The sequence below is a fragment of the Ahaetulla prasina genome, chromosome 1 (assembly GCF_028640845.1).
Source record: "Ahaetulla prasina isolate Xishuangbanna chromosome 1, ASM2864084v1, whole genome shotgun sequence".
Classification (NCBI taxonomy): domain Eukaryota; kingdom Metazoa; phylum Chordata; class Lepidosauria; order Squamata; family Colubridae; genus Ahaetulla; species Ahaetulla prasina.
In genome coordinates this window covers 102,398,374-102,536,810 of record NC_080539.1, presented here as the reverse complement: position 1 = coordinate 102,536,810, position 138,437 = coordinate 102,398,374, and the positions used below count along the sequence as shown (strand labels likewise).

The following is a 138,437-nucleotide window of genomic DNA, read 5'->3' as shown; positions in this document are numbered from 1 at the left end:
CCAGGATCCATATTGTAGGAAGAAGATAGAGAAAGCCTGATGAAAAATGCTGCTTTTGGGGAATCCACTAAATACAGCTAAATTCAAGGAAGCAGTTTTAAAATGTTTCACCAGATAATATACCCCAGCTTGATACAAATCCTAGTGCACACATAATTCAGTGAAATAATATAGCAATTGATATACTGCCAGGCTGTGCCTTATATTCTAGTTAGGAATATTAGAGAATGATAACTGACACTTGCTCTTTGAAGTTGTTTCAGTGTAAGAGGGAGATCTGTAAATGCCTGCCCAACACCTAAAAAATAATTTTGAAAGTGAGATATCAGGTCAGTGTTTAACTGCTGCAGCCTCGTTAAACATAATGTTAAATACCTGATCTTGTACTGATCACAGAAAGCAGGGAACACCTTTCTTTTCCCACCCAGAGAAAGTGAAATAAAATATATTATTGATTTAAATATTTTACGGATCTCCATGAGAAAATACATAAATTATTCTTTTAGTATCTGCGTCTATAGACATGTAATACAATTAGTTCATTTTCGTCTAACAAAACATTTTCCACCAATATGTGTTCTGCTTTTCATCCCTCTGTAATGAAAACTTAATGATTTTAGTGCAATGTAGGTTTTTCAAACAAAAAATGGCTAAGAGCACTTTTATCTTGATGCAAGAAAGATGGAACAAAAGCTACAACATGCTTATTGTATGAAGCCCTTTCACAAAGTAAGAAATACATGTGCATGAAGAACAAAGTCTTATTGAGAGTACTTGTGAGAGTATTTATAAAATTAAAGTTTAATAGATAAATAGAATAAATACTTTATGCATCATAATTCTGGACAACTACATTTATAGCAAGTAAGTTGGCAAAATCACAAGTTGTTGCCTCTTGGCAAATTCCACTTTTGATAAAATCACACAGGCATGTTACAATGTTACTTATGAGATTGTGATGTCATAATTAGATTTAAATCCTTTTACCTTCTGCACTGATCATGACATATAGCACACAATGGTGTCAAGTAAATACTCTTTCAGAATGTTCACACATTCAGAATGTTCACACAACCCAACAGCTCAACAAGTTAAAAAGGGTCATATGTACTAAATATTTGGAGGGGGCAATTGAAGGGGAAGGCAAGAAAAATAAGTTTAGGAAAAAGAAGTGGGAACTATACCTAGGAAAAAGTTAAAGCCTTTAACTTTTTTATGGACACTGGCAACTTAAAATAAATTAACAAGTCTGTTCTCAGAAAAAAAATGTACAAAAATACTGTCAAATTTCCCCAAAAGCTTTCAACATAGTAGTTCTTTCCCCCTACTATTGAATAAACCATGTAAGCACATTACTAAAATAAAAAGTTGAAAATAAAAGCCAGCAAAATCCCCTCCCACTGCCATTCCATTCACACTATCTTTTTGTCTGTACAAATGGGGGAGAAGAACAGTCAGCAGAGTTTAAGTAACAGTATTATTTTTCCTGAAGGGGGAAGGTTTGGCCCACATTTGCTAAGCTTCCAGTTTAGCAGACTAAAAATTAGCATCACTCCAATGCATAGTTCAAAACAAAGGAAGAGGGCAGTATTTGCGCAGGAATCTATCCTGAAGTTCGTGCAATCAACTAACACATTTTTTAAAATCTTTTTTTTTAACTCAGAATCTGAATGCAGTTCTAGTCATTTGAAACCGTAACTTGCAGAATATCCACAAGATTATTTTGCCAATGTTTGCATGTAGTCACTGAAAGAACTGCCAGGGAAGAAATTAAGCAGAGAGAATAGAGAGACAGACACTGAGGGATATGAAAGATGTGTACAGTTAAAAATTATTATAGGTTAAGGGAAACAAAAATGGGCGGCCAAGCTTAAAAATAAAGAAGTGGTGGTAGCAAACAGAAAATAAGAAAAATTATACAAGCTTATATTTTACTCTGCTTCCCAGGTTCCTACAAGCCTTTGAAATAATGTCTCTAGAGGGAATGTTTTCATTCATACATATGGAAAAAAAAGGTCCTTTGTTTTGCACGAAAGTCAGCAGCTCACTCTGCTAGACTGCTGTTTGCAAACGAAGTCTGTCATGAAATCAAACTCATTCTGTCCCAGCCAAAGCTCGGGAAGCTCCTTGATGCGATCCAAGCCCATTTCTACGACTAAGGACATCAGGACCTCCTCATCGATGAAGTCCGTGTCAATGACATTGGGAGGCAACATGGCTGCGGGGACGTGGGGCACGGAAGCAGGCACACTGCCGTTTCCCCCGCCAGCCCCACTGCTGCTGTGCTTGGGGTTGCAGTCCCGAAAATGCTGGGTTGCTCCGTTGAGCTGATGGTTGGCAGGAAGTAAATCCGGCATGTAGTGGTTGTGAGGGTAAGGATGGTGACTGAAGTACTGGTTGTTCAGCTTCTGCAACTGCATGCTGGCTGTTAAGGGCCCGCCTTGAGGGGCCACCGTCGGTGCCATGAACTGGGAATTATTAAACCTCGCTGTCGGCGGCATGCTGCCAGCAGGGTGTCCCCCGTTCACATTCCCTGGCCCCATGGCATGCCTGATCCCACTGTTTGTGTTCATATTTCCTCCTCCGTAATGGAGATGGTCGCTCATCAAGGCACTGAAGGCGTGAGGCTGCTGCTGCTGGTGGTGATGGGTTGGAAAGGGCCCCATTCCCATGCGATGCGCCGGGTGGTGGTGAAGCCCAGTGGTTCCATCCGGGAAGCGCCCGTGGTTCATGGCCATCATGTGCTCTGCCATTTCCAGCCTTCAGAAAGTTAATATTTACAGAGAAAGGGATCAACATTTATACTGCTTGCCTGCGCGCCCTCCCGCCCCTGAAGCTCTCTCCCCCACAATCTCTCTGCCTAGGAAGTCGCCCCTCCGGATCTCCACCCTTCCCGCCCCCCTCGGTCCTTTTCTCCTTCCAGAGAGAATCTTGCCAATTTCGCCGGCAACCGGCAAGCGGTGGAAAGCGCTTTGGGCACCATCGCCGGCTGGCAGCCGCCCTCCTCTCCGCCACAACTCGCGCACACCTAGGCGCTCCCCGGCTCCGTTTATCATTCGTCCCCTTTTAATCGGCAAACGCCGGTCCCTGGTCGTAACGCTAACGCAAACAAATCCACGCGTGTCGTGCGGAAAAGCCTTACATAAGAACCACAGAGGGGAGAGAGCGAGCGCTGTCCGACCTTCCCGCTCTCCTTGTCAGCAACTTTGGGAATTAAAGTCCGCCAGGAGCGCTTGTGATATAAGAACAAGTGGATTACCGCGGAAGCCTCTTCCCTCCCCCGCCTCGGGCATGCCTTCCCGCGCCTCCAGTCTTCAGTCCGGAGCTTCGTGCAGGGAGCGCGAGAAAAGCCCTTCGCTCACCTCAAGCTATCCCTCGCTTTCTTCCTTCGCTCCCAACGCGCTGCTGGACCCAGTCAGCAGAAATCGGCCAGCATAGAGCAGGCGACGGTCCGGTTCCTCCTCTGTGCTTGACCGGGTGGCGATTAATTCAATTCTTCTGGCTGCTGGGCATACAGACTCGAAGCCGCGGCTTCCCTCGCTCGGCAAGTCTCTCATCAGCCCTTGCCAACAATGAGCTGTGTTCCTTACCCTGCTTTGGCCACAGCTAATATAGGATTTCAAAAGGGAGGAGCGAAAAGCCTTCGCAGGCAACCAGAAGTAAAACCTGGAGCAAAGCAAAGAAAACAAGCCAGGCGGAACTGGAAGGAATCCAAAGCACCCCGTTGTTCTCGCGGGCTCCGGGCCACGTGTGCCAGCGGCGAGGCCCTCAGATCAGCACGGACGCGAAGGGATTTCGAGCGCTTAGACGGGGGACCGGGACTGGATCGGGCGCCGAGCGAGAAATGCAGGGGCCGTCACCCGGCAAGCGGCCCTTTTGCCTCTAATTGAGCCATCAGTCCCGATCACTTGTTTTTCTCTCACCATTAGGCAATCTTGCTGCTTCCCTGCCCCGCCCTCCCCGGGATACTCAACACGGGCGTTTATTCCTTTTCCCCTCTTGCCGCGCCCCCTTCCTTCTCCAGACTTGGCGAGGCTCTTTGGAAGTTCCAGGTTGCCATGAGAGGAGTCCAGTGGGCGGCTCCCCGGTCCCCCTGCGCGAAGACCCCCAACTTCGCTCCAGACTTTTCGGCAAGGCGCGGGAGCGCACCCCGCCACTTCCACTTGGTGGAGCAGGCGCGTGTCCCGGCGGGACACGCAGGATCCGATCCGCGCTTTCGAAGTGACACGGGGCTTTGCCGTGGACGTTTTGCAGTTTACCTTCTCCTGGCGGCTTTGGCGTTCACACGAACTGGGGTCCTTGCTGCCCTGCCTGCCTGCCGCTCCCCCGCCATTCCCTGCCATTCCTTTTCATAAACCGTCTGCACGAGCCGTTTACGTCGGCTTGGGGTGGGGGTGTAGGTGGGGATACAGAGTGGGGTAGGAAAGGCGGGTCTGGCCTCGTGTTTAAACCAGCTTCTTGCTACTACAGTCAGCGAGCAAGTTGATATTGCTGGGAAAGCAGGGAAGGCAATGATCGCTCTGTAAATAAAGTGCGTCCCCTCCTACGGGTTTCCTTCATTTGCGCGCCCTCTTGGAAGCTTGCTAAAGGAGTCTATAAATAGCCGGTAGCACCGGAATAACAACTGCCTGTCCCTGGTGTAGCCTCGCAAATGCGGGGAAGGGAAGGCAGGGTGGTGTAAGGAAACCCCCTAAGACCATCCATACGGAACTTTTCCTAGGGACCCCGACCACAGTTGGTGCGTATATACCCGGTTATCCTGCTTGGGTATCAACTCCCAACATCCTAAACAGCAGAGTTGAGGATTATGGAATTTGGAATTCATGGCGTCTTAGAAAACCGGGATTAGATAGCATTGCTATAGTTTCCAGATGGACCGGGGTAGCTACAGCATGGTTCTCTCATCATTAGTAGTTAGGGAAAGCAACAGTGGGAACTAGGATCAGACAGTCGCAGAACTGAGCAGTGGAAGGGTATGGTAGAGGTCATCTAGTGCAGAATCTATAAGGTCCTGGATCATCGAGTGCAGGATCTATAAGGTATAAGAGGTAGCTGCTGCTGTCTTCTCCGATCTGGTAGTTGTTAGGGATATATTGAAGGACAGCTGCTATTGTCAATATTTATATAATAAGTACAATTTCAGAATGCACAACCATTCCCATAATAGCAAATACTCTTGGCTTAGATTTATTTATTTATTCATTCATTCAATTTATATGGCCGCTGGTTTCAAATAAGTGATTCTGAACAGCTAACAGCAATTTTTTTTTAAAAAAAAGAAAAGCAAAAAAGAGAACAAAAATACAAAGTAAATAAACAACCAGCATCACAAGATTTTTTTTTAAAGAAATCAATATGGGCACAATACAAATATTTCAACAACATTAATTCACAGTGTCCAGCACAGGTTCTGATTAGTTTGCCTGATGACAGTGAGCAGAGTTTCCTGATTCAGGAAAGGGCACAACTGCAAATGCTCTTCTGGTTACTGACATTGAATAGGAGCTGTGAGTTGAGTAGGACCCCAATATTGTGCAACCCACAGAGAACAGGAAATGGAAATTCCCCAGAATTGGGGGGACCTTGAAACAAAAATCAAACAGTCTTGGTAGAGTTGTTCTGCCCCATTCAACACCCCCCCCACAACCTCCAGACACAGAACCTTCACCGAATCTCTTGGATGGCCTCAGACAGAACATCTGGATGACTATCAGCCAATACAATAAGTATGGAAAAATATTTGCCAGTCTTAGCACTGTTAGGTAGCCCTTAATAGTGGCTTTGCCTTGTGTTTGCTTGGGTTCACTCTTTGGTGTTGCCCTCCAGAGGCATTCTAAGCATCTCTTCCACCATTTCATCTTCCTAGGTTCTTAAGAGGATTTTTGAAATCTATGGAAGAGAGGTGCTGCATAATTGAACTCTAATCCAGAGCCTCCATATCCTTTGCATTCCAAACAACTATCAAGGTCCTGCACCGGATCTTCAGGGGCTACCTGAAGTTCTCATAAAACCTTATTGGATTCACTTGACGTATACTGATTGAGTAGTTCTAGTCTCCCTGCAAAAGGAAGGAGGTGGGGGGGGGAGAACTCCAGGAGTAACAAAGAGATATCAGATCATGACTGAGAAATGATAGCAGTCACCCTAATTTCAAATCACCTTGCAATTGCTCCTGCAGGAAAAATAGATCTAGTGTATGAGCATTGTCATGTGTTGGCCTTGATGACCTGGGTCAGGTCCATAGCTGTCATTTGAGTCATGAAATCCTGAGTCATCTTGGACATCCCCACTCCAAGGAAGGCAGGTTGAAGTCCCCAAGGATCATGAGCTTGGAAAACTCCATCACTAACTTGGTCAAAGAGTCTAGAACAGGGGTGTCAAACTCGTGTTGTCATGGCATTCTCACGTGACATATTGGGACTTTTCCCCCCTTAGCTAAACAGGGCGTGGGAGTGGCCCCAAGTTTGACAATCTTAGTCTAGAAAGCTCAGCCAGGGAGGTTGTTATGCAGTAGAAAGGATGGTACAATAGCAACAGTTCCAGCTGATCCCAACAATTCAATCTAACAAACAGAGACTTGCACCAGCTATTTATGAAGCAGCATCTTTGAATTCCACCAGAGTATCTCGGATGACATATCCTGAATTTCCATGATTTTGTTTATATTGGATATCGCCAAGAGGTGCAGTGGGATCTGGGAACTTGGGGATCTTGTGCCACCTGCAAAGTTGCCATTTTTCTGGGTTTTTAAAATTGTGTTATTTTACAGGGGAGTATGTTTTTTAACGTTTTGGGCATTTAAATTAGTTTTTTTAAGGGTTGTTTTTAAATTATTGTGTGTATTTATATTTTATCTGCCTGTTCACCGCCCTGAGTCCTTCGGGAGAAGGGCGGTATACAAATTAAAATATTATTATTATTATTATTATTAGTCTTGCTACTCTAGGTTACAGGGAGCACTGAGTTAAGAAGTCACAGAGAAAGAACATGGTTAAAATGTGGTGGTTTAAGAATAGAGCTTCAAATAGAGTTAGAAAAACAAGATGGGAATTTTTTTCATTGGAGGAATTTACAATAAATGAGATAAAGCTGGTGAGAATTATTGGTAAGCATGAAAAGATGCCAAATATTTATTTAGTATATTTTACTGCTATAAAGGAGGGAAATCATCCTGAAACTTCTGGCTCAAATTCCTTGACTTTATGGAGTCAAATTCCTTGACTTTATAGAGTGATATTTATGCTAACCTTCAGGTAACTAAGACCACTTTCTCATAATAGTTTATAGTATCTTGTAATGTTGTTCAACCATTGCTGTACTAAAGTAATGAAAGCAGACTTTATATTAATTACCTCAGCGCTTGATGTTTGGTGATCAGAAGACAATATATTAGCAGTGAGGAAATGGCTTACATTTGTTTATTTATTACCAGCCTTTATTATTTTTACAAACAACTCAAAAGTGGCGAACCTACCCAACATACCTTCCCCATCCTATTTTCCCCACAACACCACCACCTCTTGAAATAAGTTGGGCTGAGAAAAAGTAAGTGGCTCAAGTTCATCCAGCTGACTTTTAGGGCTAAGGCAGGACTTGAACTTACAATCTCTTGCTTTGTAGTTTGGTATATAAACTACTAGACCAAACTGGCTCTCATATTGTAAGTAGACTTGTAGTATTCATACACTCATTACCTAGTGTAGCTCATCACTTCATGGCTTAGAATAGAATAGAATAGAATAGAATAGAATAGAATAGAATAGAATAGAATAGAATAGAATTTTAATTGGCCAAGTGTGATTGGACACACAAGGAATTTGTCTTGGTGCATATGCTCTCAGTGTACATAAAAGAAAAGATGTTCATCAAGAATTCTAAGGTACAACACTTAATGATAGTCATAGGATACAAATAAGCAATCGGGAAACAATATCAATATAAATTGTAAGGATACAAGCAACAAAGTTACAGTCATAAAGTCATAAGTGGAAAGAGATGGGTGATGGGAATGATGAGAAGATTAATAGTGCAGACTTAGTAAATAGTTTGACCGTATTGAGGGAATTATTTGTTTAGCAGAGTGATGGCATTTGGGAAGAAACTGTTCTTGTGTCTAGTTGTTCTGGTGTGCAGTGCTCTATAGTGTCATTTTGAGGGCAGGAGTTGAAACAGTTTATGTCCAGGATGCGAGGAGTCTAAATATTTTCACAGCCCTCTTTTTGACTCGTGCAGTATACTTATGGCAAATGTTTCTACTCTTTTTTGATATTTGGTTCCTTATGGATTGATGTCAATTGTTAATTTGTTTTGGTCATGATGACAATTATCTGGAAGAAAAAATATGTCTTTCTTGTTACTAATAGAATAGTAATTCATTAGATTTAGTTATGATGGCTAATCTATGGACTGATAATTAGACTGATGTGCTAGCAGCCTCTGAAAAGCCAAAACCATTTTCTCATTTCTCTAGGAGAGTTTTCTATTAATACAACTTTGGGTGTTGCCAATGCCTTGATCAGTTTCTTTAATTTAGGGATGATCTGGGTTGCTAACAGAATTACTCCCAAACACTCAGTAAAACTCATAAGATGATGCAGAGCTGGTTGCAGTGCAACCAAACAAAAATTTTGCAATGAGGCATGTGGAGTAGAGATGCAGGCTAGAGTTTCAATGATGCAATAAATCTTATATTTCTGTCATACTACATCTGTTCCCTTCAAACCAGTGGAGTAATTCTGAGTTAGGAGAGACACAAAATGAAATCTTCACTTATTATTTTGTAGTACATTGTTGTCTTATTAGTTGCATGATACTGTAGTTGTTTTCTTAAAGAATTCTTATATTCTAATGCAAATCATTCTGAGGGTAGTTTCATATGAACAGGGGGCAGATAAACTATAATTAAATGTACAGTTTTAAAGGATTTAATTCTGGTTCTGATTCAGGTTTGCCATTGTAAAAAAAAATGCCTTGTTTATTCACTTCCTTGGGCCAGGGGTCTCCAACCTTGACAACTTTAAGACTTGTGGACTTCAACACCCAGAATCCCTCAGCCAGCAAAGCTTGGGCAGTAGAAATTACTTGTTCTTCAGATTCGAATAGTAGTTTGATTTTTGCGGAGAAGATAAACCTCAGTAAGAGATGTCAGGATAGAGTCCATATGCCGTAATTTTAAAGATTTTGTTTTAATGCTGTGCAGGAAAATACGTCTACATTTTTTTTCCTATCAGCTGCCAATCAAGAGAAAAATATTTTTGAAGTTTCTTTTGAAGAAAGAGACAATTTTAGTGAGATTTTCATGGGTGACGTCGCAAGGATTCTTCCAACTGAGCTTTTGCAGCTTGGAAAAGGTAGATCTTCAGAGAAAGTGATGGAAAGTCGTGTGACAGAAAACAACAGCAATAGGACTTCCACCTCAAAAGCATCCATGGGTTGGATCAGAAATGTCAAAATGATGGCTAGGAGTGCTCAATGGAAACATTGACCCTTTTTGTATGTGCCTCACAAGTGAGACACTTTTAAAAAGCATGGGGCTTTGTGTAGTCCCAGCTGCCATCTTGACTTTTTTGACCTCTCTTGTAGATGCCCTGCTTCACTGCCTTTAGCAATAAAGTAAGCTCTAAGACACCACCAAAAACAGGGAAAGAAATCCTTAAGGTTGCCAAGGAGAATGAGAAGAACAGAAGCCTCTTTGACAGCAAAGAACACTTTGAAGAAACTGTGAGGCAGATTTTGGTGAAGCATGAGGCTTTTTCATTCAACTCTTTGTCATGCTTTGTATTCTCATAGATATAAGCTCTCTTTTTATTTGAAGGAGCTAGTCATTTTGTTTGTGGGAAACAATAATAATGTATCTTGTTAAGGATATATGAAAATTTGCCCTACTTGTTTCTTTTGCCTTCCTTCCTCTTTTCCAATAGCTCATTTTTTTCTAAATATAGCAGGAGACCAAAGACTAACCCTCATTTTCCCTAGAAAAAAACAAAACAAAACTTCAATATCTGGTTATCGAATCAAGTACTTCGAACTGCCCACCTTGCTTGTGCGTGCTTGGGTTTTAGTGAGGTGTCAATTCACTATAAAAAAATTCCTGACTAATTTTGTGTTCAAAACTGTGTATGTAAATGTAAATGTACCATATATGTATATATAATGAACTACTTACCTCAAGGATTATGTATTGTATATCTCAGAACTGCCAACTGTGAAGTACAAAACATTACAAAAGAGTACACCTAATTATTTATTATATGTTATTTATCATGTATGTACAATATATCTTCTAATAACAGTCAAAATTAAAAGGAAAATGGTAAAAGATGAACAACTAATATCAATGAAAATATATGAGATGCATAGTATTTTTGAGTTAATCTATAAAAATGGACATTTTTATAGATTATCCCATTTTTAAAAATGTTTGAGGATAGCTACTCATGGAACACAAATATAGGCTGAAAATACTGAAACCTAGAATCAGGAATTTATTACAATGGTTTGTTTTTCATCTTTTCTATTGAATAAATCTTCTTCTGAGCATGCGCGAAATGGCGGCGATCTGATCTTGCGGATCAGCAAGCGGGGTATTCCCTGGCCGAGGCGTTGCTTCTGCTGACCGCCGGGCTGCTTGGATCGCTGGCTCCGGGTGAACAACATGTCGGCAACCGAGGGAGAGGTCTTTGGGCTTTGGAAGACCCTCGGTTGCTGAGAACGGAGCCGCGGACGAGCAGCGGATGGCGGCGGCCATTTTCGGGTGATGGGGGGGTGTTCCGGCCTGGTTCCAGCTCCGGGAGAATCAGCATGTCGGCAACCGAGGGAGAGGTCTTTGGGGTTTTGGAGACCCTCGGTTGCCGAGAACGGAGCCGCGGACGGGCAGCGCAGCGGATGGCGGTGGCCAGTTTTGGGCGATGGGGGGGGTTTCGGCCTGGTGCGGCCTGAGGCCCAGCCGCGGTTGCCATCTGCGGCGTTTGTGCCGCGGTTACCATCAGCGGCGTTTATGCCGCGGTTACCATCAGCTGATTCCGGAGTTCGGACTTTCGGACTCCTTATCGGCCTTGGACATCGGCCGACCCCCCAGCCTGCGCCACGGCTACCATCAGCGGCGGTATGGTGGCCGATCCCAACTGAGTTCGAACTTTTAATCGGCCTTGGACATCGGCCGACCCCCCAGCCTGTTCCCGGCCGCGGCCTTGCGTACTTTAACTGCAGCGGAGGTATGTTAGTGGCCCCGTTATCGGCCATGATTTCCATCGATGACATTGACGACATGTGGCGGCCTTGATTTCGGCCGCGTTTATCCTCTTCTGCTGCGTCATCTTCGGCCACGTTCCTTTACCAGAGGCACGCTGGTGGCTTTTTTGGCCACGTTTTCTATCACCATTAACAGCTTGGCGAGAGTGAACTTCCTAAATTCTTAACATCTTACAGCGTGTCTTGACCGGGTCATCTGAAGGATTGTGATGCCTAGGGATGGACCCCTTTTCTGCCATTTATTATTTCTTCTCCATGAGATACTCGCCTATTGACCTCCTTCGACTGCGAGGTTCCCCCGCCTCGCAGGAATGGCCCTCCAAGTTATCGAGGGCCTACCTCAACGAAGGGTTTTGGGACCCAGAGAGGTGGCATGCTGCTAAGAAGAATGTATGGGGTTTTTTAAATAGATTTTTAAACAAGGGTTTTTTAAAGGGGGGGAGGGACGGGGGGGGGAGGGGAGAGCCCGTCGGGGAGGGATCCAGCCCCAGTGCCTGTTCGCGGCACTACTACATCTGGTCTGAAGGCAGGGGGGGAGGGGTTTGTTCCAGGACTAGAGGGTGGTTCAATCTGTACGGTAAGTGGGAGAGGCAGATATGGCGGAGGGGGGGGCGTATCGAGTGTGGGGAGCATGTGCTCGATGTCTGAAAGCGATCATGTGCTCCGGCCCCTTAGTCCCTACCCGTTCCTCGGGCGGCCGTGATCCTCAGAGCCTGGATCTTCGGTTGATGTTATGTAATGCCCGGTCCGTGGTAAATAAAGCCCCCTTGATTTGCGATCTTATTCAGGGGGAGTCCGCGGACCTTATGGGCATTACGGAGACCTGGTTGGGGCCAGAGGGGGGGTTCCCCTTGTTGAACTGTGCCCCCCAGGTTTCCGAGCATTCCATCAGCCGAGGGCCCAGGGTAGGGGTGGAGGGGTGGCGGTTGTCATTAAGGAAGATCTAGAGCTGAGGGAGGCCACTGTTCCTCAGATTGCCGGCTGTGAATCCCTCTATGTGAGGTGGGGCCATAGGAATCAGTTGGGCTTGTTGATCACGTACCTGGCTCCTTGCTACGTGACCACAGCCCTGCCCGAGCTGCTGGAGTTATTTGCCACTGTGGCAGTTGAGACCCCCAGACTGATAGTTATGGGGGATTTCAACTTGCCATCAGCTGGCTTATCATCGACTGCAGCTCGGGAGTTCCAGGCTTCCATGACGGCCTTGGACCTGATTCGAGTAAATGATGGCCCTACGCACATGGGGGGAGGCACGCTGGATCTGATTTATATCTCTGGTCAGTGGTTAAATGATCTGATACTAGACGATTTAGTAACAGAACCAATGTCATGGTCCGATCATTTTCTCCTTCGCCTAGACTTCCGAACCGCCACCCACCATCGCAGGGAGACGGAACCTACACGTTGGTTCCGTCCCAGGCGCCTGATGGACCCTGAGAGGTTCCTGACGGAGCTTGGGCCATTCCCTGAGGATCTGGCCCATGGCACGACTGAGGAACTAGTTGCGGCCTGGGAACAGGCCGCGGCTGGGGCCTTGGACCGTGTCGTGCCTTTGCGGCCTCTGACCCGGCGCAGATCTTGTCCGGCCCCTTGGTTCTCCGAGGGGCTGAGAGAGATGAAACGCCGGAGAAGACGCCTAGAGAGCACTTGGAGGTCCAGTCGTTCCGAAGCTGATCGGACACTAGTTAGGTCCTATTCTAGGACCTACCTAGTGGCAATGAGGGAAGCGAGGCGTTCCTACGCCTCCACCCTCATTGCGTCGGCAGATAACCGCCCGGCCGCCCTGTTTCCGGTGACCCGCTCCCTCCTTCATCAGGAGGTGCGGGATGACCCTTTACAGGGACGTGCCGAGGAGTTTAGTGGTTATCTATACGACAAAATCGCTCAGCTCCGGGATGGTCTGGACCGAAATTGGGATGATCCAAGCAAGGGAGAGGAGGCACATCTTGTTGAGTCTGTTTGGGATGAATTTGACCCTGTGGCTCCCGAGGACGTGGACAGGTTGTTGGGGAGGCTCCACGCCACTACATGTTTACTGGACCCGTGCCCTTCCTGGCTGGTGCTGGCCACTCAGGAGGTGACACGAGGCTGGCTCCAGAGGATTACAAATGCTTCTTTGTTGGAAGGGGTTTTCCCTGCCGTCTTGAAAGAGGCGGTGGTGAGACCCCTCCTTAAGAAGCCCTCTTTGGACCCGGCTATTTTGGGAAATTATCGGCCAGTCTCCAACTTTCGCTTTGTTGCGAAGGTTGTAGAGAGTGCTGTGGCGCGTGGAATACCTGGAAGAATCCGTCTATCTAGACCCGTTCCAGTCCGGCTTCCGACCCGGTTACAGCACGGAGACAGCTTTGGTCGCATTGGTGGATGATCTCTGGAGGGCCAGGGACAGGGTTATTCCTCTGCCCTGGTCCTATTAGACCTCTCAGCGGCTTTTGATACCATCGACCATGGTATCTTGCTGCGCCGGCTGGGGGGATTGGGAGTGGGAGGCACCGTTTATCGGTGGTTCTCCTCCTATCTCTCCGACCGGTCGCAGACGGTGTTGACAGGGGGGCAGAGGTTGACCGCGAGGGCCCTCACTTGTGGGGTGCCGCAGGGGTCGATTCTCTCGCCTCTTCTGTTCAACATCTACATGAAGCCGTTGGGTGAGATCATCAGTGGCTTTGGGGTGAAGTACCATCAGTACGCTGATGACACTCAGCTGTACTTCTCCACCCCAGGTCACCCCAATGAAGTTGTTGAAGTGCTGTCCCGGTGTTTGGAAGCCGTACAGGTCTGGATGGGGAGAAACAGGCTCAAGCTCAATCCCTCCAAGACGGAGTGGCTGTGGATGCCGGCATCTCGATTCAGTCAGCTGCAGCTGCAGCTGACTGTTGGAGGCAAGTTATTGGCCCCAAAGGATAGGGTGCGCAACTTAGGTGTCCTCCTGGATGAGCGGCTGTCGTTTGAAGATCATTTGACGGCTGTCTCCAGGGGGGCCTTCCACCAGGTCCGCCTGGTTTGGCAGTTGCGCCCCTTCCTTGATCGGGATGCCTTGTGCACAGTCACTCACGCACTCGTTACCTCTCGCTTGAATTATTGTAATGCTCTCTACATGGGGCTCCCCTTGAAGTGCACTCGAAGGCTTCAGTTAGTCCAGAATGCAGCTGCGCGGGTGATAGAGGGAGTGTCGCGTACCTCCCATGTAACACCTCTCCTGCGCAGACTGCACTGGCTACCTGTGGCTTTTCGGGTGCACTTTAAGGTTTTGGTTATGACCTTTAAAGCGCTCCATGGCTTAGGGCCTGGGTACTTACGGGACCGTCTGCTGTTACCATATGCCTCCCACCGACCCGTACGCTCTCACAGAGGGACTTCTCAGGTGCCGTCCGCCAAGCAGTGTTGGCTGGCGGCCCCAGGAAGGTCCTTCTGTGGGGCTCCACACTCTGGAACGAACTTCCCCCGGGTCTGCGCCAAATACCTGACCTTCGGACCTTTCGCCACGAACTGAAGACACACCTTTTTATTCGCGCGGGGCTGGCTTAAATTTTATGGATTTTATAGTTTTTATTATTAATTTTAAATGGGGTTTTAGTTTCTATATTTTTTAAATTTTTAGGCAAATTATAATAAGTTTTTTAATCTTGCATTTTATATAATACTGTCTTGTCTGTTTTTATTTGCCTGTACACCGCCCTGAGTCCTTCGGGAGAAGGGCGGTATAAAAATCAAATAAATGAAAATGAAATAAATGAAATGAAATATAAGAAAAATAGGAGTCCCAACTTCAGGAATTATTATTTTTCTTCAGTTTGGCCAATGTTGTTATGATTATGTACTTTTACAATAATTACTTAAAGATTTTATTCATTTATTGACAGAGAAAGATGGATTGAGTTTATTTACTAAGCAAATTTGTTATTAATATTATTATTATGGGGATGAGATTGAGCATTTCAGTCAATTTCTATTTTCTGTTTATCAAATTATGATAGGTGAATTTCATCAAATTATATTAGGTAAATTTCTACCACATATAGTACTATGTATTATGAGGACCCAAATTGTTGGGGGCAATAAACCGCTTAGAGAGGGCTGTAAAGCACTATAAAGCAGTATATAAGTCTAAGTGCTATTGCTATTGCTATTGCTATGTATCTTGCTCACATGTTTTTTTTTTTTTTACCGAAAGAAATCCCTAGTATAAATATAAAAATCTACCAATAGGCTCAGAACTGCTTCTAGCACTTTGGCTGCAATAGAAAACATTTTAGCTTTTATTAAGACGGCTTAGTTGATCTGATGTAACCACAGATAGCACTGATTTAATATGACTTAAAATTAATCTGCCGATGAGGCAGTTTTTAAGAAAAAGGTAAAATGATAACTCTGTGATCATTTTCAAGCCCTGAAGAATCTGGATTGTTCCTTTTAAAACATGCAAAACGCATACCTATAAAATCATACAAGAAGTGCAAGTTGCTGGAAATTTGTTCATTACATATCTATCTTACATTATCTTTCTAAAAAAATTCAAACACTTTCAGCTGTTAAAAGTACTAGTGATAGCTTACAACTTATAAAGCAGAACAATAAAACTTGGTAAAGAATAAAAAATAAATAAAAAAATAAAGTAACTTAGTATTCAGTCCAGAAATAACATTAGAGTAAATCTTACTGAAATCAATTAAGTTAACAATGAAGCTTTTGCTGTTTTTTGGTATATTATAAGAGTGGGGGACTCCTCGAGGAGTGTAGTGAATAGCTTGGAGTGACAACAGAAGATCTTGATGTACTTCTTTAAGTGCCTCTCCTGCTAGTCTAAAATACTGAGATGGTTCATAGCAGTACAACTGCATCTTCAAATCAACAATGCCTGGAAAGCATCTCTTTTAATATTACATTAGTTAATGCTTCATTGTAATGGTTTGTACCATTTGCAATTTCCGGGCACTTTTTTCAAGAGAAGCTCCTTGTAAAACACGTTGAAGTAGTCAAGATGGAATGCAACCCAGAAGAATTTACATTTAGCATAAATTGCCCCTAGTAGTAATACATAACCAAGGAAGCCAGATTCACAAGGAGTTCAGATGTAAATTCTGAGAGTTCAGAGTGGGGTGTTCCCTTCTCAGAACTGTGCCCACCTGGATTAGGAGTGTGATATCAGCTTTGAATCCAGGGCCAATTAGCAATTGTCATTTGGGAAATCTTTCAAAGGCTCGGTCCCACAGATAATCAGGTGTGAGCTTGTGATTGAAGTTGAGCTCTGGGGAGGATTGAGTGGTACATTCCTGGCTTGATTTATTTATTTATTTATTTATTATTTACATTTCTATACCGCCCTTCTCCAAAGACTCAGGGCGGTTTACAGCCAAGTTAAAAAGACATATACAAAAATTAAAACACAATATTTGAAATTTAAAAATCTGAAACCATAAGGCCAAATATTAAAATAACAAGTAATAAAATCACTCAATTAAAAATTACTCTTAGGCCAACCCTGCTCGGTGAAACAAAAAAGTCTTGAGCTCGCGCTTAAAGGCCCGGAGGTCGGGAAGAAAAAAAGTTGACTGTATATAATATACAAATGGATGAAGACTATTGCTTAACATAGTGTAAGCCACCCTGAGTCTTCGGAGAAGGGCGGGATATAAATGCAAATTAAAAAAAGAAAAAAAAAAAGACGGCGTAGCCCCAGAGGCAGTTCGTTCCATAGAGTAGGAGCCCCCACAGAGAAAGCTCTCCCCCTGGGGGCTGCCAGCTGACATTGTTTAGCTAACGGCACCCCGAGGAGACCCTCCCTGTGGGAGCGCACAGGTCGATGGGAGGCTATTGGCGGCAGTAGGCGGTCCTGTAAGTAACCTGGTCCTATGCCATGGAGCGCTTTAAAGGTGATCACCAACACCCTGAATTGCACGCGGAAGACCACCGGCAACCAGTGCAGCTTGCGTAGGAGAGGTGTTATATGGAAGTTCCGAGATGCTCCCTCTATCCCCCACGCAGCATTGTGATTGCATAATTGCATAGTGATTGCATCACTAGATTACTGGTGCGATCACTCAGGCTGATAGTCCTTATTTAGGGATCTTTACTTACCTCTTCATAGCCACCAAGGTTACCATGGAGTTGGTCTAAATCATTGGGAGCCTAGTGCATAGCAGACGTTGTACACTAGATCTGAGTATTGTCTTAGTTGAAATATGATTTAAAGGTGGAGGATGTTTCTATTAGAACTTTATCATGGTTAGAGGACTCCTAACTCCCCAACTGTTTTGCAGTTTTCTAGTACTACCCTTCCCATCCTTCATCCCTTTGCAGGGAAGCAGGATGTATTGGACTGGTCCTCCTGAGGTGGTTAATAAACCCAGAAGAAAATAAAAAGAAAGCTAAAATATTCATTTAGTGTTCTTATAAGGATGGCCTGTATAGGTCTTCCAAAGGGGTCTTAAATCAGAGATTTCCAACCCTCGGTCTGTCGACTACTACTGGTCCATGGCCCTTTGGCAATTAGGCCATGGAAGCAGCAGATGAGCACGGGAAGCTCCATTCAAAACCATCCCCCCCTCTGCCATTGCCACCACTGTTGGTCCACTGAGCGGAAAAGGTTAGGGACGATGACCTTAGGTGGTATTTTTACACTGGGCAGGGGATTGGATTAGATGATCTCTGAGGTCCTTTCCAACTCTAAAATTATGATACTATGATAGGATAATGGTTTTGTGATTAATTAGGAAAACTTCATCATGAAAATGGCACAAGGAAAAATCTATCACATTTTTTTTTTAGTTCTTGGAACTAAGCTTATTTTAGATTTTATAGAGAAAGATTATATAGAGATTTTTAGAGCATTTTCTGACATGCTACCATTGTCTGAGTACGTATTCAATATTACATTTTCTGTTAAGTGCTCTCTCAACTGCAGTCTGAGGTAAAATAGGCTAGGAACAGGTGTACTTTCTCAACTGCCAAAGACCAAATTCTCCATGTTTTCATCTCAATATATACACTGAAGTGTTGCTGCGTCTTTTCAATTAAAGATGTATACACAACATAAATTAAGAGTATTTGAGTGCCAGGTACACAATGATTCATGTATGTTTAGACCTAACATGTATATATTATATGGCACAGCTTATAGTTTGGAGAAGGACCAAAAAACTGTTACTGAAACCATTACGGCTTAGTTGTGCTTAACTTATTTGGTGTTCATATGATATATCCAAATTTTGAGAATGTTTCATATTTTAACCCAAAAGAGACTGCATTAGATCACATTATGTTTCTCCAGGATCATTTGATTTACAAAAATATACATTTCAAGTGTATGAAATGGGATCAATGTTAATAATAATTAGCAGCAGGCAGCACAAAAGTATTAAGATTATATTGGTTTTCTGGTTTTACTGAAGATTAGTTGGTTAAATCCTTTCTTGCAATTAATTTACCACTTCCAACTCAGTAATTCCTTCCCACATGAACTCCCTCAGTCATCTGTTTTCAGATACTTGACATCCAGATTCTTCTTAAATTATCTGTGCTGTTAGCCCTTGAGGCCCCCTGCTTGCCTTTAAGTTTTCAGAATCAATTATCCCTGCCAGCACTGCACTGTCCTCTCTTCTACCTAGTAGGCTTCCACTGAACATTTCCTTTTAAATTGCCAGTTTGTGATGATTTATCTGCAATCAGAAAAACAGCCACTCAAAGCAAATAATAGCAGGTCTAAAAGACAGCATGGCTTCCCTACCAAAACTATTTCTCTTACACAAGAGAAAGTTGTACCCATGCCTAGCAGTACAGTCTAATGCATCTTTACACACGGATAACCCTTGCAGTATTCAGCTGGACTTATTCCCAGCTTCAGATATTTTTGGTGCTTTGGATTATCTAGATGATTTTCAGTTTTACTTCTGTGCCAAATCTTATTCGTCATAAATCACCTCTGACTCTTGAACTGTGTTGGCCATAGACAAAAAATGGGAGGTAGAAGCTGGTAGACTCCTGGTAGAGATAGCTGGAACTTTTGGTGTATATATACTTCTATACTATTTTCCAGAGGGTCTAATCCTATTCTGTTGAATAGTTAGGTGAGAAGTACTGATCACTCCAGGTTAATTTTAGTTTATATCTTAATTCTTTCTTTTATGTATTGCAGTCTGCTTTGGTGGCTTCTTGATAAGAAAGAAAGAAAAATCCTAAACAGTACAGATAGTCCTTAATATCAAGACACCAAGACAAATTCCTTGTGTGTCCAATCACACTTGGCCAATAAAATTCTATTCTATTCTATTCTATTCTATTCTATTCTATTCTATTCTATTCTATTCTATTCTATTCTATTCTATTCTAATATGCAACCATTTATTTAGTGGCCAAAGTTACAATTGCACTGAAAAAAACGATATACAACTAGCCTTCACCCTTAGGACTGATCCCTATGGTTATGTGATTAAAATTTGGGCCCTTGGCAACTCGCATGTATTTATGGCAGTTAGAGCATCCCAGGGTCATGTGATTAGGATTTGCCACCTTCCCAATAGTCTCCGACAAATAAAGTTAATCGGGGAAGCCAGATTTACATCATGATTGCATGATTCACTTCCCAACTGCAGTGATTCAAAACCATGGCAAAAAGGGTCATTTTTTTTGGCATGACTCGGTCAACTACTGCTTTGCTTAGCCATGGAAGTTCTGGTCCCAGTTGTGATTGCAAGTCAAGCAATTATCTTCATATAGAACCATAAACAATATATACCCAAATCTTGACATCACTGTTTTTTTTCATTGAGCGTGTCCATTATTCGAAGCATCTCTGCAGAATCAGTTCTTGATTAATATTTCTGACAAATGCATTCTATCTCACCATCCAACAGAATCACAACAGGCTAATTTCAGCAGTAGGAGTCTTACCACATTTTTATAGAATTAGAATAGAATAGAATTTTTTTTTTTTATTGGCCAAGTGTGATTGGACACAGAAGGAATTTGTCTTGGTGCATATGCTCTCAGTGTACATAAAAGAAAAGATACGTTCATCAAGGTACAACATTTACAACACAACTGATGATCAATATATCAATGTAAATCATAAGGATTGCCAGCAACAAGTTATAGTCATACAGTCATAAGTGGAAAGAGATTGGTGATGGGAACTATGAAACGATTAATAGTAGTGCAGATTCAGTAAATAGTTTGACAGTGTTGAGGGAATTATTTGTTTATCTGATGCTCTATGAATCAGCAATGCATTTTATTTAAAATATTTTAACATTTAAGTCATAATTAATTTGTACATAGAGATCTTAAGAACTCGGAAGATCAGACGTTTGATATTTAGTTGACAAATGTACAGGAATAGTAATACAGTTTATCTCCTGCCTTCTCTGCAATTAAGGTTCCTGTGGAGATCAACAGAGGCAAACGTTCAATGTTTCCTGTCCCCTAAAACTTTCATGAATTTATGTGGTATGTATATGTGGTTGTGTGTCTGTGTGTCTAAAGGAAGGAATTGTTGTTGTCAGTTGCGAAGTCGTGTCTGACCCATCGTGACCCCATGGACCTTCCTGTCTTCTGCCATCCCCCAGAGTCCATTTAAGCTCACGCCAGCTGCTTCAGTGATTCCATCCAGCCATCTCATTCTCTGCTGTCCCATTCTTCTTTTGCCCTCAATAATTCCCAGCGTTAGGCTCTTCTCCAGTAAGTCCTTCCTTCTCATTTGGTGGCCAAAAGGAAGGAATACCTCAGCAAAATTACACATATAGGTAGTCCTTGACTAGCCTTCTCTATTTTTGCCGTCAATCACAATTGACTGCAAAATTTCTGTTGCTAAATGAGACATTTGTTAAGTAAATTTTGCTCCATTTTATGACCTTTCTTGCCACAGTTGTTAAGTGTATACTGCAGTTTTTAAGTCAGTAACACTGCTAAGTGAATCTGGCTTCTCCATTGACATCTCTTGTCAGCAAAAGGTGACCACATGACCCTGGGACATTGCAACCGTCATAAATATGAGTCAGTCGCCAAGCATCTGGATTTTGATCTTGTGACTGTGAGGATGCTGCAAAGGTTGTAAGTGTGAAAAACTGTTATAAGTCACTTTTTCCAGTTATAGTGTTTTAATCTCAAATGGTCACTAAACAAGCTGTTGTAAGTTGAGGACTATCTGTGGTCAGCTAACTGTGTCTCTTTCTGAGTGGGTTACATTTAGTCACAGTGATCTGTGTTTTAGTTATATTCTGCTTTGGTTTTAACATTTTGTTTTTTGCTTTTTGCTTTTGTTTTTAACAGAAAGATAGGGTATCAGTCTAGCCAGTCTGCCACTCAGTCATAGAGGCAGGCAGGCAGGCAGGCAGGCAGAAAATGCAATGCTTATAGAGCTGCTTGCAGCTCTTCCTGAGGTAAAGATGGCCTAAGCACAGCTTAGGTTGCTTTCCTTCTGCATATATAAAATAGAAGGGATACACAGAACTTTAAATGCGCATGATTGAAGGCAGACTTGGAGTTTAACAAAGTGATCTTCCATTGTAATTTCTTGTTTATCTTCTTTATATTAAACAAAGCTTCTGCATAAAAGGGAAATACACGTATTCTCCATGATGGGATAATATACCCTGCGAAATAGAATGGCCAATTACTATTTAACAGGATTAAATGATAAGACTTAGATAACTTATTTTTCTTCCAAGCCATTCAACTGCCTGAGTTTCTGTTTAGCAAAAAAATATGGGATGAGTTTTTTAGGAAGTCAAAACAAACTGATAAAATAAACTTAGAATTCAGGGACATATTCTTAGAGTGGTATCATTTATAAATAACACTGAAGTAGGTCATCCTGAGGTCTCTAGACCTAGTTTATGTCAGACGGCTCTTAAGTATATGGCCCAGCCATAAACAGGTAAAAGCCTCCTTACCAAATGTGTAATTTAAGATGATATAAATATTCCAACTTGTTATGCTGTGCGCTCAGAATGAGAGAGAATTAAGTTTTACCTTAACTGGTAATCTGTTATGAGGATATAAGAATTCTTATTATAATCTTATTATATTTAGTTTGTATAACACCGAAGATACTAGATGTAGTATTGTTGCCAATATGTTCATTGAGACTGATACAGGTAGCCCTCGACTTATGACCAAAATGTTGTGGTCTGGACATGATTTTACAACCATTTTTATGATGGTTGTTGTGAATCACCATGGTTTTTGAAGCAAATCTGTTGTTGAACAAACACCGTAGTTGTAAGTGCGAACCCTGAATGGGTCTTTTTTGTCGGAAATCAGCAAAAAAGGTCACAAATCCTGATCACGTGATTACAGCCAGTTGTAAATACGAACACCCAAATTGTGATCACACGACCATGGGGGTGGTACAACAGCCAGAAGTAGCAGGACTGGATTTTTTTCAATACCATTTTAAGTTTGGATGGTCGCTAAACATATGGCCACAAGTCAAGGACTACCTGTATATTCATTCATGTTTTGAACTGTTATCTAGAAATAGATTTGCCTCCTAAACAGGCTATAATTGGAAGGCATAGGTTAGAAATCTATTTTCGATGTGAATTAGGTGCATTCTGTATATTTAATATCACCATGACTGTAACGTACCCAATTTTCTGCAAACTCTTATTTTCCTCATAGATCAATTTTATCTTGTTGTATATCACTGAATTTTAGATATTTGAAATAGATGTATATAACCGAAGCCCAAATAATCCATACAGACACTAGTAGTTGCTGTGTCTCTGCAAGTCACAATATATGACTTACATATTTTTTTTCCAGATAATTTATTTTTATTTATTTATTTATTTTATTTATCGTATTTGTATACCGCCCTATCTCCCTAGGGACTCAGGGCGGTTCACAGGCAAATAAAAAGGTACATATAAATACAAAGTAAAATAACAGTTAAAAAGCTTATTCTACATGGCCCAATTTTTAAAAACAATATAAATAATAAAACCCATTAAAACCAATATAAACCAATTAAACCCATTAAACCAATATAAAATATAAAACCAATATAAAATTTAAAATCTAATCCAGTCCTGCACAGATGAATAGATGTGTAATGCTTTGTAAACTAATGGCGTGAGGTTGGCTTATATATTAGAGAGCTTTTCAAGGTCCCATTTGCATCATAAGATTACCCCACTTCCATTCAAACATTCATTCGTCTTTTTCTCTCTACTTCTTTCTACTTACCTTGATAACATCTTTAAGGCACCACGTCTGGATGCACCAGCACTAGTCTGTTAGTGCTTTAAGTCCAGCACTTCAGATACTATAGGTAGTCCTCAACTTACAACAGTTCATTTAGTGAACATTCAAAGTTACAACAGCACTGAGAAATGTGACTTATGTCGTGTCCCACTCCTCCGCTGATGGCCGGATCAGGGAAATCCGAATCAGGTGTGCCTCTGCAGCTCTGCCAAAGTCCTAGCAAAGTCCTCAAGGCAGGCAGGAGACCAGAAAGTGACTTCAGCAAGATATGTTTAGACTTTGCCTGACTCAGAGAATGCCAGAAAGCAGATCCTTTATATAGGCCATGGGGTGTGGCTCCATGACTCAGCACTTATCCAGGCCTGCCCCTCCCTTCCTTCTGTTGCCTCCGCCTATCAAGTCTTCTGACGCGAGGGTCACTCCAGTCGGCAGCTGTTGGTAATAAACTTTCCTCAGGCTCACATTCTGTGGAGGAGGGGGAGGGGTCTAGTTGCTCCGTTTGCCTGGGCATGGAGCCAGAGCTGGGGACTGGAGGTATTTCTTCTTCTTCAGCCTGTCTGGGCATGGAGCCAGGGCTGAGGGCTGGAGGTATTTCTTCTTCCGTGTTCGGAAGCAGATAAGAAGACCCCGGCTGAGGTGAGATTGGACGAGACACAACAACTTATTACCATTTTTTCACAGTTGCAACCCCATGATCATGTGATCAAAGTTCAGATGCTTGGCAACTGGTTCGCATTTATGACTGTTGCTGTGTCCAAAGGTCATGTGATCACCTTTTGCAACCTTCTAACAAGCAAAGTCAATGGGAAAGACAGATTCACTTAACAACTGGGTTACTAACTTAGCAATTACAATGTTTCACTTAACAACTTTGGTGAGAAAGGTTGTAAAATGGGGCAAAATTCACTTAGCAGAAATGGTGGGCTCAATTGTGTTCATAAGTTGAGGACTGTCGGTATTTTGGTTAGGCAAACTGGAAGCTTAAAAGATCTGTGCAAGCATTTAAAAGCTTCATATATCTTTGTTGCGCAATTATATTCTCTGTGAATTCAAAACCTATTTAGGTGGCTGTTTTAAATAGTCTCTTCTTAGTACTCATTTAAATCTATTTGTCTATTTGAAATCTTATCTACTACTTTGGTAGATTTATTCCTTGCCTTATTATCTCCCCCAGCCTTGTCTTATAAAGATCATTTTGCAGCCACATAAGATTTCATTGCCTCATTATTCTCTTCCTCTTAAATGTCTTTAAATGTATATTAAACAAATGCTTCTCGTTGATCTTTAGGTAATTTCCTATTAAATTCTATTTAGTATGCAATTTAAACATTATTTGTATTCCTTTTCCCCCCTCTTTCCTTCTTTCCTCCTATGTCTGATTTTCAAATGAGATTTTAGCTGAAAGGCTTATACTTCGTGGCTGTAGTTAATATCTGTTCTTAATTATCTTTTGAAAAACTTTATCCCCAAAGGTTTCAGCTTTTAGACGCTATGGTTTATAACCAACAAACAAATAAACAAATGCCACCAAACTTCATCCCAATGATCTTAAAGAAATTTTTTAATAAGTAACATGTGACCCATATTCTATTGTCTAGTAGTACCATCAGATTGAGTTTTGGAGTTCTTGTTTCTGAGCTGTTGCCTGCAGGATAAGAAACCATCCAATATAATATGATGGCTAAATAGACTTGTTCACTTTAGGAACAAATATTGCCTTATTTCCTGAAGTGAGCAATTCAGTTCTTGAAACTCATGATATTACATAAAGGCGATGTTTTGAGATTCCGTTGCAAGTTCTCACTTTGCTAAGTGCATCTGTCTTTGTCTTGTATGCTGTACAAACATAAGATAACTATACTTTTGGAATTTATGCCTAGACAAAAATATGTCTTCTGCTTTGTTTTTTTATATATACTTGTATTAAATATAACTTAATCATGCCCTAAAACCTTTTTCAGAAATTGTCAGTGTCCGTCTGACCTTGTCTGCTATCAGATGGTCAGGAAGATCAGGCCTGGTTGGAACGTGGATGGACTAAGCACTGCAGAATTGTTTAAGATAGCTGTCCATAAAATCTTTTAAATAATACTACCACTGGAAGCTACGCTGAACAAAAAAAAATATTCCCGTTGCAGCAAAAATAGTACATCTGCCTCAACTCGAGTGACAACTCAAGGCAAAATATGTAAGTTCTACCTCTCCCATTGCACAGCAAATGTTTTGATTTAAATAATTTTTATTAAATGAAGATTTTACAAAGATTTTAAAAACTATGGAAGTATATAAGAAGAAATAGAAAATGATTATAAAAGGGTAAAAGAAAAAGTCAAGACTAACAAAAAAGATGTAAGAAAAGGAGAGCGATCTAAAGAAATGACTTCAAATCTTTGCAGCAATTACAAACATATACAGGTAGTCCTCGATTTATAAACAGAGCCCAAAGCGTCCATTGCTAAGCAATAAGTGAGTTTTGCCCATTTTATGACCCTTCTTATGACCCCACAGCAGGGGTGAAATCTAAACATTTTCCCTACAGGTTCTGTGGGCGTGGCTTAATTGGTGGGTGTGGCTTGGTGGTCAGATGACTGGGTGGGCATGGCCAATAACAAATAATAAAAATAATAAACAAAGTATACAAAACAATAAGAGGTACCGCAAACCAACTTTCACACTTTACACACATGCAACACAACACAACTGACTCACACACAATGTAAAAGCAGCTGCACTTCACCCAAAATGACCCCTGCAACAAGCAGGAACCTCACACAGGAACCTCTGTGGCTCAGGCTGCTAATGCAGTCTGTTATTAACAGCAGCTGCCTGCAATTATTGCAGGTTCTAGTCCCACCAGGCCCAAGGTTGACTCAGCCTTCCATCCTTTATAAGGTAGGTAAAATGAGGACCCAGATTATTGGGGGCAATAAGTTGACTTTGTATATAAATATACAAATAGAATGAAGACTATTGCTAACATAGTTTTAGCCGCCCTGAGTCTCCAGAGAAGGGCGGGATATAAATGCAAAAAAAAAAAAAAGCTCAAAAGCCAACTTTCACATTTTACACACACACAACACAACACAACACAATACAACTGACTCACACACAATGTAAAAGCAGCTGCACCTCACCCAAAATGGCTCCTGCAACAAGCAGGAACCTCACACAGCCACAAAAAGCTCAAAAACCACTTTACACACACACAACAAAACACAACTGACTCTCTCTCTCTCACACACAAAATGCCACATACAGCTTTGTGAGATTTTGTGTGTTTGTGTAGTTAGAGTGAAACACTACAGAAACACACCAAATCTCAGAAAGCTGCACAAATATTTTATTTTATTATTTTATTTTATTTATATTTTTTAGATAAAAGCAGCTAAATTTAAAACTTCCTTAACTTTAAATTGCTGTCTAAAAAAAACTCCTTTAAGAAAAACCCAATTAACTATTTTTTAAACCTCCCCTCCCTCATTTACTTAGTCAATTGGAGATAGGCAGATTGAGTTGCTCACCGAGGAGATGGATTGCAGGCAGGCAGATTCAGTTGCTAGCTGATGCAACTGATTGCAGCAGCCGAAGCAAAGTAAGGCTTTGCGAGTCCGAAAGGAGCAGCAATGAGATAAGTGGGGATGGGGCGATTGGGTGGGCATAGGCAGGGGCTGTTGTAAGAGCTTGTAGAAAACATGTTTTTTAAAAGTTCTGGTGATCAGGCAACTCACCTGGAATCGCCAGAGGAGCCTTTTAAAAGCTTTTTTTAAACAACTCTTCAACCAAAGAGGTTATTAAAAAAAAATCTTTTAAAGGGTTCTGATGATCCCAGCTGAGCCACGTGATCATCAAAGGCTTTTTTTTTTTACTTTTTACTTTGGCTGAAGAAAAAATGCTTTTAAATGTAAAAAAAAAACCTTTGATGATGGTGTGGCTCAGCAGGGGCAAGGAGTGGGGCCAGGGATTTTTGCTACCGGTGCTCCGAACCACCCGCCGCCATTGCTACTGGATCGGGCGATCTGGTCCGAATGGGGAGCATTTCACTCTTGCCCCACAGTTAACTGAATCACTACAATTGTTAAGTTGGTAACACAATTGTTAAGCAAATCTGGCTTCCCCATCCACCCTTGTTTGTCAGAACGTTGCAAAAGTTGATCACGTTTGTTTTTGTTTTTTTGTTTTTTGTTTTTGTTTTTACATTTATACCCCACCCTTCTCCGAAGACTCAGGGCGGCTTACAGTGTATAAGGCAATAGTCTCATTCTATTTGTATATTTTTTACAAAGTCAACTTATTGCCCCCCCAACAATCTGGGTCCTCATTTTACCTACCTTATAAAGGATGGAAGGCTGAGTCAACCTTGGGCCGGGCTTGAACCTGCAGTAATTGCAGGCTTTGTGTTCTTAATAACAGGCCTTACCAGCCTGAGCTATCCGGCCCCTCATAACCCAAGGACACTCCAATTATCATAAATATATGTCAGTTAGCAAGCGGCCAAATTTTGATCATGTGACCACAATGATGCGGCAATGGTTGTATGAAAAAAGGCCCTAAGCCACTTTTTTTCAGTGCTGTTGTACCTTCAAAAAGTCACTAAGCGAATAGTTATACGTCAAGGACTACCTGTATTACTCTATCTTCCAGATTGCTTACTATAGTTCCTTTCTTCCCATGAACCAACCTTTTTTAATCAATACATCCCCAAACCAGCAGTTCATTTTTATCCATTTTCAGCAAAAATTCTATAAAGGTTTCATAGCAAGCCTCGTGCAAATGATCTGAAGCTTGGAAAAATAATTGTAACTGATAAACTGCATGTGATTTCCCATGAATGAGTTTTTATTCATTTTGGGATGCTGCTTGAGTTATTTTCTTGATGCAACAATCTCAAGAAACTGAAGTAACAGAGCCCAAATCATTGACTTATCCTTTTTGTGCACTAAATGATTTTCAGTGAGCATGAATTAATTGTGGTTCTGTCCCAGAGCTAATGTTCAAAAGTGTCATCCAATTAAGAAGTAGAAAAAGGTAAATTGTAAATTGTGAAGCCTAACTACAAGAATTATGCGATCAATTTCTGTTCATGCCTGGAAGGAATTAAGAGATGAACAAGTGTTTTAATTTCTCTATCCTTGGTGAGAGCTGAGAGATTAGCTCTGCTTGTTCTAGTGAGGAGCAAATTATATTTGAGATGCTCTCAATATAACGGGGGATTTTTTTATTAACTCTCCTTGTTCTGATTTTTTAAAAATAAAATAAAATCTGAAGGCAGATTCTTCAGTGGTTACTCAAGCTTACCCACTATTCATCTCTCTTATGCTAGACTGTGTGTCGAGGACATTTTAACGCCAATTACAGTAGTGGGATAGTAGTAAAGAGATGAATTATTTTTATTATCTTCTAAACTAGTTGACAGCTCTGCCTTTCCAGTTTAATTGGATATTGTTCCAGCAAATCTGACAATGGCATGGGTGAAACTAACTACTATATTTTATCACCTGTTCACTTTCCCCCCCTTTTTAATTTTTTAAAATTGTCCCTTTCTCTCTTAAGCATCAACAATGGATGGTAGATTAGAGAAAAAATAAGTAGGAAGGTATATATACCTGGCATTTTTATTTATGTTTACTATTAACCATTACTATATCGGTGAACCGTGGAATTGTTTTTCCCAAATCCTTCAATGAAATTAAATCCATTTTAATTGCAATGATTATTTTTAATTAATTCAGGTTGAGGCTAGTACTATATAAATTAGTTTTTGACGTTTAGAATGCTTTTCTGAAATAACAATCCATTAAATAACCCACACTTCTATAGAGATAGTCCTCAACTTACAACAGTTCATTTATTGACTGTTTGAAGTTATAATGGCACTGAAAAAGTAACTCATGACCGTTTTCTACTCTTATGACTGTTGCAGTATCCCCATGGACATGTGATTTACATTTGGATGCTTGGCAACTGACTCATATTTATGACGGTTGCAGTGTCTCAGGGTCATGTGATCCCCTTTGGCGACCTTCTGACAAGCAAAGTCAATGGGGAAGCCAGATTCACTTAACAACTGTGGCAAAGAAAATCATAAAATGGGGCAAAACTCACTTAGCAAATTTCTCATTTAGCAACATAAATTTTGGGCTCAGTTGTGGTGGTAAGTTGAGAACTACCTGTATTCAAATGCAACTTCTCATTACATGGGTGGAAATATCATAGTTTTACATGAATGGTCTCATGCTGTCAAAGGCATATATGAGAAACATATCACTTTATTTTGCCCTTTATAAACTCCATGTATCTCCTATTAGTGGAAAACAAAAAAGATCAAGTAGGCAGTTCTTAATATCACAAAAGCTAAAGTATATTAAGTTGTTATGATACTCAAGAAAAATCAATTAAGGACAAATGAGGTAAGACTAATTTGTGGTGGGAGAATATGTATTCTCCAAGAATATAGTCCCATAAATGACACAAAATTCTCCTGCTGAATAGTCAATGAGCCAAATCTGATCTTTCCAACCCATGGAGGATACAAAAGCAGCTGACAATAAAAAAAAAACAGTTAATCATATGAAGGCAGTATTTTATTAGGATTTGGATTACATATGTGAAGACCTATATAAAATCTATAGAAGGGTGAAATCCAGCAGGTTCTAACAGGTTCTGGTGAACAAGTAGTGGAAATTTTGAGTATTTCAGAGAACCAGCAAATACCACCTCTGGCTGGCCCCAGAGTGGGGTGGGAATGGAGATTTTGCAATATCCTTCCCTCAGGAGGGGAGAGAATGGAGATTTTATTTATTTATTTATTTATTTGATTTTTATACCGCCCTTCTCCCGAAGGACTCAGGGCGGTGTACAGGCAAGATAAAACATACAATGTACAAGTTAAAATGCAATTTAAAAAACTTATTTTAAAATTACCCTGAAAAAAATTAAAATATACCCTGAACTAAAAACCCCATTTAAAATTAATCAAAATTTACAAAATTTAAAATTAAAATTCAATTCAAGCCAGCCCTGCGCAAATAAAAAGGTGTGTCTTCAGTTCGCGACGAAATGTCTGAAGGTCAGGTATTTGGCGTAAGCTCGGGGGAAGTTCGTTCCAGAGTGTGGGAGCCCCCACAGAGAAGGCCCTTCCCCTGGGGGCCGCCAGCCGACATAGTTTGGCGGACGGCACCCTGAGAAGTCCCTCTCTGTGAGAGCGTACGGGACGGTGGGAGGCGTGTGGTAACAGCAGGCGGTCCCGTAAGTACCCAGGCCCTAAGCCATGGAGCGCTTTAAAGGTCGTAACCAACACCTTAAAGTGCACTCGAAAGGCCACAGGCAGCCAGTGCAGTCTGCGCAGGAGCGGTGTTACGTGGGAGCTACGCGTAGCTCCCTCTATCACCCGCGCAGCTGCATTCTGGACTAACTGAAGCCTCCGAGTGCACTTCAAGGGGAGCCCCATGTAGAGAGCATTACAATAATCCAAGCGAGAGGTAGCAGGCGTGAGTGACTGTGCACAAGGCATCCCGATCAAGGAAGGGGCGCAACTGCCGAACCAGGCGAACCTGGTGGAAGGCCCTCCTGGAGACGGCCGTCAGATGATCTTCAAGCGACAGCCGATCATTCAGGAGGACACCTAAGTTGCGCACCCTATCCTTTGGGGCCAGTAACTCGCCTCCAACAATCAGCTGCGGCTGCAGCTGGCTGAATCGGGATGCCGGCATCCACAGCCACTCCGTCTTGGAGGGATTAAGCTTGAGCCTGTTTCTCCCCATCCAGACCCGTACGGCTTCCAAACATCGGGACAGCACTTCAACAACTTCATTGGGGTGGCCCGGGGTGGAAAAGTACAGCTGGGTGTCATCAGCGTACTGCTGGTATCTCACCCCGAAGCCACTGATGATCTCACCCAACGGCTTCATATAGATGTTGAACAGAAGGGGCGAGAGAATCGACCCCTGCGGGACCCCACAAGTGAGGCACCTCGCGGTCGACCTCTGCCCCCCTGTCAACACCGTCTGCGACCGGTTGGAGAGATAGGAGGAGAACCACCGATACACGGTGCCTGCCACTCCCAATCCCTCCAACCGGCGCAGCAAGATACCATGGTCGATGGTATCAAAAGCCGCTGAGAGGTCTAATAGGACCAGGGCAGAGGAATAACCCCTGTCCCTGGCCCTCCAGAGATCATCCACCAATGCGACCAAAGCTGTCTCCGTGCTGTATCCGGGTCGGAAGCCGGACTGGAACGGGTCTAGATAGACATCTTCATCCAGGTATTGGGGTAGCTGTCGCGCCACAGCACTCTCTACAACCTTCGCGACAAAGCGAAGGTTGGAGACTGGATGATAATTACCCAAAATAGCTGGGTCCAGGGAGGGCTTCTTAAGGAGGGGCCTCACCACCACCTCTTTCAAGGCGGCAGGGAAAACCCCTTCCAACAAAGAAGCATTGATAATCCTCTGGAGCCAGCCTCGTGTCACCTCCTGAGTAGCCAGTACCAGCCAGGAAGGGCACGGGTCCAGTAAACATGTCGTGGCGTGAAGCCTCCCCAACAACCTGTCCACGTCCTCGGGAGCCACAGGGTCAAACTCATCCCAAACAGACTCAACAAGACGTGCCTCCTCTCCCTCGCTTGGATCATCCCAATTTCGGTCCAGGCCGTCCCGGAGCTGAGCGATTTTATCGTATAGATAACCACTAAACTCCTCGGCTCGTCCCTGCAGAGGGTCATCCCGCACCTCCTGGTGAAGGAGGGAGCGGGTCACCCGAAACAGGGCGGCCGGGCGGTTATCTGCGGGTGGAGGCGTAAGAACGCCTCGCCTCCCCCATTGCCACTAGGTAGGTCCTAGGGAATGGAGATTTTACAATATCCTTTCCCTGCCATGCCCACCAAGCCACAATTCTGCCCACAGAATTGGTAGAATTGGTAGGGAAAAATTTTGGATTTCACCCCTGCCGATAGGATTCACTGTGTGTGAGTTAGGTAGCTATAGAAATTTGTTTAATTAATAAATAAAGGTCTAACTAAGAGGAATGGAAATTCCATTGAACTTCATTTAAGTTTGGAATTAACTTCATTATCTTTTTCTCAATTGTAAACTCACTGATATTACTTCTCTTTACTTGTTTGTCTTATTGGAAGGTATTCTGTAATTTCTTTAATTTTTGATTGAACTAGCTTGACCATGAAATTGTTTTGAGATTGTGTCATGGTAGCTCTTGCATCACAGCCAAAGTAAATATTAGATGCAGAAAATGATGAGAACTTTTTTGAAATTCCTTACAATTATTTTCTGACTATGTAAGGGAGATACCAGTGAGTGGGGCATGTTTCAACTGGAGAAAAAAAATATGGTTTTGAACTCTTTTTATGACATAGTATACTTGGATATTATGCAGTGTTTTCTTTTGTCCTCATTTACTGTTGATTTGATGTGAGAAACATATTCCCATTGCAAGGTCTCTTAATATGAACTGTTAGGAAGATTATTTAATGTAGATACAATGTTCATATATATATTCTTTAATTCACATATTTTTACTCATTTAATCTTTGTATCAACTTTAAGTGATCTGTTTAGTATTGAACTGCTATACCATTCCTCAAGTGGGACTAGAACTCACGGTTTTCTGGTTTCTAGCCCGGCGCCTTCACCAATGAACCAAACTGTCTCTCCGAATTTAGGAATTGCACTATAGTAAATGCTGGGAAAAGGGTCGAGAAAGGAAGCCTTAGAGATGGAGGTTGAGTAGTAAAAGGGCTCATCCCTCCCCCCCCCACAGTACCTCAGGATCTCAAGCTAAATAGTGACAGTGCTGCACACCCACTGAGGTGGAAGGAAATCCACTAGGTTGGCAACCCAAGGAGGATGACTATGTAGACAGCAGGCAGGCATGACGCCAGGCTGAGAGAAGCTGGCGCTAAAGAGCCACATGGAAGTAACCTAAAATTAATATTGCCATATCTGGACTGCAGAGATATAAAAAAATCCTTGCCACCATTTCGTGGTTACCCCGATCTGGCAACCCATTTGTGACCTGCTTCTAGTTTTTTCCCTCATAATCCTCTCCCCCTTGGGTCAATAAAAAATAAAAATAAACTTCCTTTTAAAAATAAAAGTATAAAACCTGAAGGCAAGATTTCCTTCCTTCCTTCCTTCCTTCCTTCCTTCCTTCCTTCCTTCCTTCCTTCCTTCCTTCCTTCCTTCCTTCCTTCCTTCCTTCCTTCCTCGATGCAAGGAAGAATGAAAGAGTTTGTGGATTGCTACACAACCTGCGCAGTCCTCTGCACTTTTTGCCTTCCTTCCCAATGACCTGCTGCTGGTCATGAGGGCAGAACAGCCATGATGAGCAGCTGTGGTGATGGCCAGAGACAAGCAGGAAAGCTGTTGTGGTCCATCAGCAGTCTACGGAGCTGGCAACGGAGTCAGACAGCGATGAGGCTGTAGTGAGGCCAGGGCCATCAGGAAGTGAGGTGCGGACTCCAAAGCCTCCAGAGCCTGACAGTAGTGAGGCAGAGGAACAGGAGGAGCCTGTTCCTAATGCACGCATGAGAAGAGCTGCCAGAAGGCAAGAGCAGCTCAAGCAGAGAGGACAACTTGGGAGTAGGGCCAAGAGATGATTGGCTCCTCCCATAAGGCTTAAAACAGATCAGCACCAGTGTTTCAGCTTTGCTGGAAAACAAAGTTGTACCTGCATCTTCTGCTCCGTGTACGTCTTTATTTTTGTGGCTTCTGGGCGTTTGCCAGGAAGGGCCTTTGGCAGTTTGCCTAATTTGACTAAGGTTTGTTAGATAACTGAGGAATTTGTGCTGGGAGGCATTTGTTTTACTTTGAGTTGAATGACGCTGGGAATAAAGTAATTCCCAGCTGTTCGAATAAAGTTTGTTTTTCCATGGACTAAGTTTATTACTACCTACTTGGGTCTGGGTCACAACAAAAGCGTAAAGGGCACATAAGGCACATCTAAGGCTAAAGTGGCAAAAAAAAAAAAAATGCTGCCAGAAGGGCCTGTTTTGAAGTAAAGCGAAGTGGCGCTTGGTGAGCCGGTTCTATCTTGGTGCAAACCAGCAGCTTTCCAACCCAGTCACTAAAACTACATCAAGGATTTGCAGAGGGGACAGCAGAGGAAAACGCGTAAACGTTTTCTCTCTTAAGAGAGAGTTGCATTCTGGAAAGTGCTGGCTCCTTTGAATATGTTTTGAACTGCAGCAAAGAGCATCTAGCAGAATATTGAAAGAGGAAGAGGAACCTCTCTTCACCTCTGAGGAGGGAAGATGGGTTTATAAGCTTTGTGCGTATGTCACAGATCTTCAGTCTAGTAATGTTTCAATTATTCTTAGCTCAATAGGCACCGGAAACATTTGGACTGTTGCCTGATATTATGGCAACATGTTATGGCTGCCTGGCAGGATAGGAATTCAGCAGGTGTAGGTACCAATCTTGAGGATGTAAGCTGAACAGCAAGACCACTTGGCTGGCAGTGGCTGGATTTGCTGAGGATGTTAAACTGAGATATATTTCATTTTCTGCTCAGTATGAACTCGGTTATTCAAACAAACCACTGTTAAGCAAATCATGGGCTTACCATAAAATGTAAACAAGTCACCAAATGACCGAAGGCTAAATTTATCCATATAAGATAATCAATTTGTTGGTGTAGGAAGCCCTCCTCCCCAGATTAAAATATTCTTTATTCTTAATATTAAAAGAGGCAGGATAGAATATTCCTCCAAAGGACAAATGGAGAAATATGTTCTTAAAGGCAGAAAGGAGCCCCAGTCTTCCTGCCATAGTAAAACAGCCTCAAGCAGAAGAGACTGGTCTTTTGGAATGGAGATTTTGTATTCTCTCAGGCAGACTGGGCCAATCTATTCATAAACAAAATGCACAGAAGGTTGGAGCTGATGGGATTAAAATCTACATTCCCCCACCCAGATTCTAGGACAGGACATGACCTTTAGGACATAATAGGATTAACTCATTACCATTGAAATAGTAAAAGACACACTAAATTGCCCAAGCCCCTGGAACATCTCAATCACCAAACCCCAGAACCCTATAAAAATCCATCTACTCATTCAGCCATTTTGTCAGCCATTATGTCAAACATGCTGCTATCACTGAAGTTTCTTGAAACCAAATAAACAGAGGCCTTCTTTCCTTGTAATCAGCCTCTATTATTTTTTTTATTTCTCCCGGCTTGGAACCAGACTAGATTTTTCTTCCCACAATGGCTTGTATCCATGATGGTGAGTTTAAGAGGATTGAGTTGAACTTAATTTCTCATAACTTAATGGATTTATCCATGCCATTTTTTTGGTCACGGAAATGACTTGTCTTTTTCCAGAATGTTCTTCAGATTCCCAGTCTAGTCAGCATCCTTGTATTCCATGATAGTTTTCTGTCTCGTTACTAACGATGACAGACCCTGCTTAGTTTCCAAGTCTAGGAGACATTTTGAGGCTTAAGGGAGACCAAATTAGTATTGTGCAAAAATAGACTCTACATAAATCTTGCCTTCCTCTTACCATCCTAGGCCTTGTGGAGCTTGTTATTTTTTTTAATCTATACTAGAAGTATGAAGATGATTGCCAACAAAGTCTACTAACTTATTTATAAAAATAATCTTCTCTCAGCAACTAATGCAAAACACTAGTGTAACAATTTTACGCTTCCCATGTAGTCTTCTGGGGGTGAACCACTGGTTTCCACAAACATTTCTTGGAGGCAGAAATCATTTCTTTTAGCCAGCATACTTAGAATCAATGGGGAAATGCCAGCTTTTGGGCATTCAAAGGTTTGTTGTAATATGTGTTAAGATAAGGTATAATTGATTTCAAGGACTATCTTATCCCTTTGACATGAGAGACAGACAGACAGATAGATAAACTACCAGCTGAAAGTACTTGTTTATTTTTATAATTTTTATTACCATAATCATCCTGCCTCAACATTGGATATTGGGAATCAATATCCTTTTGAATTATAATTCTAGGGGATATCTAACCCTTTAATAATGGTTAGTAAGCAGATTTTACTCTTATAATTCTAGGGGATATCTAACTCTTTAATAATGGTTAATAAGTAGGTTTTCTTCCTATTTATTTTTTCTGTACAGGGTAGTGGGAAAATTCTCCCCTGATAGGTACACCGGGACCCCTAATTTTGCAAAAGTTTTCAGTCTCATAAGAATGTTACTAAAAATATTATTCAGCAGAGCTCATGTTTTTTAATCACCTGAAGGATCATATGATTCCTGAAGTAGTATAAATGATTTTTCCCAATATACTTCATTATCATGTTTTAAAAAAGTCTTATCCCATCATTGAATGCATTATTGAAAATATTTAATTGCATGTGGAAAAAGTGAAATAAAAATGTTTTTTTTACTATGTTAGAGATCTTATGACTGCCTCTCCTTAAAGGGAAGAAATGTGTACAGCTTTAGATATTATTTACTTATGTTTATTATTTAATTCAATTTAGCACAGTGTGCTTCCAATTAATGTAGTTCTCATTTTCAAAAAAAGGAAAAAAATGAATCCCGATAACAACAGATCTATCAGCCTGACATAAATACCTAGAAAGAGTCTGGAAAAGATAATCAAGCAAACACCTAGAGGCAAACAAAGTCACAACCAGAAGCCAACATGGCTTTGTCAAAAACAGATCATGCCAGACAAATCTTATTGCATTCTTTGACAAAGTGGCAAAATTAGTGGAACAGAGGAATGCTGTGGATATGATTTACTTGGACTTCAGTAAGGCATTTGATAAAGTAGACCAAAACCTACTACTTAATAAACTAGAAAAATGTGGGATAAACAGCATGGGATGGATTCATAACTGGCTGAGCAACTGCGTTCAACATGTAGTCCTTTATAGAACTGCATCTACATGAAGGATGCAATGGGATACCCCATCGCTCTGTCTTAGCTAAATATTCTTCAATATTCAATTATTTAGACAAGGGGATAGAAGGAGAACTCATCAAATTTGCAGATAACACCAAGCTGGAGGGAATAGCCAACACTCTGGAAGATACAAGATACAGAAGGAACTTGACAGACATAAACACTGGGCTCTATCTAACAAAATGAAATTCAATGGTGAAAAAAGTAAACTATATTTAGGGAAGAAAAGCCATTATGGGTATAGAATAGGTGGTAACTGGCTCAATAGTAGTAACTGTGAGAGGGATTTTAGAGTCTTAGTGGACAATCATTTAACTATGAGCCTGCAGTATGCTGCAGCAGCCAAAAAAAGCCAACAGAGTCCTAGGCTGTTTTTGTGGCTCCCGAGGACATGGACAGGTTGCTGGGGAGGTTACATGCAACTACATGTTTACTGGACCCGTGCCCTTCCTGGTTAGTGCTGGCTGCTCAGGAAGTGACACGAGGCTGGCTCCAGGGGATTATAAATGCTTCTTTGATGGAAGGGGTTTTCCCCGCCGCCTTGAAGGAGGCGGTGGTGAGACCTCTCCTCAAGAAGCCTTCCCTGGACCCAGCTATTTTGAGTAATTATCGTCCAGTCTCCAACCTTCGCTTTGTGGCGAAGGTTGTTGAGAGTGTAGTTACATGGCAGCTCCCCCGGCACCTGGAGGAAACTGTCTATCTGGACCCGTTCCAGTCCGGCTTCCGACCCGGTTATAGCACGGAGACGGCTTTGGTCGCGTTGGTGGATGACCTCTGGAGGGCCAGGGACAGGTTGCTCCTCTGCCTTGGTCCTATTAGATCTCTCAGCGGCTTTCGATACCATCGACCATGGTATCCTGCTGCGCCGGTTGGAGGGATTGGGAGTGGGGGGCACCGTTTATCGGTGGTTCTCCTCCTATCTCTCTGACCGGTCGCAGACGGTGTTGACAGGGGGGCAGAGGTCGTCCTCGAGGCGCCTCACTTGTGGGGTGCCTCAGGGGTCGATTCTCTCGCCCACCCTGTTCAACATCTATATGAAGCCGCTGGGTGAGGTCATCAGTGGTTTCGGGGTGAGTTATCATCTGTACGCTGATGATACTCAGCTGTACTTTTCCACCCCGGACCACCCCAACGAAGCGGTCAAAGTGCTGTCCCGGTGCCTGGAAGCTGTACGGGTCTGGATGGGGAGAAACAGACTCAAGCTCAATCCTCCAAGGGGGAGTGGCTGGAGATGCCGGCTTCCCGGTACAGACAGCTGCATCCGCACCTGACTGTTGGGGGCGAGTTAGTGGCCCCAAAGGAGGCGGTTCGCAACTTGGGTGTCCTCCTGGACGGACGGCTGTCTTTTGATGAACACCTGGCGGCCGTCGCCAGGAGGGCCTTTTACCAGGTTCGCCTGGTTCGCCAGTTGCGTCCCTTCCTTGATCGGGATGCCTTATGCACGGTCACTCACGCTCTGGTTACGTCTAGGCTGGATTATTGCAATGCTCTCTACATGGGGCTGCCCTTGAGGTGCACCCGGAGGCTGCAGTTAGTCCAGAATGCGGCTGCGTGAGTAGTAACGGGAGCCGCTCGTGGCTCCCACGTGACATCGCTGCTCCGTAGCTTGCACTGGCTTCCTGTGGTCTTTCGGGTGCGCTTCAAGATTTTGGTAACTATCTTTAAAGCGCTCCATGGCTTAGGACCCGGGTACTTACGAGACCGCCTGCTGTTATCTTTTGCCTCCCACCGACCCGTACGCTCGCACAGAGAGGGTCTCCTCAGGGTGCCGTCCGCCAAACAGTGTCGGCTGGCGGCCCCCAGGAGTAGGGCCTTCTCTGTGGGGGCAGTGACGCTCTGGGATGAACTTCCCCCCGGTCTGCGTCAAGTGCCCGATCTTCGGACCTTCCGTCGTGAGCTCAAAACATATTTATTCATTAAAGCGGGACTGGCATAATTAGTGATGTATTTTAATTGGGTTTTTAATATTTTTTAACTTTTTAATTTAATTTAAATTTTAATAATCGGCCTTTAAAATTTGCTCTTTTTAATTGTTGTTTTAAACTGTATATATCTTTGTTTTTACTTTGGCTGTACACCGCCCTGAGTCCTTCGAGAGAAGGGCGGTATAAAAATTTAATAAAATAAAAATAAATAAAATAATAAAAAAAATAAAAGAGGAATAGAATCAAAATCACATGAAATGTTAATACTGCTTTATAATGCCTTGGTAAGACCAAGAATATTGGATATGCATCCAGTTTTGGAATATTGCATCCAGTTTTGGTCACCATGATATAAAAAAGACTCTAGAAAGACTGTATAGAAGAGCAACAAAGATGATTAGGGGACTGGAGGCTAAAACATATGAAGAATGGTTGCAGGAATTGGATATGTCTAGTTTAATGAAAAGAGCAACTAGGGATGACATAACAGCAACGTTACAATAGCTAAGGGGCTGTAACAAAGAAGAGGGCTTATTTTCCAAAGCACCTGAAGGCAGGATAAGAAGCAATGGATAGAACCTAATCAAGGAGAGAAGCAACTTAAAATTAAGGAAAATTTTCTTGACAGTTAGACCAATTAATCAGTGGAACAACTTGTTTCCAAAAGTTGAGGGTGCTCCAACACTGGAGATTTTTAAGAAGAGACTGGACAACCATTTGAAATGGTTGAAATAGGGCTTCCTGCTGGATCAAGGGGTTGGACTAGAAGTCCTCTAAGGTCTCTTCTAACTCTGTTATTCTAATTCTGGACTGCTCACAAATACTGTAGCAAATCACAACAGTACAAGCTAAATCAATATGACATCCTGGTAAAATATATAAACCAACTTTAATTAAAAATATGGACTTCACTGATTGTGGTTAATTTATTTATTTATTTATTTATTTGATTTTTATACCGCCCTTCTCCCGAAGGACTCAGGGTGGTGTACAGGCAGAATAAAACGAACAATACAAAATACAATTAAAACGAAATTTAAAAAACTTATTTAAATTAGCCTGAAAATTTAAAAATTTACCATACATTAAAAAACCCCTTTTAAAATTAATAAAATTTAACATTTAAAATTCAATTTAAGCCAGCCCCGCGCGGATAAAAAGGTGTGTCTTCAGTTCGCGGCGGAAAGTCCGAAGGTCAGGTATTTGGCGTAAACCTGGGGGAAGCTCGTTCCAGAGAGTAAATTTTGCTTTAATGTGGCTTTATTAATGTTCGTATAACAGTTTTAACCTGCTTTTATCTTGTTATTGTTTTATAATGTTGTGAACTGTTCAAAGCCACTTAGGTGAGATGGCCACTATACCAATGAAAATAAAAACATTTAATTATAACAGGAAAGGAAAATGATGAATACATCTAAGAAGAAGACCCATCTGTCTGGGGAAGGTTCTAATGCTGGGAAAGGTGGAAGGAAAGAGAAGAAAAAGACAACCAAGGTGGATGGACTCATTTATTGTAGCAATAGGTGCACTTTGAGAGACTTGAAAGAATAGGTTAGTGATAGATTATCATGGAGAAGATGAAGATCTAGGAATAATATCTATTGATACGAGTCAAAAAGGATTTAAGGGCACATCAAACACTAAATCTTATTTCAAAGAGCAGAGACTCCTGTGAGTCCCTTGGAATGCAAGGCAATCACACCAGTCAATCCTAGAGGAGATCAATAATAACAATAACAACAACAGAGTTGGAAGGGACCTTGGAGGTCTTCTAGTCCAACCCCCTGCCCAGGTAGGAAACCCTACACAATTTCAGACAAATGGTTATCCAACATTTTCTTAAAAATTTCCAGTGTTGGAGCATTCACAACTTCTGCAGGCAAGTTGTTCCACTTATTGATTGTTCTAACTGTCAGGAAATTTCTCCTTAGTTTTAAGTTGCTTCTCTCCTTGATTAGTTTCACCCATTGCTTCTTGTTCTACCTTCAGGTGCTTTGGAGAATAGTTTGACTCCCTCTTCTTTGTGGCAACCCCTGAGATATTGGAACACTGCTATCATGTCTCCCCTAGTCCTTCTTTTTATTAAACTAGACATACCGAGTTCCTGCAACCGTTCTTCATATGTTTTAGCCTCCAGTTCCCTAATCATCTTTGTTGCTCTTTTCTACACTAAAGAGCAGTCAAGAACCCTGACTGCTCTTTAGAAGGCCAGATCCTGAAGAAGAAACTCAAATACTTTGGCCACCTAATGAGAAGGAAGGACTCACTGGAGAAGAGCCTAATGCTGGGAAAGAGGCGACGGTGCATCCATGTGTGTCCAGCTCACCGAGTCTAGCCTGCTGCGCCTCAAAAAAAGTAAGATCACCTCAAAAATAAGCCCAAGTGCTTATTTTCGAGTCTAAAAGAAAATAAGACTTGGCCTTATTTTCTGAATAACACGGTAGTTATCTAATGGCTTCTCCCGGTCAATAGTTAACATAACAAAAATGCTCTGTATTATCTAAACTAGACTCAGGGAGTAAGAGAAAGTTTTACTGTTTATCTCCAGGTCTTAAATTTTTGAAACAAAATGTTCCCGCTCATATATTTCTCAACAGTTCCTATAACCTACTCAAGAGTTCAAGAGTTTGTGTGCGTATATGAGTGTACATGCATGCGCATTTAAAAAGTCACCTAAGGAACATATGATTTATGAAAAGCAATAAAAAGAATGATGATTTATTTTCTGAATTATTAGAGAAAATGGTAACATTATTGCAAGAAAAAATGATAAGTGATTTTGAAAACAGCAGTAAACTTTAGACTTTGCATTTCGCTTTTGTAATATATATATATATAAACATTAGTTTATTTTAAAATGAAACTGACACCATTAACAACAGGGTAAGTTCCATTAATTGAGAAGTAATATGGACTTAAAGTAAATGCTTTCAAATTGCAGCCTTAATATAACTGTCTTCACAACATTTTACAGATGGATAACTAAAGCACAAACAGATTAGTAACCCTTGGTGCATGCTATTAGAAGGAGACTTCCTGTTCTTATTTGTCTAAGCAGAGAAAATGTCTAATTTAGTTATCCAAAGCAAAGCGTCTTGGAAGCTGCAAAGATCTATGTTTCCTGTTAAAGTCCATAAATGTTACTTACAGTGGATCAGTTTGCAGTAAAGCAAATCATTCCACATTTGAGTGAGAGATATTGTTTTACATAGAAAAAAATATGAAATTAAAGTGAAGCTTCTTTAGACACACAATGTCTTGTAGCAGCAGGTATATAAAGCAGGCACTTTACCTGCTACACATTGCTAACAATGATAGGAATAAAGTCACTGAGCAGCCCATTGGCTTCCCCCCTCTCTCTCTCTCTCTCTCTCTCTCTCTCTCTCTCTCTCTCTCTCTCTCTCTCTCTCTCTCACTCACACACACACACACACACACACAGGGAGAGGGGGAAGGAGAGAGAGAGAGACAGACAGACAGACATGCTACAGTAGTGTTATTGCAATATTAAAACCATATGGATCAGTCCTGTAGTATGAAACAGCTCCACACCAAGGTGTATTTTGTTAGTGGCACTAATATTCTCAATGGGTAAGTTATAGAGGAACTTCTAGACAGCGAACCTGACAATAGTTTGCCATTTTATCATTTAAAGTATAGAAATCTAGGTTTTCACTGCACTGACAGGCAAATAATATTAGTACAAACCTGGTCTCTGGGGAATTTCTAAAATGAGATAATTCTCCAAACTCTTAAGTTTAGCTGAGTTCTTTCTTTGTCAAATGAACTGCTATGCTGATTTTAGGAAAAGAGGTCAGTTTATACTTCAAATGTGTCTGCAACACTTCAACATAGTTAGCTCCTAGAATGTAACATTTATTTTTGCTGATTATTTAATCAGCCTGTTCCATTTCCTATATCTAAATTTATTTAATTCAGTTTGTAGACTGCCCAATTAAAAAAACACCTTGTAATGGTGTTACGAAATGATTAAACCACTCAGAGCAGGGTTTTCTATGTTCCACTGAAGTAGACCTTTCAAGTAGACTTAAAAGCAGTATAACAGATTTTTTTATGCTGAATAATTGTATTGATCCACTAATGTCTAGTAACATCTCTTTAGACTTTTAGCCAGGAAGCTTTAAGTTTTTTCGTTCGTTCATTCATTCATTCATTCATTCATTCATTCATTCATTCATTCATATATATTTATCCATACACATTCATTCATATAAATTCTTTATTCACATATATATTCACTCAGATTTATATATTCCTCCAATGTTATTTATTTGTTAACTTCATTATCCTGCCTTTCTGTAGGAAAAAAAATGTAACTTATATGGACTTCTTTCATTTAATTTGTGTAATAAATATCCTGTGAAATAGGTTGGGCTGAGTGAGAGTGATTGGTTCAAAGTCACTCAGTGAATTTTCATGGCTGAGGGTGGATTTGAATCTGGGCCTGTTTAGTACAACTTCTTATGTTACCATAATAATTGAAGTAAAATAACTTTATCCATTGACATTGACGTAACTATTTCTCACAGATAACCCATCTGTATTATTAAAACGTACATGCCGGCCACATGACCATGGAGACGTCTTCGGACAGCGCTGGCTCTTTGGCTTTGAAACGGAGATGAGCACCGCCCCCTAGAGTCGGCAACGACTAGCACGTATGTGTGAGGGGAACCTTTACCTTTACCTTTACTTCTCAAAAGCTTTCTGACAATTGAATGTTGATTGTCTTTTGAAATACCTATCAAAAAATATGTCTAGAGATTTTTAAAATAGCAAGAAGTATGCCGTAGTATTTAGAGAAATGGTGATTTGGTTGAGCAGATAAATTCTAACTCATGCCATCATAGACCTTTCAAACCATTTTATGAAAATTCACACAAAAAATTTTTGAAATTCTTAAAACAGAGAGAGCACTTGCAAAAGGTATTGTCTTGATATCATTCAGCCTGAAAATGTATACTCAGTACTGCCATTTTCTTGCCCTTCTTGTCGGTTTGGGATCAATATTATAGGGGAAATACAGATTAGTATTCCTAGCACACAGAAAAACATGATCCAGCTGACTCAAGCAGTTTAAAAAATAATCATTTTAGTGTTCAGTGTTTATTTCCTTTTTCTACTCAAATCTATAGAAACTGTGATGCTCAGACATGGTTAACTATTGCTCATTTACCAATGGGGTAAAATTGACATTGGACTCCAGGAAAAGAAGCCCAACCCTTCTGGAGCTTTAAGCATGCTAGAAATCAGAAGGAATCTGTTACCTACCCCTCATTAGGAATTACCAACTTTTTATGAACGATGTAGCATAGAGATGTATGTACCCAGACGACACACTGCATAAGAAAGATGGAATGCTTTATATATTTTTTTTAAATTGTGTGTGTGTGTGTGTGTGTGTGTGTGTGTGTGTGATTACCAATTTTTATTTGAAGGTATATGCTTTCATTAAACACATTATTAGATTCTCTGATTTTTGGCTACCCTAGATTAACAATGTTCTTTTCCTACAATAAGTATGTTAGGTTCAGCTTTGTTATGTTTCTCTGTAGTTCTACTTTTACTCACCAAGGAGCTTGTATTTTTAGCCCAAGGAAAATTTAGGCTGACTTAACAGCTGCATTTCTGTGGGATCAATGTTTATAGTTTTTCCTGATTTTGATCCCTCAAATCCTCGGGAGAAGATTCCCAGGGAAACCATTTTAGCTTCTGGCAGAATCTAATCTGAATGCCTAAAATCAACTCCCTGTTTCTTTTAGAACAATGAAATTAGATTCAGGGCTGGAACACCAGCTGCTTGAGATCCATCCAACCCTCCACTTTGTTTACTACTGTACTTAGGGGAGAGTTTTAGAGATCTCTGAAACTTACATGTTATTTTTCAACCTTGAGCTAGCTTGGTACAGTTAGTTGGTCTTAATGTGAATTCTGAAATTTTTATCCACTGTATTTTTTTAAAAAGAAACTTGCATTCATTGTATCCTGCTTTATTAATATAATCAACCGAACAGGATTAACTAAGACAGCTCGTGATATAATCTGTAAATTCTGATATTCCAGAGGGGACAAAGATTATGACAAGAAGATATCTCATTTTGTTATGCACTCGGGATGATAAACATTCTACTGTACTTAAACGTCTGCCTCAATATGGAACATAAAGATCTTTACTAATTTAAAAAGATGTTTTGGTTTATTAGGGCTGAAAACCACATGATATTCAATAGTCTTTAAATCAGTTTTATTTTGTTTTTCAAAATAAATTAATAATTGGTGCTCTAGTTATCACCAGGATCCCCCAAGAAATAGAAGATCTAATATAACTTCTACTAGCAATTCCTCACAAAAATGATCTGTAATCCCTTCAGCCTAATTTGGTGTTTTGTAGTATTGTTTATTCCTAAATCCATTGCTTCAGCATCAGTTTTCTAGAAACAGCCTCCATCTCTGAGCTGCATGTTCAAAGATCCACTTCTAAAGAACTGAATTGTCCATGTATTTCATATACTCCTTAAGTTTCTGCCTTAATCTATGGATCTTGGGGGAGAGTAAGGGTAACAGGGCAGCTCTGTATCTGGAGTAGAGCCAGTATTAAGCTCTTTTCTCCCGTGTGTGAATGTCCCAGAGTTGCAAAAAACACAAATAATTGTATACTGCTTAAGGCACAGGCATAGTGGTGCTACCTAAATTGTGTTTGCATATGCTGGGGAGTAGTAAAAGAGCAGCAAATGTTGTTTCCCTAAATAAACAAAATGTGTTACTTTGTTTCTCTTTCACACTGAATTGAATTGTGGAGCCATTTGGTGTTTATGTGTCAAGGCAAAAAAATAAAAAATAAAAATAAGCTCCCTTTTAAAAATAAAAGTGTAAAACCTGAAGGCGAGATTTCCTTTCCTTTCCTTTCCTTTCCTTTCCTTTCCTTTCCGTTCCTTTCCTTTCCTTTCCTTTCCTTTCCTTTCCTTTCCTTTCCTTTCCTTTCCTTTCCTTTCCTCTCCTTTCCTTTCCTTTCCTTCCTCCCTCCCTCCCTCCCTCCCCCCTCCCTCCCTCCCTCCTTCCTTCCTTCCTTCTTACAAAAAATGAACTATGGCTTCTATTGTGAATTAGAAATAATAAATATTCCATAAGGTGAAGCATATCTATTTTGATTTCAGTCCAAAATTTACGATGTTCTTAAAAATATTGGTTGGTTCTTCAGTAAAACTACCTGAAATAATTACATTTTTATGTATGTGTCTGTCCCAAGTATATATTTCATTTTATAGAACCTAAAATTTATCCTTATATGTTTTGCATATATCATTGCCAATAACTTTATTAAGAATTACACATGTGGAGAATATATATGTGGGAGAAATCAGACATGAATGCTCAACATTTAATTTTCTATCAGCACTGCTTGAAGATAAGTGCTCTTTCATTTAAAAAATGGATACCAAAACCATTGGAGCCATGAGGGCTGTTTCCTACATAACAGTCAACACTTGATGATCCATTCTATGGTAACAGCCATAAACCAGTAGAACACATGTTTTTATGTACACCAAAGATTATTGGTCCAACCCTGTCCCTCCCATCTGTAGTCTGAAACAGCTGCCCCACACTAATAGTAGGATCACCTGCATTACAGCTTTTGAAAGCTGTAATCATCTGAGACAGAAGCTGGAAGTGCTACTCAGGACAATGCTAAGTGCTTGGGGGATTTAGGAAACAAAGCAAGATACTGGGTGAATTAGACACAGAGTACATTTAAGAAGAAAAGGAAAAAGATGACATTGCTATGGCTTTGTGCCTAAGGCCATTGTTCGGGAACATTTCATGCTTACCTTGTGGCTGATTACTCTTGAGTGCTGCCAAGGTCACTGAAACTTTGGGTTATTTGTCGTATGAATGCCAGTTGCATCAATTAATGACCCCCAAATGCTGTAAGCCAAGCTTGCTCAGTTTTAAAAAGCATAGTTTCCTGATTGCTTATTGTACCCTATGACTATCAATAAGTGTTGAACCTTATGATTCTTGATGAACGTATCTTTTCTTTTATGTACACCAGTGGTAGTCAACCTGGTCCCTACCGTCCACTAGTGGGCGTTCCAGTTTTCATGGTGGGCGGTAGGGGTTTTGTCCGATACTGAAGCACTTTCCTTTTTTAAAAAATTTAATTGACTTTTTAAAAATTTATATATTATTTAAACACATTTTCATTAGGTTTTCATAAAATTCCCCGTGACAATTTGAATTTCTGAAAATATACTATTTGTACCGCCCAGGCATAAGTTTAGTTCACGTTACATAAGTTAAACTAAATGGCGTTATAGTGCGACCGCAAGCAAAAGAGCCTCAACCCAGAATAGCTCATGCATCTCCCCCCACCCTACCCCACTGTAACAGACAAGCGGAGCTGGTAACCGGCGCCCCCCCCAACCCAATCCACGATGCGCAAGAGGCATGCGCAGACGACGATACACGGCACATTACTGTGGTTAGAAAATTTTACTACTAACAGAGATACAAAAGTGGGCGGTAGGTATAAAAAGGTTGACTACCCCTGATGTACACTGAGAGCGTATGCACCAAGACAAATTCCTTGTGTGTCCAGTCACACTTGGCCAATAAAAAAATCTATTCTATTCTATTCTATTCTATTCTATTCTATTCTATTCTATTCTATTCTATTCTATTCTATTCTATTCTATTCTAAAAAGCATAGTGCATGCAGATATTACTCATCATAATTGAGAACTACCAAAAAAACCCATAAGAAAATTCACTCCAAACTCCATGCGCCTCTTAATCTCTTTGTAGTAAACACATACCAGCCTTCAATCTCTTACTTAAATGGCTATTCTAAGAGGGGGCTCTTCCTTACTTGACCCTAACCACAGCATGAACATGCCTGAATGGCCACTTTCTCCAGCATTGGCCATCACCTTAAATGTTGCCTTATTCACTTCCCCAGCCCATAGCTGAGGTTGTCCTGACCCTTCCAATGTCAAAGGAGCATCTTCACTATTATCTCAATATAATTTTTGCCATGAGGATCATTTGGCTGGTGTCATAGACAACATGGTTGCTGCCCTTGCTAGGAATTGGAGTCACCTACTGGTCAATTCAAGATAATGAATAATGAGGGCTATTTTGGCTTAGGCTGTAGGAGAGGTCCAACATCTGGCTTTCTCAGAGACATCTATCCACAAAGTGTCTTCCTGACAGTATCTCATGATACTGTCTGGTCTTATACGAGCTCCTTACAAATGCAAGGTAACTCTTTAATACCCGGAAAAGTGCTTATCTTATTTTATGAGCACAGGTTCAGTGGCTCCTTTGAAAAAGCACTAACCCTGTGCTACCCAGAGGACTGATTTAAACCAGGAAACGGAAACAGGCTCTGGGAGCTGTGTGTACAGTAGTTAGTTCTCCTTTTTCTTCCAAGTAAGCATCATTTGTCAACCTTATTGACCAAAGAAGAGGACAGGAAAGAGAATGATACAGGTTAAGCTGGCATAATTTCCTGCCGTACACAAAGTGCTGGATGGCACATGAGGAATTAGAAATATAATGCAAACATAACTTCATACCCAGAGAAATAACAATTGCTAAACAGCAACAAAAGTGTCAATTTATTGGCACATTAAAGAGAAAGAGGGAGGGAGGGAGGGAGGGAGGGAGAAGGAGAGAGAGAGAGAGAGAGAGAGAGAGAGAGAGAGAGAGAGAGACCTGTCATCTGTCTCCTGCCTAGAAAAAAAACCAAACTGGACTGAAAGTCAGCAGTTCATAATGAGTCACAAAAGAGGGAACTGAGGGCTTTAATAAAACATAATTTCAGATGGGTTCTCTTAGGTTTGTGAAGAAGCTGTTTTCAGTTTTCCTATCCCATGCCATACATGAGTTGGACTACAACCCCCATAATTCCCAGCCACCTCAACGAAAGGCATGGCAGCTGGGGGTAATGTTAGCTACAGTTCAAAGTATTTGGATGGTTCCAGATTGCGAGAACTGAGTTGTTGTTGCATCAAAAGCTTTCTTTTCTTTTCATTTTGATATGGCTGTATAGTTAGCCTACTTGGAGAACTGATGCATAGGCTTTTAATATAGATTTATTTTTTACATCGATTTCAGTACAGTAACGGATTATTATGTAATAGCAGAGGAGAACTACTCTACTAAGGTTGCTTTGCCCTGTTAAAAAGCAGATTTCCTTGTCCAGCTTTTCATTTATAAACATGCAAGGAATGTCTTTTTCTCCTAGTATTAAGTGAAATTAAAAAAAAATCTTTCATAAATTAAGTGAATTTACTGTTTAGCATATAATCTGTAGAACTGCATTGATGGGGAGGGTTGTTGGGTGGGAGAGGAAAAAAATGCTCAGAAGTGATATCTAGCACAACAAAGAATGTTCTTTCTGCGCCAACTCAGAAAGTTCAAACAGCCCAAGGAGCTGCTGATCAGTTCTACAGAGGAATTATTGAGTCTATCATCTGCACCTCTATAACTGTCTGGTTTGGTTCTCCAACCCAACAAGACAGACACAGACTTCAGAGGATAATTAGAACTGCAGAAAAAACAATTGCTACCAATCTGCCTTCCATTGAGGACCTGTATACTGCACGAGTCAAAAAGAGGTCTGTGAAAATATTTACAGACCCCTCACATCCTGGACATAAACTGTTTCAACTCTACCCTCAAAACGACGCTATAGAGCACTGCACAACAGAACAATTAGACACAAGAACAGTTTTTTCCTGAACGCCATCACTCTGCTAAACAAATAATTCCCTCAACACTCTCAAACTATTTACTAGTTTGCGCTTCAAGGTTCTGGTAACCATCTTTAAAGCGCTCCATGGCATAGGGCCGGGTTACTTACGGGACCGCCTGCTGCTACCGAATACCTCTCACCGACCCGTGCGCTCTCACAGAGAGGGACTCCTCAGGGTGCCGTCAGCTAGGCAGTGTCGTCTGGCGACACCCAGGGGAAGGGCCTTCTCTGTGGGGGCTCCCACCCTCTGGAACGAACTCCCCCCAGGACTTCGTCAACTTCCGGACCTCCGAACCTTCCGCTGCGAGCTTAAAACATATTTATTCATTTGCGCAGGACTGGACTAGGTTTTAAATTTATATTGATTTTAATTGGTTTTAGTATTTATATCATTTTTAATTAATTTGGCTTTAGAATAAGTTTTTTAATTGTGATCTTAATTTGTATTTATATGTTTTTATTGGCCTGTGAACCGCCCTGAGTCCCTCGGGAGATAGGGCGGTATACAAATTTGATTAAATAAATAAATAAATAAATACTAAATCTGCACTACTATTAATCTTTTCATTGTTCCCATCACCCATCTCCTTCCACTTATGACTGTATGACTGTAACTTTGTTGCTTGTATCCTTACAATTTATATTGATATTGTTTTCTGATTGCTTATTTGTACCCTATGTCTATCATTAAGTGTTGTACCTTATGATTCTTGATGAAGGTATCTTTTCTTTTATGTACACTGAGAGCATATGCACCAAGACAAATTCCTTATGTGTCCAATCACACTTGGCCATTAAAAAATTCTATTCTGTTCTGTTCTATTCTATTAAGTCTAGGATAGCTTTGGATACTGATATATTCTCAAATTTAGTATTCTGGGCAGATGGGACTATGTGTCATCCATAGACAAACTGGATTTCCCCTCTTCCATTATTTTTTTCCATTCTGAAATCATAGGGAATATCTAGATTATGTTTTTAACAGTTCCAGGTCTTTGCTGATGCTGGCTGGACTCTGTGGCTGAAGAACATTTGATCTGGATTCAAACGGTATGGGAGCAACTCATCAAGTGGACTGTAGGCAACCATAATCCATACTTATTTTCCTTGTTTTTGTGTCCTTCCAGTGTTTCATGCTCAGAGGTAATAAATAGTCTTGCTCATGGTCATTCATGCTTTGGTCCCCTCCCAGCTGGATTATTGCAATGTTCTCTTCAAGAGGCTACACTTGAACACCACCGGGAAACTTCAATTGGCCCAGAATGCAGGAGTGTGGCACAATACTGCCCCCTAGATTTACCCATGTTATACTTCTGTTGTGTGAACTGTCCTGGCTTCCAGTTTCTTTCTGGGTACAATCCAAAGTGCTGGTTATCACTTTTAAGCCCTATGTGGTACAGGGCCAGGATCAGGCTGCTATTCAGCAGGTTCTGACAGGTTCTAGAGAACTGGTAGTGGAAATTTTGAGTAGTTTGCAGAACCAGCAAATACCATCTCTGGCTGGCCTCAGAGTGGGGTGGGAATGGAGATTTTGCAGTTTCCTTCCCCTGCCATGCCCACCAAGCCACGCCCACCAAGCCACATCACACCCACCAAGCCACACCCATAGAACTGGTAGTAAAAAAAAAATGAATTCCACCATTGGCCAGGATATTTGCAGGACATCTACCCATCCTTCCAGGTTAGATGAGGTGAGCATGCTCCTAGTCCCTTCCCTTAAACGTTGCAATCTGATGGAAGGTAGGAAGCATGCTTTTTTCATGGTATCCTTTGTCCTAAGACTCCCTGAGGTTCAGCAGGTCTCACCCGTTTAGCCTTCCACAAAGGACTGAAGACCTGGCTTTCCCCCGAAGCACTGGGAGAAGACTAGATAATTGCATATTAGAGCTTTGATGTGGTGCTAGGTTTTTTTTGTCATTTTTAATATTTTAATCAGTTGAGTTGTATAGTTTTAGTGTGATTTTATGTTTTTCGGGTTTTTGACGGAGAGTTGTTCAAAGTTGGTTGAAAGATAATATGATTAAATACCATGTTTTCCCAAAAATACAACCTACCCCGAAAGAAAGTCCTAGCTTGACTTTTACATGTATGACCAATATAAGCCCTACCCCAAAAATAAGCCCTAATTAAGACTCCGCCCATTCCAAGTTGCACTGGTAAAAATTAAGCTGGGGATTGATCTGGAGCTCTGTTATCGGCTGCAGAGGCCTTCAGGAAAGATGATATTACCCCCCAAAAATAAGACCTGGTGCCTTTTTTGGTGACAAAAAAAATATAAGACAGGGTCTTATTTTCAGGGAAACACGGGAAAGTAAATAAGTAAGTAAGTAAGTAAGTAAGTAAGTAAGTAAGTAAATGAATAAATGCCAATTGCATTTATTCCCATGGGCAGGACTTAACTATATATAGTTTTCTATCTCTCTCTCTCTGTATGCATATGTCCATCTAAAAACATATATAAACAGAAAGTTATATTAAATTTATCTATATAAATGCATCTATATTCAGGCACAACAAAAATAGAATTTTCTTTTTTGCTTTTTTTGCCTTTAATCTCTGTTGTGACTGCTATTATAAGAGTCTCTCAGTAGTATAATAACTTTAAGTTTTACCTAATATGCAGAGAATCAGTGGTTTAAAACCTAGCAGAGTTATTATTTTTAATTACTATTTTTTCCATGAGCTACCAAATTTGTAGCTCCCCTCCCCACACAGGTTCAACCACATAACTTGTTTCATTGTTTTTCGATCTCTTGAGATAGAAGGATTTCATGCCTGTTTCTAAACAGCCCAGATATTGGGTCAAAGGAAAATAACAGCTGTTTCAGCATTTCAGTAGTATACTGGTTAACTTATTATTACTTTTCTGAGTCCAGAGGGCAGAGCTCAGGCAAAGAAAAATAGTATCAGGAGTAATAATATCAGCAGATACGAAGCTCAAATTCTATTTGAGATTCTTCTATGGGCAGAATCTCTGATTTCAATTGAATCAGAAATACTCCTCCATGGGCACCCTTGCCTGTGATGTTCTGATGAGGTTAAGAGTTATACAGGCCATAGTGTATTCTACCAGATGGGTCACCTATGCCAGACAGTTCCTAGTGGAAAAGCCAGACTAAGTGTATCCATCAATTCATTTACTATGATGAGAATAACACAATAACAAGAGTACCAGAATTGAAAGGGAACTTGAAGTCTTCTAGTCCAACCCCCTGCCCAGGCAGGAAACCCTACACCACTTCAGACAAATGGATGTCCAATCTCTTCTTAAAAATTACCAGTGTTGGAGCATTCCCAACTTCTGGAGGCAAGTCGTTCCACTGATTAATTGTTCTGACTGTCAGAAAATTTCTCCTTAGTTCTAGGCTGGTTCTCCCCTTGATTAGTTTCCATCCATTGCTTCTTGTTCTGCCTTCAGGTACTTTGGAGAACAGGCTGACTCCTTCTTCTTTATGGCAGCCCCTTAGATTTTAGAACACTGCTATCATGTCATTCTAGTCCTTCTTTTCATTAGACTAGACATACCCAATTTCTACAACTGCTTTTGTATTTTAGCTTACAGTCCCCTAATTATCTTTGTTGCTCTTCTCTGCACTCTTTCTAGAGAAATCAGAAAGAAAATTCGATACCAGATTGGTTGTCACCCAGGTCAAGAAGGACCATGTCAAATGTTAGTGTTCCTGGAAATTGTTGAAAGTGGGCCATGGGACTCAAGTTACTAGAAGAACAACTACAGACAAGATAAAAGTATACTGTCATTATGACCTGCTATTATAAATTGGGACTAACAAATGGGGATACTTAAAATAAATGTTTGGACATTGGAAAAGATTTTTTTTTATTTTTTTTATTTTTTTTTAATTTTGTCACAACAGTATACATAAACATCGTCATAGTAAAAAAAAGAAAAACATATCATGAATATATATATATATACATATATATGTTTTCTGAGGTTTTCACGGGTGTTTGTATATAGGTCTTTGGTTGTTCGGGTTTTCTCCCGTGTAAAATTGGAAGTGTCTTGGCGACGTTTCGACGAAGTCTCATTTGTCATCTTCAGGCTTCAGCTTCGTGCTTCTGGGAGCAATGTGTGATCGCAGCTGTTTCTTCCTTTTAACTGCTAGTGGGGGTTTGAACTGATTGGGTGGGAGCTTGGCTGTGCTCTGATTGGATGGGGGGGGTTTTGTGCTCTGATTGTACACTGTTTTGTACACTGATCATGAAGCACGACCAAGGACCAGAAGCCAGACCGCAGCTGCAACATTAGCCATTTCAAACCCCTCCAATCCATACATGCAGCAGACTGACACCCACTATGAAGATGTAGCACGACCGCAAAGCCAAACAACAGCTATGCAGCTCACCAGCTCAAATCCCCCTGCAACACAGACTAAACTGAGCACAAACAAGCCCCCACCAACACAGGACACACCCCCAGCCAATCAGAGCACAAAACCCCCCCCATCCAATCAGAGCACAGCCAAGCTCCCACCGAATCAGTTCAAACCCCCACTAGCAGTTAAAAGGAAGAAACAGCTGCGATCACACATTGCTCCCAGAAGCACGAAGCTGAAGCCTGAAGATGACGAATGAAACTTCGTCGAAACGTCGCCAAGACACTTCCAATTTTACACGGGAGAAAACCCGAACAACCAAAGACATATATATATATATATATATATATATATATATATATATATATATAAGTAAAGGATATGCATAGCTATATTAATTAGATATAATAAAGGGAACAATAGGACAGGAATGGTAGGCACTTTTGTGCTCTTATGCACGCCCCTTTATTTATTTATTATATTTATTTATTTATTATTTATTATATTTATTATTTATTATATTTATTCAGACTCAAATAACACTGAACAATGATTAGCAGACCAAAGAAGATTCATTACTAGAAATAAAATATTTAGGGATGCAGAACTGGAAGAAATATAGAAGAATTGTGCAAATGGAAGACCCAAAACCCCTCCAATCCCCAATAGTAGAATAGTAGAAGAAACACAGATAACAATTGCTAATATAAAGGAAAAAGCTGGTATGAACTATAGAAATTATAACTTAGAAGAAGTAATAATACAGTTAGTACAAGTTAGCACTGAAACAACCTATGAACTGACCCCTGTCCATCCACAAGAAGAATTAAAAGAGAAAATTATGGCAAATGCCATTTCCAGAACTACCAGTAGAAAGCCAAAAACTACCAACATTGAAAGTAGTGCCCCCAACATACACGGGATCTATGATGAAGGATGTGAATAAGGCGCTTGCAAGGATTAAAATAACATCTATTGAACAGACCATAAGCTTGCCTACAATACAGCAATGGTGGTTATAGAAGAACCGAGTAGCGACATTAGAAAAATGTAAGAGAGCTAAACATTTGGCTGACCATGCGACCAGGCATACTACTAAAATATTTTTGCCATGTTCTGAGCCTCTATATGTCAGACAAATGTTATAACCACTATGCTACTGGAATACTGGGAATAATTAATTGCAACAGAGATTAAACAACTGCAGGATTGCAACCATTGATTCAAGTTAGCAATTATTGGGGTTGAAAATGCCCTAACCCTAATCCTAACCCTAACCCTCAACGCGCTGATACATCTGTGCCTTAGGATTGATGCCTGGTTGCAGATATAGACTGAGTTTGTTGCTATCTACTTGGGTCTGGGTCACAACAACGCTATCTTCAGCATGGAGTAGAGTAACAGGTAACAGTCAAATTCATAGTGGGCTGGGAGCAAATAGAAAATGTTGTCTGTTCCTATTCTTTAGAATTGTTGGTGGCTAGATTCAAATTGGGCCAATGTGATTGTGAAGATGTGCCCGTAAAATGCTGTACATGCTAATATAAAACAGATAGAAAGAATGGGGGAGAAGTATTCTTGGCATATGCTATACAACCCTACATTTTTTACAGCTGTTGGGCAAAATTTCAAGTAGAAAGTTATCTCCCTGGGTTAGATATCTGTTTGCAAACTCCCATTTTGTCTCTGAAGAGACAGAAAAATAATTATGTTTTGGGGCTGAGAAAATAATTTGGGATAGTTTTTAGTACTTTTCTTTCTTGCAAATTAAATGCACACGGGTTTATTTAAAATGCTGGATTAGGAAAAACACTTTCTAAAGAAGCTAATGGGATGTATGGGACATTTGGGAATCCTGAATTTTGCTGATAGTGCTGCTTAGCTGTGCAGTGTTATGGGTTCAAAGATGAAAGAATGCTTTGGGGAGTGTAGGCATACAGCTGCAGCCCCAAATATTTCATTTTGTACTGTTGCATAATCCTGGGAAAAGTCATAGAGGCATTCAGAAGTTGCCAAAAGCTGCCATGTTTACCTGCCTGGATGTTCCCAGACTGTTTGCCTGGGAATTCAAAGCATAGTGCAGCCCTCATATATAATGACTGAGATCATACCCTGAGCTGTGCCCCTATTTTTTTACCTATGATTTATTAAATAAGACACAATTGGCTTTGCTTGCATGACATGCCAATTGATAGAACTATGTTTTATAATGTAAAATTATGCATTACTTTTAAGTATTACTTTTACATAAATATTTTACATATTTTTATATATTCCTTTTATTACGTATTATTTATTATGTATTATTCTTCTCATCCTTCCAATTACCTATCTCCTCCCACTTATGACTATAACCATGTTGCTTGTATTTTTACGATTTATATTGTTTTGTTTCCTAGTATAATTTGACTGCTTATTAGAATAGAATAGAATAGAATAGAATTTTTATTGGCCAAGTGTGGTTGGACACACAAGGAATTTGTCTTGGTGCATATGCTCTCAGTGTACATAAAAGAAAAGATACGTTCATCAAGGTACAACATTTACAACACAATTGATGGTCAATATATCAATATCAATCAATATAAATCATAAGGATTGCCAGCAACAAGTTATAGTCATACAGACATAAGTGGAAAGAGATTGGTGGTGGGAACTATGAAACGATTAATAGTAGTGCAGATTCAGTAAATATTAGTAACCTACGACTATACTACGACTAGTGCTGTATCTTATGATTCTTGATGAATGTATTTTTCTTTTCTTTTCTGCACACTGAGAGCATATGCACCAAAGACAAATTCCCTGTATGTCCAATCACACTTGGCCAATAAAGAATTCTGTTCTGTTCTGTTCTATAACCAGAGTGCCTGGTTTTATCTCACTTGCTAAATGAAAAACAATAAAACCACTTGATGCAGATACTGAGAACTATCCACAAAAGACAGGGATAAAGACATAAGTGGGTCATGGGAACCAGAATGAAACATTTCTTACAGAATTGTAGTTAGGTAGAGAAAAACCAAACCAAACCATGAAGCTATCTAGCCAAATTCTGGCCTAGAAATCAGTCACAGGAAAATAGCTGGAAAACTAAAGAACTCAAGAAGTACAGACAGCGTTGTAATGTTGCCAATATATTTTGATGATCTTTGTGTAGTATGGAAGCCAGGATGATTATTGAATGAGTAGGGTTTTTCCCCCTGACAGTTCTGCTGTTGGGCAGATGCAGTAGAAGAATCCCTTTTCCTTGTTTGAACTAGGATTGCTGCTGCTCACCTCCAAAGTATATTCAGCATATTTAGGCCATATTTTCTCTCTTGGACCAAGTACCATTGACAAAATATCAATGGAGAAGCAGTGATTTCCTTTCGGGCATGGTCACCGACTTTTCTTATCCTAGCCAAGACTTTCCCACCCTGCCATATGAGGTCCACCTCTTTATTTTTCTACCCATTTTCTCTCCTGCTCCATTTTGTTAACCCATTGTTCTCAAAAATAGGGATTCAACGACCTAGTTTCTGCCCAGTTGATCAACGTTCTGTAATATGTCTGATCTGCCAAAAAAGAAGCAGCAGACTTTACATGGGTTCATTCTTCTAAAGACAAAAACTTATAAGATGGCAGTGGCGAGTTCTACCTTTAAAGAAGTTTCCCAGTGAGTGAGAGGAATGTGAATGCTGCCTTCAAGCCGAAGCTTGCTGTGACATATAACAATAGCTACAGCAATAGCAATAGCACTAAGAGTTATATGCTGCCTCTGAGGGATTTACATCAGTCTCTGAGTGGTTTTCAAATGTCAGCATATTGCTCCTAGCAAACTAGGCCCTGATTGGAAGGATGGAAGGTTGAGTCAGCCTTGAGCTTTGTCAAGATCGAACTCCAGGCTGTGGGAAGAGTTGGCCTGCATTCTAACCACTGTGCCACCAGGGCTCCACATAAATGCAAAGATAACTACCCTATAATTATTGCTCTTGTATAGAAACATAGAGAGATCAAGCCAGTCAGTGTAACTGTTTACTCAACTTCTCTGATAGCCCTACCAAAGTATTTAAACAAAGTGTGATGATGCTCCTAGCCTTAGAATCCAGCCTCTTTGTGAATTAATTATTTTAATACTAATGATCTACAGCAATCATTTGTAAATTGATATCCTCCATGTTTGTTAAATCGAAGGTCACAAAAACCTGGGGGCTTCAGATTGGGGAAGAGTATTCTGTAGAAATTATAGTGAGTGAGTTTTTAGCTACCAGTAATAGATAACATTTTATAGCTTAAATGATGCTTTGCTGGGCATTTCTGATTCACAGCTCACTTCCTTCTCTTCTGCTATCTTGGAAAAACAGTAGAGAACCTTATTCTGGTTATATCTATATCACTAAAATGTGAGAAACAAAGACCTAACCATCCTCCTTACTTCTTTTCTCCTCTTCAACCAAAAGTGCTTCTCCTTTTATTCCTCCCCCCACTTTTTTTTTTTAACCTTCACTTCTTCCTGTCAATGCAGACCCATTTGCACATTAACAAAGTAAAAGAAAGGTTATAGTATCTTTAGATATTTCTTAACATAATATACATTCTGTAATTTATTCTTACATTATTATCAGTTAAACTTGCAGTATGAAACCTCTTCAGTGAAAGTGGTGGACCATAATCCTATTATGCTGGTGTAGTGCATGTGGTACATAGAAGTTCTTTCTTTCTTTCTTTCTTTCTTTCTTTCTTTCTTTCTTTCTTTCTTTCTTTCTTTCTTTCTTTCTTTCTTTCTTTCTTTCTTTCTTTCTTTCTTTCTTTCTTTCTTTCTTTCTTTCTAAAATAACTTTTATTAAACAAATTTTTTTATATTTATTATTTTTTATTTTAAAATTTCAAGTTCCCAGTCTATGGCTAAGAGAGAGGAACTGGCTCTAAGTCAGCCCTACCAAAGTAGCTCTCTCATTCATTCTGTGTGTCAGACTGTCTCAGTGTTTCTCATCTTTGGCAACTTTTACACATGTGGACTTCAACTCCCAGAGTTACCAAACCAGCATATGTTGGCTGGGAATTCCGGGAGGTGAAGTCTACAGCTTTTAAAGTAGTCAAGGTTGCTCTATCTTTAAAAACATGTGGTTTTTAAAAATAGAGAAAATCTCACTTGAATTTATGTAATTTAACACTGCTGTTTCCACTGATCCACTGTGGATCCACTGATCTAATCCAGAAGAACTAGCGCTTATTGAAAAAAGGCCTTATTAGTACTTTTGCAACATATTCCTTAACATTCTTTGTCTAACATTCTTTGTCTTGCATGCAATTAATTATTGTGATACTTAAGATTGAATATGTAGTACCCAATAGCATGAAACAGGCAAGTAAAAAAATGAAAGATCTTATCCATCCAAAGTTTTCTATCCTTAATACTAGCATTATTTACACTAAAGCCAGAGGAGTAGTCCATTACATAAAAATACCATGGATCTGTGATTTAAATTGGCACTTAGTGTTGCATATGTAGACGCCTCTAATGGGAAAACCTTTGATGGATGTATTTTTAGTAAGTGCTTAGTAGGTAAGTAAGTAAAATAAGTCAGCCGTTCAGTACATAGCACTATACTATCTTATTTCTATAATGAGAGATCAAGGGTCACAAACACATACTACCGTAAGAAGCAGGTTAATGTCAAGTTATTAAAATCCCTGCCTGCGATGAATTAAACAGTAGTTGCAACGTTACTTCTTTCTTTGTTACAACTCGGGGGTTTCATTCCCAAATCAATCTTTTTTAGGATTGGGTTGCAAGTTTAGAGTCAGCAGGATATCACCTTATCATGTGAAAAAGTCCTGAAGGTGGATTATTCCATTTGCGTTTACTATTATTACATTATTTACAATGTTTACATCCTATATTTCTCTGAAATAAAAGTCTATAGATGGTGTATATGAAATGGAGCTGCTGTCTCCTTAATTAACTGAGATAGGTAAGGCTGAGAGAGTATCTGCTCATATCACTCAGAAAGTTGAAGGGTTGGATAAGGAATATGAACCTTATAGTCTAACATTTTAACCACTACACTGAACTACACTGCATAAGGAAGCAACATTCTTACCGATATTAAGGCTGTCTAGGTTTTTTTCCTTTTTCAAAATTGCATTTTGAAAAGATCCTATTTTTTTATTACACTTTGAAAGCTTTCCCTCCCAAAACTAAAGTATTGTTTTGGTGTACAGCTAAATTTTTATGGTCAGCTATTCTCAGTAAATATTTTCACTTTACTTATTTTTTTAATGGAATAAATGCCCATTTTTTGACTTTTCCTTTTCTAAGAAAATCTTACATGAAAACAAAAAGCACTGTTTCCCTTTCAGAATAATCTAAGTATTAGATTTTTGTTAGTGCGCTAGAGGGTCTACCATATGGTTTTATCAAAGGGAAAAGGGCTATCCCATTCTTCAAGCGTAGCATAAGAACTGCTTGTCTGGATGACTGTACAAAGCAAGTCCAACCTTTCCAGTTATACTGGAAATTTTTTCTGAGCAAATATGTTAAAGAAGGATCTTCAAGGGCTTGGGAAAAATAGTACTAGGTGGATGATTTTGAAGAAAAAGAAGGATAAACTGAGGAAAAGGAGAATTAAAGGGATAAAGTAACGCAGTCTGGTTGAACTTTATTATTGAGAAGATTCATAATGTATAAAGGTTATATCTCCATATATGTTTATGTCAGATTTAGATTTATATACATATCAGTCTCATTTATCTGAGACAGGTGCACTGGCATAGCATTGAATGCACCAGGTGCATTGGGATTGAGAAATTATTTTATCAGGAGTTGGCAGTTAAGAATCCATTTTTTTCTTGTTAATACATTTAAACCAGCTCAATTAAACCCAACAACATAATAGAGACAACAAGACAGTCAGCTAGTCACTCATCTACATATATAAGATCTCATCAGGCAAACAATTAAAATGGCTACTTTGCTATTCAGACAAGAAAAGTTGGTAAACATCTGCCAATCTATAATGAAGATTGGTTAAGGGGAAAACATATGTGACTGCTCTAATAGAGAAATCAGTTGCTGAAGATGTAGAAATGTTTTTTGCTAAAGGTAAAGGTTCCCCCTCACATGCGTGCTAGCTATTTCCGGCTCTAGGGGGCAGTGCTCACCTCCGTTTCAAAGCTGAAGAGCCAGCGCTGTCTCTTGACGTCTCCATGGTCATGTGGCTGGCATGACTAAATGCCAAAGGCACACGGAGCACTGTTACCTTCCCACCAAAGTGGTCCCTATTTTTCCACTTGCATTTTTTATGTGCTTTCAAACTGCTAGGTTGGCAGAAGCTGGGACAAGTAATGGCAGCTCACCCTGTTATGTGGCACTAGGGATTCGAACCGCTGAACTTCTGATCGACAAGCTCAGCGTCTTAGCCATTGAATCACCATGTCCGATTTTTGCTAGAGTATAACAGTTGAACTCTTCTACCAGATTCCTCTTACATAATAAATTGTTGCAGGATATCTCTGTACAAGTCATAATGCTGAACAGCATGTTCAGAAGTTGAACAGAAAATAAAAATGGAACCATCAGATGTTTTCTCTTAAAATATCTTCATTGCCTTTTTACATGGCTTTGGTCCTACTGGCATTCTTATTGATTGGTTGGGGTGTAAATCTAGCAAGGAGATGGGCTGTTCCTTTTCCTCCAGGTGATCATCTAAACATCACCTGTGGCTCTCCAATTAATTAGGGGAGCAAGCTGAAGCCTCCTACACAGGGAAAGTCACTTATAATGTATCTATACTACAGCAATTTAAGAAATGGGATGATGAACTAGTGAAGCAGAAATAATATTAATTAGGGAAGCAGAATAACAAAATTAGGAGAAGCAATTTAGCAAGGTGAAGCATTCTTGAGGGACTATAGGAGACATTGTCTAATAGTCTAGGGCAATTCCTTAAACTATTATTCTTCAAATAACAAACTTCCTGGAATATGGATTCTCATTCATGCTTTAGAATGTGCAGGTAGAGTTCACTTTATGACTGGGCACTTTGTGATGGATCCCCCAAAAGCAGGGGTGCTATTCAGCAGGTTCTGACAGGTTCTGGAGAACCGGTAGTGGAAATTTTGAGTTGTTCAGAGAACCGGCAAATACCACCTCTGGCTGACCGAAGGAGTGGGGAGCGAATGCGGATTTTGCAGTATCCTTCCTCTGCCATGCCCACCAAGCCACACCCACCAAGCCACGCCCACAGAATCGGTAGTAAAAAAAAATTGAATTCCACCACTGCCCCAAAGGTATGGTATTTAAAACCTGGTTTCCTAGTTCTGATGGCTGCCTCCCACCACAGTAACTGCATTTTGGGCACTCAACAACTGAACTGCATTTATGGCTATTTGCAATGTCTTGTGATTGTCATTTACAATGTTTTTGTTGAAAACTGGCTTTTACTTCCATTTTTTTTTGACAAAAACGCCCCATAGCGAACCATGGGTTTGCTTAACAACTGCTGATTTTACTTAATGGCCACTACAAAAAAAATTGTAAAATCAGGTTTGGTCATATGATAACTGGTTTTATGAGCATCACAACTTATAACAGTGATGGGCAGGCTTCATTATGGTCGTAGGTCAAGGATTACCCTGTGTACTTTTTTTCCCCCAGATGTACCTGAGGAAATCCTTTTCAACTGTAGTGCAATTGAATATGCTGAGTCACATTACTTGGCATATTCAAGTATTCAAAGCACATTGGGTGTGATGGCTCAGTGATTAAAGACGTTGAGCTTGTCAGCTGGAGAACTACAGCTGACAAGAGCCAAGATCCAGTGGTGAAATTCAAATTTTTTTACTACTGCCTCTGTGGGTGTGGCTTGGTGGGCATGGCTTGGTGGGCGTGGCAGGGGAAGGATACTGCAAAATCCCCATTTCCTCCCCAGTTCAGGGGAAGGATATTTCACAATCTCCATTCCCACCCCACTCAGGGGCCAGCCAGAGGTGGGTTTGCCAGTTCTCTGAACTACTCAAAATTTCTGCTACCAGTTTTCCAGAACCTGTCAGAACCTGCTGGATTTCACCTCTGCCGAGATCTGAGCAATGGGGTAAGCTCCTGTTACTTGCCCCAGCTCCTGCCACCTACCAGCTTAAAAACATGCAAGTAGATTTTTCCTGAAGGCCATCACTCTGCTAAACAAATAATTCCCTCAACACTGTCAAACTATTCACTAAGTCTGCACTACTATTTATCTTCTCATCGTTCCCATCACCTATCTCTTTCCACTTATGACTGTATGACTGTAACTTTGTTGCTGGCAATCCTTATGATTTATATTGATATATTGACCATCATTTGTGTTGTAAATGTTGTATCTTGATGAACGTATCTTTTCTTTTATGTACACTGAGAGCATATGCAGTGGTGGGATTCAAATAATTTAACAACCGGTTCTCTGCCCTAATGATTTCTTCCAACAACCAGTTCACCAAACTGCTCAGAAAGTTAACAACCGGTTCTCCCGAAGTGGTGCGAACTGGCCGAATCCCACCACTGAGCATATGCACCAAGACAAATTCCTTGTGTGTCCAATCACACTTGGCCAATAAAAAAAAAAATTCTAAAAATTATATTCTAGATTAATAGGTACCACGTCAGTGAGAAAGTAACAGCATTCTGTGCAACTTTGGTGTATAGCCATGCTGGCTATATAACCATGGAAATTGTCTTTGGACAACGCTGGCTTCCTCAGCCAAGAAACGGAGATGCGCACCAAGTTGGACACAACTGACAGGGAAACCTTCACCTTTATTGCTACTTGGGAATCCTGGGATCATTAAAGGATACGTATTAGGGATGCTAATGATTTCTTACAGATTTTTTATCAAGAAGAAGATCGATACCAGTTTTGTGAAATCCACAAACAGAATCTTGTTCACACATATTGGTCACATTGTAAAAATCTGTAAAGACTGGGATATTTTAAAAAATGGATAGGTCATAAACTCTCCTCCCCAGGTCTGCTTGTAGCTGTACTGTTTGTTGTCAGCCTATCAGACATATTTAGTCACCTACCCACAATCCGCTTATAGTCTAAAGTTATATAGAATTTAATCACATATTTAGCACACATATTTATCATACCTATAACCTATTCTGTCTTCAGATTGAGCCATCTGCATGCACATCTGTCTTGCTATATGCATGCATTTAGGCAGAAGTGAAAGCTCCTAAATTGTCATCAGTAAAACCATCCGCCCCGTAATACAGCATCTGGAAGCCATCTGAATGTTCTGTCTTTGGAATTACATCTATGGCTTCTTTGATAAGATTGTGAAGTTTTCACTTTGCATATATTAATTTGCAGGATGTGGATTTTTTTGAGCAAAAACCAAATAGTATATTTATTGGGTAGCTGTCTAGCTAGGTAAGTAATATTGGTGTATCATACCCACTGAAAAATAGAATTGGTAATGTATATGAATAAGGCTACAACGCCAGGCACAAACTCTTAGAAGTTTAATGCTTGAACCCAAGACTGATCTAGAATTCTGGTGTAATTGTTGCTCGATGACCTCATCTATCCAACAGTCACTAAATAACCCCCGACAGATCTTACCTTTGGCTCTGGTAACACATGGCCATATAAAGTGAGGCAAAGACCACCATGTTGTGAGTACAAGGTCCTCTCAAGGAATATTAAATCAACTTTTTTGTCAGGAGAATATTGAATTGTCCTATCAAATTTTCATGGCATCACTAGCCCTTCCACATTGCCCAGACAAGCAGCAATAGGCGTGGCTTGGCCAATTATTGTTGGACAAGCCTCGGCATACCATTATTTTTCTCTAACATTTTTTTTGAAGGATAGATAGGAAAAATGGGAAGCAGATTGGGCTTCAGAATTCTCATAATACATGTGTTTGAGGATGAATTAGGTTAACTGTGTGAACGACTAGGTCTGTTTTTGTTTAAAGATGACTTCCCGGGAATTGTAATATCCTTCCTGTAAAAGACTACTTCAGCTTCAATTGCAATAATACAAGAGCAAACAATAGATTCAAACTTAATGTCAACCGCTTCAAACTTGATTGCAGAAAATATGACTTTTGTAACAGAGTTGTTAACGCTTGGAACTCACTACCTTACTCCATAGTCTCTACTCAAAACCCCAAAATCTTCAACCAAAAACTGTCTACTATTGACCTCACCCCATTCCTAAAAGGACTATAAGGGGCGAGCATAAGAGCACAAAAGTGCCTACCATTCCTGTCCTATTGTTCTCTTCATTATAGTATTATATGCATACTTTTACTTTTACTTTTACTTATATATACTTTTTTCTCTCATGATGGGTTATTGTTCATGTTGATGATTGTATATACTGTTGTGACAAAATAATAATAAAAAAGAATTAGGTGAGACAAAGGAACCCCTTTTTTGATATTGATTTGACATACTGTTCTCCACAATTGACCCCAGTATTGTGGGCAGAGTCCAGTGGTGAAATCCTCTGCGGATTGCCACCGGTTCGCTGCCCGCGCATGCGCGGTGCAGGCCAAAAGCACGCTGCATTTGCACATGCACAGTGTGTGCCAAAAGCATGCTGCGTGCGCACGCATGTGCGGTGCACACCAAATGCACTCTATGCATTCATGCACAGTGCATGCATGCACAGTGTGTGCCAAACACATGAAAAAAGGAGGCTTAACAAGGTAAGTAGAACAGCGGGGGGGGGGAACAACTATGCCACACACGGTTTAGATTCACTAAAAAGCAGGATTTCCTGCTTTTTAGCGAATATAAATCACGTGGCACAGCTGATCGTTGGAAATACCAATTCAGATGAACCGGTAGTTTTTATTACTACCAGTTTGCTTGAACCCATGCAAACTGGTAGCATTTTACCCTGGCATAGTCCCAGTATATTAGTAATCTTCATTTCCCCAGCCATGACCTTCAAATGATGTTCTGAAATTTCTTCTACACCATTTCATGTTTGGTCCATTATTCGAATACCGTTTGGAAGAAAAATTAGTCTATCTCCAGTTTTTAAGAAATCAATATAATAAGCACAGAAGAAAAACGAGTATTTTACCATGCCTCTGAAAGATTATACGTTGTTACCAATTAAACATTTCTGAATACACTTGAAATTTCATGTTGCATTTTTCCCCTCCAGCAATCAGAAAACCACATCACTGCAGGAGAATTAGTACTCCCAAGTGATTCTCCAAGCCAAATAATTTTATCAAAGTGGTGATGAATGGGACTATTAGCATCTTCAGTCTTGCTGGAAATGATAGGAACTTGTAGAAGAAAAAGGTTATTTTCTAATCACTCACTGAAATGCAGGCATCACATGAAATCATCCTTTAATAACGTGTATTCTGTTAAACATAAACTTAATCATCACTGGACTTATAAAATCACCATTATTATTCATCAACATTGGGAAGATGTGTTAGTAATGATCAAAGAGAATCCTTTAGAACAGGGGTCTTCAACCTTGGCAACTTTAAGACTTGTGGACTTCAGCTCCCAGAATTCCTCAGCTAGCTTTGCTGGCTGAGGGATTCTGGGAGTTCAAGTCCACAAGTCTTAAAGTTGCCGCCAAGGTTGGAGACCCCTGCTATATACAATTGACCTTTGGATGACTGTAATCCCCTTGGTCTTTGGAATTAGATAATATTGCAGCAAATATTTTGCATCATCATATATATCAGGATAGAAATGTAAAGCTTGATTCTATTTATTATCTTTTTCTATGTGGTTAGGGTCACATATGTATTAATGGGCTTAATTGGTACATTAAAATGGGATTAAATATAACTGGTCAGGATGCAATGAGGATTACTTATTGTTTTGGAAGATATAAGATTCCACTGTTATAATAGATAGACAAATAAATATAAAATATGAAAATGTGATTAAAAAATACTAGAATGTGCAGAAATGGATAAGCTAACACTTATAATTAAGGAAAAGAAAGAAACTGAATATTTTTTGACCTGGGACCTATTTTATTAATGGTTAGCTGACAAAAACAGGAGCTAGAAACAGGGAAATATATGGAAAGGATCAGTGATATAAGGAAGGTGTGTTAAATTGGTTAAGTAAACATTATTGTTATTATTATTAATATTATAATAAATAGTAATGTAAGGATGTAAACATTTATGTTGTAAACATTTTGATTATCATTTCTTAAAACTATTTGTACCCAGACAACACACTGTTTAATTGAAAATGGAGTTTTTATATGTTATAAAATAAAAAATTGAAAGAAAAAAAAAGAAAGATAAATATAAAATATAAGCTATTTTCTTAACAAAGAGAACAGGGTTAAATTAAACCCTAACTTTTATTTCACATCAATATTGTATCTTTAAAAAAAAGTTTAAATGACTTCATTAATTAACTTCAAGACAGATGGTAATCAATTAGTATTCTTTAATCAAGAATACACACACACACACATATACATTCTTGATTATATATGTATGTATATATATGCATGTTCTCCCCAAATACTTAATATAGTACTTAATTTAATGTCCTTATTTGTACTTAATGTACAGTATATTACACTGCATTATCATTGGTAAATCAACTAACTAAACTTTTTGGATTTGTGCAAGCCAATAAGCCACAAAATGCAGAAACTAGTTGTCATTGTAAACATGGAATTCCTCGAATTTTAACTGACCTTGAACACAGCCATGTTCTAGAATTTCACGTTTAATATGTAAAAGGTACATCATAAAATACATCAGAAGGATTTAGCATATTTCCCAACATTTTACCAATAATACAAGAGAACTTGTGATTTTTAGAACTTTTTCTTCTGTAGAACTTCTAAAATTTGAAAGTACATTAAAACGTAAACGTGCATTTAAATAGTACTCAGTTACCCCTCCCTCCCCCACTAAAATAGTGTAAGTGGCTTTAGTGATAGCTAATCTATGTATGTGTCAAAGCTTTGTACCAGATATGGTGATTAGACTCTTCCTGGTTAACATTCCCATGCACACTCAAGAAGCTTAGATAAGTAGACTTTTGGCAGAGAATTACAAAGTCATACAGAAAGAAGTGCAAAGTAATGCATTTAATAAAAAGAAATCAAATACTCAGGTACAGAAAGATAGATACTATACCTGTTTTAGGAATTGTAATTTGAAAAAAAAATACAAATTGAATATGTGTCAGTAGTGTGATATAATTGCAAAAATGCCAAGTGAAACATGTGTTCTTTCATTTGGCCTTGATCCAACCATGAGAACTGAATCTAGTTTCTGAGATCACTTTTTTTTTAAAGAGCCATTTCTTCTAGTGGTTAAAGGTATCAGCATATAAACTAGGAGACAGTGAGTTCTAGCCCTGTCTTAGGTTTGCAAGCCAACTGGTGACTTTAGGCCAGTCACTCTCTCTCAGGCCAACCCTCTCACAGGAAAAGGAGGAAGGAGCATTAGGTAGGCTCACAGCCTTGAATTACTTATAAAAAATGATAAAAGCAAGATAGAAATAAATCAATGAATAAATAAATACAGATTAACTGGAACAAGTTAAAGGAAAGGTAATGAAGTTTAGAGGACTAAGACATAAATCTTATGAAGAGACATTATAGGAATTCAGAATGTTTGATCTGGAGAGGAGAAGACTCTTGTGGAAATAGAATAGAATAGAATAAATGAGCTGGAAGGGACCTTGGAGGTCTTCTAGTCCAGCCCCTGCTCAAGCAGGAAAATCTATACTATTTCAGATAAGTAACTGTCTAGAATCTTCTTAAAAACATCCAGTGATGGAGCGCCTACGATTTCTGGAGGCAAGCTTATTCCACTGGTTAATTGTCCTCACTGTTGGGAAGTTTCTCCTTAATTCCATGTTGCTTCTCTTTTTGATGAGTTTCCATCCATTGTTTCTTGTCCTGCTAGCCCTCTGCAAGGACTTGAAATGATGTTATATAGAAGAAGGTCAAGTCCTGTTCTGTATGATGCAAGATCTAGAATATTTGTCTTCTGTGATAGAACACTAGATTCTGATTGAATGTTGGGGGGATGATTCCAACAGTAAGAGCCACTTGATAGAGGGTTGAATTACCTAGAGATAGCCTGTTTTGGATTTGTTCAAGGAGCTAGAAAAGATGGGGCCAATTTCAGCTTCCTTGAAAGAAAATACTGCCAGACGGAGAGCTATGTCTTTGATCTTCTTAAATCCAAGAGAAGATAATTTCACAAAACTTTGGTATTACATCGGAAGAAATAAATAGATCTACAATCTTGTTCCAGGACTCTATAAATTTATTTCAGAGGATCTCTTTTTCATTCTATAAAATCTTAGATGCTTCCAAAAGTGTTATCTTTTGCATTAGAATCGTGTGCTATTTATTTTTCATATTGCTTTCCAATGTTGGCAACAAATGGTTAATTATGAGGGCCAGCTATCAAATGGTTCTTCCAGTTAAGACACAGCCTTGACCTGGGAGACATTTCATTAACAGACACTGATTCTTCCCTGCCATAGCTCTTGCTCATCGGAAAGAGTCTTTGCCTGAAGATTTGATGATGCTTTGAGCCCTAAAAGAATTTGAGTTCTTGAGTGTCATTTGAATAACCTGCACGAAGAACTGTAGGAATTTAGCACCTATCCCTCTCCTAGAAAAATGAAATATTCTAGGAAATATTAAAAAAGCAGAATATTTCCCCTAAAAGTGAAATGGAAATCTTAAAACAGAAACTCAGCCCTAGCTCCCTGCCCCCAGCAGATACTTTGGTTATTTACAAGACAAAAAGCTGGGCCAGCTTATCTACAACACAAAAGACATGATAGGATTAGCCCTCACTCATTAGCCGGTTCACTACTAGTAAAAAAATGCTTTAAAAAAGAAAACAAAGGCTCTGGCAATTGTGTGGCAAAGCCCATAGTAAAAAAATGCCTAAAAAGTAAAAAAAAAAACCAAAAAAACCCGACAATCAGCTGAGCGATGCGTGATCATCGGAATTTTTTTTTAATTTTGAAAGCATTTTTAACTACTGATTCCAGAGACCCAGTAGTAAAAAAATGCTAAAGTAAAAAAAAAAAGTTCTGACGATTGCGCGTCGCTCAGCTGATCGTTGGAACTTTTTAAAATATATTTTTTACTACTGGTTCAGCGAACCAGTAGCATTTTTTACTTCTGGTTCAGGCGAACCGGCCTGAACCAGTAGCATTTTACCTCTGCTCTCTCCACTCCATGTGCTCTTTTCTGCCAGGACCCTAAAACCCCATGCGGCCCTATCCACCATTAAACCATCTTTCCAAGCAGTCTCCATGTTTCCAGTGTGTCTTTCTTCCCACTTGGAACTGAACCCAAATGGACATTTTTTCCAACAGAACAACAACCAAAGACCTCTAACAGCCGAAGAGTACTGTAGTCTAGTGGCTCAGGTACTGAACTATGAACAGAGAAATCTATGTTAAGCCCCTTCTCAATCAAAGAAACTCATTGTCACTATCTGTCAACCTGAGATACTTTACACAATTGTTATGGGGAAAAAAAATGGAATCTTCAATTCCTGGAAGAAAGTGGTATGTGTGTGTTTAAATCTAATTAACTAAGAAACAAATAACCCAATACCTCTCACACAAATTACAGTCAACTTTGGAGAATTGAGTCAGAATACTGTGCGGGGAAAAAATGAAGCAAGAATGAGATACTCTATTCACCTGCTAAATTTGGATGTTGTCTCTTTGCACAAATTGTTCTTAAAATATATCAGTTTTGTTTTCCATTGTTTCTTTTGGTTATATTTAATGTATGTTTACACTGCAATTAAGATTAATCCGGTATTTGGAACAGAAAGCAAGCGACATCAGAGGGAATAGCATTAAAGCATGGGATTTGCTACATCAGATCAATGTGGTACTTGCATCTAAGGTCGTGCTTCTAGCAAGAGGCAGAATGGCAGATTTCTTTGTGAGAAAGGAACAGATCACCAAAATTGCTGTCTTTGTGAGATGTTATCTTTTTATATCTCTTTATGTATCTCTTTTTATATCTCTTTATTTTCCAAAGCTCCAGAAGGCAAGCCAAGAAACAGTGGATGGAAACGAATCAAGGAGAGAAGCAACCTGGAATTAACAGTGAGGACAATTAACCAGTGGAACAGCTGGCCTTCAGAAGTTGTAGGTGGTTCATCAGTGGAGGTTTTAAAGAAAAGACTGGATAGCCACCTATCTGAAATGGTATAGGGTCTCCTACTTGAGCAGGGGGTTGGACTAGAGGACCTCCAAGGTCCCTTCCTGCTCTATTCTGATTGATTGATATGCAGAATTATTCAGTGCTGAATCTTAAATCAGAACAATGGGGAGGAAGGAAATGCCTTTGATGAAGAAGGCAAACAATTCTGGGTCCCAAAGAGTTTTATAATTCATTGTTTAAAAAGTACTTGATCTCACTGTTGTTATGCCAAAATGCTACTTTGTCTCTCTGTGTTAGTTTTTTGGAGGAAGTTTCAATGGGAAGTGTTAGCATCAGAAAGAAGTATGTAGTATTTTCTGTTCAGGTATGTTCTGCTCCATTCATTGCTCCTCCAGAGCATCGGCTACTTACCAGTCAAAGAGCATGGAGATGACTACTTACCAGTCAAAGAGCATGGACATTTGCTCTGCGCATGCGCAAGATGGCGCTGTTCTGAAGACTCGGCTCCGGCGAGGAAAAAGGCCCCTCCGATGCTGGCAATGTCCTGGCGGCCCGTCTAGCCGCTTGCTGCCCCCGGCCTGGGAGATCTCTTTTCGAGCAGCCATGGGAGAGGTCTCTGGACCTTCTCTGATACATGGCTGCCGAGAACGAGGCCGGGTAGGCTGGCGGTGGATTCGGAGGCCATGTTCTGAGGCACGGAGGTGGGGCGATGAGTCGGCGTTTTCTAGCCAGCCGTTTTTCGGCCGATTCGTTTCGCTGGCGGGCCTCTAGCCTTGGACTCGTCTTCCGGCCCTCTTCCGACCATCGACTTCGGACTTTGGGGGTTTCAGCCTCTGCAACTTGGATGAGAGCGGAGGTATTACATCTACCCTTACTACTGCCATCTGCCTCTTGTGCCACGGTTTGTTGGCTTTCTCCCTGCTGCCGGATTGTGGACTTGGCAGCCTTTCATATCCTCCAGCCTCTCGGAGAAGTTCAGCCTTTTATATGGGCCTGGCCTCTTGGGGATAAGGCTGAGAGACCTGGCCTCTGGGGTGGTTAGGATTTATTCCTGGCCATGTCTGGAGGGTTGTTGGAGGTTTGCGGGAGATGATGGAGGCATTCGGAGCGGTTCCCCTGTAACCAGTCTGTGGTTGTGACTGTGATAACATCATCCATGCCCCCTCGGCCTTTTGGGACTTCTATGGCGTTTTGGTCCTATTAGGACTTTTGGGGAGACAATGGGACTTATTTTGGGACAGAGGAAGACGGAGGAGGATGTGCCCAAGGACTGGAGTGCCATCTCCCCTCACCCCCGGTTCCAGGATGTTTGGACTATACACTCGACAGAATACCACCTAGACTGTCATTTGGTGCCTATCGCTGTTCCATTCTGCGTCCGTCCTCATTCTGGACTAGTACCATCTGCTACCACCTGCCATTCGGAGATGGAGCTTTTGTTTTTGCCGATTCTTAGTCTCAGCTGCTACGCACTATACTCATGAGGAACTCTTGCGCCTGCGAGGTGCCCCCCCCTCGCAGGAATGGCCCTCCTCACTACCGAGGGGCGGCCTCCTTGGCGGGTCTTGGGACCCACAGAGGTGGCATGCGAAAAGAAGAGCTTGTGGGGTTTTTAGAGAGGAACTTTTAAGGGGTGGGAGGGTAAGGGCGGGCAATGGGGGTAACCCGTCGGGTAAGGGGCCAGTCTCTGCACATGCTCGCGGCGGTCTTTCTTTATCAGGTTCGGAGGTTATGGGGGTGGAGGGTGTTCCTATTGATGAGGGTGGTTCTATTGACACGGTAAGTGGGAGAGGCAGATATGGCGGAAGCGAGGGTCATACCAAGTTTCGGGAGCGCGTGCTCGATGTCTGAAAGCGATCACGTGCTCCGACCCCTTGGACTTCTCCGTTCCCGGATGGTCAGGATCCTCAGAGCCCGGCCTTCGTTGATGTTGTGCAATGCTCGGTCCGTGGTGAACAAAGCCCCTTGTTTGTGATCTTATTCAGGGGGTTCCATGGACCTTATAGGCATTACGGAGACCTGGTTGGGCACGGAAGGGGTGTGCCTCGTGGAGATGTGCCCGCCGGGTTTCCGTGCATTCCATCAACCGAGGCCCAGGGTAGGGGTGGTGGGGTGGCGGTTGTGATTAGAGAGAGTCTAGAGCCGAGGGAGACCACTGTGCCTCAGATTGCCGGGTGCGAATCCTCTTGTGAGATGGGGTCATAGGTGTCAGATGGGTTTGCTGATCGCGTACCTGGCTCCTTGCTACGTGACAGCTGCCCTGCCCGAGCTCCTGGAGGTGCTGGCCGGGTGGTAGTTGAGACCCCAGACTTTTAGTCATGGGGACTTTAACTTGCCATCTTCCGCCCGTCATCGACAGCGGCTCGGGAGTTCACGGCTTCCATGACGGCCTTGGACCTGACCCAGGTAATTGATGGCCCTACTCACATTGGGGGTGGCACTCTGGACCTGATTTTTCTCTCTGGTCAGTGGTTGAGAGATCTGGACTTAAAGGAAATAGTCACTGAACCTTTGTCATGGTCAGATCACTCTCTTCTTCGCCTGGACTTTCTGACCGCCATTCACCACCGCAGGGAGACGGAGCCGACACGTTGGTTCCGTCCCAGGCGCCTGATGGACCCGGATGGGTTCGGACGGAGCTTGGGCCATTTCCTGAGGGTCTGGCTCACGGCTCGGCCGAGGAACTTGTTGCGGCCTGGGAACGGGCCGCGGTGGGGGCCTTAGACCGAGTCGTACCTTTGCGGCCTCTGACCCGGCGCAGGGCCCAACCGGCTCCTTGGTTCTCCGAGGAGCTGAGGGGGATGGAGCGCCGGAGAAGACGCCTAGAGAGTTCCTGGAGGTCTAGCCGTTCGAAGCTGATCGACACTAGTGAAGTCCTATACTAGGACTTACCTAGTGGCATTGAGGAAGCGAGGCGTAGCTCGCCTCCTCCCTCATTGCATCGGCAGATAACCGCCCGCCGCCCTGTTTGGTGACTCGCTCCTCCTTCATCAGGGGCGGGATGACCCGTTGCAGGGACGGGCTGAGGAGTTTAACGGTTATCTATACGATAAAATCGTTCAGCTTCGGGATGGTCTGGATCAAGATTGCGGTGATGCGGGTGAGACGCTCGAGGGTGGTCTTGGCGACATTATTTGGGATGAGTTTGACCCTGTGGCTCCCGAGGACATGGACAGGTTGCTGGGTAGGTTGAATGCCACCACGTGTTTACTGGACCCGTGCTCCTCCTGGCTGGTGCTGGCCACTCGGGAGGTGACACGAGGCTGGCTCAGGCGATTACGATCGCGTCTTTGGTGGAGGGTGTCTTCCCGGCCGCCTTGAAAGAGGCGGTGGTGAGGCCCCCCCTTAAGAAGCCTTCCCTGGACCCGGCTGTTTTAGGTAATTATCGTCCGGTCTCCAACCTTCGCTTTGCGGCGAAGGTTGTAGAGAGTATGGTGGCATATCAGCTTCCCTTGCACCTGGATGAAACTGTCTATCTAGACCCGTTCCAGTCCGGTTTCCGACCCGGTTACAGCACGGAGACGGCTTTGGTCGCGTTGGTAGATGATCTCTGGAGGGCCAGGGATAGGGGTTGTTCCTCTGCCCTGGTCCTATTAGACCTCTCAGCGGCTTTCGATACCATCGACCATGGTATCCTGCTGCGCCGGTTGGGGGGATTGGGAGTGGGAGGCACCGTTTATCGGTGGTTCTCCTCCTATCTCTCCGACCGGTCGCAGTCGGTGTTGACAGGGGGGCAGAGGTCGTCCCCGAGGCGCCTCACTTGTGGGGTGCCGCAGGGGTCGATTCTCGCCTTCTGTTTAACATCTACATGAAACCGCTGGGTGAGATCATCAGTGGTTTCGGTGTGAAGTATCAGCTGTATGCGGATGATACTCAGCTGTACTTTTCTACACCGAACCACCCCAACGAAGCTATCGAAGTGCTGTCCCGGTGTCTGGAGGCCGTACGGGTCTGGATGGGGAGAAACAGGCTCAAGCTCAATCCCGCCAAGACAGAGTGGCTGTGGATGCCGGCATCCCGGTACAGTCAGCTAAATCCGCGGCTGAACATCGGCGGCGAGTCATTGGCCCCGATGGAGAGGGTCCGCAACTTAGGCGTCCTCCTGGATGAACGGCTGTCTCTAGAAGAGCATTTGACGGCCGTCTCCAGGAGAGCGTTCTACCAGGTTCGCCTGGTACGCCAGTTGCGCCCCTTTCTGGACCGGGATGCCCTATCCACGGTTACTCACGCACTCGTGACGTCTCGCCTGGATTACTGCAATGCTCTCTACATGGGGCTCCCCTTGAGGGGCATCCGGAGGCTACAGTTAGTCCAGAATGCAGCTGCGCGGGTGATAGATGGAGCCCCTCGTGGCTCCCATATGACACCTATCCTGCGCAGACTGCACTGGCTTCCTGTGGCCTTCCGGGTGCGCTTCAAGGTTTTGGTGACCACCTTTAAAGCGCTCCATGGCATTGGGCCGGGTTATTTACGGGACCGCCTACTGCGACCGAATACCTCCCACCGTCCCGTGCGCTCTCACAGAGAGGGTCTCCTCAGGGTGCCGTCAGCGAGGCAATGTCGTCTGGCGACGCCCAGGGGAAGGGCCTTCTCTGTGGGGGCTCCCACCCTCTGGAACGATCTACCCCCGGACTTCGTCAGCTGGACCTTGGACCTTCCGCGGGCTTAAAACATACTTATTTAATTGTGCAGGACTGAGCTAGATTTTAAATTTTGGGTTTTAAATTGGGTTTTATTTCTATTTTTAATTGGACGGGCTTTAGAATAAGTTTTTTAAATGTTTTATATTGTATTTATATTGTATTTATCTGTTTTTAGTGCCTGTAAACCGCCCTGAGTCCCTTGGGAGATAGGGCGGTATATAAATATGATTAAATAATAAATAAAATAATAATAATGACATTGGAGAAAATATGCAACAAATAAACATGTAAATAAATAACAAATAAACAAGTAAAACACCAGATAACCCATGACTTGTTGGGTCATTATTTCAGATATTTCCTTATCAGATTCCTCTTGCCTTCAACAATGGCAAAGGTTCTAATGTATTTGAAAAGTTCTTAAAATTCAGGGAGATATTCATAGATGAGTGTCACTTATCACTTAAATACAGTTCTAATATTTCTTGCGGTGTCTTTTTTCTGACGTGGTGTACCTTGAAATTCTGAAATCTTCAAAGATGGTTTTCATAGGAACCCTTTAATGACACAGTCACTTGCTGTCTTCCTTGCTATAAGAAATAAACATCATTCCAAGAGATAGCAGGGAATATAAGCCTTGACTCAATGTGGTCATTTGCTAAAAACTGACCAGGGAATACAACATGCCAATTGTTTGACTGAACAGCGTTTTTGCTTCAAGGAGCGTAAGAATAGGAATATAGGCAAAATGATGTTTGCTTTTAACTTACTCTGATATATGGACATAATTATTATGACTTAATATTAAGTGCGATCTAGGTCTTATATCTTATGAAACTAACCATGAATAAAAGCTATAAACTTTGTTTTTGAGTGTTCCTCACAGTTCCTGATAGCACAGTGCTACTCAACTGAACCATTTTAGTCATGGTGAAACACAACAAATTGCTTCTTGCCAACTTACTTACTCAAATGGTGGGAATAGGGAAAGGTTAATTTTTGTTATACCTCCCTCATCACTGGAGTTGCAGGCAGAATATTTATGGTGCCTGTCCTGTCATGCAATTACAAGCTGGTATTTTCTATTATATCATTGTATTATAACCACATAAAAAACAAACAAACAAATGCTCAGTTCAAGTATACATTTTAAGTAGTTATACATATACTATTGCCAAACACCAATATAAGGTGCCAGACAAACAAATATGTGTTCAAGTATGTTCTCTCTCTCTATATTTTCTCTCAAACTGTTCTTCTTTTCTACTACAAGTTGTAGCTAAATAAGCTGTTGGAATTTTCTACACCTGATTACAGTCAAGAATGCCAATCTCCTAATTAGGTTTATAGTTGGTTGAAAAGTTACGTTTCAATCAACTCAAGCATATTTCTGCTGGGTAGGGACAGCAACAGCAAAAACATACCTTAGAAAATTCATTGTTGGATTAAGAAACCAGCATGCTAGTATTATCATTGTTATTTACTAGCTAGCCTTTGACTAGATGCTACAGAAATCTTCTTCGCCATCAGCAACCATGGAAGATCCTGGTGCTTCCACACTATGGTGGGCATTTCTGGTGGCCAGCAAGCTCCAATGCAGATGCTTGATGAAAACACATAACTCTTCTCTTGCTGCTGATGGATGAATATTGGGAATTTTGACTTCCTGGAGAAACAATTGTTGGCTTCATGGATTCTTTCTTTATTTGCTACTCTTTTGTCTAAGTTACATGTGGCTTTCATGCACTTTTTTTCAGAGTTGAAGAGGAAGAAGAAGATGATACTCAGGAAGTAGATTGATTAACCCCTTTTTTCCCTCCTGCCATTTCTTTTCTGCTTAATGGTTCCCTAAATTTTCAGACAGCTAGAAAGCGTAGAGAAAATAGTTTAAGAAAACCAAGAAGAAGTTAAACTGGGGAAAACATGATAGTTGAACTTTTGTTATTGCTTGATTCTCCTTCCAGGTTTTTTTCAAAGCTATTTAACTTCCCAAACATTAGGAATTTAAAATTTGCTCTTTGTTGCTAACAATCTGAAAGGGGATTCATGCCTCCCATTTGGAATTAGTGAGAAAGGAGAAATTAGAGCAGCAACTTACTATCCACCAGCAATGCATAATGTAGACATTTTCCTAGTCTCAAAAATTGAATGACAAATACACAGTGAAGCATCATATTCCCAACATAAGTGTGGAGAGGCTTAACATTTCTGGCTAATGTTCAATTCCAAGCAGTGTAATTAATCTGGAACTGAAGAATGTCACAGATGTTTAAAATTATTTTTCTACTGACTCAGTATTCTGAACGCTTGCAAACTGTAGGGGTTAATAGCCCCTAAAGTTCATTGCCCACTGGGCCATCTTCCAAATTTGGTGCTCTGCACAAAGCAGTATGTATGCCGAGCCAGACTCTTTCCAAAGTTCCATCTATAAAAAAAGTTTTAAAGACAAATAAAATGGCTGTCTGGCCTGACATTATTTTGCCCTCACATGGAAACCAAACACTAAAGAAAAATATATATATAATATGAGAACTAGACTGGAAAGCAGCCACATTGTAGCGTAGGATTTATTTTAATTGTTTAAATTTTTTGGGTGACAGTCAGATTTTAATACATAGAGCAGTTTATCATGTTTTGATTGTTCAAAGATAGAAATCTGTCAACTAACTGTGGATATCTAGGTTAGCCAAGTATTAAAAATGAAAGACAAAGAATATTGATGTGCTTACAACCTTAAACATGCTAAGGACATGCTAGGTGAGGCCTCTTCCCCAATCAGAAGGAACATTTTTGTGTTTGATGGTACTGCAAGAAATTCTGTACATGTTCAGATAAATTATCTCTTGTATTACTCAGATACTGTGAATGGAGAGCTGATCAAAAATTGGAACAGGATGCTACAGATCAGGGGTCTCCAACCTTGGCGACTTTAAGACTTGTGGACTTCAATTCCCAGAATTCCTCAGCCAGCTTTGCTGAGGAATTCTGCTACAGATCATGTTCAGAATTACATAGCTGAGGGCTGTTGTGATGCTATTTGGGTTTATTATAGCAGAATTGTATACAGTTTTGCTCAGGCCTATCCTCACTTGTATTTAATTATGGCACATTCAGACCCAATTTCCCTCCTTGGCCCAACAACATTAATTTAACAATAGAATTACATTTCACCTTCATTTCGCACAACCTAAAGTGGCATACTGACTACTCTTGCCTCCTCTTTTCTCCCACAACACCAAACCTGTGAGCTGAGTGGGCTGAGAGAATGAATGGCCCAAAGCAATTCAAACAGTTATAATGCCTAACTCACATTCTCCTGTTTTATAGCTCTATCCTTAATCACTACACCACCCTGGCTCTGGTCCCCAGCTCAGGAGCAAGGTAGTCTTCGGATGGCCCTATTGGTACTGATATAAAAATAGCAGTATTTTCCCTTCTTTGATCGCTATCAAAGGTTCACTCAGAGATATGTAAATACTGTTGTACTTCACTATCCATTACCTTGGAAGGGAAATCAGCTGACCTGTAACAAATGGGATCAAATGAATTTTAGGGGAACCTTGAGAAGTCGACTTGGGTTTTATGCTTTGGATCCACTTCCCAGCCTCTACCATCACTTATCACCCAACCTTTCCCCTCTCCACTACACATTGTTTCCTTAGTCTTTAAGTACCTGTACACTTCTCTATTTTGAAGTAATTTTTCTTCATGTTCCAACAAGGTAAAAAAGAGATTGCCAGATATTTCACCATTTTATTAGGGGAAGAAGAAGGGGAAGGTTTGCACCAAGTTTAACAATATTCTGAAATTGATTTTCCCCTCTCGATGCAACAATCCTATTTTTCCTCATTGTAATACTATCAAACTAATGCTAGATATTGAATGGGGACCTTGTTGGGTACTATATCATTTCTCTATATTTGTCAATTTCAATGATTCCACCGCCGTCCACTAGGAAAAATTAGTGGAAGAGCTAGCCAGTTTCAGTTGTCAGGACCTCACTGATTCGACTGGGATGCAAGGTTTGCCTCCCTGTAATGATTTTGGTCTACTGTCTTTCCACATGATTCTTTATCTCATATTGTTTTAACTATGAGAAATGCAAAAATGGGATTAGAAGGGTAGCCAAATCAGCCTAGTGAAGCCCAGGCAGCATTCTCTAGTCAGGTTTATTCCTTTTCTGCTAATTTATGGATATCCATTCTTCTGGTGAGCATGTTTATAGAGGAATACAGCAGAGGTGGGTTTCAGCAGGTTCTGACCAGTTCTGGAGAACCAGTAGTGGAAATTTTGAGTAGTTCGGAGAACCAGTAGTAAAAATTCTGACTGGCCAGCCACAGTGGTGGGTTTCAATTTGTTTTACTACTGGTTCTGTGGGCATGGCTTAGTGGGCATGGCATGGCTTGGTGGGCATGGCTTGGTGGGCATGGCAGGGGAAGGATACTGTAAAATCTCCATTCCCTCCCCGATCCAGGGGAAGATCACTGCAAAATCCCCATTTCCTCCCAATCAGCTGGGACCTGGGAGGCAGAGAATAGATGGGGGTGGGGCCAGTCAGAATTTTTACTACCAGTTCTCCGAACTACTCAAAATTTCTGCTACCGGTTCTCCAGAACTGGTCAGAACCTGCTGAAACCCACCTCTGCCCCACCCCCATCTATTCTCTGCCTCCCAAATCCCAGCTGATTGAGAGGAAATGGGGATTTTGCAGTAACCTTCCCCTGCAGTGGGGTGGGAATGGAGATTTTACAGTATCCTTCGCCTGCCACACCCACCAAGCTACAGGCAGCAAGCTACACCACACCCACCAAACCATGCCCACCAAGCCACGTCCACAAAACCAGTAGTAAAAAAATTTGAAACCCACCACTGGAATACAGGTTGGAAAACCAACCATCTTGTCTTTAGTGACTGTGCACTCACCAATTATGACAGCAGCATAAAACAATGGCTGGACCAAGCACACCTGTGATGGGTAGAGATTAGCAATAGAGGTAGCTGGCATTATTTCTGTTGACTTAAAGATGGCTAGATAGCATTTGAACATGGAGCAAAGCCCACAGGCATCTAACTGTGAACCGCCCTGAGTCCCTTGGGAGATAGGGCGGTATATAAATTTGATTAATAAATAAATAAAATAAAAAAACTTACACTCAGATTAGTTTGTTTCTAAGACTGTGCTCTTGATCAGAACTTTAATACATATTACATTCAATAGTAGTCTAATGTTTCTGGAAGCCCACACATGAGAACAAAAAAAGAAACATGCATCTTGCTTTGGGTTTCTCTGCCCCTCCAGATCCTCCATGTTGTAATTGTTTTTTCTGATGCCTTAAAGTCTGTGGATATTCTCAGTCATCCAGGTCATGGTTGTCCCAAAGGTGCTTTCTTCAGGAGGCAACTGGACTTCCTTGTTTTTTCTTTTGAAGATGTTTTGCTTCACATCCAAGAAGCTTCTTCAGTTCTGAAAGGATAGTGGGGAATGGAAGATTTATATTCCTTGCTGACAGCTGGTCATTTGCATCCTTTTAGAAGGTCATTGAAGCACTTGGAGGTTTATCTGTGTATCTGAGTAGTGCTGATGGTTCCTGTAGTCTGCAATTTTTCCTCTGAAAATCTATTCCTACTCCTACACCATTCAAAGGGTGTTCATCCCAAATTGGATAGCTAAAAGTCTGTAGAGATTCTCAGTCATCCAGATCGTGGTTGTCTGAAAGGTGCTTTTTTCAGAAGGCAACCTCCTGAAAAAAAGGCAATCAGGAGATCTATGTGAAAAGAAGGCAATCAGGAGGTTTCTGATGAATTTTGCTTCTTATTCTGGAATTTCTTTTTAGAACCTGGTCATAAGGATATCTATCCACCATCATTTCCTTTTTAAAAGCCATCAATACACGTTTATGGCCTCCTCAAGTTTTAGTTCTGATGATATCAATTTTTCTTCTTTCTCTATTGTGAAATACAATTTAGGTATTTTTTTTTTATTAAAAAGTTTTACAAAAGGTTTCCTCCCCATATCCATCCCCTCCCCCACCCTTCCCCTCCCTTCCCCCTCCCCCCCCAAGACTTCCCAGAACAGAATACAGGGTATAAGATTAACAATCATAAATTAAAATACAACATGAGTCATAATCCATAGTCACTCCTTTCTCTAAAAGCTTAACTCCCCTTCCAGAAACAAGAAAGTACATTCTTCTTCCAGTCCATTATATATCAGTCCATTCCACTCCTAAAGTATTCACATCTTCCAGTTAGAAGATGGAATGGTTTTGTTGCTCTATATGCTGGTCCAGTGCACACAGACATAACATACTTGATTGATTGCTTAATCATGTGCTTTAACTATGCAAGACATAATGATCCTAACTACTTCATCCCCTCTCTACATAACCATGGTTAAGTATTACCTTGGCAGCATCATTAACAGTGAAGCACGTTCATCACAGCTTCTGCTGCACTAGACCTGGGGAAAAAATTAGATTCCCTACTTCAAATCCTAGTTAAACTGTAAGTGAAATACAGTTAAAGCCAATGAGGGAATTAGGTTTGAAATGTGTACCACAGGAGGAAAAATGTGATACTACAGCTCACTTCCAATATAATTCATATGGGGTTAAGCAACTCTGATAGGAAAATTGAAATTCTGCAAATTTAATGTAATGTTGAATAACAACAAACACATCATCCGTAAGATGTTAGAGCTAACTCCCCAGCAATTACCTTGAGAAAAAGAAGCAGCACAATTCCTTTACATCCATAATATATACGTTGCAGAGAATTTGGGAGTTGTTTTATGTGCTTAGAACTGATGTGGTCTTTTTCTGCCTCTTTCTAGAATTAGAAACATTCTGTGTCCTAATGAGCTTAAAGTTTTAGCATCACATTATGGCTCTTTTCCACCGCTACCTCCATAGTTCGGATGAAAGTTAAAATAGAGGTTTCCAAAAATAGCTTGGATGTAAAAATAGTTCCAGCTTTGTGTTAGATAATTGGGAACTGAGATCTGTTTGATCATTTGCTCAGCAGTTTCCGCTTGTTAGCCCAAAATGTGGATTTAGTAACATTAATGTGATCATGAGTATATGGCTTGAGTAATTAGTGTAGGCTTTTCCTTCCGTCATTTGCTTTTGAAGCTTATTTGAAGCTCTTCAAGTTCTGTTTCCTAGAGTTGGTACTGTTACTCAGAGATCTTCTAGAGAACATCACCCACAGAAAAGAGGCCATTCCCTTCCCTTAACACCCACTTCCTTCTATGTGATAGACCGCATCACTATAACTTCTTGTCCAGTTTCTAATTGATTTTTTATCTAGTATTTTCATGCTTCTGACTATCCCAAGAGCTTTAAACAAATATCAATACATTACAGCATTTATCTATCTTAGCTTGTGCAGTTTTGTGCACATTTCAGCTTATTGTTTTTCTGTAGAACTCAAACCCCCATAACTTTCATCTTAAACTGTCTACTGTGTACCTCACACCATTTCTAAGGGGTCTGTAAGGGGCATGCATAAGCGCACCAGTGCACCAGCGTGCCTACTGTCCCTGTCCTACTGTCCCCATTTATTCGTACCCACTTCCTGTGTTCATATCCATGTTTTATACTTATATCTGTTATCTTGTACATGTCTGACAAACTAAAAATAAATAAAACTTTAGAATTGTAGTATTTTTACATAAAAACCAATCCTCTCAGACGAGTGCCTCCAGCTGATTAAACTCGGAATTCCATCACAATAGCCATGACTGAGGAATTAGGAGAGTTGATGTCCCATATTTATTGAGAATACCGTTGGCATTTAATGCATTCGAAATTACATGGAACCCACAGAACTAGAGAATATAAAAGTTATGGGTCACTTTTCTCCTTGATTAGTATATTTATATACTCTTCCCCAAATACATGTTGATAAAGACAGATATAGGAACCTTAATTTACTTGTATATTGCTCTACAGAAACACTGTCTATGCCACACGTAGGCACTTTTTAAAGATCTCGGTGGTTATACCCTGATACATGAAGTATAAAACCACATACACATACATATTTGTGTATGAGGGGAGGTGATACCACACACATCATGATGTTATTACACAAATGACACAGATTATATAAGTGGTATCCTATGCCAAATAGTTATCATAATGTAGCATGTGGCAGCAATGATTAGGAAGGTGTTCTGTCCCCTTTGCCTCAGTCTGAGCGATGACTTAATTAGCCGGCAACTATCAGCTCTGGCAGCAAACTAGCTAGTGTATGCCAAGTGTCTCTGTTATCTCTCTTGATGCCGATGAGTCAACCAGGAAACCAGGAACAAACAGTACTTCAGCTCTAGTTCTCTCCCTCTAAGCAGTTGATTTGCTCTCCACGAAGTGGTATAGCAGCCCTTGCTGCTTTTATACCCTGTGGGGTGTGGCTCCATGACTCAGCACTTCCTAGGCCTGCCACATGCTTCTGTTGTTCCCGCCTCTCCTGCCTATGAAACCTAGGGTCCAGCCAGGCCTGATTGCCATCAGCTGGGTCTGGAGGCTGGCCCGGGTGGGGAAGAGTCAGGGAATGGAGGCCTCGTTATCTCCTCCACCTGGCCTGCCTCTGGCTCCTGGAGCTGAGCCAGGGAAGCCGGTGCTCCAGAGGTAAGTTCTGATGGCCCTTCCCCCTCACTTTCCGAGTCACTTTCTGGCAGGGGGCCCGGCTCGGGGAGCACAGACACAACATAAGGCTTTTGCACAGTTTCAGTTTGCCAATTACAGGATAATATTTGTAGCTCAGGGTTGAAATGAGGGTGTTCTTGGTGCCCTCTGAGCTTGGTTGTTTTCTTGAAGACATTTTATTAGCCAGCTAGGTAACATCATCAATGCTAGCATGATTTACCTAGTTTGGGTAATGAAATGTCTCAGTGGTGAAATCCAATTTTTTTTACTACCAGATCTGTGGGTGTGGCTTGGTGGGCATGGTGTGGCTTGGTGGGCATGGCAGGGGAAAGATACTGCAAAATCCCCATTCCCCCCCCCCCCAATCCTGGGGGAAGGATATTGCAAAATCTGCATTCCCATCCCACTCTGGGGCCAGCCAGAGGTGGTATTTGCCGGTTCTCCGAACTACTCAAAATTTCTGCTACCAGTTCTCTGAATTGCTCAAAATTTCTGCTACCAGTTTTCCAGAACCTGCTAGATTTCACCCCTGAAATGTCTTCAAGAAAATGACCAAGCTCAGAGAGCACCAATGATCCCTCAGTCTGCCAATTATGTCTATATTTGGAGAGTGACTTAGGCCTTGGTCACTTTGTGCTTGAATTATTGCAATACGATGCACGCTATATGCTCCTGAAAACTTGGAAACTGCAGCCGGTCCAAAATGCAAGAACATGGGCAGTTATGAGCATGCCTTGGAATGCCCATGTAATATCTCTGCTCCAGGAATTGTATTGATTATCAGTAGGCTTCCAGATCCAATTCAAAATAGGCCACCACTTATGAGGCACTTCATGAGATGGTTACCTGAGGAGCTGTATGTCTTTCATAATTCCTGCCCAGTGCTATACACTCTGGCAGAGTTAGCATGCTTTGGATCCCATCAATTAAGCAATACCACCTAATGGGACCCAGGAAGAGAGCCATCCCTATTGTAGTACCTCTCCTCTGGAATGATATTCCTTCAGAAGTTCATATAGTCCACTCCTCTTTACATAAATCTTTAAGATCTACTTCTTTCCTCAGGCCTTCAACTAAGTGGGTGGCAGATATCTTTTGGTGATTCATTTCTCCAGGCATTTGTTTTTATTGTATGGTGTGGATTTGTTTAATTTTAAATGTTACAAACTGTCCAGAATTGGAATAGAGTGGGCAGCTTATAAATAAAATAATATTTTAAAAATTAAAAATGGTTGTATTTTAAGAGTAGGTGATATGTTACTAAAATTATTTATGCTTGTAATGAAGGGGAAAAAACCTAAATATTTTTCCTTTCCCCTCCCTATTTCTTTTCTATTTTTCTTTTTTCTCATTTATGTTTTAGTTTGTATCAGTTTTATTTTTTATTATAATGTTTACAGTAATAAAATTGCTATTAAAGATTAAAATTAGATGTGCTTAATGTCATTGTAACTTGTAACCAGATGTCAATGATTGCACATGTTATTATTTCAACAGCTCAAGGATTACAACATTTAAATCAAGGTATATCTAATATATCAAGCTAATTCTAATGTTCCATGAATAGACTATTGCTTGTGTAACAGGCTTTTCCTCATACTTCCTATTTCTTGCAGTCCCTATGCAAATCTATAAATTCATCTGTTCCAGAGACAGCCCCACTCCCAGTCTTCTTTAGGAGATTTGAGGTATGTAAATATACATTGTGGGAAAGGAAATTTGATCCATCAGTAGTGTCTATTCTTTTGGCAAAAAGATACTATTGGAAATAAAGCTTCATTATTATTATTATTATTATTATTATTATTATTATTATTATTATTATTATTATTATTATTATTATTATTATTATTATTATTATTTATTAGATTTCTATACCGCCCTTCTCCCGAAGGACTCAGGGCGGTGTACAGCCAGAATAAAAAACCCAAACAATACAATACACAATTAAAACAAAATTAAAAAACTTATTATACAATTGGCCGAAAACTTTAAAACATTTAAAATTCTAAAAACCCATTAATATTCATATAAAATTTAGAAATATAAAATATAAATTTAAAAATACAACAAAATTTAAGCCAGCCCCGTGTGAGTAAATAAATACATTTTCAATTTACAGCGAAAGGTCCGAAGGTCAGGTATTTGGCGTAAACCAGGGAGAAGTTCATTCCAGAGGGTAGGAGCCCCCACAGAGAAGGATCTTCCCCTGGGGGCCGCCAGCCGACATTGTTTGGCGGACGGCACCCTGAGAAGTCCTTGCTTACAATTAAAAATTATACAATATTTGATTGAAGCTAGACATGGTCATTGGAGTCCTCATCTCCCCTGTAAATTATGCATTGCTATCAATAAACACTCACTTATGTCCATCCTGAGCATCATTCATTGGGTACATCTAAATATAAAGATACATTATGAATATTTGAACAAGTACCATGAATGATTATACAGATAGTTTTGACTCCAATGCTAAAGGTTGTCCTGTCAGTTCAGTTTCTTAATATATGGTGAGAATTGGGAGGGAGGGAGGGGAGGGAGGGATGGAGGGAAGGGAGGGAGGGAGGGAGGAGGAGGAAAGAAGGAAGGGAGGAGGAAGGGAGGAGGGAGGAGGAAGGAGGAGGGAGGAAGGAGGGATGGAAGGGAGGGAGGGAGGGAGGAAGGAGGGAGGAAGGAAGGAGAAAGGAAGGAGGGAGGGAGGGAGGAGGGAGGAAGGAGGGAGAAAGGAAGGGAGGGAGGGAGGGAGGAAGGAAGGAAGGAAGGGAGGGAGGGAGGGAGGAAGGAAGGAAGGGAGGGAGGGAGGGAGGGAGGAAGGAAGGAAGGGAGGGAGGGAGGGAGGGAGGAAGGAAGGAAGGAAGGAAGGAAGGAAGGAGTCTGCAACTATGATTCTGTATATAATATGACAAGGAGACAAGAAAGAAACAAGTTATGTTAGTTGTATGTGTAATGGAATGATTTCGTTAAATTATTATTTGAAACAAGAGAAAAGGGATCAACAATGCCATTGGGGAAACAGGATGCGGTTAAACAATTATATAGTATAAATACATGAGTTAGACAGATGCTACATCTGTTAGAGATTTGTGAGTGTTTAATAAGTTCATCTAAGTTACCCTTCTATTAATTTCAAATTCCAAGATGAATATAACAATACAATTGTTAAGAGAAGAATGTCCTTGGATCATATATACGGTAGACTTTATATAGCATATTCCTGCTTAGTTTATTCTTTACTACATATCTATTACTAAAATCAGAACTGAAAAGAATGACAAAGCATCATAAAGTAAGAAAAATAAAATAAAACTATGGAACAAATATTTGGTAAAAGTGGAAGTTCTCAAAATTATTTATAAATAAGAGGAACTTATAGTTCTGGATACTAATGTGATATAGCATGAGGTTAAAATGACACATCATTCTAAGTTTAATATGATTTATTTTGATTTAGATTGTTATATGAACCATACCTTTCTAATTTATTAGGCAGATTTTGGTTAAATAACCAATGGCTTGCCACAATGTATGAACCACATCCAAGAGTTAAAATCCCATTTTATGTTATAACTTTAGGGGAAATCCCCACCCCCATACCTACCATCAAATACCTGTGTAGTGTTTTGTCCTTTTATTGTATTTACTTAAACATTTTCTAGAATTCTGCTACTGTCATTATATCCAGTCCTGGAAACTGATAAACAATCCAGATGTTAGGGTTGATTGTCTGTGATTTTGGGAAACCATCATTAAATCTACTCACAAGAACAAAATTTTGAGATTTGTGTCAGACCTTGGGCATGGTGGAACTTTAAAAAGTGAAGAGATGATGAGAACACACTCCACTAGCTATTGTAAATCAAACATTAAAGAAGAGGATTGGCTCCTTAGTTATTTGGTATACCTACATGAATCCTAGGGAATTTTTTTAGCTCAAATGATTGAAAAGTGGGAGCCAGATGTAATATAAACAGTAGCTCTTATTCATTTAAAATATTTATATATTGTCTGTCATGGAGTGCAGTTCCAGATAGCATAAATGCATTAAAGAAAATACAGTAAAATACAATAGTATAAAATCACATAAAATACAATGGCCGTAGAACTTCAGTTGCACTAACTTGACTTCTCAAAAATTATAGAGAATGAAACATTTTTAGCATGTACCAAAATGATGCCAAAGGTAAACCATGTTTCATTTATGAAGAATTTTTTTTCCCAAAAAATCACCACCGCAATAGAATAAGTCTTCTATATGAAAAATCTGTAACATATGGCCCAATCAGGAAGGCTTTTGATAATCATCACAACAGTTCTGTTAGTTCCTGGTTATATATGGTAGATGTCACTGTCTTAGATTTTAAAATTACACTTGTTGACCTAAAACTCAACTCAACTCAACTCTCCTCTCCTCTTTGGAATATAAATGCATTATCATAACAAGATGGAAGGTATTCTGCAAATCTATAGGAAACTTTGATGGCTTTGGATAATTGCTTGTAAGATCTATGGTAACATGTTCTTCTGTGGTTAAAAGGCTTCCTGGAATCTCTGATTTCTTATAAATTTCCACGATACTGTGTGAATACACATTAGGAATATACATCATGTAGGGAATCTCTATAGATGGAAAAAGCTTGAGAAATCGATGTTATGCGTAAGGGGGTGATGAGAATGGAGATGAAAGGATTCTTTCATATATAGAATTAGATACTTTTATATCAAAACTACTTCTGATTGAAAAGTTCGCAAAACAGCTCTTGGATGGAAAGTAAGAAGAAATGGATTAATTCTGCTTTGCACTTAAGAAATCCTTCGTAATATAGTTTCTTAATCTGATATGGTAGAGAGAAAAGAACATGCTTTTTTAAAATAAAATTGAACTCTTGGGGGATGCAATTAACCTTCTCCTCCCTCTTACTTGCTCTCTTATCTGGACATCAAAAGAGTCCATGATTTACTATGTGATTAAAAAAAATTTAGCTGCCCTACAGAGTCCCATAAAGATTCTTTACCAATATTCTTGTTTGCAAACCTGTCACCTTGAATTTTAACTTCCTATATTTTTCCCCTTCCAGATTCTCCCCAGCAATTTTTCAACTCATTAATTTTCAACAGCCATGCTTTCATTAGTTTAAGTGGACACTGGTGAGATTTCTTGAGATCCTGATGTTTATTTCCATCTTACTTATAATATTTTTTCACTCCATTATTTGGTTTTCCACTTTCAAGAACTTGGATCTATTTCTCTCCATTAATAAGCAGCAGTTCTTTTTCCACATTCTGTAAATCATTAATTATGACCTCAGTCTCCAAACCAGGTGGGGGTAGGGCTCCTATCTTTGTGTACCATTACGCAGATGACAATATAAATCACAAGGCAAGCTGTTTTAAGTAAGCAGAACCATCATTGAAATGGCCTTCTCTTTTATGTTCAAATAGCATAACCAGAAGGGGCCTCTGAAGATGATCTTAGAATTAGAGAAATGATCCTTCAGATAACTTATCTTCAGGTTCTTTGGTTTATAAATAATGGCATTACTTCGAATGGGGTCCAGAAACAGACAGGGGAAAGCACAGTTTTAATATTATAACGCTAGTGTGAATCCGCTTTACTTAGAGTATACCTGCTCATAGCTGGGCATTCAGCATTAGCAGAGAAGCAGCTCATGATATAGCAGTGCAAAGAAAATATTGCTTCAAAATTTGTAGCAGATTTATAGATATCTTTCTGGAAATCCTTCCTGGCTTTTTAGGGCTATGATTTAGAATTAAGGTTTAGATTTAGATATCTATGTGATCCCAATTGGATACAAGCTGGGATCTATGCAGACATTATACTCCTGGGGGTTTGGAGGTGATTTGGCATTTTTACCCACCTTTTGAGTCTTTCACAAGTACCTGATATTTTTTGCAGCTATATAATAATAATAATATGTTACAAGTTATTACAGTTTCAGTAACATACTATGGACAGTTACTCTTTTAATATAATATAATATAATATAATATAATATAATATAATATAATATAATATAATATAATATAATATAATATAATATAATATAATATAATATAATATAATATAATATAATATAATATAATCCTATCCTATCCTATCCTATCCTATCCTATCCTATCCTATCCTATCCTATCCTTCCCTTCTTTTCCTTTCCTAAACTCTATTTTATCCTATCCTATCCTATCCTATCCTATCCTAAACTATCCTAAACTATCCTATCCTAATTAATATAATAATATAATATAATATAATATAATATAATATAATATAATATAATATAATATAATATAATATAATATAATATAATATAATATAATATAATATAATATAATATAATATAATATAATATAATCAAGTAGTCCTTGACATACAACCATAATTGAACCCAAAATTTTCCTTATTAGCAAGGCAGCTGTTATATGAGTTTTGCCCAATTTTACAATCTTTGTAAAATACAATGCAATTTTTTTTTATTTGCATTTATATCCCGCCCTTCTCCGAAGACTCAGGGCGGCTTACACTATGTCAAGCAATAGTCTTCATCCATTTGTATATTATATACAAAGTCAACTTATTGTCCCCAACAATCTGGGTCCTCATTTTACCTACCTTATAAAGGATGGAAGGCTGAGTCAACCTTGGGCCTGGTGGGGCTTGAACCTGCAGTAATTGCAAGCAGCTGCTGTTAATAACAGACTGTCTTACCAGTCTGAGCCACAGAGGCCCATATTTTAAATTTTTAAGTGAACCATGCAGTTGTTAAATGAATCTGGCTTCTCTCCCTTGATTTTACTTTATTTCAGAAGCCAGCTGGGAAGGTTACAAGTGATGATCACATCACAGTGGGACAGTGAAACTGTCATAAATACATACCAGTTGCCAAGCGCCCAAATTTTTATATATGACCATGGAACTTTGTAATGGTCGTAAGTGTGGAAACTGGTCATTTTTTCAGTGCTGTTGTAACTTCAAACGGCCACTAAATGAATGGCTGTAAGTCAGGGATTACCTGTATGGATATTTGATTTACATCAGCTATGATCATGGAAATAGGGACTGAACTTTGTTCTAAACACTCTAGTCCAGGAGTCCCCAAGCTTGGCAGCTTTAAGCCTGGTGGACTTCAACTCCCAGAATTCCCCAGCCAGCAAAGCTGGCTGAGGAATTCTGGGAGTTGAAGTCCTCCAGGCTTAAAGTTGCCAAGCTTGGAGACCCCTGCTCTAGTTTAGTGGAACACATTTTGTTAATGGGGGTGGGTGGAGGACTTTTTTTATTTAATTAAACAGAATAAAAAAATCTATATATTACAATTCTCTGTACATCTATAATAAACTTGGTTGGGGAAAAAACACCCTACTTTTTAAGAACTATCTTCTTGCCTCAGCTCAAAACAAGAGGATGAAGCACCTTAGCTCTAAGAGGGGAAAGGTAAGTAAATTGTTACAGGAATTATATTTAATAGTTTAGTCAGCTTGTGCCAGACTTACATTCTCTGCTTCATAATCCAAATATTTGACATATAGTATTCTATCATTGTTGCAGCCCTCATTTTAATCGCTTTACTTTATAGAATTGAAAGTTATTTAAAAAACAATCTTGCTTGTGTTTCAAAAGTTGTCCATGTATAGGATTTAAGTCTTAAAGCCTTTGGAAACTGCTGATGCATTTTTACAAGTACTAATCTTCATTTACTGTATTCAGCTTTATGAGGAATACTAGCAAGCAGAAAAGAAAACGACTAACAATCATGAGGAGATAAAATGAAGCTTTTGCTTTTCTCTAACCAGAGAGATTAAGAAAACATAAATTCTGTTTTTATTGGCTGCCTATGGACAACTCATTTATATAATAAGGGAGATAGGGTATATGTGTGTTTGTGTATGTGTGAGAGAGAGAAAATGGAGAGAAATACAGGAATTATTTCCAGGGTTAAATAATAAAATACTTAAAATGCTCATTATTGAATAGAAAATTAAAAAAAGAGTGGGGTTTCCCCCCTAAAAATCTAAACTTCCCAGTAAGAGTTTAGGATATTTTCCATTTTTAAAGTTGTACTATGTGGTGTTTCTGCATATTACTGAAAGCATGAAACTGCTGCCAAAAGTATTATCTCCTGCTGAGTAGTTGCCCTCCTATTTTAATAATAGGCAGTGCAATTTTCCACATGTTCTTATTTCCCTCAGCCTTGATTCCACAATTTTTCCTGTTACTCTCAAAGGCAGGGAGATGCAGACATTGCAACTCGCACAACTCTGCATTGTATGCAAAGTGCTACTGAAGCAATGTGCCCTTTTCCCACATTCCGCTTAGCCAGGATATCTTCCAACTGTGGTACAAGCTGCCTCATGTCCTTGAAAAAGGGAGCTGACTTTGAGGATGTTGGGAAGCTGACTTTGGCTCTTTAAGGACCAACTGGAGGAAAGAGGTGATCAGGAGTATGGCTGGCAAGCTTCTATTTTTTCTGCTGTCTTCTGTATAAAGAGAAAAATATGACACAGGCCCAGGGGGATGAAATGTGGTAGGCAAGTGTGCCTGACTGAGCACTGGTTTGTGGTGAGAAAAAAATCCAAAACATGGTTCTCTAAGGACATGTACTTGGGGGGCGGTTTGCAATAGGCTGTGATTGACTTGTAGGCAGAAGAGTAAGAGAGATGGTGGGAAGGGCATATATAGGTGTTTTCCAAGCCTGGTAGGAGTCACTGATAAAAATAGAGGTTGTGGAGCACCAAAGAAAGAATTTGATCCGTCATTGTCATTTTCATCTGCAGCTTGCGTGTTTTGTTACATTTAGGTCAAAAATAAGAACCCTTAACCTAGTTTCATGTGACTCTTGGACTTAGCTCAAAAGCTGTTCGCTAGCAGGCAGTTCAAGTCTCTGGTCAGCGGTGATCACTTGCCCAACAGTCTACTACATGGAAAGAAGAAAAGAATGAGAAAAGAATGAGTCAGAAAGAAAAGAAGAGGGAACAAAGGTGAGTCACCGTGAGAAAGCTTCAGAGAGAAAAGAAAGAAAATTGGGTCCCCAACTCTTGATCTCCAATGGTGACCATTGGTAGTGTCAAAAGATTATCTCCAGGGTAATGCAGTGCTTAACAGGGAATATGCTGCCCAGGCTATGGGTAGTTTGATATTTTTGGACAATTAAAAACAAGAAGTGCTATTTTCTTATTAGCAAGGAATCTTCCTGTCTCCTTTTTGGAGATTTACAAAATCAGATTCCCCCCACAACAGAAAGCAGGCAAGCAGGAAAAGAGAAACCAAGTGTATCACTGCTGTTTATGTCATTTATATACCTGCCTCAAACATGACAGATATTGTACTTAATTATGCAAATAAATATGCTAAATGAGCATTTCCCTTTCATTTGGGCCAAATTTAATTAAAATGTAATATTAAGAGGTTAAACGAGAAAAAAAATAGTATTTGATCATTTTAAGAACCTGCTCTCTTGGGTTTAAATATAAGTAAGATACTGGTTGAATTCTATTTTCAAGATTTATAGACAATTATTGTAATGCCTCATAAGGTGTAATGCCTTTTAAACCTCCAGACTCCCAGTGTGTGCACATCTGTGTCTGTGTGTGTGTGTCAAAAAAGAAGACAAGTTAGTAGTTGCAGCAGCTTAGTTTTTATGTATACATATATAATGTAATCTAAGGCCATCTTCACATGGTCAGGTTGACCTGTTGGAAGGATAGGCTATCAGCCATTTCTGAAAAACAGGAATGGATATCATTGTCTTCTACTCATCCTGAGGCTATGATGAATACGGCCTCTACCCTTATTTTTCTGCTTTGAGTTGTGATTGCTTATGAGTGCATTGTTCTCCTGGGAGCCTGCTGTTTTTCACCTCACTTAAGTAAAACCAAAAGATTTTCTTTTTTTTATATACGTATTTTGTAAATAATATACAAAATGTCCTGATTTTCAGATCATTTTGTTGTGCCTTTTTTATTTCTATTTTTTCCTACTAAAATACAATCGATATTCAAGTTTATAATAATACTAGACACATCTATATAAAAACAGTAATACTAACAATTCAATCTATTTATTAAACCAAATAATATTACTTTCCACACCAGTGGTTGGTGATTGCTGATCAAACAACAACAAAATGATTGGCAAAACCAAAAACAGTAATGAATAAAAACACAAGAGCAGCTGTACCAATATAAATGGCCTGGTACAATAACATGTTTTGTTCAGTACTGAAAAGATAACAGTAAGGGAATTAGTAAAATCACACTAAAGTGAGGATTCCAAAGTGAGGAACTGTAGCAAAACAAACAAACAAAGACATCTTCTTTTGTCACTGCCCACCTGTCAGGATCTATCATTGTGCGTCCCTGGGAATGTGTTTTGAGGTAAACAGCTAAAATGTGTGGATTTAGAAATAATTCAGAGCCCTGGATGGTAATTTAAGACCCAAAGAATGTAAAATTTGAGTAGGGCTACAATTAAATTAAATGTATCTAGCCAGGAGTAATATCAGTTTTCATAATCTAACCAAGTTAATTACTTTGGGACTTCTTTCTCTGCTGTACGTTGTACCTGTTTATACTTGTGAGCATATTTCTTGGACTGGGGTGCAGAATCCTAGTTAAAGAGTTTTAATTGTAAGTGTTAGATTTAACTCATCCTTGGAATTACTGTTGAATAACTCAGCTTCTGAGGCTTTTTTGTCTAGCTTTATGACACCAACTAGGATACCTTGAATAGCAATATCAGAGATTACTATAATATAGTTATAAATTAATACAGGAATAGCTGCTCTTAATTTACCCAGATCCAAAACTCTATTTGTCATAGGTTAAACCACATATCTTGAACATACCTCAAATATGGTCTGGAGACCAGCAAGGTTATTTCAATATCTCTACATTTTATTCCCAATAATCTAGCATCTGCGTAATGTACTAACAGTGATTTTCAGCCTGTCTTCAAAGGTAATCTCCCATATAATACATTATAGATATAGTGCACAGTTGCATATAGTTCTTAAATTTGGATCACACTGTGTATGCAAATTTTTATCCATATTTTTATGACTTTTATGGTTTACCTATTGATTTTTTGAATTTGCCATTGTGGATATTACTCCCAATTTTCCATTCCTTAGGCATTGTAATATTTCTCCATTTTATCACAACCTTTATCATAACATACTGAAATTGTTGGGGTTCACTTCCATATAATTGATAATCAGGTCCTGGGATTTCATCCATAATGTGAAAACCAGTTATTGTGATTATTGTTGAAATGTTGTGATGATGCCATTCATTTAGTGTAGCCTGCCAAAATGAGTCTGTCTCTAAAAATGAAGTCAGTACTGTAGCTGTGACTATTACCATATGGAGGAAGTTATTCATGAAGACATCAATGCAAAACTGAATATTCAGAGTCTTGAACATTTGTTTGATAATTCAGCTTCTGTACCACAGATGGCAGCTTTCGTAGTCTAATTCACTAGCTTAGCATTTATAGTTCTATTAATGGTTGTATGGCACCAAATAATAATTTGCAAAAATCAAGAAACTTACTCATAGTAGGATTATAAGATTTCTCTGTGAACTACCAATAATAAAATCAAAGGCAATCTTCTCCAATCTGGTGCCCTCCAGATGTTTTAGACTACAACTTCTTGGTCTTTGCCTGCTGGCTGAGAATACTAGAAGTTGAAGTCGCAATATATTTTAAGGGCACTACATTGGGAAAGTTTGAACAAGACCTTTTGCTAGAATGTCAACAAATCTTGTCTCTACTGCTTACATCTGAAATCATTCTGAGTGAGCTTTTCTTTCTGAACTCAGTCTATAATGCAGCCTATCTTACTTCAGAGTAGAATAACCTCATGTGTCATGTATATGATTAAGATATTGCATTAGACATGCTTAACTGATTTTATTCTTTATCGGTTAAGTAATTATATTTCAACTTTTATTTATATCTGTGCCTTTGTTTATGGATGTGTGTGCATGTATATGAGAGAATAGAATAGAATAGAATAGATTTTTTTTTCATTGGCCAAGTGTGATTGGACACACAAGGAATTTGTCTTGGTGCATATGCTCTCAGTGTACATAAAAGAAAAGATATGTTCATCAAGAATCATAAAGCACAACACTTAACACAACACTTAGGCATAGGGTACAAATAAGCAATCAGGAAACAATCAATATCAATATAAATCATGAGGATACAAGCAACAAAGTTACAGTCATACAGTCATAAATGGTTATGGGAATGATGAGAAGATTAATAGTAGTGCAGATTTAGTAAATAGTTTGACAGTGTTGAGGGAATTATTTGTTTAGCAGAGTGATGGCGTTTGGGAAAAAACTGTTCTTGTGTGTAGTTGTTCTGATGTGCAGTGCTCTATAGTGTCGTTTTGAGGATAGGAGTTGAAACAATTTATGTCCAGGATGTGAGGCATTTGTAAATATTTTCACAGCCCTCTTTTTGACTCGTGCAGTATACAGGTCCTCAATGGAAGGCAGGTTAGTAACAATTGTTTTTTCTGCAGTTCTAATTATCCTCTGAAGTCTGTGTCTGTCTTGTTGGGTTGCAGAACCAAACCAGAACCAGACAGTTATAGAGGTGCAGATGACAGACTCAATAATTCCTCTGTAGAACTGTATCAGCAGCTCCTTGGGCAGTGTGAGGTTTCTGAGTTGGCGCAGAAAGAACATTCTTTGTTGTCCTTTTTTGATGACGTTTTTGATGTTAGATGTCCATTTTAGATCTTAGAATCTAGAACTTTGAAGGTCTCTACTGTTGATACTGTGTTGTCTAGTATTGTAAGAGGTGGATATATGGAAGGGTTTCTCCTAAAGTCTACCGCCATTTCTACGGTTTTGAGTGTGTTCAGTTCCAGATTGTTCCGGTTGCATCACGAGAGAGAAAAATATAGAGAGAAATGAGTGTGTGACTGAGCATAAATAAAACAAGTAACTTCAAAATACAGTCCATATTTCAGAACATTAAATATGTACTTTGTATAGTGGAAGTGTCTCCAACATTTTAAATAATCCAACAGAAAAAATAATACACAATGTTCAATATATAAATCATTGAAATCATGAATAAGGTAAGAGCAATAGATAAAATGTTAATTAAAAAATCATATATTACAATTAACAAAATACACATCGGTGTAACTGTTAAAATATTCTTAAAAGAAACCAAAGAAGGTTTTTTAGCCATTTTTCAGATCATTTCAAATCTGTAGAGCTTCAGAGAAACTATTCTGCTCCTAGCATTCACAAACTTTATAATTCTTACTCTTAGACCAGAGAGAAAAATGTTAGATACTTAACTTCATGACTGTGGCCCTTCTTCACTTTAGCCCTTCTGCCTTTACACTGGCAATGAAACACTGAGGTTTGGGGTAAATATCCTGCTGCAGTGACCACAACATTTGTCCTAGCCGAAGCACTGAATGAAAAGGTACCTGGTTTCACAGTATTGCTCACAGCTACTTTCTTCGTTTGTAAATACTCTCATGATTTCAGAAATAGGAAGCTGAGACCAAACATGATGGAAGACACTTTAAAACCCACCTACTCATACTGAGATTTATGGGGAAAAGAGAGAACTTTTTGATGGAGGATTCGTGGTTCAGAATTGTCTCCAAAAGAATGCTAACCTCCCATCCAAGCTGCTGTCTTTTCAAAATTGAGGTCTATTCCAGTCCTTCAAAACTTTGAAGTATTTTATTAATTAAAATACTAACAATTTCGAAATATGGTTTTAAAACCAGCACCCACCAAATCTGTAGGCAGAGAAACCGGGTGGAAATGTTAGTGAATTTTTTTAAGGGAAGAAGAAATTACTCATCAGTTTACCAAAGGCATGACTCTTAAAAGTGACAAAACAACTGCTATATAAAAAGGTCCTCAAGAGGTGTTCCTTTATTTGGTATTTTCATAAGATGTAACTGAAGTGCAGGAAGTTAGAGGTTGAAGAACACTAGAGAACTGATTGTACAAAGAAATACAGAATATTCATACACATTCTTTGACTGCTTCCTGATTTGCTTTTTTGAAATACTTTCTAAAGCAATTTATCTTTAATTAAAATGAAAGAGAGTTGATAGGAAAAATTGTACAGAACTTCTCTGTCAGTCTCTAGTTTGATAGAGCAACTTTCATTCACTGTGGGAAGAGGTTTTCTGTTTTTGGAATACTCTGAATTTTTCAGAAACATAACAATACAGCAAGAAGAAACGTCAATGGTTAGCTTCCCTATCACTTTCCTCCAAAATACACAAAATATAAGTATGCATATATACATTAAAAAATGCCTGGTAATTCCTAGGAGTTTGGCATTCAGACAAATCAGCTATCAATAGACACATAAAAATAAACCATATTAACACATGATTCAAAAGCGACAATAAAAATGCTAAGGAGGAAACAATAAGACCAGAACATATCCTCTCCAGCAGGAACAGATAAGCAGGGATAAGCAGGGCTTAACACCAAGCAAACAATCAAGCAGAAAACAATACCCTAATCAAGGAATTACCAAGGAGAAAACCACACTCCCCACAACACTGGCAGGCCAAGCTACTGAATATAAAAATAGAGAAAACCCCACATTAACTTGCATTGATGATGTTACCTGATTAAGTAATGAAACAGGCAAATGACCAAACTTAGAGAGCACCAAGGGCCACATACACACACACACACACACAATATACATATACCAGTAAAGGGCAGTTTTTTTTATATAGCATGAGTATGTGCATGTCAGCTGTTCAAAGGAAAAAAACACACAACCAAATCCATTGGGTAAAGCCTTGCTCAAGCTGAAGCAACTATTTGATTCCCAGCCATGCATAAGTGAATTATAGACAAGAATGGTAAATATGAGCCACACTTTTCATAAGAATATAATGTATCACAAGTTACATCAACTCTGCAGAGTATACATAGAAGAGGAATTGGGGTGGAAAAATGAGAGTCCGAAGCTTTGTCTCAGTCTTCTTGTTTTCAGAATGCAAGTGAAGGCTTGACACATGGAGCAAGTCAAATTTCCAAACCTAGCAAAAACAGCGCCTGCATATTTGGCAGAAATCACAGCCCGTTCAGGTCAGTGTCTGCCACCATGGGGGTGGGGGAGGGGAGTAGAGAAGAGGTTGGAGGAAGGAGGGAAGGAAAAGAAGTCCTGTACATAAAACGAGAGGAAAATAATTCCGAGGAAAACACAAGGAACAGAATGTGACATGTTGTTTGATGCAGCATTGCTGTATTACTCAAGGATCAACATTTTTACAGCCCTCTTAGTACACTTCCTCCTGTGCACTGAGCTGGAATGTTTTATTAACTGGGGGGGGGCTACTTTGCAAGGAGGAACAGGGAAGAGGTGAAGAAAAGGTCAGCGATTTCAAGCTGTTACCGTAAGAAACGAGTGAGACTTTTTTTTAAAAAAACTGAAAACTGTTGAGGATTTTAGAGGAAATAATACCTAATGGTATAGGGTCTCCTGCTTGAGCAGGGGGTTGGGCTAGAAGACCTCCAAAGTCCCTCCCAGTTCTGTTCTGCTCGATTGATTGAAATAACATTGGTTGTTAATCTGGTTCAAAATTTCCAAGGAAGTTGTACGAACGGGCTAGGAAGAGTCAAGTTAAGAAACAGGGTTGCTGTGGAGACCCATGACCTCACCAGAATGAAGCCTACCAATAATGTATGTTTTAAAATATAATGGAGAAAAAAATGCTGATAACATCCAGGTTTGGTTTTAGGAGTTACCAAAAAGGCGTGATAAAAAAACACAACAGTCTATTTGTAGATTGCCCTGGTGAAGTGCCATTAAAATGATTTGTTTAATGACTATAATGATTTGGGTACTTAGTAGGCATTACGATAGAGCTTTAGTGCTGACCACTGTGTTTGGATACCAAAGAACAGTCTTATTATGAACCAAATGTACATCGCATATTTCTGTATTAAATGGAGGGATTCTTTTCACAAATGGATATCTGCTTTTCTGTCTAACAGACAACAAGTGGTCAAAATTGGCAATGCTTTATCAAATCCTGTTCCTGTCAAGAGTGGCGTTCCTCAAGGCAGCGTCCTTGGACCAACACTCTTTATACTATACATTAATGATCTTTGTGACCATATCTCAAGTAATTGTGTTCTCTTTGCTGACGATGTCAAACTATTTAACACCACAGACAATACTTCTATTATTCAAAACGACTTTGACCATCTAACCGCTTGGTCAAAAAATTGGCAGCTCCAGATTTCAACCAGCAAATGCTCAGTCTTACATATAGGAAAAAAGAACCCAAACACTAAGTACATACTAGATGGACATTACCTTACAGACGACCCCCATCCCATTAAAGACCTTGGAGTTTTCATGTCAAATGATCTAAGTGCCAAAGCCCACTGCAACTACATAGCAAAAAAAGCTTTAAGAGTTGTAAACCTAATCTTGTGTAGCTTCTTTTCGAAAAACACCACACTACTAACCAGAGCATATAAAACATTTGGTAGACCAATTCTAGAATACAGCTCGCCTGTTTGGAACCCTCACCACATCTCTGACATCAATACAATTGAACGTGTCCAGAAATATTTTACAAGAAGAGTTCTCCATTCCTCTGAAAACAACAAAATACCTTATCCCACCAGACTTGAAATCCTAGGCTTAGAAATCTTGGAACTCCGTCGCCTTCGACAAGACCTAAGTTTAACTCACAGAATCATCTATTGTAATGTCCTTCCTGTCAAAGACTACTTCAGCTTTAATTGCAATAATACTAGAGCAACTAATAGATTTAAACTTAATGTCAACCGCTTTAATCTAGATTGCAGAAAATATGACTTCTGTAACAGAATCATCAGTGCTTGGAATACTTTACCTGACTCTGTGGTCTCTTCTCATAATCCTAAAAGCTTTAACCAAAAACTTTCTACTATTGATCTCACCCCATTCCTAAGGGGACCATAAGGGGCGTGCATAAGCGCACAAACGTGCCTACCGTTCCTGTCCTATTGTTTTTCTTTTCTTCTTCCTATATATATATATGCTTATACCTCCTTATATTTACTCATATAAGTGTTTATATACTATATAATCTTTTTGTATGATACCTACATATATTGTTGTGACAAAATAAATAAATAATAATAAAGGGTGTGTGGAAAAGATCACGGAAGGAATGAAGCAAATATAGGTGTCCCAGGATAAAGTTGTAGGATCCAATCTCCGTCACCAGGACCAGAGATTTATTTTTCTGAGCTTTCGGACTTGTTCTAGAGCCCATCCTCAAGGAACTTCTCTCTACCTGAATGTGCACTCAGTTGCATGAGTTCAAAAGCTTGGAAGACTAAACCTCTGATCCCGGTGACCGACTCAGATTGGATCCTGCAATCACAAAAGGATCCATATATGTTAAAGGAGCAGGGGCAGTCAGATTCCACACCTATTGTATCCATTTGATAAAGAATTAAGCTTGATTGGAGTTCAAATTCCATTCCAATCATTGAGATTGCTCATTTTTTTAATTGATCAGTTTTAATGTCAATCAATTTGCAAACGCCAGATCTCCATCTATTCGGATATTTAAAGCTGCATATAAGTCAATCATCTACTCAAATATTTGGGACTAAATATCAAAAACAATTTTGCTGGTAGTGAGTGAACAGAATTTAACAGGAGTCAGGACTCTTTTCCAAAAATTTTTTTTTACAGATAGAAAGAATAGTTGATTAACATGCATGTCTATGGAGATTCTCAGTCATCCAAGATCATGGCTGTCCCAAAGGTGCTTTTCAAGAGGCAACTGGACTTTCTGGTTTTTCTTTGAAGATATTTCACTTCTCATCTAAGAAGCTTCTTCAGCTCTGACTGGATAATTGGTAATGGAAAGATTCCCACCGTCCAGTCAGAGCAGAAGAAACTTCTTGGATGAGAAGCAAAAGGTCTTCAAAGAAAACCAGACAGTCCAGTTGCCTCTTGAAAAGCACCTTTGGGATATTTTTTCTGCCTAACCTTCCAGTTCAAACAATAGCCCTAAGATTTCCTGAATAATCTTTTATCCAAATATTAATCAGGTTTTAGTCTGCGTGGCTTTTTGAGATCGTCTAAAGCAGGGAGGTACTGCCACCTGATCTGTTATTAGAGCTAAACTTTAATTCTTCTCAAGAATGAATCTTGGTGATCTGAGTGTTTTCTAGAGAATTCTTTATGTTATTTAGTTGCACAAACTTTTTGTCTCAATGTTTCATTTCAACAGGTATATTCAAAACTACTTAGCATGTTGCTTAACAATTGTTAAATTGTTAAAAATATGAAATTAACTGTCCACAAAAACTTTACTGCTTCTTGAGTACTTGACTCACCCAATTATCAAGCTACCAAATAACAAAATTTTATTTTTCTGATTTTTTAAATAGATGGCCTTAATGTAATGCTAATGCAGCCTGTTATTAACAGCAACTGCTTGCAATATTGCAGGTTCAAGTCCCACAAGGCCCAAGGTTGACTCAGCCTTCCATCCTTTATAAGGTAGGTAAAATGAGGACCCAGATTGTTGGGGGGGCAATAAGTTGACTTTGTATATAGTATACAAAATGGATGAAGACTATTGCCTGACATAGTGTAAGCCGCCCTGAGTCTTTGGAGAAGGGCGGGATATAAATGCAAATAAAATAAAAATAAATAAAAAATTGTATGCTTTAATCATCAGTTACTTAGATGAAATCAAAAAGGGTTAGACAAATTAACCAAATATACATTTTAATAAAGTAATAGTAAGTATAAAGATCAATTATGGTGGATAATGCTTTTGAATATATTATTTGCCCATTTTTAGTAGTCTTTTATAATCTGCAGTTGCAGGGAGTATTCAGGAGTGTGCAAATGATTTTTGAGGAATGGTAGCTTAGTGTAAGTTGTATGTGAATTCTGGAACATGTTCTGATACAGGGGTGTCAAACTCAATTTCATTGAGGGCTGCATCAGGGCTGTGGTTGACTCGGGTGGGGCAGGTGGGTGTGACCGACAGGGTGGGCATGGCCAGCTTGCCATCACTCACTGGGTGTGGCTGAGTGGATGGGCGTGGCTAACTCGGTGGTATGGCCAACTTGACACCACTCCCCAAACTGCTAGTATATTTCCTCTTGGCATTGGGTAGACTGGGCCGAAGTGACACGGGTAGACTGGGCCAAAACAATGTGGGACGGCCCCTTACATTTTCCAGGATGGCCCCATGGGCTGGATCCAACGACATCGCGGGCCAGATGCGGCCCATGGGCCTTGTGTATAACACCTCTGTTCTGATTCCACCAGTCCATATGTCTGAATTTAATAGTAGACTTATAAAGATTTCACAGAAGATTTTGGAATAAAAGGATTTCCAAAAGATAAGACATTTGTAAATTTTCTTCTAAAAAGTGATTTTTTTCTCTCTCAGAAATGATCTAGGCCCAAGTACATGTTCTTCCAAGAAAAAAACAAAAACAAAACACACACACACACCACTTTTTAAATTACATTTTTATGGATACCAACAAATAGTAACAATCAGAAATATATCACTAGAGCAACAAGAAATGATTCGTAGAATAAGCAACACAAACTGTAATGGTAATTGAATGACTTGAGCATTACTGTAGTAAGAGAAGGGGATTGATAGAACTTTTTCTTTTTGAGTCTGAAAACTCATTATCTGGTAGACTAATTTTGCAAGCTTGTGCTCCTTACTTGGGAATAAGTTACATTGGTCTCAGTAAATGTCTTTTAGCATATGGAATTGGACTATAAATTAGCACAATCTTTAAAATCTAAGTAGGAGTGGAGAAAAGCAGCAGGAGTTTTCTTTTTTTAACCAATGAAACAGCATCCACAAAATAATCAAGGCAGCTCTACATATGCTGGCAGTAATGATGCCCATAGCCTTAAAAGATCATTTCTGTTCTTTCCAAGTACCCCCTGGAAGAAAAACTGGAAGAACCAATTTGGCACTTACAGGGATCCAGTTATGAGCTTATGAACATGGGAGGGGAAGGGAGCGCATATGAAATCAGAAAAAGTCTCAAAAATACCCGTCTCTAAGGCTCAAAAAACCTACTCCAGTAACACCATGGTCATCTTCAGTGCTTGTCTTCTATATTCTTCTATATTCATTCAACTACTGTTGTGCCAGAGTAGCAGCAACAAAAACAGGACACAACAACAACATGAAACTTATTATTTGGTGAAGGCTGGGTAATGCTCTGAAGATAGAATAAGTCACTAGTGGGGAAACTGCCTCCTTTGGATAATTTCAGCTTGGAGTTGGCTTGTCTATCATTAATTAATTAATTAATTAAGCATTAATTAATAATTAATTAATTATAAGCATATATATAAGCATAAGTATGTAATAACTATAAGAAATTGGATACAATCAAAGGGAACATTAGGACAGGAACGGTTGGCATGCTGATGCTCTTATGCACACCCCTTACAGACCTCTTAGGAATGGGGTGAGGTCAATAGTAGATAGTCTTTGTTTGAAGCTTTGGAGATTTTGGGAAGAGACCACAGAGTCAGGTAGTGCATTCCAGGCATTAACAACTCTGTTACTGAAATCATATTTTCTGCAATCAAGATTGGAGCGGTTCACATTAAGCTTAAATCTATTGTGTGCTTGTGTATTGTTGCGATTATGGCCGTGCTGACTGTGTTGAAGTTGTTTTATTTTAATAATTAAAGCAAAAAAAGACATTGTTTGGTACATAGATGGAGGGGATGCCTGTGCCTCTTGTGTTCTCCTTGGAACAGAAAAAGGATTGAATGGCTTTGTTAGACGCAATCCTGCATTTAAGTTTCTTCATCTCTTATGGCCTGATTCTATTTTTATGTAGGAGATGCACCCTGCAGCCCATGGTGCATGTATACGTGGCCAGAAGCTTTACCCCATGGTTTGTTTTCAAAAGAAATGATCTCATCATGTCTTTCTCTCTGCACCCCCCCTTCTCTCTCCCTTCCATATTATCTCAAGCTAAAACCATCTTTGTTTTCCAAAGGTGACTGATGGTGCTTTCCCAAGACAGGATCCAATCCCTTGTTATTGCAATGCCGGGTGGCGATAGAGGTTCTGCCTCCCCAGCAAAGCAGCGGAATCGTTTGCAGCACAAATGAATTTAATGTCAGCAGTCAGGAGCAGCTGTTTGGCTTGGGACTTGGATTTCACGGAGGGGGGGGGGAAGGTTGGGTGACGCTGACTGTGTTTTTCCTCTTCTCTCTCCTTCCCTCTTCCCTCCCTCTCCTTCTCTCTCCATAAACATTTTGGCAGTTGCAGCTTTTGTGCAGATCATGTGACCGAGTCCCTAGGCAGATAATTTATTTCTGTAGCTTTCATGAACAATCATGAACAATCATTAACCTTCAGACACTGAGTTTGCTCACCGCTTTGAGGCATTTGGAGAGGGTGTTTCTATTATTATTGTTGTTGACTGTATTATTATGTTTCCTAACGAGTTTAATTCACAAGGTATCAGGAGAGTATTGCAACCAAATTATAATAGGCAGTAATGCATAACACTTAGAGCTCTATTAAAACAAACCTTGCTTACAAGGCAATTCATCTGGCTTAGCTTGGGTTTATGGATCAGAATAATTATCCCTCCCCTTTTTTCCCCCTGGTGATGTAAGAGCATCTGCCATCATGATACTCCCTTAGTGTCTCATTCCGAATGCAAAACCACTATTACTGGGTCCTTTAAAAGACAACCCTTTTGATCTCTTCCCCCCAAAGAGACAAAAGATCTGGGGGCTTTCTGGAGATGCAACAGGGTTGCTTTTGTGACAGAAGGCATCCAATCTCTGATTCTGAAAAGTCCTTTTTCCTCTCTATGCACATAATAATGTGGTGAATTGGTAGCAGATTTGATGCTGAAGTGTCCTTCCCCCCTCCTCCCATTTTCCTTGGTTTAAAGGGAGTGTTTTTACAATGCTGGTGCATACAAAAGAGACTGTTTTGATAGGCTTGGCCCGTAAGACAGATACAACTAATTTCTTTAAAGTATTTGCAGCCATATGAATAGCCCCAAATAGCTGTGGCTTGACGTTAAGGGAGAAATAGATAGATAGATAGATAGATAGATAGATAGATAGATAGATAGATCGATCGATGTGTGTGTATCTATTGTATACTTTTCTTCAGTTTAGAAATATAACATTACATTATTGTAAATTATTTTTTTATAAGAATGCCCAATTGAAACCTGGTTTCTAACTGTAGTTTATCACCAGAAACAAAGTGTTAATTTAGGAGATAAATTCAAGCATCTACTGTGGTCTGTAAGAATGTTAATAAAAGATCTTCTTTGATTGTTAACTGGTGTCTTGGGGTACAGCACTAGCAATATTACAGAAATGTTTCAACACTAAACTTGTACAGGATATTTTTAAAAAAAAATCTTAGCAATGGGAGTTTTATTTTTTTTCTCCAATCTAATCAACAACCCTGGGATTTCCTCACTGTCTCCCAATTACCAATCATTTTTTTATTATGATTAAATAATAAATTAAATGATTAGGGCCTGGAAGCTAAAACATAGGAAGAACAGTTGCAGGAACTGGGTATACCTAGTCTAGTGAAAAGATGGACCAGGGGTGAAATGATAGCAATCTTCTAATACTTGAAGTGCTGCCACAAAGAAGAGGGGGCTATTTACCAAAACACCAAAGGGCAGGAAAAGAAACAATGGATGGAAACTAACCAAGGAGAGAAGCAACTTAGAACTAAGGAGAAAATTCCTAAGAGTGAGACCAAATAACCACTGGAACGAATTGCCTTCGGAAGTTGTGGGTGCCCCATCATTGGAGGCTTTTAAGAGGAGACTGGACTGTCATTTATCAGAAATAATATATATCACCTGTGAGAGTAAGAGGTTGGACTAGATGACCTCCAGCGTCCCTTCTAACATTGTTACTGTTTTCAGATTGGCCGAGTTGGTTAGGTACTGTCGTAGGGAAATTTGCATATAGAAGAAAGATCTACCCCAAAACATCTAGAACAGGGGTGTCAAACTGGCGGCCGATGGGCTGGATGCGTCACATGCAGGCTACTCCCGCCCCAGCTCTGCGAATGGGAAAAACGTCATGAAACAATATATGTCGGCAATGTGATGCCACGAGTTTGACACCCCTGATCTAGAATCTGACTTTAGGAGGGGAAATCTTATTATCATTGAGGCACAATTGAAGATGAGAAGCTGATGAATTGTACATCATTTTCAGATGTGCCAACATTCTACTATAAACAAACAAACAAACAAATAAATAAATACTATGTTGAATCCCCCCCCTTCTTTGGCTGGAAAAAACAAATTGAAAATGGACCAAGGCATTATGATCCCCTACTACAGGTTTCTTTTTCTCTGTTACCCTACAATTTGTCTACACCATTTTAAGGCAAATGGGCAGTCATTGATCTTAGATTAGCCAAGCTCTTGTGTGTGCTGCTGCTTGTTTTCAAGACTGCCAGTCTCTTTCAGCGAGTGAGGCTGCAATTCTTTCACCAAATTACATGCTAATATAATAATGAATTCAGAACCACTGCGGCAGTATGATGGCTGCATAATTCAACAGAAGTATTGACAGGGGGAAAACAGAAAAAAAAAGAAGAAGAAAAGATTGGCGGGACTGTCCTTATATTGAAGAACATCTGTTCAAACTGCTAAATGAGGACTGAGCATGCTCAGAAGACACAAAGAAAAAAACCCCATGAAAATCATGAGAGGAAAAATGGTGTGTGTGTGTGCTGAAATGGAAGATCTTGCTTATTGGAACATTAGATACAGGAATGCTTTCTGTAAATGAATTCAAGTGACTGCCCCCAGGTTCCAGAGTTTGGAGATGAACACTACTAGGACTCAGAGACCAGCAAATTGTATCTTCTGCTGGTACATGTGCTTTAGAGCACGGGTGTCAAACTCGTGGTGCCATGTTGCTGTCACGTGACTTTTGCGACATTTTTTCCCTTTGCGGAGCTGGGGTGGGTGTGGCCTGCATCCAGCCCACAGGCTGCCAGTTTGACACCCCTGCTGTAGAGCAATGTTTCTCAACCCTGGCCACTTTAAGATGTGTAGGCTTCAACTCCCAGTATTCTCCAGCCAGTGGAGAATGCTGGCGGGGGAATTCTGCGAGTTGAAATCCAAACAGCTTAAAATGATCAAGGTTGAGCAATACTACTCAAGAGGCACTGATAATTCAATTCAAATTCAAATTCAAACCTTTATTGTCAGAGAAAAACATGGGTACTATAAGATTGGCTAAGCCTCCCTTCATGCACCCTCCCCCAGCCCAACACAACTCACAGTGAAAGACAGAAAATCTCTAGTCCAGTGAATCCTGCAAACAAACACCCAATCCTATTGCATCATGTGAACTTATTGCACGTCCCGCTGGTCCCGCAAGTCAATTCCATTGATATAGTGGAATACTTTGCTGGAGGAAGTTGGTCATAGAAGACATAATAGGCAGGCAAGATAGAAGATGAAAGGGAATAACAGAAAGTAGGAGGAATCACAGGGAGACAGAGGAGCAGGAGGTTCTTGAGCACCCTATGACTCTAGTTTAATTAATAGTACCATATTGCAAGATCTAAAATGGATAGCTAACATCAAAAACGTCATCAAAAAAGCACAACAAAGAATGTTCTTTCTGCGCCAACTCAGAAACCTCAAACTGCCCAAGCAGCTGCTGATACAGTTCTACAGAGAAATTATTGAGTCTGTCATCTGCACCTCTATAACTGTCTGGTTTGGTTCTGCAACCCAACAAGACAGACACAGACTTCAGAGGATAATTAGAACTGCAGAAAAAACAATTCGCTACCAACCTGCCTTCCACTGAGGACCTGTATACTGCACGAGTCAAAAAGAGGGCTGTGAAAATATTTACAGACTTCCTCACATCCTGGACATAAACTGTTTCAACTCTTACCCTCAAAACGATGCTACAGAGCACTGCACACCAGAACAACTAGACAGAAGAACAGTTTCTTCCCGAATGCCATCACTCTGCTAAACAAATAATTCCCTCAACACTGTCAAACTATTTACTAAATCTACACTACTATTTATCTTCTCATCATTCCCATCACCCATCTCCTTCTACTTATGACTGTATGACTGTTATTTTGTTGCTTGTATTCTCATGATTTATATTGATATTGATTGTTTCCTGATTGCTTATTTGTACCCTATGCCTCTCATTAAGTGTTTTACCTTATGATTTTTGATGAACGTATCTTTTTTTTTTATGTACACTCAATACGTATGTACCAAGACAAATTCCTTGTGTGTCCAGTCACACTTGGCCAATAAAAAAAAAATCTAGTCTATTCTAGTTCAAATTCCTTGTGTGTCTAGGCCACACTTGGAATATTGCATTCAGTTTTGGTCGCCACATTGTAAAAAGGATGTTGAGACTCTAGAAAGAGTGCAGAGAAGAGCGACGAAGATGATTAGGGGACTGGAGGCTAAAACATATGAAGAACGGTTGCAGGAACTCGGTATGCCTAGTTTAATGAAAAGAAGGACTAGGGGAGACATGATAGCAGTGTTCCAATATCTCAGGGGTTGCCACAAAGACGAGGGAGTCAAACTATTCTCCAAAGCACCTGAGGGTAGAGCAAGAAGCAATGGGTGGAAACTAATCAAGGAGAGAAGCAACCTAGAACTAAGGAGAAATTTCCTGACAGTTAGAACAATTAATCAGTGGAACGACTTGCCTGCAGAAGTTGTAAATGCTCCAATACTGGAAATTTTTAAGAAAATGTTGGATAGCCATTTGTCTGAAATGGTGTAGGGTTTCGTGCCTGGGTAGGGGGTTGGACTAGAAGACCTCCAAGGTCCCTTCCAACTCTGATATTATTATTATTATTATTATTATTATTATTATTATTATTATTATTATTATTATTATTATTATTATTATTATTATTATTATTATTATTATTATCTAGTTTAATTAGGAAGATATTGTAGGACCCCGTTAGGCTCTTGAAAGGCTGATATTTTCCCTCACTTAGGTCCTATAGCCAGCTTCCTTATTTGCCCCCTGGAGTTGAATGCTGAGAACCATTCAGCGTGCATAGAATAGCAGTCATCAGTGAAAGAAGAAAACAGCCCTTTGGGGACAGCATTTGGAAAAAGCAAGCAAGCAAAGGAAGTCTTTCTAGCTAAGCTGGCAGGAACTCTCTTGAGATACACAGACGCAAATGTACACAGTGAGCCTCAGGCCCCAGGGAGTAGGTGAGTGGTGAGGAGAGACCCAATGGTTCTGTTAGTCAGAGGGCAGGTGAATTGGTAGCTAGTGCAGCAGTTATATCTCCATTTCAAATAGATGTAAGTATTTGCACATATCCGAAAGAAGGGTAGATCACAGAAGAGTGGAGTAGATGTGCAAGTGCAAGAAGCAGTTCTTTAAATCTAGTTGATCCAGGACTGGAACCACTTGAGTAATAGCCTGAGGGGCTTTCATGTATTGCATGGGCCATAACAAATAGAAAGCTCATGTTCCCCAAAGACAAGAAACTAGATGCTTCCATCCAACACATTACTGGCATGAAATCCCCAGTGCTGACAAAGTGGAGACACCATAGTTTATGTACTCAAAATCCAAAACGCCACATGTTGTTTCTGTTGCAAACTTTCAGACTCGTGTTCCAACCACAGAACAAAGAATTTGAAAAATTTGGTTAGAAATATGGTAGGGTGGGAAGAGCAGCAAATCACCAGAGAAAATTCCATGGTGGGAAGATCTTGAGATGGGGCTAAGGGTAAACCACACCACAGTTGATTAACATCAGGAAAATACTACATCAGAGTTTATTTAGTGGCAAAATGTTCTGAAAAGATTCAATGCCCTTGTGAGAATGCTTGCTATCTAAAATTTAGCATTGGATCAGCTGTGCCTGCCAAATAATAGAAATGTCCTTAAACTTATGTAGCTAATGACTGAGTTTGGTTCTGTACTCCAGCATCAAAGCAAGAAATCTTGGAAGAACAACTCAAAATGAGATCATAATTGCTGGCAGCAAAAGCCAAACAGAAAACTTTAGCCAATCTGAACTCAGCAAGATGTTCCTCTATAATTCTGAACAGCACACCTGATATCACTCACATGGACGAATGACTTTAATAGTGCATGTTGTATCAACAAGAGAATATATTGAAAATGCCTCTCACAATGGTGAGTGTCAAAGAACTTCTAGAATTTATTGACATGGATGACAGAGAAACTGTTATGACAAATGTGCTCCTTAAAAAGCTAGAAGATGTAGGAACTGCAGTAGCTGACTCCAGAGGTCAGGGCCATGATAACATTAAAGGCAAGAAGAGAAGACTGCAGGCGTGAATTTGAGAGTTATACATTCAAGGCTTTTTTTTTTAATCCCGTGGAGTTCTCATTCATAGAACATGGGGGTCAGGAATGCTGTACCAGCTTCTAGTGAGGCTGGTGAATTTTTAAAATGTAATTCAGAGAATCTATGTGTTTTTCTCTGCATTGACTTATTACAAATTTTGAAGCAACATTTGGGAATATCCTCTGTGATTTTGAAACCTCATCACGTGAAAGTTGAGCAGAGAGGATGAAGTCTAACATATAGTTAGATAAATACCTTAGCACCTATTGTTCACAACATTTATTTCAAACACTACATTATGCCAAACATAAGGCATACAGAAATTTGAAGTTTGGGATATTCTTGGTGATTCCATTATTTTCTGCCATTTGTACCCCGTGAATAATTCCTGCGTAATATCCTTCATATTCATGACAGCATTTCTATCTTCCCAATCGGATCTTTCATTGTGGAAGAGCTCAGCACTTTGTGCCAAAGAGTTTTAAGTTGTTCGTTCTCCTGAACCAAATTGCTATCAGAGCTGTCCCTTAGGAAAATGGCATAGGCAGAGATCAGAAATTAGACCTTACAAAGCTTTGACCCAGGTAAGGCAACCTGTGGGGTAGCCATTTCATCTTCCTGCCTCAAGTCTGAAATATTCTAGGCTAGTTCGCTAGATAAGGAATTTATTTATTTATTTATTTGTTTGTTTATTTATTTATTTAGCTGTCCATCTCAGCAAATGGCTCTGGGTGGCTTACAACATAAAAATATAAAATAGCAATAGCAATAGCACTTATATACCACTTTACAGTGCTTTACAGCCCTCTCTAAGTGGTTTACAGAGTCAGCATATTGCCCCTAACAATTTAGGTCCTCATTTTATGTATCCCAGAAGGATGGAAGGCTGAGTCAACCTTGAGCCTGGTGAGATTTGAACTGCCAATTTGCAGGCAGCCAGCATCAGCAGAAGTAGCCTGCAGTACTACACTCTAACCACTGCGCTACCGTGGCTCATAAATAATGAGATGATTAAAAACATTCAATGTTAAAAATTAAAACATTACAAATTTAAAAAAAGCTAAAAAGGGACCAATACATAAGCAGGGTGGAGGTAGGATCTTCTCCTAATCTACTAACCACCAGAATGGGATGTCTCCATTGAGGCCCCAAGCTAGTTGGTCGAGCTGGGTTTTCAGGTCCTTTTGAAAGTCCAAGTGGGCGGAGCCAGATCTCACGTCCAGGGACATGATGTTCCAAAGGGTGGGAGCCATGGCAGAAAAGGTTCTTCTAATGGGTTCTGCTGGCCAAAATTCCTTGGCCTACAGGATCCACAGCATACTTCTTGTGCTGGAACAAGTGAAGGGTCAATCCCATTGGTATTACCTTGTTCTTAATTTGACTGGAAATTCCAGTCAATGAACTATATTTTAAAATTGCTAGATTCCTTGAATGGTGAGGCAGAGGGAGGAAGGAGTCAGAAGGTTAAAAAAAGCATTTTTCTCTGTGTATCAGCTGAATATGTGCCATTAGTCAAAACCTCTATCCATTCACTTGAGTGCAGTTATTTTGCGCTAGTGGAAGAATCTGATTTAGTTTCATAACGTATCAGCTGAATGGTGTGAAAAATTGTATTTCATTCAAGTTGTGTTGTGATTTGATTTCATTGGGTGTGCTGGAGCTTCCAACAGCATGTGAGAAAGTACACAATGGCTTCCTTGTCACTCCTTCTAGCCTGCTCATATTTTGCACCCAGTCAAACCCTGTTTTTCTTCTTCATGTGGAAAATAAATCAGATTTTTTCTTGCTTGTGATATTATGCCTGGTTTTTGTATCTCTACTTTTAAAATAGTAGGAGAATGTTTAATTTAGATCAGTGGTTGTTAACATGGTCCCTACCACCCACTAGTGGGTGTTCCAGCTTTCATGGTGGGTAGTAGGGGTTTTGTCCGATACTGAAGCATTTTCCTTTTTTTAATTTAATTGACTTTTAAAAAAAATTTCATAGCATTATTTAAAAACATTTTCATTAGGTTTTCATAAAATTCCCCGTGACAATTTAAATTTCTGAAAATATACTATTTTTATTGCCCGTGCATAAGTTTAGTTCATGTTACGTAAGTGAAACTAAATGGCGCTATAGTGTGACTGCAAACAAAAGAGCCTCATCCCAGAATATCTCGCGCATCTCTCCCCACACCACCCAGCTGTAACAGAGAAGCAGAGCTGGTAGCCGGCGCCCCCCTGCCCGAAACCCAATCCACGATGAGCGAGAGGCATGCACAGACAACGATACATGGCTCATTACTGTGGAACTGGTGGGCGGCTAGAAAATTTTACTACTAACAGCGATACAAAAGTGGGCGGTAGGTATAAAAAAGTTGACTACCCCTGATTTAAATGTTTCTTATGCAGTAGAGGAAGTTACAAATTGTTTTGAAGACATTCTGCAATTAATGAAATTTAATAAAATTAATGATGATTGCAATCTTTACAATCTCAATGCTTTTATTAAAGGCTCTAACATGAGGGGTACGTCATCTTGTTATATTCTATAGTAATGTAGCAGACAACCTAATTGTTGTCTATCATTATTCACAATGATAGAATGGCACTGTAGCACAAGAGGGATTAGAAATTTTCCCATAAGTGACTATACATTGGTTCTCAATGCCTTACATCATTTTTCCTCTAAGGATTCCGTAGATGTCTTGCTGATTATTGATTTTTTTCAATGAGCAGCATATAATTTGTAGAAGGCTGTGTGCCAAATCCCAAAGATGATGTAGTTATCTTCCAGTATGTCAACGAAGGGTACAATATAACTTCATTATATTAAAAAATGAATAATGAAGAACAGCAGGCAATTAACACAAATTTCTTGACTTCTCATTTATTTAAAAATAATATTTGCTGTTTTATAGACCCACCTGACACTGTTTAGTGTGAGGGGGAGAATGCATCACATATCACAATTAAAGAGAAAGGAGACCCCAAATTTCTGGTATTTTGTGTGTCCCTTTTCACTCCAATATAGGCAAGATAGAAAAAAACTCACCTGACAATTCTAGGTTAGAATGGAATGGAATGGAATGGAATGGAATGGAATGGAATAGAATAGAATAGAATAGAATAGAATCTGGAAGGGACCCTGGTGGTCTTCTAGTCCAATTCCCTGCTCAAGCAGGAGGAGACCCTATACCATTTCAGACACGTGGCTCTTCAATCTCTTAAAAACCTGCAGTGATGAAGCACCCACAACTTGGTGTCATTCCAGCCCAGCTCCCAGGTGCATTGTTACCAACAGGAAACATCTCTACCAACTGCTGTCTCTGATGTGAGGAGAGGCTAAAGTTGGGGCAGGGGCTGAGTTCTGACAGATTGTTCTCCATGTTTGTAAGTGTGATTAGTGGATCATTGCTGAGATGAGTAGTTTGTTGGGAAAAGAAACAAGGTGGATAACTTAACCCCTTTCATTAATGTGAACATAATAAGGACAGTACCATTTGCTGGTCTCCTTATGATGGCAAAATAGGAATTGCCAGCAGAAATGATGTGGACATACTTTCCTTCAGTTCAAAGAGTTGTGAATTGCACTTTAACTGGACTGTGAGGAAGAGCCCTAAGTGAAACAAATTAACTTATTACTAAGCACATGACAAGAATCATTTGACTCTTACACAGCATGGGAAAGATATGGAAGCATTTCACAGAATGAAAGCAGATAGATTAGTGAGAGAAAAACTCCTAATAGAATCACCATTTTTCCCCCTCAGAAAAATATAGCAGTTATGAAATAAATGGAGGAAAAGGGGAAGGGAGGGCTTGAAAAATTCATGCCCTGCAAAAAGGAAACAGCATTTTCTCATTGCTGACTGAAGCTCTCTATAAACCAAGTAGATGAGTAGCACATCAACTGATAAAATATATTATTGAAAGAATATTTCAGTCAGCAATGAGAAAATGCTGTTTCTTTTTTTGCAGGGCATGAATTTTCCTGCCATCTTGAATCTGATTGCATACTTTTAACTAAAATGTTGCATGTTGAATTTTCTGGTTCATGTCTTAATCTTTGCATAGCCTCATTTTGAAGACTTTTCTGCTCCTTTCAGCTGAATTCTAGAAAAGAAAAAGAAAACCTTGGTCTGTGATATATATTGCTTCGGCTGATAGATTTTTCCTCTCACTGGAGATTATATCATGTCCCTGATGAGAAAGCTCTCTTTGTGTACTTGTACAAATGTCTATATATGAAAGAGCATACCTCTTATTCCTTAGAAATAAAGTCTGTAGTAGCAGACTGAATATATTTTATGCATTGTTTGAATTCTGGGGTACCAGGAGAAATAGCTACAATTTCAAATATATTGCTTCATTTCATCCAATGGTGAGCCTTAATTTCCGCAATACTTCTCTGCGGGAATCAGAAAGCTAATAAAACAGAATATTTGTAGCTCAGGGTTGAAATGTGGGATTCTTGTTGCCCTCTGAGTTTAGTTGTTTTCTTGCATTGATAATATTACATAGTTGGGTAATGAAATGTCTGCAAGAAAATGATCACACTCAGAGAACACCAAGGACCCCACGGATATAAGAAAACTAAAAGCAGATCTCTTTCCAAAGAGACAAGCCATTTTCAGTAATTCAGAGAAATCATCACTTGCACCAGACTTCTTAGCACAACAACAAAGCATAGCGGAAAAGTATATAAAGTAGCCGCAAAACTACATGGATAAATACAGATAGTTTTCAACCTACGACCACAACTGAGCCTAAAATTTGTCTTGCTAAGTGAGAAATTTGTTAAGTTTTGTCCCATTTTACGACTTTTCTCGCCACATTTGTTAAGTGAATCACTGCAGTTCTTAAATTAGTAACATGGTTGTTAAGTGAATCTGGTTTCCCAGCGGTTCAGACGTTACTTGTCTGAAAGTCGCAAGAGGGGAACACATGACTCCAGGACACTGCAACCATCATAAATGTTTATGTTTATGTTTATGTTTATTCAGATTTGTATACCGCCCTATCTCCCTAGGGACTCAGGGCGGTTCACAGGCAAATAAAATACATATAAATACAAGATAAAATGTCCGTTAAAAAACTTATTAAATATAGCCCGATAATTAAAACAATATATATAATAAAACCCATTTAAAATCTAAATTTAAAAAACCTAGTCCAGCCCTGCGCAGACGAATAGATGTGTTTTAAGCTCGGAAGGTTCGGAGGTCCGGAAGTTGACGAAGTCCTGGGGGAAGCTCGTTCCAGAGGGTGGGAGCCCCCACAGAGAAGGCCCTTCCCCTGGGTGTCGCCAGACGGCACTGCCTAGCCAACGGCACCCTGAGGAGTCCCTCTCTGTGAGAGCGCACGGGTCGGTGAGAGGTATTTGGTAGCAGCAGGCGGTCCCGTAGATAGCCCGGCCCAATGCCATGGAGCGCTTTAAAGGTAGTTACCAGCACCTTGAAGCGCACCTGGAAAGCCACAGGCAGCCAGTGCAGTCTGCGCAGGAGAGGTGTCATGCGGGTGCCATGAGGGGCTCCCTCTATCACCCGCGCAGCTGCATTCTGAACTAACTGCAGCTTCCGGATGCCCTTCAAGGGGAGCCCCATGTAGAGAGCATTGCAGTAATCCAGACGAGACGTCACGAGAGCGTGAGTGACTGTGCATAGGGCATCCCGGTCTAGAAAGGGGCGCAACTGGCGAACCAGCCGAACCTGGTGAAAAGCTCTCCTGGAGACGGCCGTCAAATGACCTTCCAAAGACAGCCGTTCATCCAGGAGGACGCCCAAGTTGCGCACCCTCTCCATCGGGGCCAATGACTTGCCCCCGACAGTCAGCCGAGGACTCAGCTGACTGTACCGGGATGCCGGCATCCACAGCCACTCTGTCTTGGAGGGATTGAGCTTGAGCCTGTTTCTCCCCATCCAGACCCGTACGGCTTCCAGACACCGGGACAGCACTTCGACGGCTTCGTTGGGGTGGCCCGGTGTGGAAAAGTACAGCTGAGTATCATCAGCGTAAAGCTGATACCTCACACCGAAGCCACTAATGATCTTACCCAGCGGCTTCATATAGATGTTGAACAGGAGGGGCGAGAGAATTGACCCCTGCGGGACCCCACAAGTGAGGCGCCTCAGGGCCGACCTCTGCCCTCCTGTCAACACCGTCTGCGACCGGTCGGAGAGATAGGAGGAGAACCACCGATAAACGGTGCCTCCCAATCCCTCCAACCGGCGCAGCAGGATACCATGGTCGATGGTATCAAAAGCCGCTGAGAGGTCTAATAGGACCAGGGCGGAGGAGCACCCCCTATCCCTGGCCCTCCAGAGATCATCCACCAACGTGACCAAAGCCGTCTCAGTGCTGTATCCGGGCCGGAAACCGGACTGGAACGGGTCTAGATAGACAGTTTCCTCCAGGTGCTGGGGAAACTGACACACCACCACACTCTCAACAACCTTCGCCACAAAGCGAAGGTTGGAGACCGGACGATAATTACCTAAAATAGCCGGGTCCAGGGAGGGCTTCTTGAGGAGGGGCCTTACCACCGCCTCTTTCAAGGCGGCCGGAAAGACTCCCTCCAACAAAGAAGCGCTCGTAATCGCCTGGAGCCAGCCTCGTGTCACCTCCTGAGTGGCCAGTACCAACCAGGAGGGGCACGGATCCAGTAAACACGTGGTGGCATTCAACCTACCCAGCAAACTGTCCATGTGAGTCAGTTGCCAAGTATCTGAATTTTGATCACATGATCATGGGAATGCTGCAATGGTTGTAAGTGTGAAAAATAGTCACGTCACTTTTTTCAGTGCTGTTGTAACTTTGAACAGTCACTAAATGAATTGTTTGTAAGTCAAGGACTACCTGTATACTTGACATTACTTTATATGCTATCACATAAACATTGCTTATGGGTAAATCAAAGAAAAATTAAACATGATTTTATTATTCTCTTTAACAACTATGGGACAGCAGTTATCACACTGAGCAGCAGTACCCAGGAATTTTTATTTTTATTTTATAACTAAAAAGAAATAGCCTGCTGTTTGAAGCTAGTTTTGCTATTTGGATGAATGAATGAGATGTTCACTAGAGAAAAAGTGTTTTCAAAAGATCTAAGTCTATGGTTGTTGTTTTTTTTAAAAAGGACTTGATGAATGAACTTCTTTGGCCTTGATATGCATCAAATGTCAAAGGCTTGACCTGCTCAATGAGAAAAAAAAATGTGAAATAGGAATGAAATACATTTTTAAAAGTTTTTTTTGTTTAGAAAAAAAAGAAAAGAAATCTTATGGAGAGTTGAGATTCAGGTACTGAAATCCAGACTGTGTTTGGATTTTTATTTAGAGATATCTATCTGTGAATTGAGTAACATACCTTCAGAGCTTGAAGGATGATCGATTTGTAAGACAATCCTTTCTTCAGAAAGACTTCTAGCTAACACTGTTTTTGTAAACAAAAACTGCTGGGGGAAGAAATTCAAGTGGTCAATAGTCAATAGGCTTTTCTTATGGCTGTTCCATTATCAACCATTCTTTTAAAAAATAATTATCCACTAATCAATAAAAGTAAGATTACAAATATATATATTGTTAAATTTACTGACAAAGAAATAAAGGGAGACTAGTATAGATCTATTTCAAGCTATTTAGTTCTCATCAGCTACCATACGAACCTGGGCTTGCTTGCATATTAGGCAGATGTATTAACCACTAAGCCACAGGTTCTCCTCTTTGTCAACTGCACCAGGGGAAAGATCAAATGGGTTTTTTCCTATCGAAGCAACTGGTCTACCCAAATATGGGAGGGAGCATACTGATTCCCTTTCACCTTTCAGCCCCAATCCAGGAGCCCTCAGGCAGTCACTTTCATGACGAACTATTTTGTGTTAAATTTATATTACTGACAAGAAATAAAGGGAGACTAGTATAGATATATTTCAAGCTATTTAACTCTCATCAGCTACATACACACACACATATACATATATACATACAATCATTTAATTGTCCTCTGATTTGACTGATTTGAGTTTTCACCTCTTCCATTATATTTACCTATTTCTTTATATTTTTCCTTCTGTCATTGGAACCTTCTATTTATTGCAGTCATTCTTTTTAAATCTTAGTTTGCACCATTTTTTGTTGTTAGTTGCGAAGTTGTTTCTGACCCATCACCACCCATGGACAATGTTCCTCCAGGCTTTCCTGTCTTTTATCATCCTCTGGAATCCATGGTTTCTTTTAAGAATATATGGTTATTCGGGTTTTCTCCCGCGTAAAATTGGAAGTGTCTTAGCAACGTTTCAACGAAGTCTCATTCGTCATCTTCAGGCTTCAGCTTCGTGCTTCTGGGAACAATGTGTGATTGCAGCTGTTTCTTCCTTTTTAACTGCTAGTGGGGGTTTGAACTGATTGGGTGGGAGCTTGGCTGCGCTCTGATTGGATGGGGTTTTTTTGTGCTCTGATTGGCTGGGGTGTGTCCTATTTGGGTGGGGGCTTGGTTGTGCTCAGATTTGTCTGAGTTGCAGGGGGATTTGAGCTGGTGAGCTGCACTGCTGCTGTTTGGCTTCGTGTTCGTGGTCGTGCTACATCTTCGTAGTGGGTGTCAGTCTGCTGCATGTATGGATTGGAGGGGTTTGAAGTGGCTAATGTTGCAGCTGCGGTCTGGCTTCTGGTCCTTGGTCGTGCTTCATGATCAGTGTGGATTTGGGTCTGCTTTCTGGGTGGATGTGTGGTGGTGACATCCTGTGTGGACCTCGTGAGTGTGGGTCTGGTGTCATTCCTCGTGTTAGGGACTCGTTTGTCAATAAGGGTGGGTTTCCAAATGGCTGAGAATCTAGGAACTATAACTTTCTTTCCATGGGTGATTAGGGAAAAAACCAATAAAGATAATATTCTGCAAGTGTCTTTATCAATATTGTCTGGATCAATTATTACTTGTTAGATGTCTTTATTAACCAGGTATCATTGTGAGAAACTTACTGAACAATACTGAATGAGAAATATTTATTATGAGTTATTATTTGCTTGTAAATGAGCTGTTGTAAGAATGAGCAGGAAGTATAATAATGAGAAATGTTAATTAAAAATGTTTTAAATCACGTAACATTTGTGCATATTTTTCCTACATGCACACCTTTGTACAACGGTCTCTACAAAATACCTTTTATTCACATTTCTTTAAATAAAATTCTTTTTAATGCACATTTCTTTATTGTATGCATTTGTTTTGGCAAAACAGTGGCAATTTTACAAAGTTGCATGAATTTCAGCTTATACATATATATATATATATTATGTTTTCCAATATAGGTTTGATATATATTTCTTTTTTTAGTACATCCTTATAGATTCATTTTAACATTTTGATGGATTGGATTTCTTTAATGGATTGAATCGCATTTTAATTGATTTGATTCCAGGGTCCCTATTCCCCAAGTTATTATCCTGTGCATGATGGGAGCTTCTTCTTCTTGTGCCATATCCGTCATCAGACGTTGGAGATCATGTTGGCGATCCTATTTTTATCAACAGCCACACGAAAAAGTGCTGTTGAGGTTTGTCTAGACCAGTCTCTTAGATTTTGAAGCCATGATGTTCTTCTTCTGCTTGGACCTCATTTGCCTTTAATCTTTTCTTGGAGGATTTAATGAAGTATACTGTATTTTTCTGGGTGTCACATCACATGTCCAAAATATTCTAACTTTCACTTTTTTATGGTTTTGATGATTTCCCTTGGCTTTCCCAGGCGGGAAATCATTTCTGATTTTGTCAGATGATGGGAGCGGACAGGCACAAAGGCCAGGATAGACAAACTTGAATCAGCCAAATGTTTTGAACTACAGAATTATTTTAGACTTTTCGAAGTTTTTATTTAACAAATATTCTTGCAAGCTGTAATGGGGCTCATATTATAAAGCTTTGATTTTATTTGGGGTCACAGTTTTACTTTTGTATTAATATGATGTGGTTGATCAGTGGCCTCACATAGATGTAAAAAATTAAATGAAACGTTCTATTTGACAGGCATTTTCACATCATAGCTAAGCATCTTCCAACAGTACATTGAACAAAGCAACAAACATCTGTCACATCTGGCTCCTTTCCCCTCCCATCCTTTCCCTAGAGAAAGATTGTGGATACTGTCTAATATCATTCTCCTTGGTAGATTAAGACTCCCTTATTAAGGAAAGAAATCTTGAAAACTAAGCAAGAAAGGAATTCATTGGAGGAAGTTCAGGCATTTAATTTCTTATATTGATTTATTGTGAAACATTCAAGTATTGATTGTGAAAACAAATATATACATGAATTGTGTAGACACATGTGTACATACTGTACACCTAGACACACATGGTGGAATAATCAGACAAACTGCCCTTTCCCTGAAGGACAACAATCTTCTTGTATAATAGCCCTCTGCAATCTCATCTCCTTCATATATGTGAGAATGCGATTCCCATTCAGTGCGACATATAAGTATCCTATTAAGACAAACAATCCAAGGACAGTGATGATTTTGGGATGTATGATTTTTTTTCAATGCACTTTTTAAAATGTTTGTTACATTTAAACTAGGAATGTTGTAGACATTATCTATTTTAAATATAAGAGACAAGATATATTGATTTGCTTTGTTTTTGTCTTTTTTTTGTTAACAATAGCATATACATATCCAAGTAATCACATATTCAATAGAGAAAAATTGAAAAAGCATCATTGAAAAACTCTGAATGATACTTATCAGCTTATATACTTCTTAGCTTAAAATTTAAACAAAAGATCTCACTCTATTGTTTAAAAGGAATGTACTTGTTTTTAAAATTACTTCCTGAACATTCTTACCATGATGGGGAAACAATCAAGCAACCAGAAAAATAAAGCCCAGCATCAGCTTTAAAGTGGTGACTCAAATCCTTCAATGTCCCCATTCCATGTGTCACCAGGCATGTGCTTATTCTACAAACAAAAGTGGAAAAAGAAAGACAGAAAAGAACATTTGCATGTGAATTAAATTTAGTTGAAGACAATATAAAAGAAATAATGTTGATTCTAAATAACAAAGTGAATGCTATGTTAAATGTATTATTTTCTGCATATCTTCCATTATAAAAAATAATTTTCACTGAGAGTTTTTCTTTTAAAAGACTTCATTGTTTATCTATAATTATCTATCTATCTATCTATCTATCTATCTATCTATCTATCTATCTATCTATCTATCTATCTATCTATCTATTTATCTATCTATCATCTCTTTCTCCAATAAGAATGATTAATCAAATAGTAAGAGTGATTAATCAATGGAACAGCTTGCCTCCATGAGTTGTGGGGGCTCTGTAGCTGGAGGTCTTCAAAAAAAGATTGGACCACCATTTGTCCAGGATGGTATACTTTTGCCTTGGGCAAGAGGTTGGACTAGAAGACTTCCAAGGTCCCTTCCAGCCCTATGATTCTATGATTCTATGAATCTGTCTGTCTGTCCATCCATCATCTCTTTCTCTCTCTCTCCCTCCCCCTCTCTCATCAATCAATCAATCAATCCATCTTCTATCACCTATCACCTATCTATCATCTATCCATCAAAGTTCAATTTAAATATATAGACATCAAAAGGAAGACCAAGGGGGCAAATGACAACATACACCTTGTGCTGTCACCATGCAACAAATGCAACCTTCCCAATTTCAATAAAGGAGTATATATTCAGTTTGGAGATGAATCTTTAGGTTCTTGTTGCTCTCTGAGCTTAGTTGTTTTTTTAAAAAGACATTTCATTAACAGATTGGGTAACATCATCAGTAAGAGGGAGAAGGGGGTTTTCTGGCTATTTATATATATGACCTGTGTGGAGTTGATCGTATCTCATGGAATGTGGATGAATTAAACAAGGCAATATAATAGGATTGAAATCACATGGAACCTTAAAATTACCAACCAGTATCTTGAATTACATTTAAAATCCCACTAGCAACAAGTGCAACTCTTACAGTAATGGTATTACTTGGGGATTACTTCAACTATTTGAGATAGATGCTAGACCAGCTGTAGCTTCCAGGTTGGCCCTATGTGCAGCGTGTTGCATTAGAGCAATAACGACATGACCCAGGGGTGAAATCCAGCAGGTTCTGACAGGTTCAGGAGAACCAGTAGCGGAGAACTGGCAAATACCACCTCTGGCTGGCTCCAGAGTGAGATGGGAATGGGGATCTTGCAATATCCTTCCCCCAGGAATGGGGAGGGAATGGGGATTTTGCAATATCCTTCCCACGCTCATTAAGCCACACCACTCCCACCAAGCCATGCCCACAGAACCGGTAGTAAAAAAAATTGGATTTCCCCACTGATGTGACCATGGTATGAGTGACTATGAGCAAAATCTCTGCTTCAGGAAAACACTCATAGCAGGTTCATGAGATGGAGATCTTCCTATCTTACAGCTACCATCTGTTCCTTGAAGGCTCGGTTTAAATTAGTTTACTCCAGTGCAACCTCATCCAGAATCAAAGATGGAGTATCATCGCTATCGGGTCTTGGTTGTTTCTGAACCCATATCCACTCTGTCTTACTGGAATTGAGCCTGAACTTGTTCTTTCTTCTTCAGACACTTACAGCATCCAGACACCGAGGTAGCAATTTTTTTGTATCTCCTGTTCAGTTCAGGCTTGAGATATAGAGTTAGCATACGATGATACTTAACTCCATGCTGAAGATAACATCACCCAAGGGCTTCACATGCAAATGTCAAGTAGGATGGATAACAGAGCAAGGCTTTGTGGAACCCCACAAAGTAAGGTTTTATGCTACCCTAATAAACTGGAACAGTCCATCTAAGGAGGATAACCACAGCTACAGAACACTACCTAGAGCAGATCTATTGGGCACCTATGGGGGACTAATCAGTCCATCTCTACTACTACGGCAAGTAACATAGCAATCAGAGAGTGATTGGGCAATGACAAGGGACAGATATTAATATCCCGTATCCTGAGATAACACTGCATCTGCTCCAAACAAACAAAGATATAATAAGTATCCAGTCTTGTACATCAGGCCATTTAGGTCAGTTTAATTGCCATGATAGCTATAAACTCCTAAATTATCACCAAACTTACCAGCAGGGAATTGAAGTAACCAGAATCACAACCTGAGGAACACTGTCACCAACCGAGAGATGAAATCCAAAGACTTGAGAAGTTATGCTGCCATGTAGCAGGAAGAATAGTATAAAAGTATCAATCCCCAGTTGATTCAGTAGAGTAAGATTTATAGCAGTGATGGCTAACCTTTTCTGGACTGGGTGCCCAAAGTGTGTGCATGCCCAAACCCCTAAAATTCAATGCGTGCACACCCCCTGCATGCGCCCCAGCACATGTGCACACAGCCCCCTATTGTCATGATAGTCTGTGTCAAAAACCTCAGTGGGTCTTAGACTAATTAATAAATTCTGGGAAGAAGTCATTTCACATTTTAAATTAACTTTGAGGCAAATTTCACACGTGATATTTTTGTGATTTAGGAACAAATTGATTACAGAGGTAGATTAGACGTGGAGAATTATAAAGAAACCTAGTGATCTTTACTGAAACTGTTTTTAAAGTTTATATATGTACTCGTATGAGAAGCCCATTTTTTCTGCTCTGTTTAATTAAATAAACAGAATGGATTCCTAATTGCAATGTCTTTTTGCCAGCACAATCTAACTAAGTAAAATGGAGGAATTATCAGAAATTATGTTGAGCCGTTTATAAAAAGGCAATGGGAAATTTTGAATCACTAGCTTGGTTATTACTCACAGGCAGGTAGATATTAAATCTTTTATGCAAAGTGGACTGTTATGATGGTCATCTTTACACAGTTGAAAATGTTGTTCTTCTAGGCTAATGTCCAAATAAAACAAGAGTTGAATTTCATTGGACTCTGAGGCCTTTAAACTACGGAAAAGCCAAAATCTCAACTGATGAAGAAAAAAATGACATAACCTATCCAACATAATTTTACTTTTGTTCTGTGGTTTGATATATTTGATATATATAAACAACGATCTTTCATTTCTGGACTGGCAAAATCTGTTTGCAAACTGCATAACTGCAGAAGACCACTATAGAGTTTTCCTACTTGAAATCAATAGAGTCATTAAACTATATGTACCACAAATGACTACCATGACCAAAAAAAACAAACTACCCATATCAATAAAAAAGCTTCAATCAAAAAAAAAATCCCTCTGGAAAAGAAACAAAAAAGGCTATGTTACAAATTTCAAAAACCGCTACAGAAACATATGCAACCAAATAAAAACTGAATGCACAAATTACCACACCAAGCAAGAAGAGAACCTTCTACGCACAAATTCCAATCGTGCCTTTTATAATTTTGTCAACAATAAACTTAAAGACTCAAGATCCATCCCACCACTAAAAGATTCTAACAAAGAATGCAATGACGAAACAGTCAAAGCAAACCTCTTCAACATTTTCTTTGGCTCAGTTTTTGTTAACTCCGATAATACATATCCGAACGAAACAGCAATGACTATGATGATTTAACTCATATAGATTTCACAGAAGACAACGTTGGAAAAGCTCTTCACAACTTAAAACCATCGCTTTCTATTGGACCCGATGGACTATGTGCATACTTCTTAAAAAAACTTTCCATTAATATAGCAGAACCCCTAAGTGTTATCTTTGATAAAGCTTTCACTACCAGTTCTCTTCCCAAACTTTGGTCACTAGCCACAGTCATCCCTATCTTCAAAAAAGGAGACCCCAGCTTAGTCGAAAACTACAGACCGATCTCCCTTTGCTGCGTCACCTGCAAAGTCATGGAATCTATCATCAACCAATCCATTACCTCACACTTAGAAACTAACAACCTACTCTCCAACAAACAATTTGGTTTCAGGAAAAAATTATCATGTAACTTACAACTTCTCCACTGCAAAAACATATGGACTTCAAATCTTGATCAAGGCAAATCAATAGATGCAATCTACATAGACTTCTGCAAAGCTTTTGACTCAGTAGTACACGATAAACTTCTCCTAAAACTAACATCCTATGGCATCTCAGGACCCCTCCACAAATGGATATCTGCTTTTCTGTCTAACAGACAACAAGTGGTCAAAATTGGCAATGCTTTATCAAATCCTGTTTCTGTCAAGAGTGGCGTTCCTCAAGGCAGCGTCCTTGGACCAACACTCTTTATACTATACATTAATGATCTCTGTGACCACATCTCAAGTAATTGTGTTCTCTTTGCTGATGATGTCAAGCTATTTAGCACCACAGACAATACTTCTATCATTCAAAACAACCTTGATCATCTATCCGCTTGGTCTAAACTTTGGCAGCTCCAAATTTCAACCAGCAAATGCTCAGTCTTACATATAGGAAAAAAGAACCCAAAAACTAAATACATACTAGATGGACATTACCTTACAGACGACCTCCATCCCGTTAAAGACCTTGGAGTTTTCATGTCAAATGATCTAAGTGCCAAAGCCCACTGCAACTACATAGCAAAAAAAGCTCTAAGAGTTGTAAACCTAATTTTGCATAGCTTCTTTTCGAAAAACACCACACTACTAACCAGAGCATATAAAACATTTGCTAGACCAATTCTAGAATACAGCTCGCCTGTTTGAAACCCTCACCACATCTCTGACATCAATACAATTGAACGTGTCCAGAAATACTTTACAAGAAGAGTTCTCCATTCCTCTGAAAACAATAAAATACCTTATCCCACCAGACTTGAAATCCTCGGCTTAGAAAACTTGGAACTCCGTCGCCTTCAACAAGACCTAAGTTTAACTCACAGAATCATCTATTGTAATGTCCTTCCTGTCAAAGACTACTTCAGCTTTAATTGCAATAATATTAGAGCAACTAATAGATAGATTGCAGAAAATATGACTTCTGTAACAGAATCATCAGTGCTTGGAATACTTTACCTGACTCTGTGGTCTCTTCTCATAATCCTAAAAGCTTTAACCAAAAACTTTCTACTATTGACCTCACCCCATTCCTAAGGGGACCATAAGGGGCATGCATAAGCGCACAAACGTGCCTACCGTTCCTGTCCTATTGTTTTTCTTTTCTTTTTCCTATATATATATGCTTATACCTTTATATACTATATAACCTTTCTGTATGATAGTTACATATATTGTTGTGACAAAATAAATAAATAAATAAATAAATAAATATTTTTATTTATTTATTTTTTTGTCATAACATCATACATAAGCATAAGCATGAAGCAATAGTAGGACAGGAACGGTAGGCACGTTTGTACTCTTATGCACACCCCTTATAGACCTCTTAGGAAAGGGGTGAGATCAATAGTAGACAGTTTTTGGTTGAAGCTTTGGGGACTTTGGGAAGAGACCACAGAGTCAGGTAGTGTATTCCAAGCATTAACAACTTTGTTACTGAAGTCATATTTTCTGCAATCAAGATTGGAGCGGTTAACATTAAGTTTAAATCTATCGTTTGTTCTTGTATTGTTGTGATTGAAGCTGAAGTAGTCTTCAACAGGAAGGACATTGCAATAGATGATTCTATGAGTTAAACCCAGGTCCTGTTGGAGGTGGCGGAGTCCTAAGTTTTCTAAACTCAGGATTTCAAGTCTGGTGGCATAAGGTATTTTATATATATATAAGATATATATATACTAATATATCAGCCTGATATACCAGACTGACTGGTCTGGCTCATAAAAATGGTAAGTTTTTCTACAGTGTGATGAATACATATTTCCACTATGGCTTAATATTATACTTGAATTGGTTCTGAGCGGCTTATTCTACAAACCATGATTAATGAAAGGGTTAGCTTAGTGCAATGTATAAATTTAGCATCTCCATTTACGTGCACCTGTGCTTTTGTTAAAACATCAATTTTACTGTCACGAGTGTGTATTATTTCTGTGGAAGAAGAATATTGACATTCACTATCCTAAAATGCAAATAATAAACCTCTCACACTTTAGGCAATTTGGTTAAAGGGAGCATGACAAACAATGACTACCAAAAATGAATATTAACATCATTGGTGTTTTATTAACCAAAAGCAGGAACCCAATAGGTCTCTTATTTTATATATATATATAAAGAATTTCTGATTATAATGGCTATAGTGTCTTCCCCTTTCATTGCAATAAGTTTCAGCACCAGCACTCTTCTCTGTCTCAGTAGCATTATCTGTCTCATTATCCTTCATGTTTTTCATAAGGTTCTGTTTTGGAACTCTTCTGCAAATGGCCCTGCAGTGGAATGATTGTGTTCTTAATAATTTCAAAGATGTGGATGGTTTTTTCCCCCTCAGTATTTGACCTATTTTGCCACTCATGCATTATACATACTGGGGAAAGCTGTACTCATAAGGCAGAGTCATTAGAGCTTAAAGAGATTCACTCGACTTCTCCTCCTCCTCCTCCTTCTTTTTTCTGTGCAAAATCTAGCATTTAAAAACTGACTGAATCAGTTCTTCCCTCCCCCCCCACACTTCCCTTTTTATGTCTTCATGTAATTTTCCCTATGCTATTCTTGGAAGCTTAGTTTTTTAAACAAAAAATGGAAGAGATAGTAGCAATTATCTTTTGTAAGGACATGCATATAATGAAGGCTGCAATCAGAATCACATGATCTAGGAAGAAAAGCCCATTGACGAGAGGGGAATTTACTTCTGAGTAAACATTCCTAGAATTGTAGTGTTAAAAACAAAATGAGAAATTTATCAGGGTTTGTTTCTTGGATGAATTGCATGGCAGAAGTAGGAATGTCAATACTCTTCAGACCAGGTGTATAACATAAAAACTGTACAAGAGTTATTTAGAGCACTTCATCTGATTTTCTTTATAATATCTTAACTTACTGTAGTTTAACAAAATTTGTCAAAGGCCCCCCCCCATGCTTTCCTTTAAATAACAGGTGTCAAACTTGCAGTGTCACATTGCCATCATGTGATATTTCATGACGTTTTTTTCCCTTTGTGGAGCTGGGGTGGGTGTGGTCTACACGTGACACACCCGACCCGTGGCCTGCCAGTGACACCCCTGCTTTAAATAGAAATAGCCAATATACAGTAGCCCAAGGTTGCCAAACATCCGGCCCACAGGCCAGATGTGTCACGCGCTAGCCACGCCCATGCCCGGTTTAACTCACAGAATCATCTATTGTAATGTCCTTCCTGTCAAAGACTACTTCAGCTTTAATTGCAATAATATTAGAGCAACTAATAGATAGATTGCAGAAAATATGACTTCTGTAACAGAATCATCAGTGCTTGGAATACTTTACCTGACTCTGTGGTCTCTTCTCATAATCCTAAAAGCTTTAACCAAAAACTTTCTACTATTGACCTCACCCCATTCCTAAGGGGACCATAAGGGGCATGCATAAGCGCACAAACGTGCCTACCGTTCCTGTCCTATTGTTTTTCTTTTCTTTTTCCTATATATATATGCTTATACCTTTATATACTATATAACCTTTCTGTATGATAGTTACATATATTGTTGTGACAAAATAAATAAATAAATAAATAAATAAATATTTTTATTTATTTATTTTTTTGTCATAACATCATACATAAGCATAAGCATGAAGCAATAGTAGGACAGGAACGGTAGGCACGTTTGTACTCTTATGCACACCCCTTATAGACCTCTTAGGAAAGGGGTGAGATCAATAGTAGACAGTTTTTGGTTGAAGCTTTGGGGACTTTGGGAAGAGACCACAGAGTCAGGTAGTGTATTCCAAGCATTAACAACTTTGTTACTGAAGTCATATTTTCTGCAATCAAGATTGGAGCGGTTAACATTAAGTTTAAATCTATCGTTTGTTCTTGTATTGTTGTGATTGAAGCTGAAGTAGTCTTCAACAGGAAGGACATTGCAATAGATGATTCTATGAGTTAAACCCAGGTCCTGTTGGAGGTGGCGGAGTCCTAAGTTTTCTAAACTCAGGATTTCAAGTCTGGTGGCATAAGGTATTTTATATATATAAGATATATATATACTAATATATCAGCCTGATATACCAGACTGACTGGTCTGGCTCATAAAAATGGTAAGTTTTTCTACAGTGTGATGAATACATATTTCCACTATGGCTTAATATTATACTTGAATTGGTTCTGTGCGGCTTATTCTACAAACCATGATTAATGAAAGGGTTAGCTTAGTGCAATGTATAAATTTAGCATCTCCATTTACGCACCTGTGCTTTTGTTAAATCATCATTTTTAATGTCTCGAGTGTGTATTATTTCTGTGGAAGAAGAATATTGACATTCACTATCCTAAAATGCAAATAATAAACCTCTCACACTTTAGGCAATTTGGTTAAAGGGAGCATGACAAACAATGACTACCAAAAATGAATATTAACATCATTGGTGTTTTATTAACCAAAAGCAGGAACCCAATAGGTCTCTTATTTTATATATATATATAAAGAATTTCTGATTATAATGGCTATAGTGTCTTCCCCTTTCATTGCAATAAGTTTCAGCACCAGCACTCTTCTCTGTCTCAGTAGCATTATCTGTCTCATTATCCTTCATGTTTTTCATAAGGTTCTGTTTTGGAACTCTTCTGCAAATGGCCCTGCAGTGGAATGATTGTGTTCTTAATAATTTCAAAGATGTGGATGGTTTTTTCCCCCTCAGTATTTGACCTATTTTGCCACTCATGCATTATACATACTGGGGAAAGCTGTACTCATAAGGCAGAGTCATTAGAGCTTAAAGAGATTCACTCGACTTCTCCTCCTCCTCCTCCTTCTTTTTTCTGTGCAAAATCTAGCATTTAAAAACTGACTGAATCAGTTCTTCCTTCCCCACACTTCCCTTTTTATGTCTTCATGTAATTTTCCCTATGCTATTCTTGGAAGCTTAGTTTTTTAAACAAAAAATGGAAGAGATAGTAGCAATTATCTTTTGTAAGGACATGCATATAATGAAGGCTGCAATCAGAATCACATGATCTAGGAAGAAAAGCCCATTGACGAGAGGGGAATTTACTTCTGAGTAAACATTCCTAGAATTGTAGTGTTAAAAACAAAATGAGAAATTTATCAGGGTTTGTTTCTTGGATGAATTGCATGGCAGAAGTAGGAATGTCAATACTCTTCAGACCAGGTGTATAACATAAAAACTGTACAAGAGTTATTTAGAGCACTTCATCTGATTTTCTTTATAATATCTTAACTTACTGTAGTTTAACAAAATTTGTCAAAGCCCCCCCCCATGCTTTCCTTTAAATAACAGGTGTCAAACTTGCAGTGTCACATTGCCATCATGTGATATTTCATGACGTTTTTTTCCCTTTGTGGAGCTGGGGTGGGTGTGGTCTACACGTGACACACCCGACCCGTGGCCTGCCAGTGACACCCCTGCTTTAAATAGAAATAGCCAATATACAGTAGCCCAAGGTTGCCAAACATCCGGCCCACAGGCCAGATGTGTCACGCGCTAGCCACGCCCATGCCCGGTTTAGTAAAGTGGAAAAAGTCTCTATACATCATGTGACACTGCCGTGACAACATGAGTTTGACACCCCTGTAGTAGACTCTATCCAAACACTGTAGTAACAGCCTATGAAAGTCGGTATTATCTCTTCTTCTCTTAAATTTGAATGAATTGGCATTATTTGTGTGTTTACTATAAAAACTTTAAATATTTGAGAGTAATGTGTTTAAAATATTAGGAAAATAAATACACAAAGTAGCGTACACAATTGTAGATTTGGGAAAATACATGTAGTAATGCACAACAATATTCTTTAATTATTTCAGGGAAAAAAATAAAGCAGAATGTTAGAATCAAATAAATACATTCAATACTCACCTTAAATTTATAGTAATTTATACATGTAAAGTTGGCTTTCTTCTCTTTCCAACACATAAGCACATCTCTTGTGGTCTACAGCTGGATTACAAGTACACCATCACTACTATTGCTGTAGCCCCAGAGCTAGGGCTAGGGATGGAGATTAAGGATGGTTTCCAAGTTATAGGTGCCAACAATTTTTACTATCAGCTTTCTTTGTCCCTTAGCAGGAGGAGAAGAAGGACAGAAAAGTAACAGGATCCTGCCTAGGAAATCTGAACCTTACTTTAAGAGGTCAAGAAGAAATATTGACATTCACTATCCTAAAATGCAAATAATAAACCTCTCACACTTTAGGCAATTTGGTTAAAGGGAGCATGACAAACAATGACTACCAAAAATGAATATTAACATCATTGGTGTTTTATTAACCAAAAGCAGGAACCCAATAGGTCTCTTATTTTATATATATATATAAAGAATTTCTGATTATAATGGCTATAGTGTCTTCCCCTTTCATTGCAATAAGTTTCAGCACCAGCACTCTTCTCTGTCTCAGTAGCATTATCTGTCTCATTATCCTTCATGTTTTTCATAAGGTTCTGTTTTGGAACTCTTCTGCAAATGGCCCTGCAGTGGAATGATTGTGTTCTTAATAATTTCAAAGATGTGGATGGTTTTTTCCCCCTCAGTATTTGACCTATTTTGCCACTCATGCATTATACATACTGGGGAAAGCTGTACTCATAAGGCAGAGTCATTAGAGCTTAAAGAGATTCACTCGACTTCTCCTCCTCCTCCTCCTCCTTCTTTTTTCTGTGCAAAATCTAGCATTTAAAAACTGACTGAATCAGTTCTTCCTTCCCCCCACATCCATTTCCCTTTTTATGTCTTCATGTAATTTTCCCTATGCTATTCTTGGAAGCTTAGTATTTTAAACAAAAAATGGAAGAGATAGTAGCAATTATCTTTTGTAAGGACATGCATATAATGAAGGCTGCAATCAGAATCACATGATCTAGGAAGAAAAGCCCATTGACGAGAGGGGAATTTACTTCTGAGTAAACATTCCTAGAATTGTAGTGTTAAAAAAAAATGAGAAATTTATCAGGGTTTGTTTCTTGGATGAATTGCATGGCAGAAGTAGGAATGTCAATACTCTTCAGACCAGGTGTATAACATAAAAACTGTACAAGAGTTATTTAGAGCACTTCATCTGATTTTCTTTATAATATCTTAACTTACTGTAGTTTAACAAAATTTGTCAAAGGCCCCCCCCCATGCTTTCCTTTAAATAACAGGTGTCAAACTTGCAGTGTCACATTGCCATCATGTGATATTTCATGACGTTTTTTTCCCTTTGTGGAGCTGGGGTGGGTGTGGTCTACGTGACACACCGACCCGTGGCCTGCCAGTGACACCCCTGCTTTAAATAGAAATAGCCAATATACAGTAGCCCAAGGTTGCCAAACATCCGCCCACAGGCCAGATGTGTCACGCCAGCCACGCCCATGCCCGGTTTAGTAAAGTGGAAAAAGTCTCTATACATCATGTGACACTGCCGTGACAACATGAGTTTGACACCCCTGTAGTAGACTCTATTCAAACACTGTAGTAACAGCCTATGAAAGTCGGTATTATCTCTTCTTCTCTTAAATTTGAATGAATCGGCATTATTTGTGTGTTTACTATAAAAACTTTAAATATTTGAGAGTAATGTGTTTAAAATATTAGGAAAATAAATACACAAAGTAGCATACACAATTGTAGATTTGGGAAAATACATGTAGTAATGCACAACAATATTCTTTAATTATTTCAGGGGGGAAAATAAAGCAGAATGTTAGAATCAAATAAATACATTCAATACTCACCTTAAATTTATAATAATTTATACATGTAAAGTTGGCTTTCTTCTCTTTCCAACACATAAGCACATCTCTTGTGGTCTACAGCTGGATTACAAGTACACCATCACTACTATTGCTGTAGCCCCAGAGCTAGGGCTAGGGATGGAGATTAAGGATGGTTTCCAAGTTATAGGTGCCAACAATTTTTACTATCAGCTTTCTTTGTCCCTTAGCAGGAGGAGAAGAAGGACAGAAAAGTAACAGGATCCTGCCTAGGAAATCTGAACCTTACTTTAAGAGGTCAAGAAGAAATATAGCCTTTAACTTCTTAAATCACAAACAAGAATGTATTTCACTCTGGAATGGAGACCATGAAGACTTGAATTTCTTGAGTTTACAGTACCTGTGTACTATATATTCTTTAGGGAAGACAAGCCAAGGGGAGTTACATGCCCACAAAGAAAGCACTTGCATTGCTATTGTCAAGAGAGCTGTTTCTCCGGCATATATAAATCTTGGACCAGGGCTGCTGGCTGCCTGAGGCAAATGGAAAATTAGCACTTGTTTGCCCATCAGAGTCACCCAAGGCTAGAAAATTAGTTTTGGCATTGAGGGTATAACAGTTTCTATTATCTTCCATGCAGCAAAAACTCAACTGTAAAAATTAATTAATTAAGTAATAATAAATATGCCTCCCTTTCGTGACCACCCAAAAGTGGTTGGTTGCCCAACTGCATAATAATTTCTCCTACCCTGCTTGGAGCCCAGAAGAGAGATATAGTAGATAACCTAGCAGAGTTAAATATCTCATAAATACAATATAGCTTTTGCAATGATGTTAATGAGTAAATTCGTATATAATTATGAATAACATCTCACTGGCTATAGAAATTTACCTAAAGAGAAATATTTTGCAATCTCAGGATGTTGCAAATAAAGAATTGCAGTATTTTTAAGCTCAATTTCTGAAATTAATAAATAATATAATAATAATAAAAAATAAATAAATAAATAAAAGGTCCTGACATTTTATGACCTTTCTTGCTCCTGTTGGTAAGCGAATCACTGCAGTTGTTAAGCTAGTAACACAGCTGTTCAATGAATCTGGTTTCCCCATTGACTTTGCTTGTCAGAAGGTCGCAGAAGGTGATCACAGGGCCCTGGGACACTGCAACCGTCATAAAGACGAGCCAGTTGCCATGCGCCTGAAGTTTGATCTCATGACCATAGGGATACAGCAATGGTCATAAATGTGACAAGTCACTTTTTTCAATGCCATTGTAACTTCGAACAGTCATTAAACAAACTCTTGTAAATTGAGTACTATCTGTAGTTGATTTCACTGATACTATCGAATTCATTACCTGATTTCTGATACTTGGGATCTATCCAGGATAATGCTTAACCTCTTTATAATCTTTGACTACCATTCACCAAAGCAACTCATAATAATATCACCATCACATTAGTTATAGATTTGACTCTTACCACTTCTATGAAGAAAAAATAATTCCTGATCAGGATCTGCTTTAAGTTTTATAATATGTTGCATCATTTGATTCATGCAGGTGGGGCACAATATACTTTCAGTTTTTTTCTTAGACCAGGGGTGTCAAACTTGATTTCATTGAGGGCCATATCACAGTTGTGTTTGCCCTCAGTTGCCAGGATAGGCATGGCCAGCTCAACATCACTCATGTTGGGGGTGCCTGTGGTGGCCTGAGCACTCTGCCAGTGAAAATGGGCTCCCGAGATCTGTTTTTGGCTGCAACGGCTTCCTTCAACCCTCTGTCACCAAAAATAGAGCTCGGGAGGGGAGAGAGCGTGTGTGCCCCTCGCAAGCTCTGTTTTTGCCTGCAATGGCTTCCTGCAACCTTCTGCAAGGGAAAATGGAGCTCGGGAGGGCCTCATGCAGCCCTCCTGAGCTCCATTTTCTCTGGCAGAGGCACTGAGGGCTGGTCCTTCCCTGTTTCCAGGTTGGCCCCTTGGGCCAGATCTAGGCATCCCGTGGACCGTATCCAGCCCGCTGGCCTTGAGTTTGACAGCCCTGGTTTAGACACTGTTTCTCCCTGAATACACATTTCTCCCCCATTTTTTAAAAAACAAAATGATTTGCTATTGTTAGTAATTTCTCTGTACTATATGTTCTGGTCAGAAGGAATCACAACTCTTTTCTATGGAAATAGTTGAATCAACTTGCCACCATCTTTATGTACCCAAAGTAAGGTAGAAAGCATTCAATAGTAGATTTGTGGGTCTCTTCTTTGATGGCAGTGATTGTTCAGCCATTTTCAGACACTAATTTTTAATGAAAAACTGCAGCTTTTTAATTTTAAAATTGGTCCTCTTGCATAGCTGCACAGTTGTGAATGCATTTTTTTCTGCCTTAGGAAGAAAGAACCTGAAATAGCCTCCCAGTTCCTTTCCAATATACTTGCGGTTTATGACATGTCCCCACTATAAAAATAAATGAAAAAAACATTCTTTTTTTCAAACTCTTCCTCTTCTCCTTTGGCTGGCTTGACACAGCACACTTAAACATGCCAAATAAAGGACAAGCAGCTGCATTTACATAACATACTTAACTTGGTTAGTATTAAATTGAAGTTTGCAGCGGCTTTCTGTGTTGTGTGAACTCACACTATTTCATAGACCTTGTGGACTGCGCAACTCCAGAAAAAGCTAAATTCATAAATGAACTTAAACAGATGGTAGAAACATTATATATACTGTAAGGCACTAATTGAATTAAAAGGGCACTGGGTATTATGTTGTATTCCCTAACTTATGACACACAGCGATAAGTGATGAGTTGTGTAACATTGCCATTAATGTTTGTTTGTTTTTTGAAATTATATAGGGAAATAGAGAAAATGGTGCCACTTATCAACAAACAATGAAGGAATATCGTATTTGCTTTCTTTTTCTGTTTTCCCCTCCCTAGTTCTGTTTGTATATATTGGCTAAAGCTTGGTAGCAGAAAATTTAAATACGGAAGTGACTAAAGAGAACAATTTCTTTCTCAGTGCAGTTGCTGGTTATTTCCCCAGTGGAGATTCAGAAAGTCCATAACTGAAAGAAGTAGCAGTTCATTGTTTTCTCTCCTTATGGATAGTTTCTTGATTGATAGATAAGTGTGTTTTCAGTAATCAGATACAGCAAGGAGAAAGTCTATGCAGAGGCTATCTATAATACTTCAAGGTAATATTAGACAGACAGACAGACAGACAGATAGGTGTTTGCTTATGTGTGTGTGAGTGCGCTCTCACAGGGAATAGATGGGCCATTGATAAATATGTTGTATTGCGTTTGTTAATTGGACAATCATATCCTTTAGATGAATTTGTGGAGAAGATTCTGCTGGCTGTCATTGGTATTTGCAAAAGTATAATAGTCAGAAATATAAGGCCTTCCATACCTGGAGTGAGGGGACTGGCAATCACAGGTGTTGTCAAAGATATTTTGATTGATGAGATAGAAAATCTTGTACACCCTGAGCAGTCCTGAAAAAAACCAACCCTAAATCCACAAATAA

General features: G+C 39.7%; 1 protein-coding gene and 1 long non-coding RNA gene across 3 annotated transcripts; one reads left to right on the top strand and one right to left on the bottom strand.

The window, feature by feature from the left end:
- Positions 1–774: 774 nt before the first annotated feature.
- CITED2 (Cbp/p300 interacting transactivator with Glu/Asp rich carboxy-terminal domain 2) lies at positions 775–4,358 on the bottom strand. Of its 2 annotated transcripts, none has more exons than XM_058170671.1 (2): positions 3,363–4,358; positions 775–2,760 (listed from the first exon to the last, which is right to left on the bottom strand). In XM_058170671.1, exon 2 carries the CDS (start codon positions 2,751–2,753, stop codon positions 2,037–2,039), a length of 717 nt encoding a protein of 238 aa, XP_058026654.1. In that variant the 5' UTR covers positions 2,754–2,760; positions 3,363–4,358; the 3' UTR covers positions 775–2,036. The 2 variants fall into 2 exon arrangements, with proteins under 2 accessions (XP_058026654.1, XP_058026645.1); XM_058170662.1 differs by lacking the exon at positions 3,363–4,358 and adding an exon at positions 3,143–3,334.
- A 37,145-nt stretch (positions 4,359–41,503) lies between these two features.
- LOC131188528 (uncharacterized) lies at positions 41,504–72,401 on the top strand. Its single transcript, XR_009152796.1, has 3 exons — positions 41,504–41,631; positions 43,827–43,955; positions 71,415–72,401. It is a non-coding gene; the product is annotated as an uncharacterized LOC131188528 (long non-coding RNA).
- Positions 72,402–138,437: the final 66,036 nt, after the last annotated feature.